The sequence below is a fragment of the Chenopodium album genome, chromosome 10 (assembly GCF_948465745.1).
Source record: "Chenopodium album chromosome 10, dcCheAlbu1.1, whole genome shotgun sequence".
In the NCBI taxonomy this organism is placed as follows: Eukaryota; Viridiplantae; Streptophyta; class Magnoliopsida; order Caryophyllales; family Amaranthaceae; genus Chenopodium; species Chenopodium album.
Window position 1 is genome coordinate 53,217,401 of NC_137843.1, and position 144,179 is coordinate 53,361,579.

The window sequence follows — 144,179 nt, forward strand, 5'->3', positions numbered from 1 at the left end:
ATTTTACCTGGTTGCGCGACTGGCCGCGGCTGCGGCTGGGCTCCGGCCTGGCTGCGGCAGCTGGTGTTGTTGAGGCTGGGCTTCGGGCTAGTCTTGGTGGCAGGGCTGCTCTTCCAGCTGGGCTGTGAGCCTGGCTGCGACAGTGGCAGTCACCTAGCTCAGCCACGGTTCAGCCCCATTTTTCAAAAAAAAAAAAAATTAATTATTATTTTTATTTTAAAATATTTTAATATAAATATGATTTATTTTGGGATAAAATAGAATTATTTTGAAATAAAATCTTTTATTTGGGATAAAATCAAATCTTTCAAAAGTTGTTAAATTTGATATTATCCATATTTAAATTTGTTGATTTTGATGATTATCCATAATTAAAGTGGTTAATTTTGGATAGGATTTGTTAGGATATTTTGAGCATATTCCAAAAGGATAAAGATTGATTTAAATAATGTGATTATCCAATAATTATTTTAGGATATAATTGATTTAAATTTGGTGATTGGCTAGTAATTAGGATAGAATCTCCTAATTTTGTTAGGATAACCTTTGGGGATAAATATGATTTATCTTTTAAGATTAAAATAAGATTTGATTTTTATCTCATGCCTAATTTAAAATATATGATATTTTATCGATGGTCATGAATAATATATGATATTATCTAATTGCAGTAATTAAAATATGAGATATTTAGGTGCCATGTTTCCTTAATTATGAACATTCAATGTTGTAGTTTAGGAAAGCATGATGAGTGATTTATTATGTGGCAATTTTATAATATATGATATTATGTTGCTATATAATGACTAGTATGGCCCAGTAGATTGCTAAATACGATCTGCGCATCGTGATGTATTTTTGTAATCTGAAATACGATCTACGTACCGATAAAGTATTTTTTGTAATTTTATTTATTTTATTTAAGTAGTAAATAGAATAGAGTAGAATTACATGTTGCATTTAATCCAAGAAGACCATGAAGTGAAGGCCCAAAGGAGCGAGGTGGATGAGATCCATGAAGGCTCAAGTGGGAGCATTTACTTTATTAGTTTTCTTAGGATTAGGGGTCATGCTATGTCTTATTTATGCATTCAGTATTTTATGCATGTTATATTTTATTGATGTTAATGATGATGCGCTAGAGTTCACTAAAGTAATCATAACATAATAAATTTAAGTCCCGGTAATATTGAGATTACTTTTCCAATTAGATACCCAACAATCCTTCGATCGTGAGTGATGGGTCGGCCTCAGCAGAGTGTCACTTGTTATCTTGGGTAATTTGGGGTAGATCACGTTCTACACATTTGATTGGTTATGCTCAACAAGGTTACCTAAAGCGTTTAGAACCTTGAAGCAAAGGGTAATAATTAAACATGAGATGGTTAATTATTCAACCAAGAGTTGCAGGAAACGCAATTAGTAAAGAGTTTACTCACCTTGAAAATGTAATGCTTGATGGTAAGGCCTCAGTCCGGTCAACTATTACATGAATAAAGGATCTTGGAATCACTAAATTCATTTGGGACACATATTGTGAATAAAGTGTTCAAGTAACTTATAATTTTAATTTAGGTACTTCATAGATAAATATAATTGAATTTTGCGTTTATTTATAAGTAATATTTCGTTCTAATTTTTTTTTATATATATAATCTCCTCGATTGAAAATAAAGTTGAGAAATGTTCTCAAAAGTTTAAAAGATAATCCATAAAGCTATATTCCAATTTTGCTAAGATGGTTCTAAAAGACAAGTTTTAGAAACCCATGTCACATGTCTAAGTTGGTTTTATTCAAAATGTTTGAATAAAATACTAACATCATCTTTATTTTGAAAAGTGTTTCAAAGGTTAGAATGATATGATAGGTGAAAATCCTCTAAAAGACAAGTATAGAAGTCCAATAAAATCTCTTATCTTCAATATGATTGAAAATAAGAAAGTGATTGGAAATCCTTATGATCAAAAGTTGATCAAATGACATTATTCTTCACCCATTTCATATAGAGTTAAATAGTAGATTAAACTCAAATATGAATAATGAATAAATAGACTTAGTAAAATCATGAAAAGTCCTTAAAAGTTAAGCAAAGCATCATTTTGAACCTAAGAGAAATGTTCTAATTGGCTCAAATGGAAAGGTTTGAAGAATATATGAGGATTGCATTAAGAATTTATAGACCAAGAAATGCAAACAAGTTGCTACTTCTCAAACCTAAACTACTTACATGCTAAAAACTGTTATGAACAACAAATGTTTCCAATTGAATGGACCAATTCCAATTGATTAGAAGCAACCTCATTCAGTTGGAAGGTAAAAGAATGGAAATGTTCCAATTAAAGAAATATATTATAGAATTGATTTAGCACAATATTACTTCTTGGATATGTGATATCATGTTTAGTTCTCTCTCATTGAGAATGTGGTTGAACTAAATGAAGAAGTATGGCTAAGGAAGAAATGAATCTACAAGTTTAGAAGCAAATGTTGCTACTTCACAAGTAGAATCTACAAGTCTAGAAACAAATGTTGCAACTTTACAAGTAGAAGCTTATTTTCACCTTACCTAGTTATTTGCTAGAATTAAATAAATGTTATTTATTCTTTCCATTATCAAAACACCATTCAATGTTAGTAATGACTAAACATTGAAGATTCAAAAAACATGGAGTAAATGTTATTCTATGCTTTATTGAGTCACAATGTGTTTTGAAAAGCTAAATAGGTTTAAAAATTCTATATGGTAAATATAGATGAACCAGTTCTATATATATATATATATATATATATATATATATATATATATATATATATATATATATATATATATATATATATATATAATTTGTCTCTAAAATGTCAATAAATTCGAATGAAAAATGAACATTGCATGCGGAAGCTCCAAAGGGATGGACTTTTCAATGTCATTAGATTGTGAATCTATTGATATATGTGAACTTCATTCTAATTTGAAAATTTTGACAAAGTCACCATTTAGAGAAATGATGATATGAACTCAAAGTTGAATACATATCGATGTAAGAAAACCAAAGGTTCAAAGGCAAGAGACGGACAATGAAACTTCATTTGTGATATGATCACTTGTGCTTAGTTAAAGCTACAGTGTGAAAATTTTGAAAAGTTCAAAAGGTTCAGTATGAAGTTCAGTATTAACTTGACAAGATAATGATTACATTACAATATGATTGTAATTGTGAAAGTTTGAGTCAAGACATTTACTTGGCAACATATATTCAATTTATTGCGATATGATCGTAATAATGAGAATTTGAGCCAAAACCTTGATAAACATCCAAGAGTTGTGAAATCGTTTTATAGCAAATTCCGATAGAAAACCTTATGAAGTGTTTATAAAGGAACTATCAATGTATATAAGATATATTTTGATAATGGATGAAAACTACCTATCTTCCAACCATTATTCAAGGGATATACTTTTAAGATAAGCTACAAAACTACATATGTCAAATCAAAATGTAGAAAAGGCTTCATGGATAAGAAAAGTTCTTATAAAGTCTTTCTACAAAGCAAGGAATGAAAGTTGTATTATATCGTTTAATGCACGTTCAAGTCCTATATAGAGCACGGGGTACTACTATACAAGTCATACTTAGCACAAAATGTTTGTTGCTTAAGTAGGTGCCCTTAAGGAAAACATGTCAATTCCAAAAGGTCAAGTGGGAGTAGTGTAAATCTCGAAAGAGTTCGAGAAAAGAAACAAACAAACATGGTTCAAACCATGGTTGGTTCACCCTATGCTAAATATGCCTCTTCAAAAGGCAAGTGGGAGTATAAGCTAATTCGAAAAGTTTGAGAGCCTTGAAAGAGTTCAAGAAAAGTTAATTCGAAATTCGAGAAATAATCTTATAAAAGCAACAATATGAGCATGATTCACCTCATGTTACAAATGACAACGCGTGGTCTCATTAAGTGTAATGGGAATAATAACCATGTTTCGAAGGTAGTACATTCCAAGTGCACATCCTTTATTGTCGTTTCTCATTGAAAACTAAACAAAGTTGTTGTATAAGTTTCAATTGTTGCATAAAAACCCACAATGATGACTAGCATACGTAAAACTTAGCCAAAGATATATGATTTCATATTGACTAAGAGTTCTAAAATATTGATTTTGGAACATGAATATAATTATGCATGTAATACAGATGATTTGACAAGTTATAACTCCGAGTGGTTTAAAAACCATGGAAAGCTTAAATAGATTCTAAGTCTGTAAGAAAATGTATGACACTTGATTAATTTGCTTAATTGGGTGAGACCCATTTTAAGCAAAACAAACAAGAAAGAAAAATGCTTTCTAACCAAAGCAAAGACTTGTTAAAGGGTTCAACAAAGTCATAGTATGACTATGACTACGATGAAGCCTTTACATTAGTCATGTTGCCAAGATCTATTAAAGATATTTTAGTGAAATCTACCTTATGAGATTTGGTAGATGGATTTTAAAACACTTTCTTGAAATTGTTCATGAAAGAAGATTTGTATACTATACAATCAGAGTAGTTTTGAAAATCCAATAATCCTAAAAGATGCATAAGAGGTTCATTTAAGGATCAAAGTAAGCATCATGGAGTTAGAGTCTTCAGTTTAATGAGTTAATCAAATCAGTTGATATTCTCATAAAATGAAGATGTTATGTATACAAAATGTTTAGTTGGAGCTATGAAGTCTTCTTGGTCTAGTACAAAGAATAATTACTCTTTGCTTTAAGGATCAAGTAATGGCTAATGCATTTTGTATAAAAACCCTTAAAGAGGTAGATGAGTGCAGTTGGGAGTCAAGATCTATTGAGATATGTCTCGAAGGATGTTTGAGTTTGGTTAAAAAGCTTATATTGATAATATTCTTATGAGGTTCAACATTATATTGAAAGAGTTTCAATCCCATGTAACATGACACATTGCTTGATGATTCAATGCTTTGAGAAAGGTTGATGAAATTAAGGTTTTAAATGATGCTCCTTATGCATTTTGCAAAGAATGCATCATGCATGTCATGGCCTATACTCATCTATTTGATTCACATGTTTTAAGAACAAGTGATGATAGATTTCAATCGAAATTAAATGTAACATTGGAATGCAATTAGAAATTCCTAACTCCTAGTAAAAGGATGAAAGAAAGTTCTTAGTGTATGGAGATGAATATTATTATTAAAATTTAGAAGTTGCAAAATTCATATTTATGAGAATGTCTCATGAATTATACTTCCTAAACCCTTTCCATAACCAAGGTATGAGAGTCATATTAAGGTTCTTGGATTGAAGTAAGTTATGTAATTTAAGTTGTGTATGTTTTGAGAAAGTATATTACATAAGTAATACATTAACTTGCAAAATTATGTTTATCAATTGAAACAAAGTTTCAATCTTATTTAATTATGGTTTTTGAAATTAAATAAAATGTCCAAAATAATTATGAATTGATGGGCTCATCGGGTTGATGACCTGGTGAATGAAACCCTACATGTGAACAAAATTCATACATTATTTAAGTTCCTAGTTTGAAATCATTAAAGTGGACATAAATGATTTCAATAAATGGACTAGCATGTAAGATTGATTGGACAGCGCAGTTTCATGGGCTATAGGGGAATAGTGATGCTCGGTTAATCACATGGATATACATGAATGATGCATGATCGAACTATTGACCTACTTTGAAGTTCAAGTATAGAGCTTCCAGATATATTAGTGGATTCCTTTAAGATGAGTGGAACACTGATTCCATTCAATGATTGATTTAACTATGGTACATTCAAACGTCTACCCGTAACTAGAGATTATAAAGGGTATTTCCTGGTTACTTCAAGAATTGAGTGGGAGCTTTGGTTGCCACAAGATTGGATTGAGTCTACCTATTTAATTAGGAATGTGTTATCGTGCCTTGAAGGGGGAGAATTCAGTAAATGCATGGCTGCGCTCAAATGTATTACTTAGTAATCATTTGTTTTGTAATTCTAACTCAGATTTCAAGAAAAGATTTGTAGATTAATATGATATGACATGTGATGCAATCATATTAGCAAATCGACACACATTGACTTAAGGAATTTGAATATTGCACATTTGTCTCAGATAAGTGGGAGATTGAAGGATTTATATCTTCATCAAGTGCAATTACTAGATATATAATGGATCAAATTATGGAGATAATTAAGTTCGTTCTTTTGGGTCGTCGTATTATCATAGCTAAAGGTACTTACGATCTTTGGGCTAGTAAAATAACCTAAAGCCCAATTGAACGGATCCTATAAGGTCACACAAAGGGCCTAAATTGATAATTAGAAGAAGAGGCCCATGATGGGCCTTCTCCCTCTAAGTGGCCGACCATATGGAGGATTTTAGGTGGATTGGGCTTGCTTCCTAGTCTAGTTATAATATGATTATAAATAGACTAGGTTCCTAGGGTTGAACATTACATTCAGTGATCATAGATCAAACCCTAATTAGCAAACACAAGCCAACCCCTCACAAACTCTCTCTCACTCTTGTCCGTCCTCCTTGGTCTGCGCCAGTGGTGTGTGCACGGTGGTGGTAGTTTGTGGTGGTGGCCGGTTGTCTGCAAAGGTGGTGATCGTGGTTTTTCTCCTTCACTCGACCAATCTAGTATTGGTGGACGAGTCATTCGAATCCCGTGGACTAAGTAGAGGAGCAACGTTTGGGGCTCTATTATCTCCTAATTGACTGTCAATCGCTTGTGGAAATCACGCGTCAAAAGTATGTATTATGTGATTCTTTATGTGTTATGCTTGTGGATCCTTTTTAGGTGCAAAAGAATATGATTCGTGAAATTCCGCATTAAAGTACCTAAAACCCTACAAATGACACCTGCACATTTCATCTGACTGCCTTTGGTCCAGTGTGTGAGCAAATCCTCAACGTCACTACAGCAGAGATTTTTGGCAGGAAAATTACGGTGCCCAATCAATCCTCACTAATAGCTTGTTTAGGAAAATTCACACGCTTCTATCCATCTTACGCAAAACACCATCTTCTGTTACTCTTAGGATGACTGGAGTGACTTGGATCACCTTGCTGCAGCTCTGAAGTCCACACCAATGCACATCATACTTCATCCATCACAGTCATTGAACAGGGCAGGGGTGCTGAGGTGGGTGGTCCAATCAGTTTCCCGCTCCTGAATGTCTGATCTCCAAATCTAAGGGCTCGTATCAGAACACATCATTCCCGAAAAGCTTCACTTATAATTTTAGGTTGTGTTCTTGTTTGAGACCTTCTTGATTGATCTTGAACATGTTAGCTATTCTCTGACTATTTGACAAACATTGTTTCTTCTACTTAACATTTAAGCCTTGCTTTTGTTGCTGTAGTTGATATGAACAGCTTAATCATTCACCCTTGCATGCACTTTGACTTAGGCTTAAAAACAAGGAAAATTTGTAAAATACCACCTACTATTGTACCCATTTTTTACAATACCATCAACAATTTTTTTTATTTTATTTTACCACCATCTTTTTTTCAAATCCTTAAAAATTACCACCAACTATTTTTAAAAACCGTTATAACTACCACCATGACGTCACTATGGTCCCCACTGTAGACATCTACTTTTGGCCTCCTGTCCCAACAGGAAGTGCAATGACGATAAATAAAAACATATTCGTGTTGGATTAACGTGAAGAACACTTATGGATAACTGATTGAATTGCAAGAACATAAAAATAAGCTAGCTTAACCCAAAAACAAAAGCATTAAGGTCCAATCAACTAAACCCGATCATAATTAGGCTTAAGCCCGAGCTTAAACCCTAAAAATGACGGATTTAGAGGCGCCTAGGTTAATATTAATACTGCCACAGATAAATCCGCGCGCATCTCAATGAGTCGCGCTGGTCTAGCGCGCGCAACTCACAAGGTTGCCCGCAACACCCAGCGCAACTGCTAGTGATGCGCTTGCGGAAGATTCAGAATTTCATAAAAATATGAAATCGAATCTTACCATAATACCGCGCACAAGAAAATCAGTTGCGCTGCCTATAGCAACGTAACCTAATTAGTTGCGCTGGGATGCTGCGCGCAACTCATTCAGATGCGCGTGACACCTGCTGCGACAGAATGTTCAAAACCCTAATCGTACCCATTCCCTATAAATAGGGGCTTAATACGAGGCTCAAAGGGACAGAAATTAACCTAAAACAATGGCAGAAACTTTGTGAACTTGTGTGCTACCAAACCCTCTTGTCTTAAATACTCACCCCCCTTTAATACTTGTTACTACGGTGGAGGTTCTCGAACAAGAAGGAGTCCATAAGTGTTCTAAACGAAGGCCTAGCAAAGAGAAGTGGTAAATTCTCGAGCAATTAGATCTATCACCTTTGTTTTGTTGTTTAAACTAACTTTAATTAATTAATTAGTGTTGTTTGATCACTTTAAACGGACTTTTAATTAATTAATTTCACATAGTATCCTGCGTTAAATAAGAATAGAATTAAATAATTAATTTTTGATTGATCACCTAAGCCAAGGCGAACCTTGTTTATTTTGTTTAATTCACGAATATTGATTAAATAAGAATAACGACTTTTGCAATGTAATTCCTACGTGATTAATGCGTGTAGATAAAATCAACTAACTTAGTTGCAAATATTGTTTGGTGATGAAATTGTGAAAAAGGAAGAGCTAGTAGAGGCCGTAACTAGGGCGAGAATAGCGATTCCTCCCTAAAAGGAACGTTATTTTAGTACCCTCACTCCCGAACTCATTTCTGGTACACGTAGACCAATTTGGGCATGGGTAAACTTATTATTCGTGCTAATTATCCCTTGAACTCTACTTCGGAGAAAGGCATGAACGAGGTTTATGAGTTTTCCTAAAACTCATTGGCGACTCCTACTTGTTTATTACAAAAAAGCGTGATGAGAGGATCATTTCTAATTCAACGTCCCCCAAACAGTCAGGAATTCAAATCCTAATACACCCTAACAAGTGTAAAGTCCTAGAATTTTAAAGGGCCATGGGCATCTAAGGAGAAGGATCCCCTACGATGGGAACACCCTCCTTACGGTGGCGACTCCACTGGGGACTTAGAGGTTACAAGATTAGTTCTTAGTTATGGTCCAAGGTTTCCAACACCAGGTTACCTATGGGTTGTAACGATGGCTAACTTGGATAATCTCTAGTTAGAGAGAGAGACTTGAACGCAGAATATCTTCCTTTTTCACAAAAGTAAAAACCAAACAAGAAACATTGCATCATGCATAATCATTGCACACTTTAACCATTGGGGATTGGCTCATTGATTAGGGGTTGCCAACACCAGGCTTTAATCCCGAAATCAATAACAATCATCCCACCCATATCGCCAACAAAATGTTGGGAAGGCTGTGTCATGGGTCAACACGTTGAGTGATTGATTCATGCATCGTCTCTTAAGATATGGTACCCTTGGACACCCAAGTCTTGACCTTAGAATGGCATTGTATGCTTTGATGGTTCCTTTTATGTGCTTATGTGACTACATGAATATGTGCTTCGTGTCCAATCTAACTAATTCCAGCTTGTTCCCTAGAGATATAATAAAAAAAAAAAAAAAAAAATCGCAAAAATTGTGGTTTGAAAAAAAAAAAAAACTGCACTTCTATTTTCAAAAAAAAAAATGTCGAATCTACCAGGTGGCACGCGCAACTGTCAAAGTTGCGCGCGCCCTCCAAGTGCAAGTTCAGAAGTTACGCGCGGCACCTCCGCGCAACTCTATGTCTTGCGCGCGCCCACTGTTCAACGTTGACTTTGACTCGTTACAAGCAATATCATACGGAGAAAGCGATATTACCGCTTCAAGGTTAATCGTTAAGTAGGTGCTAAATATATCTCTTTGGCTAACAATGTTGTCTAACTTACTTACTTTACTTTGATCGTCTTTTTTCCTTTTTCAAAAAAATCAAAAAACATGTTTTTTATAGTTCTTTTTGCGTTTTCGCAATTAAAAAGAAAAAAAAAGAAAAGAAAAAGTGGCAGAAGCTAGTCTTGAAGTTGCACTTTCCACTTTAGCGCAAGACGGAAAATTGCGCGCGATACTATTTTTTATTATGATGATTCGTTTACGTACTTTAAAATCGAACTAATGACATTACTTCTTATGAGATTCGTCATTAGAGGTTCGCATCCCTTAATAGGACGTCATCAATATGTTTATTCTTAAACGTGCCTATTTACGTGTTCATCATGTTTTAGTTGTAATTGATCAACCTTGATTTAAGATTATAATTTATTTACCTCTTCTATGGTTTAAAAAGAAAATTCCGAGAACCTTACTTGGGATGTTTGCCTCACACCAAAAAAAAAAAAAAAAGAAAAAAAAAATACATATATATATATATATATATATATATATATATATATATATATATATATATATATATATATATATATATATATAAATAGAACAAAAGTAAAAAGAAAAAAATCGTTCTTAAAAAAAAAAGAGAGAGAGATAGAGAGAAGATGATGAATGATAAAACCAGGAAAATGATTTAATTATTTCTTGGATTTTACATTCGGAGGCCATCATTCTTTTTAAGCAAATAGTAATATATTATCCTTTAAAGATGAACAATATGAGAATCATATTTAAAAATAAATAAATAAATAAAACGATATAGATCTCTATTGTAATCTAAATGATCAACAACTACCATAGTATATTTGATCATTTTAAGGAGTGTGTTTGGGTCGATTAATATTTCTAAATATTGATGAGCATTTTTGAATCCAACTTTCTTGCCTTTCTCTTCTACCTTTTTCGAAAACAATTCATTTAAAGTAAAATCCTTAGATGATTACCTTGTTGAAGTCAACACAAATCACGACATTCCATTAATGATTGTTCGTGAATTTTTTGACATTCTTCATCAACAAACTTGCTTAAAGTGAATTCGTATTACAAGGATTAAAAAAAAAAATCATTTTGACTTTGATTCATTTTTTGAATGCTTGGCAGAAAAGGTTTAAGTGAACGCGCTCAATTTCTCGTGATACACATTACTAGATTATCTTCCACAATCGCGTACTAGTCCAATCATGGGTGACAAGGCAGTATTGGAGAAACTTAGACAGGAACTCCAAAACCTAAAGGCCCTACGAGAAGAAGAAGCCCAATTAAAGGCTAATAAAAAAAAAGCAGAAAAGGCTAAAATAAAAGCAGAGAAAGAAAAAGAAAACATCTGCAAGAAAAAGCAAAAGCCGACAAGCTAGAGGCCATGGAGAAACTTGTCCTTCGAGCTAGCTCAGGGACTAAGTACTTCAATTATGAGCTTGCACCACAACTTAGTGGCAAGACACTCTCAGAAAAGTTCTTGACTACGGATTTACCAACCTTTAAGGTAACGGACAATCCTAGAACTCACTTAATGAGCTTTATTGGAACTATGGCATTGAAAGGGGTTGAGCAAAGTCTATATGCATGTACTTTTCCTCTTTCATTGGACCCAGCTGCTAAATCATGGTTTTATAACCTCGATGCGAAACAAACTTCCACTTGGAGTGACGTTGTAAAAGTGTTCTTAACCCAATATGGAGATAACATCGAGCTCACAACTACCTTGCGCGATCTTGAATTACTTAAGCAAGGGGAAGAAGAAGGCTTTATTGACTTCTTTTCCAGGTGGAGATCAAAGGTTTCTCTTCTTTCACAAAGACCTCCTGATCATGAACTTGTCCCAAAGTTCAAAGACAATATGTCTCCACTATACAAGTGTCATTTACAATACCTTGGTTTAGACACATTTCAAAAAGTCTATACTGTGGGAACATTAATTGAAAGGGACTTGATAAATGAAACCATGAATCATATACATGGACTTGATTTTTAGAGAGGATTTCACCTACGACGGAAACGGACAAAGCTCGAAGACACAATCTCAAGAAATTGTCAACAATTCAAGATGTAGCACCCTAAGTCTTGTCTTGTTTCGTTCCTTTTGTTTTTTTTTCTTTATGATAGACTAAGAGACTCATGCTGTCGAATCTACTTATTTTGTACTCTCATTAATTAATGAATAAAAAAATTTATATTTTCAAGTACGTCTATCTTGTTCTCTTTTCAATCTCTTTATTGTTATTGACTCGAATTAAATAAAACGTATACATACAAACAGGCAATATCAAAAGGCATACATACTCAACACTTTAAGAATCTTGATGAGCTTTGGCTTACAAGATGTATTGAATGAAAAGAGGCCCATCTTTGGCCCACAAAGAAAGGATATGATGATTTCATCAACACAAAAGGCAACTTGAAACTCCACAAAGATAATCCCATGTTCTTAACCTTAGAGAAAATCCATCTTTTTGGCAGCCCTTTTGAGCCTCAACAGTTAAGCCTTAGTTATTCAACCTACATTATTCCATACCTTGGGATGAGAATGGTGCAAAGAGATACAAATAGGAAATTGGGGGAACGAAACATAAGAGGGGGACACAAAGTTAGTCTAAACCCAAAGATCCAATGTAAAAGAAAGAAAAAATCATTACAAACCCAAAACAAAACTTGTCAAAAAAGAAAAGAGAGAAAAAAAAAAGAGAGAGAGGACAAGGAAAAAGCACCTAATGTAGGAGTTGTCACACAAAGTATAAAGGTTTCAATTTGAGAAGCACCAAAAGTAAGGGATTTTAGGAGTATACTTGAGCCTGTCCATTCTTCATAACCCCAAGCCTAGCCATGTTACAACCTTGGAAAGGCCCTCCTTGAGGTAGACCCTAACCATGTACCAAAATCATCATGCCATGAAAAAATGGCCAACCTTAGGCCTTCGCACATATGGACCTACTATTGAGTAGTCATGCCCATATATTAAATGCATGAAGTGTTGAGTTATGATTACAAAATCTTATAAAAAAAATTCAAATGATTTGGATGATTTGATAGCCATTGGCTTGATTACATCATGTTAGTAAAGCAATCGAATCAAACTAAATTCGATGTTTTCCATATCTTTTTCCAAAGAAAAATGAGATGACTATCAGTTAAAAAAAAATAAAAATAAAAATAAATAAATCATCTTATTTTCTTTTAATAATAGGGCTATTTATTACCAAGGTAATTCAAGTTCTATATACATTGCCTAGAAAGAAAAAGAGTTAATACAATAAATTGATTTGATATATCGACAGCCTCAACGTCAACTTTAGATGTCTTTTACAACTCTTGAGAATTGGTCTTTTCACTTGCAACTAAAATGTACGCCTACATGGGATATCTCCATCTTCTGTAAGCGAGGAACATTAATTAAACATGATCGCTACATGAAAAAATGATCGTTATCGCTATCACATGTATACCTCACTGCCAAGTCATCACGATGATTCAAATATTAAGTCAATAATCCTTGCTTTTCGAAGACATGTTTAATTCTCTTTCTTTATTCTTCTATAGGAAAGTTGTATTCCCCTTCCTTTTATACAAATCCGTCTTTTTTGTTCATTTCTTTTTTAGGGGGTAAGTCGGGATGATCCCTCCTATTTGGCAACTAAAATACTTGAAAAAAAAAATAGTATAATTTTTTCTGCTCTTTGCCTCAAACTAGGGGCTAAAAAAGCTGGACAGCCCCACTTCTCTCTATTTACAGACTTGAACACGCTATTTATGCTGCGAAATCAATGTCATGCAAAGCTTATTACGAACCATCTTAATAACTTTAAATGACAAAGGGAAGAATACCACTTCCTATTATTTGACCAAGATGATTAATTATGTTACTTGATTATATAATTTATGATGCAATATTCCACAAACTAAAAATACAAATCTTGGGTCTTCAAATAAACATGAGAAATATCCCCTAGCATGTGTATACATGAATTGCAAAAGTCACCTAAGGTTATACTTGGGGGCTACAAAAATATAAGTCTTACCTCAACTTTCATTTTGAAATAAGACCATATTTTGGAAAGTGATTAGAACGATTTTATAAATTATTCTAACACTCCACCAAACCTAAGTTTGATAAACATTCGTTTACAAACTACGGTGCTTATTTAATTGGAAGAACTTCACTTTCAATTAGCAAAATATGACAATGATGACAAACACTAAAAAGTAAAACATAAACAAAATTAGATATACGAAAGTTTGCTCACATTTTCATATCTTAGTTGAAATAAGTTGCAAATTACAACTTACCTTCATCAACCTTGGACAAAAAAAGTCACACTCAATTACGAGCTAGACTTTTCTTTCCAGTTTTGAAAATAATATGATTATGTATTTTGCCTACGTACTAGAAAAAGATGCTTTTCAAAACAAACTTTCGTTTAAATTATTGGACCCTTTACAAATTTGAATTCTAGTTCGAAATAGCATGTTTCTAATAAAAAAATAGTATTCAAAATTTCCTTTCTAAATTTTTGTTTCTTTTTTTTCAAAGAAATAAAATCTCAGATTCTCAATAACCGTTTGGATAATATGTGTATATACATAAATGTTTCCAAAAGGAATGAACTAAGGTTCGACTTCTTCTTGACTCGAACTTGTTCTCGCCTAGTCCTCCTGCGAATATTGGCTTAGGGATGGTAAACAAACCACCTACAAGACCAAAATCATAGATTGATAAGAACAAAGAAAATATTTGATGTTCTAAATCAACTTTGAGAATAAAATCACCGCAGCGATCTTTACAAACGTTTAGACATTAGGTAAGATTACTAAACCTTAAACACAATTGTTTTTGGTTTGTAAACAAGCAAAGAAGTAACTTGCTTTCTTGAACATGACTTTAATTAAAATGCGAAAGCCATGTCATTGTCCTAAATATCTCAAAACAAAAATAGGATATATACATAGGTCCATCTCAATATCATGATTATATGAATAGCAAATCATTAGAACTACCCCAAATTGGGGGCTCCAAGACTTGTGAAATAGCAAGAATGCGCATAACCCGACACATGGGGGCTCCAATATCCACAAAAAAAAACAAAATGAGATATTCATGCCATTCGAGCTACTTTCGAGAATCGCCTAAACTACAAATGGTTTACGTAGATCTCGAGCTTTACAATTTTCAAATGTATTACAATGATTTAATAATCATGTTGTTCCTTTGAAAACTAAGTTTGCAACTGAATTTGGCCATTAAACAGGTCAAATACTTGAGCTAATTTCAAGTTCAACTTCAAAAACTAATCTTAGTGCATAATTGTTGTTTCAATACTTCAAATTTACTCTAGAGATTAGAGAGTATGACTAGTATAGAGCAAAAGAAACAAAATCATGATGCATAAAACATACTTGCTCATACGAAAGTAGTACTCAATCATTCATCATGAAAATTGTATCAAGACACTTTATTAACATAAGACAAACAATTTCATGAGTAAGAATGTAAACAAAAGACTCCTAAATTCTAAATTAAGGAGTCTTCGTTTTAAATTATTCCTCCAATGTTGCACACATTGGAATTTCGCAAGGAGGATAACATCTACTTTCTTTAGTTTCAAAAGAGTAAATAAATTTGAACTCAAAAGAAAGAATTCGAAAGTAGCAAGAATAGAGGAAAAAATTGAACAACATTTCATTTTCCCTCTTACTTGTTCTAACGAATGACCAATACTACTAATGGTCAAAAACGATTTAAACACAGTAGTTTAATCGTTTCTAAGATCCTAGTTGTTATCATAATAAGACAAAACACAGGATTTCTAGACCCATTTCAAGCAACATGAAAGGGTCGAATTATTAAAAACAAACAAGTCATCGAAGTCACCCAACATTGGGATTACAATATTCGAAAAACATAAAATGGGGGCTACAATATTTGAAAAACATAAAATGGGAGCTCAAAAGCCCGAAGTATAGCCAAACTACTCCAGTTCGATGATGTCTTCAAGAATTTCCTAAACTAAATAGTTTTGTGCAAATCTTGAAATCACAGTTTTATAAGTGAATAATCATAACCTTCTGTTATTTTTATCATTAATTAAACCAATTTTGCAACTTACGCGTGAAAAAAAATAAACATGAGTCGCAAGAAAAATTTCATGCTATTATCAAAGTTCAAAATTTCATTTACAATTTTAATGCATAATTGTTGTTCTAAACACTTCAATTTGCATTAAAATTAACAAATATAGTCTATGTGAGCAAAAAATGAGAAATAAAGTTCAAGCACAAATTCAAAATTAAAAAAACACATGTATGCTTGTACATGCTCATATAGGATCAATACTTTACCACTTCACATGAAATTTGTTGCAATATATTGCTTAAACATGTCACAACTACAAACAAACAAATTCATGAAAACAATTCGAATAAAAAACCCCAACTCCAAGTTAGGATTCTTCATTCGATTCTCCATTTTATTGACCAAGATCAAAGTCTGGTAAAATAAAAGGAGCAAGATTTACTTTCCTTAGCTTCAAACGACAACCAAAAAATGGAAAGAGATCAAAATTGGAGAAAGAGGAGAAGAAGAAAGTGAGCTGCAGATCGCGCTTCTCCAACTCTTTTACTAATTCAAATGTTGCGCGCAACTCATCAAGTTGCGCGTGGCATCCAATCACAACCTAGTTTCTTGCGCGCCCCTGGCCAGCGCGGCCTACTAAGTTGCACGCAGATACTAGTCACTTAGATGACCGGTATTCAGATTTTAATCTGTTTGATCAGTTTTTAACGGTTTTTGTTCGACATTAGACGTAATGGCGCGCAAGTTATCAAAATCTTTTTAATTGCTTTACATCCAGTAGTTTCTTTTCTTCTTTGATAGTTTTTTTGCATCATCCTGCATGCACATCGTGCTTTGTGCCTTCCCTAAGCATACGTTTTGGACGTTTTTCGTAAGAGTGTCTTAAGACGTTCCGTAGTGGTGCTTTACGTAAAAGCTCCAATATACAGGTTTGTCATTTTACTGTACTGACTTTAGAAATATCACGTACTTTTCTTTCTTTTTGGCGTCCACATCAAAAAGGACAACGTTCATGCGGCGTAAAAATGTATGGCGTAGGTGTTGCGTAAAATTTCACCTCTTCCCAGCTTAAAGAGATCTACCTCTCGTAGTTAAAAGGTAGAATTTCTTTACTTTAGGCGTTAGCTCACGAGTTGACAGGCGCGCTGATCCATTCGAGAACAGACACTTCTTGATTGGAAGCAAATATGGTAGTTAGTAAGCTTACTAACTTGACGGACAGTTAGGGTGTCGTCCACCCCATGTATAAAGAGCGACGTGCGATGTCGCATCTATGTAGGCACGTGCCCCCAGTCCTAAGACACGTGTTCTCATCTTGTGGACAAAACTGCTAAGAGAGTTGCCAATTTTCTTCTCTCTCGCTGGATTTGGATATATGCCTCCAGTCCTGATACATGTATTTCTATCTTGTGGACACCGAGTATTGCGTTTTGAAAAACGAATTGTCGAGAACTTTATTCACATGTTAGGCTGCAAAAGTCGAAACACCCTTTTTAACATCTTTACAACTTGTTAAAATTAGGCTAAAGTTTCAATGACATATCGAGGGACTTTAGACCAACGGTGACATGATTGAGAGGACATCATCCCCTTTATTCCTTTTTAAACCGATTTCTTCTCATGACGTGACATCACCCAGAACACCTTTACTTGTAAAAGCGTTCTACAATTGCAAAGGATCAATCTAGATTCTTTAGCGCGTTAAGACTAGAAAATACTTTATTCTGACCTCAATAGCTATTTATCTCAAGCACTTAGCGAATAAAAGACTGTTTCGACATCCTTAAACATTTTTGAAAGATTCTCTATTCTTTGAGAACTTCGCAGAAAAAGTCTCGGATCTATTTCCTTGACTACTTTGATTCTCGTCTATTCTAGACTCGATCAAAGTGGGGGCTAACTGTAGACATCTACTTTTGGCCTCCTGTCCCGACAGGAAGTGCAATAACGATAAATAAACCATCTTCGTGTTGGATTAACGTAAAGAACACTTATGGATAACTGATTGAATTACAAGAACATAAAAATAAGCTAGCTTAAGCCAAAAACAAAAGCATTAAGGTCCAATCAACTAAACCCGATAATAATTAGGCTTAAGCCCGAGCTTAAACCCTAAAAATGACGGATTTAGAGGCGCCTAGGTTAATATTAATACTGCCACAGATAAATCCGCGCGCATCTCAATGAGTCGCGCTGGTCTGGCGCGCGCAACTCACAAGGTTGCGCGCAACTGCTAGTGATGCGCTTGCGGAAGATTCAGAATTTCATAAAAATATGAAATCGAATCTTACCATAATACCGCGCGTAAGAAAATCAGTTGCGCTTGGCAGCGCAACCTAATTACTTGCGCTGGGATGCTCCACACAACTCATTCAGATGCGCGCGACACCTATTGTGGCAGAATGTTCAAAACCCTAATCGTATCCATTCCCTATAAATAGAGGCTTAATACGAGGCTTAAAGGGACAGAAATTAACCTAAAACACTGGCAGAAACTTTGTGAACTTGTGTGCTACCAAACCCTCTTGTCTTAAACACTCACCCCCCTTTAATACTTGTTACTACGGTGGAGGTTCTCGAACAAGAAGGAGTCCATAAGTGTTCTAAACGAAGGCCTAGCAAAGAGAAGTGGTAAATTCTCGAGCAATTAGATCTATCACCTTTGTTTTGTTGTTTAAAATAACTTTAATTAATTAATTAGTGTTGTTTGATCACTTTAAACGGACTTTTAATTAATTAATTTCACATAGTATCCTGCGTTAAATAAGAATAGAATTAAATAATTAATTGTTGATTGATCACCTAACCCAAGGCGAATCTTGTTTATTTTGTTTAATTCACGAATATTGATTAAATAAGAATAACGACTTTTGCAATGTAATTCCTACGTGATTAATGCGTGTAAATAAAATCAACTAACTTAGTTTTAGGTATCACGTTGCATATATTGTTTGGTGATGAAATTGTGAAAAAGGAAGAGCTAGTAGAGGCCGTAACTAGGGCTAGAATAGCGATTCCTCCCTAAAAGGAACGTTATTTTAGTACCCTCGCTCCCGAACTCATTTCTGGTACACGTAGACCAATTTGGGCATGGGTAAACTTACGATTCGTGCTAATTATCCCTTAAACTCTACTTGGGAGAAAGGCATGAACGAGGTTTATGAGTTTTCTTAAAACTCATTGGCGACTCCTACTTGTTTCTTACAAAAAAGCGTGATGAGAGGATCATTTCTAATTCAAGGTTCCCCAAACAGTCAGGAATTCAAATCCTAATACACCCTAACAAGTGTAAAGTCCTAGGCTTTTAAAGGGCCATGGACATCTAAGGAGAAGGATCCCCTACGATGGGAACACCCTCCTTACACCCACCAACTACCTTATTCTTATTGAACATACCTTCTTGATAACCCTAATTGAACAAACCTTCTTGATAACATGATTACACACTCGATTTTGCATTTTCGATTGACTTGAAGAACAAATTACATAATTAAACCCTAATTATTGCCTATGAAATTTGCAAAAGAAAAAGAAAAGAGGAGATAAGGGAGTAATGGGGGGAACATGAGGGAATAATGAAATTAGAGAGGGAGAAGGAGTGAAAATAAAAAAAAGGTAGTTATATGGGTCCACAGTGACGTCATGGTGGTAATTTTTAAGGATTTGAAAAAAAGATGGTGATAAAATAAAATAAAATAAATTATTGGTGGTATTGTAAAAAATGGGTACAATAGTAGGTGGTATTTTACAAATTTTCCTACAAACAATGTCTCTTTTGCTTGCTTAAACTAATGCATGAATTCAGCAAATCCTTGTATTATCAACTCTATGTTTTCTAAACCAATGCATGTATTCTGCTATGCATGTCAAGTTTTACTTATTTCAGATCCTATCTAACAGCTAATAAGTCCTGCAATTGTTACTTACACTTTGCTCTAATCAAATGCTTCTAAATCCCGCCTAATGTCTATTTGAGGATCAGAATTGTAATATGGTTTTCTAAAATAGAATGCAATTCTTAGCAAAGCAAACTACTTGCCTGTGCAGTATATACTTAAGGTAATTCCAAATAGCCTGCTCTATCATATAGCAACATATATATCTTCAATTAGCCCTCTATACTAAAAGCATTGTAAATCAAGATGCTTTTGCTACAAACAATTATCAATTGTAAAACAAATTTATACAATTTTGCCAACCATTAACTGTAATAAACATTAGAAATGATTCTCATTTCTGCCTCATATACTACATAGTTTAGGGAATGCACCATTCTTGGTGATATGAATGTACGTGGGAATATGGCTTGAATTAGTTTGTCAATTGTCACTTCAAGAGTTCAAGTGAGCCACCACAAGGGTCTTGCCTTTGATAGGACATACACATTACATTAGGCCACGGTTTTCTGTTTAGGCTTATTTTACAAGCCTATTCTGATTCTGTTTTGGAAGTACTTTAATAACTCTATAGAGTTGATTTTGTGTGTTGAAGCTTGATAGTTGCTTGCTGGTGGATGTATGAAGGAATTTTCAATTTCAAAGAGATTAACTGTAGCAACAGATGGTTTGTTGGTGGTAGAATTACTGCTTGTGGGGGTGAGGTTATTAAGAATTTGATTGTAGAATTAGGAAGGACAGAACCGAGCAGCAATTTTTGGATAGACTAGCTTCAATTCTGTTGGACAAGAATAGTTGAAATAATTGAATTAACGTTTGCAAAATTACCGGTATAAGTAAGGCTGATTGTAGAATATAGTACCATTGTCCTCAAGGTCCTATCATTGTTTCTGAGAAATCATAAACATACTATTTGTTTCTCAGCCTTTGTGTACCTCTCAAGCTGATTGTAGAATTCAGTAAGGCTTTGTTTTTATCATAATTTTGAGGTTTGAACCTACGGTTATGGACCAAAACTTCAAATACATACACCAAAGCTTTAAAATTCAATAATACCTACTATAAATAGTTCAATATCATCATAACTTAAGCAACCAAATCAACTTTCATCCGGTTCAATTCAATACCATGAATCATTTCATATCAAATTCATAATACATAACCATGTAACTAACAACTTTCAATTCATTTCCACCTTAAAATACATAACCAAGTTGCTAAATCCATAAATTAAATTAAATTACCTTCCGACAAAATCAAAAAACATTCATCATTCATATCAATTAACAATAAAAACCAAAAACTTGCAAATTACTTAGCGTTTACTTAACAAACTACTAACAGAAACAATACCCCTAACATAACTAGCAAATCTTAGAAAAGTTGCTTGCAGTGCGTCGAAAGCCTTCTGAATCAGTCGAAGCCTTAGACCCGTAGTTGTTCTCATAGCCCAACCTCTCATGCCCACTATCACTGCCACTAGACAAGTACCCTCCATGATCATCTTCAGCAGCATCGAAACCCTCTTCCACAAAAACATCTTCCTGCCCTTCATTCTGCACCTCAACCTCCTCTTCATCGATCATTTTCATCTGCATCACTATCCTGATGCTCATTATCATCATCCCCTTCCTCTATATTCTCTTCCCCACCCCTATCTTGATTTACTTCCTCCATCTCTGCATCACCACCAGCAACCTCCTGTTCTACAGACCCTCCTCCAACACCACCAACATCCCTCTGACGTTCAGGGTGACCTCCACCTCCAGCATTCCTACCCACACCACTGACCCTATCCTCTTCAATCTCAACAGGCTCCACAATTCCAACAGCAGGCCTAATTCCTCCATGTACTACCCATTCCCTTTTACGGTGGTCACTGAGTTGCCCAAAAAGCTCGGCAATTCGCTACTCCGAAAGCCTCTGCAACTGACTAGATAAAACCCTCGCTTCTTGAAGCTTACTCGTATATGCTGCTCTAATGCTTGCCGATTCTTCTTTTTTCATCCTCTTCTGTTCTGAAATTGCATCCATCACCCTATACAATACACCAAGCTGCGCTTTAAGATCTCGCACCTCCCTATTGTTAGCCATGTTATGTTATAGTGATCACCACCTTTGACAAAGTAATTGATGAGAAATTAGACAAGAAAATGGAGAATTGGCTTCGAGAATCTTTAAAAACAAATTGATGAGAAATCAATAAGCTTTCAAAATTCTTTTATAAGCCAAAAAAAAAAAGGAATGAAAGGTTCAGAGAATTGGAAAGCAAAGCCTAGAAGAAGACCAAAGGTTGTATAGCAGAAAAACGTCTTTCACCTTTCACACTCAACTCTGCCACCAAATTAAATGATTCTGCATAGGAAACAACAATTACAAATAATTAATTTTTTTCAAAAAAAAAATGTCCAAAATTCACATTCTGTAATAATACCCTTTCCATACTAACTATTTCGACAAATATTCAATTACTAAGTGTCCAAAACGACAGATAATTAATTAAACAATTTACATGTTAAAATTATATACATGTATAGCATTTCATGTCAAAAAAAAGAGTCAAAAAATACATTAAGTCAACATTAGCTATTTACATTACATTAAGTTGAAAACAAATCTAATATGGCTTCACCGTACTTGATGTTTGTAATGAACACGTTACTATTTAAACAATTAACACGTTAATTAATATATAAATATTTTTCTTTTATTTTTATTTTTTTTTTTAAAAAAAAAAAGGCAACACATCATTCATAATAGTTCATCCATAAATCGTCATTTATAATAAAAAAAACATAATCTTATACAATAACTAAGTTATATCTATATAATCAATATTGAATCACATAATGTTTAATAGTAATATAAAATAGTTTAAGTCACATGCTTTGAAGTATTTGATAAACAACAACTTTATTAATTTAGTTCCTAAAGGGATAATATATTTCAACTTGCTATGAGTTCAGGTCTTATGAAATCCGTATTTCAAGTTTTTAAACATATGAAAATGAAAATTAGTTTATTTATTATTCTGTACTTGTTTGTTGTTAGTATTAATGCATCAACAATTAATATGAAACCTATTTCGTACATATATAAAGACTTTATTTAATTTCAATTTATAATTAACTTGTGTGTAGGATTAATATGAAACCTATTTTGTGTATAAAGACTTTATTTTAAAAAATAAATAAATAAATAAATAAAATTAAATTAAAAAAATGGGAGACTGTCAAATTTTCCACCAATACCATATCTTAGTTAACATGTTATTCTTTTAGCTATCACATATGTACCCTAAATTAGGCCCAATTCAAATAGTATGTTACTAAATTAGGCCCAATTCAAAAATAACCCAAATGAATTACTCTCTCTTGCTCCAATTACGAAAGTCAACCCATGTCCATTAGTTGGCTAAGCATATTTCCTTCAAGGAAAACAATACAACTTAATGCGTTGCAAACCTTGTTTTTTTTTTTTTTTAAATAAAACTCAATTTAAATTTATCCATATCAAATCGGAAAAGTTATAAACACAAGTAATAAATCTATTCAAATAGCTTTGATCCAAATTAATTTTTTTTTTCAAATCGAACTCATTACATACTTACGGAAAAAAATAAGAACAACCCCCACATTACCACATTTCAAAATGAAAATAACAAATTAATTGTCACACTAGCACGAGCGCGTAAACTTCCCCAGTTCAGGTAAAAAGCTATGATTGCATCTTTATATATTTATAATATAGATATAATTTTATTTTTAGGGTTAGTTTGTATAGACTCATAAAATAGAGTAGAAACCTATTTAAATTAAAATAGGGTTTTAAACCTCTATTAAATAAAAGAATATAGTTTTTAATACACAAAGTAAAATCAGATTTTATATATATTATAAGATACAAAATATACGGGTATTACAACAACGATCCATAGAATAACAACAAAGACGAAAAAATGGCGTCGATAATTGAGAATTGGTTACGAAACGCGGTTGCCATTTTGAAACCTCGGAGCTTGACAAAACGGAATCAATGGCGGTTGAATTATCGTCTTTCAATCTCTCTCCGCGCTGCTATGATGGTCATTGAGATCAGATAGGGGATAGGGATGGTGGCTGTTCAGGAGAGTTTTGGAATTTGGGTAGGCGTGGCTCAGGTGGCGGAACGAGGTTGGGGTTGCATCTCAGGTGGTCAGTTTGGTGGTGATGGTGGGAAGGTGGTCAGTTTAGTGGTGATGGTCATGGTGGTTGAATGAAGGGGGTGAGGCGGAAAAAGAAGATTATCAAATGTGAAATTATTCTTTTCAATTTTTCCTTAATAATATTAATTTTTAAAAAAAAGGTAACTTAAAACCCATTTATAAATTCAAGCTCCATTTTAGATCCTTCAAGTAAGAGCTCAACTCTTTACAAGCCAAGCCCAATAATTAAGAATTTCAAAAGCTGAAATATCTAAGTCGTTCAAGTTAGATTGAACAGACTGAAACTTAGCTTGGGTAGGCTCGTTTATAACTTTACTAGTACCGCTACCTACCAATATATGTTTATTTCCTAAATAATACCGTAAATCATACCGAATGGGAGTGAAAAGAAAAGTTTAACTCGGAACTAACTTGATAAAATAACATTATATTGAAATTCATTAAGAGTAGGGTGCAGTTCATATCGCATAAATTTTGTTGCCCCCTATTTAGTGTCCATAATCATTGCAGTTATCTTTAATACAATTTGATTCCCAAACTACTCACTTTACGAATTTTTGTTTTTTTTTTTTAGGAAAAAAAAAATTATGTGTTCTTTATTTTTGTTATAAACGTAAGTACATACTGAATTTACATATGTAAGCCTTCTTCCATCTTGTCACTGAATGGATCATCTATATTAATTACTAGTTCTCACATTAGTTATGAACTTCTTGCAAACAAACTAGGTCAAACATCAGTTAAATATCATTAGCTAAGTCTTAAGTAATAAAAAAAGCTTTACAGACAATTTAGCCCCGTGATTTAAATGAGTCAAGGTCACACAAGTTCATGTTCCACTCGTTTTATATATATTGGTAAACAACTCATTAAGTTTGTTTGTAAACTTGTTTACGTTTGATTATGTATATAACTCATTCAAAGCCATAAAAATATACGGAACTTAAAACTACTTTGATGTCGTTGACCTCATTGTATATATTTTTTTATAAGAATTCAAAATTTTCACGAAAATTTGGTATAGATTAGATTGGGATCAGTAAACACTTAAATTAAATTAAGTCGTACGTGTTATAAAAGCTTTAAATTATTTTTAAAAGTTAACTTCATCAATAATGTTCATTTATATAAAAGGTTGATTTAAGCTCATTCAAACTTTAACTAAAAACCAAAATACATTTATATAAATAAGTTTGTGAACAATAATCGAGCAGCCAAATTTTTAACAAGTCAAGCTCGAACAAGAATTTTTATAGCTCCATCTTTCGAGCTCAAATCAACTCAGATAACCGACAATTTTTATGAAGTTTAGATCAACGAATAGATTAAAATTTTGCTCGGTCTGACTCGTTTGCAAAAGCTAAAACAAATCAACCGGCTTTCTTTTTATCTTTTTAGCTTCAATATACCTTTCTTGGGGCTCCTAGTTAAGAAGAGTATAAGTAAAGGTGAAGCTATCCTAGAAAACTTTTTTGATTTGCTAAAAGAAGATTATGTTCTTACAATTTCTTCTAGTAAAACTATCCTTTTAAGACGGAAATGATTACTGCACGGTTTTGATCCGGAAGAAAGTAAAAAAGAAGACCAATAACTTAAATTACCATAAAAACAAATGCAGCTTTTTCTAGTTAGTAACTTCTTATTTATTTGTCATGTAAAATTACTCAAATCTAAAGCTAAAGTTAGGAGTAAAATCTTTGTTAAAATTGAGTAAAATTGTACTAATAAGGCCTATGATTTTTGAACTTGTGAAAAAATCAATAAAAAGGTAAATAGTATTTGACTCTTTAAATTTTCCCAATAAGGGTCTTTGTATTCCCAATAGATTTATGCTTTAGATTATAACTTTGCTAGCCTTTTTGTGCTAATAATCATGATTCATCTTTGATCTTTTAATTTATAGTTTTTCATAGAATTAGGCCCCATTCTCTTCACCTTAAAAAAATAATATTAAATAAAAATAATTTCATTTCAGTAAAAATAAGTTCAGTTCAGTAAAATTAATTTCAGCTCAATAAAAATAAGTTCAGTTCAGTAAAATTCGATTTTCTTAAAGAAGAATTAGAGTAGAAAATTAGTAAAAATGATTTCAGTTCAGCAAAAATAATTTCAGTTCAGTAAAATTAATTTAAGTTCAATAAAAATAATTTAAGTTCAGCAGATATAATTTTGTTTAAGTAAAAATATATAGGTTTTCTCCTCTTTCTAATATCTATCTTGTTCTAAAATTAAATTAAAGATGCCTAGTTTAATTTCATAACTTTCATTTCACTTTCAGTTGATCTGATGATATCCATTTATAAATTTTGTAGCCTATTTATCCTAACTTTCCTCCCTTTTTTCTAGTTTATATTAAGTTATCTACAGTCAATTTGCGAGCACTTGTAAACTCATGGAAAAAGAATACCATAATAATTTAATATTCATTTACTAAAGGAAAATTTGTCGAAAAGGAAGGTCTGGAGTCTTTTTTAATATCACGTGCCTATAAGTATTAGTCAACTCTCGCAAAATGGAGTATTTAAAAGTCCCAACACACAACCACAATCTTGGATAGCTCAGGTGGCTAGAGCTTTCTTCCCAATTTCAGGAGATATTGGGATTAATTTTCATCACCCGTCCTTATGCCTCTAAAAAAAAATCACTTATAAGGACTTTTGTTGCCAAATTTTTTTTACAATTTTTTTTTTTTTTCTCATATAGTGGTAAACATAAAAAGACTTTTCTAACAAATTTTCCTCTAATAAAATATTTTTGTCCACTTGGAATATAAGACTTTTCACATATATGATACGGAGTATTAGATGTTAACACGTACGTATATGTATTTCATGATAAAATTCGGTTTTCATATGCTAATAAAAAACAATGGTCAAAGTTAATCTATGAATAGTGTATAAAATTAAACGTGTTAACTATTTAGGATTATAGGGGTAGGTGTCGTCTTTATGTTTTTGCAACAGTAACTGTCTTGAAAGGTTGGAGTCGTTATACCCACATTTCGAACATACTAAAATAGCACCCCTTGACTATTAACTACACAGTAAAAAAAAATTGTGCATAGAGTGTTTAAGTAACTTTTTTTTTTTTCGATAAATATTGTACATTTGTATAAAGTTTTCAAAAAATGATCAAAAGTTATTTAGAAATAAATAAAAGTTACCAGATATAAATAAAAGCATTATCAATACTATATTTAAAAAGTTACTCTCTTTTAAATGAATAAAATCAAATCTTAGTGAGTGAAGGTAACTATGTTACTTCCTCCGTGTTTTCTTAAGTGTTACACTTTGACCGGCACATAGTTTTAGGCAATTTAATTGACTTAAATAAAGTAAAAGGTAAGTGGGGTAGTTGGAGTATAGTGGAGTAGTTTATTAAAAAGTATTAAATGTGAGAGGAGGGATGTAATTAAAAAAAGTAGTGAGTTTGGGTGGGGACCATGAGAGGAGACACATGTAATATTTTAATGTAGCTTTTTGTCAAAAAAGAAAGTGTAAAACTTATTAAAATACGGCCGAATTTGATAAGTGTAACACTTAAAAAAATACGGAGCAAGTACCCTTATTAACATTTCATCTGATTTAAAGTTACCTTAAAAAAAAAGTTAATATCTCAAATTGATCGTTGTACATTAATATAGTTGTAAATAGGGTGTTTCTTTCAAAACAAAAATTGTAAATAGGGTGCACACATGGTGTATTTATTTGGAAACGGATGAAGTATGGTTTTTGTACCATACAAGAAGATGAAGAGAAACAAATAGAGCAATCAACTTTTTAAATTGTAGCATTCATGCACAAAGCAGCAAAAAGACACTTGATAGTTGATACTCTCAATACATCTAAAAGCAAGCACATAAAAGATAATGAAATTGACATATTGGCCGTTTTTATTTCATACTTGCCCGCCAATAACTAGCATTTTTTGTCATTTCCAAACGCATTATCAACAAAAAAGAGTGTTATGAGTACTATCATTTTTCATCTATTCACATTACAATTTACAAATATGATTAACTACTAATTAATTAAAGTCATTACCTTTTATAGCATGTAATTTAACATAAAGAACAAGTCTAATATTTACCTCAATAGTTGAATATTCTCATCTCTGATAATAACAAAGAAACAAAACAAATTTGGAGTACTAATCGTAAATTAAAGATAATATTTTTTGAAATAAGGGTTGTTAATATGTTAGTGGATCGTCCTATTTGAACAAGAAACTTGCTATGAGAAAAAATAAAAGTAGTTCATTGAAAAGAAACTTTAATTTTTTTGTCATTTTAAAGTGAAATTGAACCCCGTCCAAATGGTACATGTGGTGACGTGGTGTATACTACTGTAAGATATAAGAGCAATTTAATGATTGTAGTTAAAGATTTGCTTGCAATATTTAATAATCCCTAACTATAAGTTTGATCATTGAATTTAGAAAATGAAATTAGCTTGACCAAGCAAATTAGTTTAGTAACAAATTTGCTTTGCTAGGAAAAAAACTTACCAAAAAAATAAATAAATAAATAGAATAAATAAAATAAAATATAAGTGGCATGACAAGAAGCTAATTTGACAATTAGTTTGCCATTGGAGTTGCACTAATAAAATTTGGTCATTAATTCCAAGACGTTACATACTAAACTAGCTAACATCCACGTAAAGTAAGTGAGATTGTAATATCAGCATGAAGTTTGTCATAAGAGTGATTGTTTCAACATATGGCATATCCCTATTTTTTAAGATTATGTAAGTTTGAATGTGAAGGTGCTTTTTAAATTAGTACAACACAATAATAGTTGGAGTAGCTTGGCCTCAAGAACCTGATTTGAGGCATTGCATGAGCTAATTTAATGATCAACTTCCTAGCTTATTAATTGACTCATAAACTCAACAATAATACGAAGTATTCTCTTAAATACATTTATGATATTATCTCAATATAGAGTCAAAATCTCTGTACATAATCAAGCCAAGATAATTATAATAAAATAAAAGATAAATAAATAAAAGACGACACCTATATAATAGATTAATAGAGCAATTAAGCTTAGCTTGTGCATTATGTTCGCAAAGAAGAACACGGCCATGCATCAATATTAAATCTTCAAGTCACGACCGTGTGTGTTTTCATCTTGAAGCATTCTGCCTCCCGTCTGTGTACCTAGAGCATATCATTTTGGTGCACACTCGCCATTGATTTCACAATTGTTATTTTACTTCCGTTTTTTATTAATTGCAATAATAGGTATTTATTTGTGAGACATAAAAAATTCATTTGTTGTACTATATAATAAATAAGAAACAACGATAGTATTTGAAGCTACATAGGGCTTGTTCTCTTCGGCTTAATTTAAATTCAGTTTAATTCAGTTCAATTCAGTTAAGCTCCAATCAGCTCAGTTCAGTTTAGTTCCTAATTTTCTTCTCTCATAAACAATTCAGTTTAGTTCAGTTCAGTTTAGTTCAGTTCACCTCCAATCAATCAGTTCAGTTCAGTTCAACAAATCAAAACATGCCTATACACTATGGGTCTATGGTTGAATAATACTGAAATTACCACATTTATTGACTCTATTTTTTCTTTTAGTAGTATGTATGAATAATTATGGGTAGTAATTATTAAAATATAAAGGTTATGTGAGACGTTGTTGGCCTAGCTACATCATGAGGACCAGGCCAATTAAATTAAATTATATTGTCTTTTGTTGTATTACTCCCTCCGTTTTTAAATAGTTGCTCCACTTTTCTTTTTCGGCCGTTTTTAAATACTTGTTTCATTTCCTTATTTGGAAATCTTTTACTTCCTCCGTTTCATATTATGTGCAACATTTTCCAAAACTGAATGTTACACATTATCCGCAACAAACTAAAACTTTCCTCTTTTAGTAATTTTTTTTGTTTGAAAATACCAACATACCCTTACTTAACTTCACTAGACAGATTAAATAATATGTTATCAACTAATTAACCTTAATTAATTCACCCATTATTAAACTCCTAACCCACATTCTCTCTCCTCATCTCACAACCACATCCACCACAAACACCACCGCGTTTTCTGTCTCCTCCCTCTTAGCCACCACCACTTTTCTCTTTCTTCCCTCTTCTCTCGCAACCACCACCCCACCACCAGTCCACCACCCAGATCAATTCGCCGTCTCTCCTTCTCGTCAAAGTCATCGCAACTCCTCCATAGAGTTGCTGCCCTGCTCGTTTGAGTCGACGGCACTTGCTCCGTCCCCTTGTTAGAGTCGCACGCCGGCTCTTGCCATGTTAAATTTGTTCCCTTCCTCGAAATTGAAACCATGGAAAAGAGAATTTGAGATTGATAGAGCTTGAAAATCTTAGATCTAAAGCAAAAATGGTGGGTTTCAGATCTTGGTGGTGGTGAGATGGTGGTTACGAGATGGGTGAGGGTTAGCTGAGAGTTGGTTCAAATGGGTTTTGGGTGGTTATAGTTGGGATTCAGATTTCGCAAGTGGTGAGATGGTGTTTATGGGGTGTGTGTTGGGTGGGTTTGTGGTGCCCGTGAGTTGGATTGGATGGGTTTTGGGTGGTTATGGTGGGGTTTCAGATTTTTGGTAGTGGTGAGAGGGTGGTTACAGGGTGTATGTGGGAAAGCTTCGCGGTGGCCGGTGGGTTTGTGGTGACGTGGCAGCAGGTTGGGCTGGGTTGGGTGGTGTTTAATTTTTCAGTTTCTTTCTCTTTCAACTAATCACATACTTCTTATTTCCTAATCTTTGCTTAAGAAATTTCTTCTTGGAGTTTGTGCAAGCAACTTTGTTGCACATATGCGTAACGGAGGAAGTACAATATTTAATTCATTTCTCTCACCTTGGGGACCCAACATAAATCATATTTAATTAATTTCATATTCTCTCTGTTCAAATTCTCACAACTACTTTTGCTTTTTACAATATTTTATTCTTCCACTTACCCCCTATCTCTATATTTTATTACTTACTCCATTTTCTCCTAAAACTCCCCGCATGGAGAAATAAAGTAAGTATTTAAAAACGGAGGGATATTAGATTAGCCATAATTTAAAAAATTATGCTTCACCCTGTTTTGAGACGTTATTATGGCACGTGCATTAGTGCTTGTTAGATGAATTTTTGACAAGTAAAGAAAGTCAAGCTAATTAAGTCTTTGTTTCAAAAATTAAAGTTCTGTTATATTTATCCATGCATGTTAAAAATGGTTTTATACCTTAATACGAGTACTTCATATGCTTTTAATTTTCCCTTGATATTTTTAATCAGCTCCTTTATTTTTATTTTTTTCAAAGGCACTTATGTTAATTACTGATTTATATTGATTAGCAAGGCGTAGTAAGAATTTTCATTTGCTGCCTATTTGAATTTTGATTTTGCTAAACCCTGATCTATCAATGGAGTTGAGAGGATTTTGAAGAATTATGGAGTAGGAATATTCACTTTTAGAAAGTTCTTAGAAAGTAGTACGCGTATATATATATCAACTTATCAAGTACAAACTACTTTTACAAAAAAAAAAAAAAAAAAAAACAAAAAACAAACCAATAAAGAGTGTAACACTTGGTAATGCACTAATATTATTTTTTTATTTTTTTTTTTTTTTTTTATTGAGACAAACGTAATACACTAATACGTTGTACAATAATACTTCATATATATTACTATTTACTACAAAACTAAACAATTATTAATTATAAGGAACTTGCTTAAATTTAGAGGGGAGGAAGGTACTACTTACTGTTATTATTGATCTAGTCTTAGACTCTTAGACTAAGAACAGTATATATGAATATGATATGATTGTAGTAATGAATATATAAAATGCTGTTACAAAACTGAGATATTGGGTTCTTTAATGTATCTAGCCATCCAGTTGACAGAAATTGAGATTCTCAGGGAATAAATTTCGACGTAAACGACAATGTCAAATTAACTTTGTTGCAAAATAAAAGCTATGATTTCCGTTAAATCGAATCAAACATGAAATGATGTTAGCAGATTTGCCTTTTTCTTATACTCATCAATTTATTATATTGCATAGTTTTTATGAAACTAATTATAAGAGTTGACATCGACGACCAATTCAAGCAATATTGTGCACTAACAAAGTAACAAATAGCACATCTCAATTATTAAACATTTATCATTTGTTGCATGCTTAGGTGCAAATACATATTTCCTTAATTCACTATGTAATCATGTGTCAATATATTCAAAGTTTTAAAATAAACAAGTTTTAAAACATGAAATGACTATCTATCGCCAATTTCCTTAAAAATTAGAACACAATAGAGGACTAATTTAAAACATGAAACCTGAAAAATTGAGGAATGTTTTTTTTTTTCGGTTTTCTTGTCAAACAATATCATATTTCGTTCTCATAATAAAAGTTGTGTTCATTTATAGTGAGTTATGTTCTTTTTTCATGCTATTCTCTTTTTGTGCATGAAGAGGGAGACGCGCATGTTTTGTTTATTGGGTTGTTGTTTTGGACTGTATGTGCATGTTGAAAATACATGTTCTCATCACTTGCCTACACTATCTAATTTGCACCTCAAATTGGGTAGAAATAGTAACATACAAGAGGGGTCTTAGCTCTTAACTGGTTGCAGGGGAATAACACAGGCTTGCGAGAATGCAGAAGGCTCACTAAGGAAATTAGTGAAATATTACTTAGATTTCATTGTATTTCAGTTAATTTTATTTCCTGTAGGGGGTAGCTCCCCTTTTCTTGGCTGTCAAAAAAAAAAAAAGAGGGGTCTTATAGTAACGAAAATATAAGCCTTAAATTAAACTTTGCTTAGAAATGATTGCAATAGCTATTATGTACGATGAGAAATGAATCTGATCTATGCGTTAGGGAGAGACAAAACAATCAATAAAGCTAACAATTTCCTAATTAACTTTGACTGGTAAATTTTAGTGAACTTTTAGCCTTGTCGGCACTATTTTTTTTTTTTTTTTAATTATTATTATTATTATCTAAGACTAATGAATAAAATTCATAAAACAATTAATCTTTAATGGAGGAACGTTGTTGACATCCATAGAGACCGTAGTCGATCCATAATTGTTACGATGAGGATACAATCTATTAATCCATAATTGTTTGCTGAAGTGGAATTTTTTTTAGTGAACTTAAATTATTTTCTTGTTAAACTTAACTTTATTTTATTAAAGTGAAATTATTTTTGCTAAATTAACTTTATTTTTACTGATTCTCTGTTACATTATTTCTTTAAAGATATTGATTTTTAACAAACTAAAATTATTTTTGTTGAGCTGAAATTATTTTTACTTAACATAACTTATTTGTACTAAACTAAACTTATTTTTATTGCTATGAAATTATTTTTACTAAATTAAATTAATAAATTATTTTTCTTAAAGTGAAGAACAAGGCCTTAGTAATTCGTATTATACCTTTAAAAAATATTCTGTAAAAATAAGTTTAGTTTTGTAACACTAATTTTAGTTCATTAAAATTGAATTTTATTTGCGTAAAAATCAATAACATTAAATAAGAAATATAATAGACAATTAGTAAAAGTAATTTTAGTTTATTTAAAAAAAAAAAGTAATTCCGATTCAATATATTAATTTGAATTTAATAAAAATAATTCTAGTTTAATCAAAATGATTTTAATTCAGTAAAAATAATTTAAACTCAGCGAAAAATAAAATAAAGAGAATAGGCCGGGCCTCCTTGAACTAGAAATCAAGGCTCATGATTAAATCTCGTCCAGTCCAACACTATTACCGAGTACCGAACGCGCTAACTCGCTAAGGCTTTGCCTAGTGAAAAAATTTGCATTTCACATTCATACAATATACTATGGTATTAAGTTCCTCATGAAGTCTAGAAGCTTGTTGGATGGCGTGCTAAAATCAATTTCCATACAATTGTGGTATTAAGTCCCTCTTGAAGTCTAGAAGCTTGTTGGATGAAAGTTTCCTTGCCTTTTCCCTATTGGATCATACAAAAAGCCTTGACCACTAACCAATAACCATGTATATTATGATATCTACTTTGTATAAAATATCCCTCTATTCCTTTATTTTTGTCCCATTAGTATTTTTTTTGTCGAATTTTGCAATTTTTGACAATAAATTATTGTCAATCTATAACTCTATAATGAATAATGTAGTCTTTTGAAATCTTATCAGATTCTTCCTTTTTTATTTTAATTAATATCACGTTTTATAATTTTTACGTATGTGAATATAAAGATATATACGTTTTAAGACGCATTTTAATGACCGTGAAAAGTCAAATGAGACTAAAAAATAGGGACCGAAAGAGTATATAATAGTAGTTCTCTAATGTTAGTGTGTTACATACATAGTATTTAACTACTTTAGATCTCATACATGCCATACATGTTTATTGTTGAAGTTATTCTCAATCAGTTTAACAACATTTAACAAAACATGCACCTTATATCACTAATTTTAGTATTATGAATTATTGTATTTACTCGGGTGTAAAGCTAAGCACACCCAAAGATGTTTCTTACTCATTTGATAATGAACAATATTATCACAATGAGCAAAAAGTAATCTCGGGTACACTGTACACATACCTTTTATACTTTTCTTAGGAAGAGACCAACATAAGAAGTACTTGGTACATGATTGATAAACGTACAAATAATTCAAAACCTATATACATACGCGGTATGCATTGACTACGTCAAGTGACCATTATAAACCTAATGAAATTCATATGAAATTATGAATAAAACAAAAAAAAAAAAAAAAAAAAAAAATTAAAAAAAAAAAACATATATTATACATACAATGATGATATACTGAAATATTATATGACTATACTCTTTTAATTCCCATGCATGGAGGAACCATGCTTAATGCATATTACTCCCTTTCATCTCAAAATGACACAGACAATTTTTTTTTTTAAAACAAACTTAATACATATGTCAATGCACTAGTTTAGTTTATATATATATATTATTAGCAGGTCTCAAAAAAAATATTTAAATGAGTAAAAAAAAAACTAAAAATGTTGACATTATGAAACTATATATTGTTGTAGTACATATGTGACAATAAATATATACGATAAAATTAGTTTTTAATAAGTTATTAATTAAAAGACCATGATAAAAATAGTATATAAATAATAATTAATAAAAAGTCAATTGTATAAGTTATTATAAATGAAAGGATTAATAATAATTTAATTTAAATTTAGACTCAATAAAAACTGACCCAAAATAATTACTCTCTCCGTTTTTTAATACTTGCTCCACTTTTCTTTTCCGGCCATTTTTAAATACTTGCTTCATTTTCTTATTTGGAAAGATTTTACAATATTTAATTAATTTCTCTCACCAAGTGGACCCAACAATATTAATTCCATATTCTCTCTCCTTCAATTCTCTCCACTACTTTTGGTTTTTTACAATTTTTTATTCTTCCACCAACCCCACTACTTCCATATTTTATTATTTTTTCCAATTTCTCCTAAAACTCCGCACATGGAAAAATAGAGTAATTATCTAAAAATGGAGGGAGTAATTGGATAATTAAATTGACATGAATTCAACTCATGTAGGTGATCTGATCTGAATTTAACCCAAAAAAATAAATAAATAAATTTAAAAAATTCCGTGGAAAAGAGAGCTATTAGTCAGAATGAAAAATAAGGTTGGGTGTACCCCAAGATGATAATTATGTCCAATTTGCCCCATCTAATGAGGAATTTCAACTCTTCTTTTTTCCAATCTCTTTCTAAAACTAGGTGAGAGAAATATTATTTATGTACCTATATAGGCACGCAATTCTTTGTGATATATTTCATATTATTCTCTTCCATGACTTTAATTTCTTTCTCCCTCTAGATTTAATTGAACTCTCTCTTTCTCTCTCTCTCTCTCACTCTCTTTCAAAACCCTTCATTATCATCATCATCAAACACAACTACAACTTCCTGCACCAAACAATCATCATGTCCTCTCCTTTCTTCCTCACCTCATCATTATTACACCCTCCTTATTTTTACTTTTGTCAACTCTCTTCTTCTTTTACCTCTTTCTTCGCTTACTTTAAAACTAGAAGGAAAAAGAAAAAAAAAATTACATTTTGTTAGAAGTTCATGTAGAACATGAGAAGACTCACTATATATGCATCCTTCTCATTGAAGAAGACGACGAAGACGAAGAAACCCTAGCTAGATACCTAAGCCAGCTTAGTTAGCTAGCTATTCCTGGTAAGCCCTAACAGCGCGCTTATTAGCTTGATTGGATTCTTTACTCTTCTTTGAGATAGATCCATATCTCTTGGGGAATTGAAGCATCACGGTCCGATTCATTTTAATTTCTTGTTATAGATCTAGTAGTTATATGATATAGTGAGTAATATAAAGTATATGTAATTTTTATTATAGTATTTGCTTAAAATTTTGGGTTTTGTTTTGCTTTAATTATAAGATTTTAATTAATGTGTATGTCATGAGATATTGTATGAATTAAAGCATATTATATGATAAGTAAATTTTATTTTCTATTTGATTTTTCCAATGAATTACTTTAATTTCAGGATGGTTGTTGTAATAATAGTACTACGTACGTTGGTGGTCTATTAATGTACTGTATTTACTACTGATTGACTGTAAGTTTGTAAGTTGCATGCAGAATGAACTTTGTTACTATATGTCTATATATATGATATATTTGACAAGGACATTAAATAATTATTCTCCTAAACAAGGAAATTCTCTTTGTATGAAAGGTATTTCTATTTTTGTGAAATTTCGATAAGACATAGATAGTGAGTCTTAATTAATTCATTCTATTTAATTAATTACTCCATCCGATCTGTCTCTATCTATTCAATCAAGTAGGAAAACAAAATCGAATTGAAAGGAGTAATAAATAAAATGACACTCCAAATATTATACAAAGTATTACTTTATATCATGTAATTAGTTGGGTAGCTAGGGTTTTGCATATTTTCTATCATACGATAAATTTGACTATTGTTGATTTGATATTTTTTATTTTATACCATGAAAATTGCTTTTCATAGCATCATGTATATTTTCCCTGAAGCTGTCGTCGATCAAAGTAATTAAAGGGAAAAAATAAAGGTTGAAAAAAGGACAAATTTATTTCACATGAATCTAGCAACTTGCCTTTTTTGTTGCAGAAAAGTATAATGTTAGCATGTTTGTAGTACTATCATAGATAAGCTCGTGGTTAAAGTTTTTATCTTTCAATTTAATGGCTGACATTTCAGGGAAGTTTCAAAAGATCACTTTTAGTAGTAACACTTGTCTTTTCATGCATCATATAGTGTAGGTTTTAATAAAATTTTAACTTCTATATCTAGGTAATTGATATCTTATTTTTGGAAGACCGAGCTAGATGAATTAATTCACTTTAGGCTAGCTTATGTCTATAACTTTAGCATTTTGCCACTTAATACTTCAAAGTATTTTCAACTTCATTTCTTTAATTTCGGTTAAAAAATCTTTCAACTTATTTCAGAGAGTAGATTCAAAAATTTACTTTCAAGTTTTTGCTTCTACTAATTGCATCCCGAGCTAAGCTAATCTAGCTATATGGGGAAATCTATATAGTACATACTAAGTAATATAACCATCATCATGAAATCCCCCAAAAGCTAATCGGAATGGTCACTATAAGGATGCATGGATCAATCCACTTTTATATATGCTTAGAACAGGCCAGCCAACTAAGCTAGATGGGTGTAACTTTAATTTGTCAATGATTTAGCATTCATTCTACATCTAGCTAGGTGTGTAGTCAGTAGCCTCTTCGAAATACAAATCTATGAAAACTAAGGAAAACGGTTTATTATCTTCATCTCGTTCTTATTGATTGGTATATACGGTTAATTTTATCATACATGTAACATATATTTTTGAAAACTAATTTAGGTACGCCTAAAATTGATTTTGGCATACCCAATGTGAAAGCATGGTTTTTAATGCTCTTCTCACATGGAGGTGTGTCATAATCAATATTTGATGTGCCTAAATCATTTTTTTATATTTTTTGTACGTAGTATAAAAAATACTACCATCTTTTCATATTATTTGCAACGATTTGACATAAACTAGAGAGGAAAAATATCTAATCATTATAAATAATATAAAACAGAGGTAATATGTCATAAGAAATATTGTCATTATAATGGCGAGGAAGGCCAGGATAGTGGGCACTGAGACAGGGAACTAGACATTGAAAATTCATTATGTCATGTCACACACTACATATATACCAGTGTAGGTGCATGGAAATTGGAAGATCAGATCATCTGATCTGTTCCATGTAGGCTCTCTAGTACACCACCTCAATCCCTAGATTTTAGTACGTACAAAGTTTTTTCGTGCCTAAATAATTGATGATACTGAGGGCCTGTTCACATTTATTGAACTGAATTGAACTGAACTGAAGTGAACTGATTAGAGCTGAATTGAACTGAACTGAACTTATTGGAGTTGAACTGAACTGAAATGAATTGAGCTGAAATGAATATTTTATGAGAGAGGGAAACTAGGAGCTGAACTGAACTGATTGGAGCTGAACATGAAATTAAGTAAATGTGAACACGCCCTGATTAAAGCCACAATATCAGAAAATAAGGTACTCCTCTGTGTTATTTTAAGTATTATAGTTTGATCAAATACATATGTTGAGACACGACTTTAACCACTAATTTATCTAATTATATGTTAGTAGAATTATAGGAAATTTGATATTATATATGAAAGTATACATTATGACGAATCCAACAATGTATTATACAATAACATTTGTTTTCTCTAGATTAGTAAAGTAATCAAGTCAAAATCATTATGTGAATAGTAAAAAAAAATCAAACTGTAACACTTAAAAAAAAACACGGAGGGAGTACTAGCAATCTAAGCGGTATAAATTGAAAAGTACTACTCCATAATTATTAGAGAACTACATTTGATAAACAACAAGAAAACGTGTTTATACATTGACAAATTTTACCGCCACAGTAACCGTTGCAAAATTCAATTTTACCGACGCGACGAAAATTTTTATAGGAAAGAAACGCAAACCTAGCTTATATCATACGAAGTATACGTCAAACGTCAGTTAATTTCACAATAAATAAAGCTTTAAGCAAAATTGCATACATGTAAATGCTAAAGGTATTATAAGATATATAGGGCTTACTGAATTAGGTCCGTTCACTTTACCTTATTTTTGCTGAATTGAAATTATTTTTACTAAACTGAAATTAATTTTACTGAACTGAAATTATTTTGCTGAACTGAAATTATTTTTACTGATTTTCTATTATAATTCTTCTTTAAGAAAACTGAATTTTTACTGAACTAAAATTATTTTTACTAAACTGAAATTAATTTTACTGAACTGAACTTATTTTTACTGAACTGAAATTATTTTTACTTAATATTATTTTTTTAAGGTGAAGAGAACATGGCCTTAATCTGAATTAAACTGAATAGAGCTGAAATGATTTGTTTATGAGAGAAGGAAATTAAGAACTGAACTAAACTGATTGGAGCTGAACTGAACTGAATTAAAATTAAGGTGAAGAGAACAGATCCATAAATAGTGTCGTAATCAATATCTTGTTATAGCCAATTAGCCTTGTACTTTTAAAGCAAAAAATGAAACCTTGTAGTACAAAAAGTATATTGTTTTTCAAGTAGCAAAAAGTACATTGTTTTTCAAGTTGTAAAAATGTAAATAAATTAACAACTTTTTTTAAAAAAAGAGTTCCACAATTGTTGACAAAATTATCCCTGGTTGGATTTTATTTTATTGGTTTATTTATCAAGGTGATAAACGAGAGTTTTAATCAATTTAAAGAGACCATAGTAGTCCATGCATGGCCCTTTTGTCATGACTCATGTGACATTGATAGCAATCTTTTACCACTAGACCAAAACCCGACCATCTACCATATACCACATCTATAGTTTAAACTAGATAAAATCCGTGCGATGTACGGTTTATTTGAATTTTTAAAAATATTTTATATATATTTATGTGCTAAAATTTGTTATATATTTAAATAAAATTCTTGATATTAAAAGATAATATTTTATATTTAATTAATTTAAATTGAGAAATCTCATTCGTCAATTTTGCTTACGTGTCATTTAAATTATTTAACTTTAAAAAAAAATTATAATCTCGTATTTAATTGGCTACCACTAAAATTTATTATCATATATGGCATGCTGAAAAAATTAAATCCTACGTGGCTTTCTAAAAACTCGGGAAAAAAAATCCCCTTTATATATATATATATATTAGATTAGCTCTCATCTCAAATCACGACCTTACTTGAACAGGATCTGTTCTATAGGATCGTACCTCTGTATCCTTGAGTTCTAAAGATCTCATCTCAAATCAATATAATTATACTCCAGTATACATGCATGTACTCCGAAATAACGTTACAGAAAAAACAACCCCAAGAAACTGTAACTGAAAGTTAGCCAAATTATAGCTTAGTGACTTTATCTGCAAAGCTAACTAAAGTGAAGATAGATACTCTGCTGCTTTACAACGAGAATTTTAGTGCCATCATTTGAAGCTCTGATTTGTCTTCCTCATCGATCGCTTATCACTCATCACTTCCACTGATTCATGTACGAACACACCCTACTACTACGGTATCTTATTTGCTTTCTATTTTTCCTTCTTTCTTTCTTTCTTCACGCTTGACTACGTTGCCAAATGCCAATTGTGCTAATTCTATTATTTATGACTCATTCGGACCTAAAAAATAATTAAATAAAATATATATATATACTCCGTATCCGTATGAGACTAATAAGACTCAACTTACTTTGATTTGAGTTGATTGGACTTTACATATGCTGGGAGCCTGGGATGCACATCATAGCCAATTTTGATGCAAGCCCATTACTCAAGATTATAAGTTACGAGTAAGTTGAAACAATTTTTTCACAAACTAATCTTAACTACATACCACACAAATATCACAGCACAAATTCACAATCATCTTTAGTTTTTTCTTCTTTTTGGGACTTCAATAGCTAAAATATTTAAATTTAGATAAGGTAAGATGAATGAACCAATTGAAGTTAATCTCGTACAATGCGTGGTTGTGTTTAGAGGTGTCAATTCGGATAACCGGATGGAGTTTGGGTCAGGTCTATTCGGGTCGGGTCTGTTCGGATCGGATATATTCGGGTCAAAATTATTCTTTTAACTCGAATCGGGTCGGGTTGTATCAAATTCGGGTCATGGTCAATTGATTCCGGGTCGGATATGGGTCGGGTCAACTCCAGATCGGTTCACTTTCGGTTCGGATAAATTCGGATCGGATTCAAAACGGGTTTAATCGGGTTATTTCGGGTCGGATGGATTTGGGTCGGGTTGATTTTGGTTGGGTCAAGTTCAGTTTGATTAAGATAAGGTTGATCCGTACCGTTAATTCATTATTGTTCAATTTCAATTCAATTTCTTTTTGTGTTTGGCTTGATTTTGGTCGAGTTGACCAAATTCATATCCAAATAAGGTTATTTTTAAACTAGAGTTATTATTGAATTTTTACCTTATTATTGGATTAATATAAAGTCGTATCATATATTTTTATCATTTGATTATTAATTACGAATTATGAAATTTTAGTTTTCTCATTTGATCAAGTTATGTGTAATTTTTATCTTTGAGGCAAATTAAAATTGAATAATTATTGATGACTTATCATACCTATATAAGTGAAACGATAAATAATGAGCTAGTGATATATTGACAAATGATAGTTACACATGGTGGTTTATAGTATACAAATAAGAATGTCATCTTTTTAAGGTTATTATAAATCTTCAATTGTACAATGTTCAATGTCATCTTGTAGATGAGACGAATATAAAGCTTAGAAAGTAATTTTATATAATTGGTATGTACATGAAGTAAACTTGTTACTCCGGATTATTTATTTGTAGTAAAATAAGTTAACTTATTAATAATTAGTAAATATAGTAGTATAAGAATTGGAATAAAAAAGTCGATAATTAATTGTGGTCGGGTTAAATTCGGATCGGGTAAAAATCAAATCGAGTTAAAATCGGGTCGGGTTGATATCAGTTCGGGTCAAAACAGATCGGATTAGTTCGGTTATTTTTCGGGTCAATTTCGGATCGGGTTGAGCTTGGGTCGGGTAAAAACGGTTCGATTTAAGTTCAGGTCGGGTCAAATCAGATTCCGGTTGTGTTCAGTTCGGATCAAATCGGTGTCAGGTTAAGTTCAGATCGGGTCAAGTTCGAATTCGGATCGAGTTCAATTCGGTTACAGATCGGGTTTGGGTCTTGATTTTCTCGGATCAAATCGGATCGGTTACATTTCAAAACGGATAATTTTTTTCGGGTCGGTTCGGTTTTGACACCTCTAGTTGTGTTCGCTTCATCTAGTCCAAACAGTTGGGGGATTTTGGATTATAGAATAATGTTATGTAGCCATGTAGGTATTAAGCTCTACCCAAAATGTGTAGGCAGCTGATAATCCTTAAGTCGCTAGTACATAGACGATGGTCCCATGTCTCCCCTCAAGGCCTCAACAGTGGATTTTTGTAGAAATGGTCGAACAAATGGGCCACCGTTAACAATGGGCCATTTGTTAAGGATTTGGATTTAGGGTCTGTTCTCATTAGATTATTTTTAATTCAGTTCAGTTTATTTAAGCTCTAATAAGTTTATGTTTAATGATATTCCTAATGATTTAAAGCCAAATTTCATACTTTTAAGCTTATATTACAACAACGATTATAATAATAATAACAATAATAATAATAATAATAATAATAATAATAATATAGTACATATATGTTTTTAAAATGTTTTGGGATTCCATGTTTTCAATACTTTTTTCATAAATATTTTAAATATATAGTATATTTTTCATAAATATTTTAATATGTATATTTGTATATACACATATATATAATAATAAATAATCAAAGATTATTAATTCGTAGTTAAAAGTCACTAATCAATAAGTTCAGTTCAATTCAGTTTAGCTCATTTCAGTCTATGAGAACAGGCCCTTACTTTTTTAGTCTTAATTTTGTATGTTTAAGCTTTTTTTTTTTTTTTTTTTTTTTTTGGGCTATGGCTAGAAGGCCTATAACATGTTGAATACTTTTATCTACTTATGATTATGATTTGTGCATGATTAGGGGCGTGCTCGGCTGCATCTTTTAGGTAGCTACTTAATGAATAATGAAAAAATATAAGAATATGTTCTCTTTACCTTCTTATAATTTCTTATTAAATTAGATTAAACCTAAATTAAGGGTTATTAAGTCCATATAAATATATCTATATCTATACTTAGTATTTAAAAACTCTAACCAAGAAAACACATGTCTCCGTCCTATTACACTTCAATATTTACTTCTCTAACCCAAGTGCCACATGTCTTCTTACATTATAAATTTTTAGTTATACTATTTGTCTTTAATTCTGTCATTAACCTAATATTTCATCTTTCATGCCCACTTCATCTTCATCTCCCTTTTCAATTCAACCTTTTGCTTATTCTCTCTTTAATTTTAGCCCCTCCACCTTCTTTATTTAATCCTCTTTTTCAATTAAAATTCCAAAAATTCAATTTGTTTAATCATATTTCAGATTACACATTATAACCATAATGGCTTATTGATATTTCATAATTCATCTTTCAATGCAATATTCTATGAATAACCCGTGCATTGTATGGGTCAGAAGGTTAGTTATGTTTAAAGGGTTATAAGTTCATATAAATTTTGTTAATAAAATTTTAAGTTTATTAAGAATCTTGCTTTTACATTTAAGAGCATTTAATATGCAATTGGCAAGAAAAGGTAAGGGAATGAAATATAATGATTCCATTACTTATTTCTAATATTATCGGTAATAAGTTCATATAAGTAATTTATTCTCTTTATACCATGCTTTCTCTTAACCCCCACTCTCCCAAGGTTTAAAGTTAAGGAATTAACTATTCTAAATAGTTATTGGCCCGAACAATGCCCCGTATCATTATAAATTTATAAGTTTGGTCAAAATTAATTTAAAAGGGTTAATGTTGAACAATATTAATAAGTAAATGAAAATATTATAAGAGGTTATACATAGATTAAAAAGAGTTTTTCAAGTAAATTAAACACTATTATAGAGAATTAAAGTTATGCCAATGAAGATTTTTTTTTTAAATATATAAAGAGAAACATTAGTACAATTCAATGCGGCCCTGATATAATTAAGGGTGATGACACATAGGCTGACACGTAGCGCACATGTGGCACCAAATCATATTAAGAAAGTGTGATACATGGCGTTAACATGTTGTCCCTATGAATTTTGATAATATTATAGATTTGACCAAACTTTATTGCAAAACCCAACCATCCACTTGTATCGCAACCCTAACTTCCTCGCTAATAGCCCTACCTAACAAACCACCTAAAAAACTCAACTCACCCATTCGTAAAACCTCCCACAATCCACGAAACCCTCCAACCCACTGGAATCTCCTTTCGGCATCCGTGAAAAAACCCTTTATATTTCTTACATCATCCAATAAAAAACCTAAAAATGATTTGAAGCATTGTTTTGTTCACCTTATTTTTACTTATTTTAAGAAAAAAAAAATTATATTAAGCTAGATAATTAAATAGAAGTTTTGATAAGCCTCAATCAAGTTGAAATTGTCAAGAAAAGTTCAAAAAAAAATTTTCTTGGTGAAAATGAAGTTCAATTTATAACATAAGTTAAATAATAAGGTTTAAAGATTTTTTTTTTTGTTTTTTGAATAGAAGGGCTTGTTCTCTTCAACTTAATTTCAGTTCAGTTCACTTTTGTTCAACTCCAATCAGTTCATTTCCTAATTTCCTTCTCTTATAAAATATTCAGTTCAACTCCAATCAGTTCAGTTCCTAATTTCATTCTCTTATAAAATATTCAGTTCAGCTCCAATCAGTTCAGTTCAGTTCAGCTCCAATCAATTCAGTTCAGTTCAGCTCAATTTAGTAAATTAAAACAGACCCGAAGTCTAAAGATAATTTTTGATGAGTAGAAAACAAATAACACTTCACTTTATTTTTGCTGCACTGAAATTATTTTTGCTGAATTGAAATTAATTTTACTGAACTGAAATTAATTTTACTGATTTACTATTACATTTCTTCTTAAAAGTTACCGATTTTAACAAAACTGAAATTAAATTTAATGAACTGAAATTATATTTATTAAACTAAACTTACTTTTACTGAATAAAATTATTTTTACTATATACTTCGTATATTTTTTTTAAGGTGAATTGAATAGGGGGGCAAACCATTCTAATAGTAAAAAAAACATGATTGCTAAACGCAATCTCTACTTACTACTATACACCCCTCCCAAATACCATAAATACCCTTCTAAGCAAAAATCATCTTCACGACATTTTTGCCTGCTTTCCTTTCCACCTTCTTCCACACCTAATTTTTAGAAATTTATACCTTCGTTTATTCGAATAACTTACATAATCAATTAGCGAACAATATTTCGAGATCTAATGAATATGAACAAGAATTGGGTGAAGTTGGGTGACATTTTCGGATTAATGCGTCCATGTGGGGATAAAATTTTCGGAATTAAGTTCAATTAAAGGGGATAAAATTTCTATAGATTCATTTCCATTTCAAAAGGAATTGTGTGAATAACAAGAATTTTTGTGCAATTGGGACCCAATTTATAACTTTTTTTTTCATTGGTTAATTATTTTGAATATTTGAAGTTGATTGTTCAAGAATCAGTTTTAAATTTGCACAATTATCGACTGCTTTTTGCTCTTTTTCCCCTTCATATTTCGTAATGTTTGTGTTGATTATCATACTTGAAATTAAAGTTGGTGGTTCATTTTGTTTCTTGATCTGAATTTTGGTTAATTGATGTATTTACATTTGCGTCTACTTTCAATATTAGAGTCGAAAGTTATTTCAATTAATACTCACAAATTAGTTATACATGTTACAAACAACATTCATGAAATATATAGAGCTATTTCATTCAATACACACACTAAATAGGCTCAATCATTTCATTCAATTTGAACGAAATGTGAAAAGTGATTTTATTGATTCTACACATAATAGATTTGTATGATTCTTTATCAAATTCGAAGAGGCTAATGTAAAAATCATTACTGTATGGGGAGATACTGAATAAGAGCCGATAATGTAAGAAAGGCCGGTATCTTAAGCGGGTTCGGGTTCTCAGGAACTATTAGACATATCGGCATTTACGCAAAAGGTAGACATATCGGTTTGTCAGCAACCGACACGTGTCGTCTGCAACTTGACACCTGGCGCAAATCGATTTGCATGCCATGCAGCCACCTGTCACTTAACCAAGCTATAAATAATCAGGTTCTACCTCATAATTGAGGTAGCACTGATTACTCTCTCTCTCTACTTTCTCTCTCTTACTTCTCTTCTCTTTCTTAAACACTTTCTAACTTTATCATCGGAGTGGTTATCCCCGGATCACCCGGGGGTTAGCTGATCTCTGCTCATTGTGTAGGTTCTCAGCTTGCCGATAGGAGTATCAGGATCTCAAGCTCGGGTTCTCGGGTTGTTGGATCCAGACAGAAACAATTTGGCGCTAGAAGGAGGGGGCAGTGATCACTTCCATCGCCTAAGGACCTCACACAAAAATATATGTACAATGGCCGAAAACCAAGAAAGACCAGTGATTAGTAGGATAACAAATCAATCGATAGTAACAAGGAATGAAACAACACAACCAGAAATTGAGGTAATAGATGAGACTCATACTTTGGAGGATAATCAGTTCCACGTGCCGGTAACCCCAGAAAGGCAGGTGGAGGCAGTAGTAGACCCTATGGCTGAGTTCACACCGGAGGATTTGGAGATAGCAGCTAGGGTAATGAGTGCAATGAGTAAGAAAAGGAAAGAAGCTGAAATAGCTCAGGTTGGAGGAGGAGCACCGATAAGAAACCAAGGAATACAGTTTAATCAGGCAGCCAATTCGCCACAGTGCCGCCGTGAAGAGTCGCCGGTAAGGACACACACAACTTCGCGGCAGACAGATGATCAATCCTCAAGTCATGCCGTTAGTACAAGAACTCAGCGGTAGAGAAGTTCTCAAGTTGAGGGGCAAGCAATACGAACTGTGGTTCAGTTAAGGGCATCATCGTTCACACTGAGTATCTTGGACCAGCCAATGGAAAAAATCAAAATGCCGACTTACAGGTATGATGGAAGAGGGGATCCCAGTCGGTACATAACGTCCTATGAGGGACACATGATACTGTACACCAATTCAGATGCCGTTTGGTGCAAGGTTTTTCCGACCACTTTGACTGGGGCTGCGGCGGATTGGTTCAACAATCTGGGAAATGGAACAATTGATAGCTTTGAGAGGCTAACAGAAATGTTTGTGGGGCAGTATATCGGTAACAGTGTGCGGCAGAGAACTTCAGGAGAGTTGATGGCGGTGGAACAAAGGCCAGATGAGTCTTTGAGGGATTATATCAGACGGTTTAATAATAAAGCAAATACAATTCCCAAGTTGCAACAAGAGGTAGCTGTTATGGCTTTGATGAACGGCTTGAATGACTCTGAGTTTAAGCGTTACCTCACAAGGAAGAATTTGCCGACATTGGCAGCTGCTTTTAACAAGGCACATGACTACATCAAAAGTGAAGAATTAATGAAGACGAGTAGCAAGAATGTGTCTGCCGGTAAGGGGCAATATCAGTTCGAAGGTGCAGCCTCTGGAAGTGGAAGGCCGAGAACTTCGACCCAGAAAGGGGGGGGGGGAGGAAGTCGGTAAGAGGTTAGGGCTGCAAAGCCACCGATGCGATACAGTTCATATACGCCTCTGAACACACCTAGAGCGGCAATTTATTCATTGAATCAGAACAGAGAGGGATGGACAAGACCAATCCCAATGAAGGCAAGGCCGAGAGATGTCAAAAAGTACTGTATGTTTCATAGAGATGTGGGTCATTATACTGAAGAGTGCACGCAATTGAGAGATAATATAAAAGAGCTGATAAGGAAAGGACACTTAACTCAGTACCGGTTGAATGTAGGAGGAAGTCAACCACCGCCTCAGCAGGTTAAGAATCAGCAGTTAGAGGCAAGGCCAGAAAGGCCACAGGGTGGAATAGTCCGACAAGGGGACGGAGGAATGCCACCGTTATCAACAGGAAGAGGAGTAGATGTGATAACGGGAGGGCTGGTGCATGGAGGAACAATTAGTAGGGCTAGAAAGCACCTGTCCGAGTACCGTCATATAATAAATGCCTTAGATGCCGATAACCGTCCTCGGCCAACTTCAATTCCTGACGTGGTGTTTACGAAAGAGGATGTAAGGAGAATTGTTTTCCCTCATGATGATCCGTTGGTTCTAATAACAAAGATAAATGGGGCTGACATCAAGAGAGTCTTGGTTGATGGTGGTAGCTCAGCAAATGTACTGTTTATGAAAGCTTTTAGTGAAATGATGATTGGGAGACAATATCTGACGCAGGTATCTTATCCGGTTATTGGCTTTAATGGATCAACGGTGAGGCCGGAAGGAAGTATTGTTCTACCAGTGCGACTGGGTGATGGGCCGACAACAAGGGATGTCATGGCAGAATGCCTAGAAGTCAACGTACCGTCAGCCTATAATGCAATAATTGGTAGGCCGATAATTCATGATGTGCAGGCAGTAGTGTCAACTTATCATCTGACGATAGCTTATGTGTCGAATTTGGGAGCTGTAGAAAAGGTTCACGGAGGTCAGATAATGGCAAAGTCTTGTTATGTAACGGCTTTGAAAAATCCGGTTGGGAATGGTCCGATATCGAATAATCCTAAAAAGGAAAAGGAGTCAACAATACAGGATTTGGCCATGAAAAACTTTGATACGAGGCCGGAAGCGACCCCAAGGCCGTCACCAGGTGGAGAAACGGTGCAGGTTGAGTTACAACCAGGTGATTTGAGTCGGACGGTCGAGGTTGGGGCGGATATGGATATTGATATGAGATGTCATTTAATAAGTCTGTTGCGTGGGAATGTAGATGTCTTTGCTTTCTCGGCGAGTGAGATGCCAGGGATACATCCTGAGGTGATGGAGCATAAGTTGAATGTGGATAGAAAGTTCAGGCCGATAAGGCAGAAGAAACGCAATTTCTTAACTGAAAAAATAGAAGCCATACAAGCTGAGGTTAATAAACTCTTAGCAGCAGGGTTTATTGAACCATGCACATATCCGAAGTGGTTGGCGAATGTTGTGATGGTGAGAAAGCCGATAGGAAAGTGGCGAATGTGTGTAGACTTCACCGACTTGAACAAAGCTTGTCCCAAGGATTGCTATCCGTTGCCTCGGATAGATAGATTAGTGGACTCCACTTCCGGCCATGCTACGCTCAGTTTCTTGGATGCGTTCTCAGGATATCATCAGATTAGTCTTCATCAAGCCGACAGGGCAAAAACGGCCTTTATAACAGATGCTGGTGTGTATTGTTATAAGGCAATGCCGTTTGGGCTGAAAAATGTAGGAGCGACATATCAGAAGTTGGTTGATAAAATCTTTGAAAAGCAAAAGGGGCGGAATGTAGAGGTATATGTGGATGATACGATTGTTAAGAGTAAGGAAAAGGAGGATCACATAGCAGACTTGAGGGAAACATTTGAGACATTACAGAAGTATCAGATGAAGTTGAATCCGAAAAATGTGTGTTTGGGGTTCAATTAGGGAAGTTTTTAGGCTTTATGGTCAGTGAACGGGGAATAGATGCAAATCCTGATAAAGTGAATGCGGTGCTAGAGATGAAGCAGCCGAAAACTATTCGAGATATACAAAGGTTAACTAGCAGAATGGCGGGGTTAACGCGGTTCATCAGCAAGTCGGCTGATAAGGCCCTCCCATTTTTTGTGGTTTTACGGCAGAATAAAACATTTGAATGGGGAAAGGAGCAAAGTGATGCACTAGAAGTGGTGAGAAACCATCTGAGATCTCTTCCGACGGTTGCAAGGCCAGAAAGGGGAGAACTGTTACAATTGTACATCTTGACTTCTCCAAAAACGATAGCTGCAGTGTTGTTAGTAGAAAGGAAGAAACAGCAAATGCCGATATACTTTGTTAGTCATGTTCTGAATGCGGATGAGCGCAGATATCCTGTGATAAAAAATGGCATTGGAAGTAGTGATGGCGGCCAGAAAATTGAGGCCGTATTTCGATGCTCATCCTATAGATGTTTTGACGAATCATCCATTGGAAAAATCACTGCATAAGATGGATACGTCAGGCCGATTGTTGAAGTGGGCAGTGGAGTTGTCGGAGTATGAGTTGTATTATAAACCCAGAATATCAATAAAGGCTCAGGCCCTATCAGATTTCATTGTAGAAACCTCATACAATGATGAAGAGGAGGATTTGGGAACTTGGCAGGTATCGGTGGATGGTTCAGCAACGTCAACAGGGTCAGGGGCAGGAATAGTGATAACAGCTCCGGATGGGAAAATTTTTGAGTATGCAATGAAGTTTCAGTTCAAGGCCACCAACAATGAAGCTGAATATGAAGCAGCTATAGCTGGAATTCAGCTGTCAATAGCAGCAGAAGCAAAACGGCTAGTTCTGACAACTGATTCTCAGTTAGTATCCAATCAGTATACCGGAGAGTATGAAACACGAGAGTCGACAATGGTAAAGTACCTTGAAAAGATGAATCACTTAACATCACAGTTGCAATATTTTGAAATTAAGCTAGTACCGAGATTACAGAATGCACAGGCCGATGCCCTAGCAAGGTTAGCCAGTTCAAGTTTTAATGACTTGGAAAGAACAGTTATGGTGGAAATCTTGACGTAGAAAAGTATAGATGAAGTATCGGAACAACTTCTCTATGTCAGCAACGGCACCCAGTGGTTTGATAAGATATTGGCATATCTTCTATGCGGAGCATTGCCACTTAATAAGAGGGAAGGAAAAAAGTTGCGAAAAGACAGTGTGTGGTTCATTATGCACCAGGGCCAGTTGTATAAAAGAGGCTTCTCGTTACCGTTACAGAGGTGCATAACCGATTTTGAGTCTGCTAGATTAATTGAAGAAATACATGAGGGTACTTGCGGCAACCATCTCGGCGCAAGGGCTCTGTCACGAGAAGCAATGAGAAGAGGGTACTATTGGCCAACTATGAATGAAGATGCCGTTCAATATGTGAAAAAATGTGAAAAATGTCAGAAGTTTGCACCTGCTATCAACTTGCCGCCCAATGATTTAATGCCAATACTTAATCCAGTTCCTTTTGCACAATGGGGGATGGGTATAGTAGGGTCGTTTCCTTCAGCAACGGGTGAAAGAAAGTTTCTCATAGTGGGAATAGATTATTTCACAAAGTGGATAGAGGCTGAGCCGGTAGCAAAGATAACAACATTGGAGGTGAAAAATTTTATCTGGAAAAGTATTTTTACAAGGTTTGGGTTGCCAATGGCAATGGTCTTTGATTATGGATCTCAATTTTAAATTGTAAGCCAGTCAAAGATCTCTTAACCATGTACAAGGTGAAGTTTGAAAATATGTGGCAGTATGCCATCCACAATCAAACGGCCAAGCGGAAGCAGCAAACAAGCAAATCATAACGGTAATAAAAAAGAAGATTGAAGATGCAAAGGGTTTATGGGTTGATTTAATACCAGAAATTCTGCGGGCAAACAGAATAACGGTCAGAGAAGCAACAGGGGAGTCACCCTTCACCTTAGTATTCGGAACAGAAGCAATAGTGCTGGCCGAAGTGGGGTTGCCGACATTCAGAATTCAGCATTACTGCGAAGAGCAAAATGATTTGTTGTTGCGACAGCAGCTAGATTTCCTACCAGAAGTACGGGAGAAAGCAGCAGTTAAGTCAGCTGCCTACAAAGATAGAATGTCAAGGGCATATAACAAACGGGTCAGTTATCGGCCTTTGAATAAAGGAGATCTGGTATTGCGAAAAACAGCAGCAACAGGAAAGAGTAATGAAGATGGAAAGTTAACGGCAAATTGGGAAGGACCATATCGGATTAGAGATATGGTAATGCAAGGGACGTTTTACCTGGAAACAATGGATGGAAAGCCGTTGAAGAACGTTTGGAATACGGCGGTACTCAAGAAGTATTATGTGTAAGTAAAATAATGTAAAATCTTTTTGTAAACGATAAAGCTGATATTAGCAAAAACAATATCAGTGATGAATATAAGGAAGATATCAGAAATTGTGTTGAAAACAGGCATCCTCCACTTAACAGACCACCGTTAAGTGGGACGGACAGCTCAAAACCGCTTCCGTGAAGTTAATGCGCTTACAACCTGATCAATCGTAATCATTAACTCACGAGGTTGCTGGTTCAAAATATAATACCGACAAAATCAATTCGGGTATATGCCGACAAGAGGCATAGCTTTGATAATGATCGCCGAGCGGGTACCTAACTGGCTATGAAAACAGTGTAGTGGGTGACCGATATTGTACTTTGAACCAGCAACAGAATCGCCGAACTAGTGAATATAATTGTACAACAAATATATACACTAGGGGGGCAGGAGATAAGGATAAAGGACGATTTTGCTAGTTATAACTGGTAAGTTAAAATTGGAAAAAGCTGATATAGTTATAACTGATAAGTTAAAATTGAAAAAAGCAATAATTGATAAGATCGTTTGAAGTACGAAGCTGATATAGCTATGATACTTGTATTTAACTAAAGCACCGAGAATTGAAATTTTTTCCAAAATTTTAGGAAGTATAAAATTCGTGGTAAAAACAGGGGTAGCTGGTAATTAAAAGTGATATGATTGTTAATTATGAGGTTGATACAACATAAAACACTGATGTTCGAGAATAATACATGTTCACAATAATCAAAGATGACAATCGACGGGCATCACCACAAAAAGGGTATATGCCGATAAAGCAGCATTGTCAAAAACATACAGCATTGTCAAAAGCATGAAGATAAAAATTCAGATTAAAGCAAATAAGGCCCTATTACACAAGAGCCGCAAGATGACACCGGTGATGACTGCCCGCCCCTTTAAGCTTGTTTGTTCTCAGGCTCAGGAGAGTCCAAGATGCTGGGGTTAGAAAGGCCGGCATCAGCAGAAGGGATGAGATTAAAAATGTCCTCATCTGAGAAGTTTTGCTGTTCAAAGCCAGAAGGTATTTTGTGGGCATCGTTCTCAAACGCCTTCTCAATTTTGGCCTAGTCATCCTTCTTCAGGCGGATAGCATGTGCGGCACATCTCTGAGCAACGGTCCACCCGCCGTCAAAACGATCTTGGAGTCTGGTGCAGAATTCCGACGACGTCACATAACGGCGTACGGCTCTCTGACGTACCCCAGGCTTGTCGACTTCCATCTTTTGAATCTTAGTTTCCAGATTGCTGATTGTTGCCTTAGCGTTAGAAAGATCATTCTGCACGGCAGAAAGCTGGTTGGCGGCTGCACTCTTCTCCTCAAGCTGAGATTTCAGGTCCTTTATTTCCTCTTCAAGATTATTTACGGTGCCAACTCTCTCACGTAAGGACTTCAGCTCAACGTCATCTTTGGCCTTTATCAGCTTAATGCCGTCAAGGGCCTTCTCGACATTCCTCAGGGCCGTCTCCAAAGGCTGTTGGTTGGATACGTTCTAGTGGTGCTGCTCCTGATAAAACCTGTATATTTCGACCAACTCTGTCCCAGAAGCAACGACCTATTTTTTTTAAAAAAAAAACGGAGAAAGGAGTTAACATAAACTTAAAATGGTAAAAAAAAAAAAAAACAACGCACACACAACCTGGCGACATAGAATAAGCAAACAAAATTTAAATGCACACCTTCATCAAGTCATGCATATGCTGAGCAGCGACAGGATCGATAAGTCCTGATGGCCTGTCAACTGGGGTGGCAAAATTTCGGAGCAGCCGGTGTCCCAGGTTTCCGCCCCGAAGAGGATCATCAGCAAATATAGACTCATTTCGGAACACATCCATTTCGGGTTGCCATCGGTCACGGGAACGACCCTCCGGAGCTTTAACCCTCTTCAAAACCTCGTCCGGAATCTTGCCCTCAGGGCGTTCAATCCATTGATTGTCGCGATAGGTGATGCCAGGAGTGCTCACGTCGGAGCCAACAGGTCCGACTTGTTGAGGTTCGGTAGAGGCCGAAACTAATACCTGAGTGGGACGAGGAGAAAGAGTAAGATCTTCAACCATAGTCTCACTCGCATTAACATTGGTTGTCGGCACAGCTGAGTTGACCACCTTTTCGGAATCAGAACTCTTAGGGGGGGAAAGGGGTTGCTTTTCTTGAGTATCGGCCCTAACGCGTTTAGAGGCCGGCTCATCCTCTTTCCTTGTTGAAACGGCGGTAGCGCTGCCGCCACGTCTGTTGCCGAGTGACGTTAGGCGCCGATTTCTCCTTATGTTCTCGTCAGCCATCTCTTCAGCTCTTCTTTTAGGATTACGGGTAGGGGCGAGTGAACAGAAAGACACGAAAGTCTCTAAAGCCGATCTAGGAGATGGGGGGCAACGAGAAATCACTGTTTTGCCGTCGGATGATAAGCTAGGGCCTTCTTGTCTAAATTCTTTGGACCTGCGAACACCAAAAGCTGTTAAAACAACTCTTTTCTTTAAAAAAAATGAAAGGAAAGAAATAAAGGTCGATAAGCAAACAAAAAGAGAAATAGCAAAAACAGCAAAGTACAAACAAGTAATAATAATGTATAGTGACAATAATAATATGCAAGGTAAGTACCATAAGGGTCGGTCCGGCATAGACCAACATAAGATAGCAGTGCGTTGCCCAAAATATATTTAACATTTGGCACCCACACTTTGGGAACAGCCTGAGTTTTTCCACCGCCAACATTTACCCTAACGGCATCAAAATAATCAAAAGCTCTTTGCTCTTGAGGGCCAAGGTCCCTTTCGGCGATATGACCGAAACGAGGATGAGGCCGAAAGAATGCCCTCCGGATGGGAAAGTCATCCGGAATACTCATAAAAAAGAACTTATCTTGCCAGCCTTTGCAGCTTGACAATTTTGGATTTACGGTAAATTTGTGAGAGGTTGTATATAAGGACCACCAACCCTCTGATTGTCCATCACGTTTCAAGGTTTTCAACCTCCTAAATAGGTTTAGAGTTAGCGAGAATTTCTTAAAAACAAAACCCAGACAAGCGCAACAACGACACGAATTGTAGGAGGGGTAACCTGCACCAAGCACACATTCTAAGCCCTAAGAATTTTTGCGATAAAGGGATGGAGAGGAAAGCGGAGGCCGAATTCGAAATGCTTTGCATAAATGGCAACATGGCCGTCAGGACAATCAAGAACAGTTGCGGATGGTGGCGGGAGTTTTAGTTCATACCCATCTGGTAGGCGATAGAATCTTTTTCTTTTCGGCAATACTCCTTCTCCTCAGCTAGTTGCAACCAACTGTCACTGACGGTAGCTTCAGCAACTTTGCTGTTAGACGGTAATATAAGAGGTTGCCGATAATCACCATCATCGGTCTCAGAATTATACTCCTCTTCCAAACTTTCCTCATGGGTAACCTGGGCCATAAGATCAATCATCTCGGCCCTCTCAAGGCTTTTGGCATCTTCACCCTGATTTACTTCTTCTCCAGTATCGCCTTCATCATTTAGTACAGATCTAACGGCCGACTCATGAACGGGAGATTTTGAACCCTTCTCGGACTCAGAGTTGGAGGAACTTATTACCTGTGCTTGCCCAGGCCTCTTGCTGGGCTCGGCCCTAGAGCTCGGTTTAGCCCTAACACTAGGCTCCGCCGCATCTTCTGCAACCTGAGGCTGATAACTAGTCCGCTAAACCCTCGGCATGGTCGAAGTCTTAATATGAATATTTCCGACGTTGGTACCGTATTGATCAATATCAGGTTTGTCGGCAAAACTTCGCAAATGGTATCGGACGCTAACTAGTTTGACGTCAAGAATCTCAACGTCCTCAGGAATATTGGGGTTAGTGGGGGCATCGTGCCCTTTCACAATCTGCTAATATTTTGTGACGGTAAAAGGCCTCTGTTAGCTCTTTCTCAGATAACGGCTGAAAAGGGTCGTCAATATTATCAGACAGAGATGAGGTACCCCCTTTATTGTGGCCGAGATCTTTACCCAAAGACTGCCTAATAAGACGACGCCTAACAGTGCTAAGGGTAGGTTGTTCTTCCTCAATACTACTACCAGACATCTAATACGCCAACTAAGAAACTAAAAAAAAAAAAAAGAGGACAGCGAATGTATTCCAAAATATGCAAATTGAAATTGAAATCTTTAAAATACCTTAAACTACTTGACTGCAGCGACGACGCGAAGAAAACCTGTTGACGCTTCAACAATATGACAAATCCAGGAAAACCCAATTGCTCCCAGAAATCACGATGATTGAACAAAGGTTACAGATTTCTCTCGGAAAATCGCTCAAGAACTTGATTTTTTTGTGAGAATAGTGAAGGAAAATGAAAAATGAAATAAAAAGGGAAGTTAAAAAAAGTGACGTTTGATGTGACACGCTGCCAGAAATCCAACGCCTGAGATGACTTGGGAATTTGAAAACTTATTCGTCGGATTGGCGACGCGTGTCACTAGGGGTGAAAGTTCGGTTTTCGGTTTGGTTTTTTGCCCAAACCGAAACCGAACCACCATATTTCGATTTTTAGATTTTGGAAACCACACCGCACCACTTTACTTTTGAAACCGAACCAAACCAAACCACCTAAAATTCGGTTTTCTAAAAAAAAACCAAACCGCACCGAATTTTCCTATCAAAGAAAATAAACATCAAATTTAGCCAAAAAAAACGAACCAAACCACACCAATCAAAACCGAACCAAACAAAATCACACCCCTAACCTAGATCCGCAATTACGCACCCACCACAAATCACAATTCAATCACAAACCACCATAAAAATAATGTAGAAAAACAAAACTTAAACCAAATTAATTTAAACGAAATAAAAAAAGAACTACCTCACGTCCTCACATTCCACCAAAAAACGTCGATTTTGGGTTTTAAAGGTCAAATTCGACCATGAAAACTCTAGATCTAGAGTTTTCATGGTCGAATTTGACATGAAAACCCTTTAATTGATGTTGTACGAAATGAAAAACCATAGTTTATGCCCTTATGGAGTTCGAAAAACCTCGAAACCTTAGTTGATGGTGATGCGGGCTGGTGGGGAAAAGAGGAGATGGGAGTGAAAGTGGAGAAAGGGCAGAAGAAAGAAGAGATGTAGATGAAAGGAGAGAGAGTGAGATTGAGAAGAGGAGAGAGAGTGAGACGAACAAGAGGAGAGAGAGGGCGGAGAATAGGAGAGAGAGGGGGAACTCAGAGAAATGAGAGGGAGGATTAGGGTTTTTTCCTATATATACTAAGGGTAAAAATATGTTGGGCTAGGGTTTTTTTTTTTAGTTTGGGCCTATAATTCGGTGTGGTTCGGTTTTGTTCGGTTTTTCATTTTTGTAAACCGAAACCGAACCACACACCAAATTTTTTTTCAAAAAAAAAACCGAAACCGAACCACTTTCTAAAAAAACCAAACCACATTTCTTATTCGGTTTGGTTCGGTTTTAAACCGAGTTTGTTTCACCCCTACGTGTCACTATACCCAGTGAAAATTTTCCCGCTCAAAAATTTCAGCGTTCACTATACAAACGTTTGGCTTCCCAATTAATCATTAAAAGACCTTGTATGCTAACGGCAAAAAAGGTCACTTGGGGGGGGGGGGGAAACAAAATTTTTTCGTCCCCATTAATAATTTTAATTTAGTTGACCTTGTATGCTAACGGCAAAAAAGGTCACTTGGGGGGGGGGGGAAACGAAATTTTTTCGTCCCCATTAATAATTTTAATTCAGTTGACCTTGTATGCTAACGGCAAAAAAGGTCACTGGGGGGAAAAACGAAATTTTTTCGTCCCCATTAATAATTTTAATTCAATTGACCTTGTATGCTAACGACAAACAAGGTCATTAGGGGGGAAAACGGAGTTTTTTCTGTCCCCGTTAATAGTTTTAATTCAGTTTACCTTGTATGCTAACGGCAAACAAAGTCACTAGGGGGGAAAACGGAGTTTTTTCGTCCCCATTAATGATTTTTAGCTGTACATACCACCAATTTAAAACCTTCAATACCCAACAACGTATGCCAGAAGTCATCCTAAATATTCAGGTAGATCACAACAGAAAAATGCTCGACAGAGTGCAAGAAACAGGTATACAGTTACACATCAGCTTCTCGTAAAGTGAGAACGTCGACCTTCACTTCAACGTCCTCACTTGGGGGGCTAGTTGTATGGGGAGATACTGAATAAGAGCCGATAATGTAAGAAAGGCCAGTATCTTAAGCGGGTTTGGGTTCTCAGAAACTATTAGACATATCGGCATTTACGCAAAAGGTAGACATATCGGTTTGTTAGCAACCGACACGTGTCGTCTGCAACTTGACACCTGGCGCAAATCGATTTGCATGCCATGCAGCCACCTGTCACTTAACCAAGCTATAAATAATCAAGTTCTACCTCATAATTGAGGTAACACTGATTACTCTCTCTCTCTCTCTCTTTACTTTCTCTCTCTTACTTCTCTTCTCTTTTTTAAACACTTTCTGACTTTATCATCAGAGTGGTTATCCCCGCATCACCCCGGGGTTAGCTGATCTTTGCTCATTGTGTAGGTTCTCAGCTTGCCGATAGGAGTATCAGGATCTCAAGCTCGAGTTCTTAGGTTGTTGGATCCAGACAAAAACAATTACCCATTGCAAATTCAATGTATTTTAAGTTAAATTAATGCACTCTTGTTATTAGAGATTACTTAGGAGGAAAAGATATAAAATGGTTATTTTTTCCCTACATCTAATAAATGAGTGGAATATAGCCTGTGCGCTAAGTAAAGTCAGGTTGCGTTTAGCACTTTCATAAAAAAAAAAAAAAAAATCACTACATACGGGCTAATGCCTAACTTATATTTGGGCCTACATAAAGTTAATCATCAAGGCCCATTGCATGACCACCTCCTTCTCTCTCTTCAACATTTTGCTTCTCGTTCCAACATTCAAACTCTTTCAGAAAAGGGGAAAAAATTGGAAAAATAAAACCCTAAATTCGAAATCAACCTCCATTTTAATCTCTCCCAAATCACTGAAATTTCCAATCTCTTCCTTCTTAGTTTTCGTCGCTTTTCGAAAGTTTCAATGTTTAATTTATCTATAAATCTTCTGTTTCGTCAGCTTTCGAATCAAATTTATTCTCAGTACTAATTTTTTGATTTTTTTTTTTGGGAGATTTATAATTTATTGAAATTTTTGAGAATTTCTAATGTCGGAAAGTTTGAGGCCTAGTTTTACCGTTACTCTTGGTCGTGGTGGTCGGGTACATTTCTTCATGGTTTTTTTTTAATCATCAATTTTAAATTTTAACCCAGATTTAGGGTTTTAGTTACTTATTGATTGTTAATTTTTGCCATTGTTTTTGAGAGATTGTAAGCATGGTGAATATGTTTGAAAATGAGTAATTCCAGTGAATATAGATATGATTTTTTTTTTTGAAATGTGGAAAATGTGAATAAATGGGGAAATGATGTTTATATATAACAATGGTAATTGTTTGGGAAAACTCGAAGCTCGCCGAAATTGCAACTTGGAATTTTAAAATTGCAACTTGATTATAGTGTTTATAGAACGTGACATCAGTTGATTGAAGATTTTTAAGGGTGTTGCTATTGATTTTGATTAATTAATGGGAATGAGTGAATGTAGGTGGTGAAGAAGGCAGGTGGTTTGTCGGAGGAAGGGTTTCGCAATGACCGAGCAATGACAGGAAGTAAACGATCTATCAGAGATAGACTGGGTGGTAATTCTGATGATAGATATCATCCGTACAACAAGCGGTGAGTTACCTTGCCCCTTGCCTTAGTAGATGTTTTAGAGTTCACAAATCACAATGTTGTTTTAGTTTCTCGATTTATACGAAGTATTATGTAGTGTTTGTTGATGGCTATTGCATCAGAATGTCATCATGAATTTAATAGGAGCTTTGCTGCTTCCTTTGTTTAGAATCAACCTACTGCTTCATTTGTCTGTTGCTTTCTTGATAGTCCGTATCTGGTTTATCGAACATGTGCCAATTATGTATGATGTACAACCCATTGGGGTTTATAGTTGATTTGCACATTGCAATTAGTCCTAAATGGGATAGATGTCTGATCAATTAAGGTCTTCTTTCTTGGGTTTGGCAGTTAATATCCTATGTTTATCATTCTCAGGCAACGTGGGGAGGGCTTTGGCACAAGTAGCTTAAATGGTAATGAGCTTTTATGAGCATTAGAGTGTTTTCCCTTCTGTATTACAGAGCTTATTTTCCTTTTACTGACCATGTTGCCTTTGGAACCTTAAAGATGCGCATCTTCGTCAGGATGATCTTCGATTTAAATTGATGCAAAAAAACACAAGTCAATCTCAGAACAGTGGTGTACGTGGTAATGTTGATCTCCGAGATAAACTGTTGAGTAGGACCTCTCGACCTTCAGTAGATAGTAAGTCCATGCGTCCTCCTGAGTCTACTGTTAGTACTCGACATCCTTTAGATGAACAGAGGAATACTGGAATACCTAGGCACCCTATGCTTGAACAGAGGGATGCTAGCATATTAGGGCGGTATCCTTCCTCAAGAAACACAAGTGAGTTGTCTGCAGCAGACCCCGGCCGAACTTATTCTTCCTGGACTTTGGACAATTTGAGACGAAGGTCCCCGGAGAGGCTATATCATTCTTCTGCTCATAGAGGGATATCTCCTGAACGAAGTAGGGAAGATCTGCAGAGAAGGGCGGTAAGGGCATATGATGATGGGAGATCAAGTTCATACATGAGAGTTAGTCCACAAAGACCTGTCAGTTCTTCACCCTTTCTGTCAAAACCTTCTATTTCTGTTGCTCCTGTTAAGTCTTCTGTACCTCTTCCTCCACATTATTCTCAAGCGAGTGGAATTATGCACAAGATCCCATCCACGGTATGAGATGCATTCTACGTTACCTTAATCATTAGAGTGTCATTAGAGTTTGGCAGAGAAGAACTTGTATACTATGTTTATGCCCTGCCTTTCTGACATTTGGACTCATTGGATATTCCTAAATTGTATGTAGCTATAATTATTACATCTGAAGAACTGTTATATGATGCTAGTACTGCAAATCCTTTTTATAGATCTGACAGTTGTAGGGTTTTTTTTTTTTTTTTTTTTGGGGTTTATCTGTTTATGCAAATGTAGATGTTAATGCTTCCTATTGTGACGTGCTTCACATGGAAATAGAAGGGGTGGTAATTTTTAGATTAGAAACAGAGACAGTAGGTCAACAGGTGAAGCTTGTGCTTATTCCAATAACTATAGATGATAATCAACTCATAAGTTTGTGTCAATGAAGAGTTGCTGATTTAGGCAGTGAATTAATAGTTACCAAAAGCAATTGTGTTGGGTATTGTGCCTTGTTTATGAGGATATGCGAATGTTAAGTTAGAGTTTAGACATGTTTGTTATGGACTTGGAACCTTTTTTTATTTTTTTGTTGAATAAGAGATTTATATGTACTCCCTCTGTATTTCATTACTTGCTCTACTTTCCTTTTGCGGCCGTATTTTAATACTTGCTCACTCTGCTTTTTTTTTTTTTTTTTTTTTTTTTTTTTTTTTTTTTTTTTGTTTTTTGTTATTTGTTTTTTGTTTTTTGTTTTTTGGAAATTTTTAATAATATTTTACTATTCTCCTCCCTACTAGTGGTCCCCCACATCATATTTTAATATTTTGCATATTCTCTCTCCTCTCCACCTATACTCACTTTTGCTTTTAAAGATCTTTTTTATTCTTCTACGAGCCCCACTTCCATCATATTTTATTACTTTCTACCGCTCCTCCTAAAACTCCGTGCATGGAGAAATAGAACAAGTAATAAAATACGTAGGGAGTATATGATAAGATCTTTTTTTTTTTCCTTTTCTTTTTAATTGGGATGATTAAAAGAGGATGCTTGATGGCTGGCTAATTGTTTTGCTCCTTTTATGAAATTGTGCATGCTGCAGACCAAAGCATTATGCTACCCATTACTATGAAAGATTACTTTCATAAGTTGATGATTTTTGATCCGACTTATGGGTTGTGTTCTCCTATTTCTGTTTGTTGACTATGATATTTTTTTGCTCCTTTCATGAAATTGTACATGCTGCAGACCAAAGCATTATGCTACGCATTACTATGAAAGATTACTTTCATAAATTGATGATTTTTGATCTGACTTATGGGTTGTGTTCTCCTGTTTCTGTTTGTTGACTATGATAACCTTTGCAGGTTGATGAACTCCCCACTGTTGATAGCTTCTTGCATTCTCTAGGGTTGGATAAGTACATCATTAATTTCAAGGCTGAGGAGGTGTGTATTTTTGTTATATCTGACCGCTTATCTTTAAAGTCATACGGAATGAGATAGCTTGTAGTATGAATATTTATTCAGCTTCAGATTAGGATATGGAGATTTGAATACAGTTTAGGAAAATTAATGTGCTTCTAGGAGTAGACTTAAATGTGAAATCGCCTTTTACACTAGGTTTATAATCATTATTTGTGCTAGCTATTCTGAATAGGAAATTATCAAGGTCTGTACTTATCTCTGGGATTTGTGTACGTTGGTTTAAACAACAATAGCAAAGCCTCATCCCCACAATGATTTGGGGTCATATAACATAAAGCGTCATATGTAACAATCTGCCAAAAAAATTAAAAAACAAAAGAGCAAAGAAAGAAATTTGATAAAATGATAGTTGACGAAAATGAGAAAGAAAATAGTGAGAAAAAAGTACGGCAGTGTAAAGTCGTAAACTGTAAAGTGGAAACCCCGAAGTGAGGATCTAGAAATAAAATTTGATGAAGTTTTATAAAAGAGGGTTAAGGGGACATATGTCGGTTTATGTAAATAATTTTCTTGAAAATTGTAGTACCTTGCTCATGAAGAGTTTATGTTGCTCGTATTCTTTATTTCACCTCAGGTACACATGTCATATCTTTGATATTTTAAGATTTTTGACATGGATTTTGATACTCAATATGATTAATTCATTTTGAGCCATATTTCATGAAATAGACATGTATGTGACTTAGACACCATCTCCACTTAGCCTAGTCTAAATAACAATGCAGAGATTTGATTGATTAAGGTGCTTTTTCAAGAAATAAAAGTTTGTTAACACTCAAAGAATGTCTAAAGTGTTGTATGGGTTCTATAGGGATTTAGACTTAATGGCTTTCTCCATGTTGTTTATGTTTTTGTGGTGTTCTCATACAACACTTACTAGTTACTACCTTTTTGGACATGCTTTGTTGCTTAAGTGTTACGACTATAGGGCCAAAAATAAACCTAACTATAACCTCCTAAAAATGTAGTAAGGAAAGCTAGGGTTGATCCCACAGAATTGATTTTTTCAAACTGTAACTTATGCAAGTTAGAAACCCATATTTGAAAGAGTATATGATCTAAAGAACTTATTTACAAACTAGATTATACTTATAGAGTAGTAAACTAATAAAACTAAGAGACGTTAAAATCAAGAATAATAAAATAGGGATCGGGAGACTTATATTAGTATGGGAATATGAATTGATCATTGAATTAAATAAACCACACATAATTCGAGAAAACAAAATAGTATTCAAAACTTCTCTTAATTGCAAATAAACCAAGCAAGCTCTTAGATTATTGTCTAACTAACTAATAATCTAGAACAAGCTCTCTAGACTTGATTATTAGCAGCATTGATAATTAAGAAGTTGTCAACCACTCAACCTATGCAACAATCTCTCAATCTCGGATTTTGCAACTCAAAGGGTTTATAATCTTAGGTATCTGAGAAGTTTTAGTCACTAATCTAACAACTAATTGCTACTAATGGCATTAACAAGGACAATTACATATCACAAGTTAAAACTAGTAATAAAACTACCCAATTACACTAATGATGGCTGGTTTAAAGTATAATTAAACTAGTTTTAATCAAGAATATGGAGTATCAATCGAATCAAAGTACAAGCATAATCACCAAATAATAAAAAGTATAACTTTTCAATTCTTACAATTCAATAATCCAATTCTTTATATATCTCCTTCCTGGCCTCCCCTAAGAACAATAAGCCTAGCATGTTAAGGGTTGAGATAACAGTTACAATCCCAAAGAAGAGTTTCATAATCTGACAAAACTGATTGAACAATGAATTGATAAATAAGCACAGTGACGAATTCAAGAAACAAAGTTCCAACAAGCTGTATACGATTGTTCCTAGTAATCTAATCCTCATTATTATCACCCACCTAATCTGCAAGTAAACGAAATAATTACAATTAAGTTTATTAGCAAATTGTACCACTTATATTAAGAAATAACATCATCCACCACTATCAATTGCAAGGTAAATAAAACTAAATTATACCCAGCTTACAAAGTGAAAAGGATATGCTAGCCCTGAGTTGACGACGTCGTGTATTTCCCTTTACTCGCTGTTGCTACCCGCAAAATTCAGACGAAGCTCATAAATTTGCAGAAGATACCAGCCCCTCCAAAAAGCTACTGCTAGACAATTGGATTTTCTTCTATGTACCCCTTTAAGATACACACAATTACTGCTACAATACCATATTTTGATACTAAGAAAATATTAATGATACTAGTTACCAAAATTGATATCCGAAAGACCCAAATCTTCCTCTCCAATTTACGACTCCAATAACTTTCCAATTTCTTTTTGCTCGCCAATTTGAGAATCTTGTGAATCATGCTCAAGATTTTCCTTTGCCGCTTTCGCAAGAAGGATGAGAGGGTTTGAGACTTTGAGGTGCTCTATGCTTTTGTCAAACGGAGGTCTGCTAGACATAAAATCCCACTTGAGCTTATTACTTAATTTATTAGTTTTGGGCTTGAGACATGTGTGAGTTGCCTTGAACTTTTAGTTTTCTCTTCCATTAATCTCGAGCAGTAGTAAAATACATCTTGATGCCAAAATTCTCCTTTCTATAAACAAATGACATAGTAATAATTCGCGTCTCTGGAAGGAAAATTACATAAAACACTCTTAAACCATTAAAACCCATTATAATATCAAGAGTTTAAATAATAAAAATGATGCACACTTATGACCCTATCGTTAAGCCTAGGAGTTTCCTTGACCTTATTGGGTTAGCTCAAAGCCTGTTTTTATTTTTAATCCTTAGTAGTATCATATGTAGTTCTTTGTAAATTATCTGTCATACACATCTATTAAGACTTGTAACCAGAATTATCATACCATTTGGTCATTTACTTGTATGATTTTCTATTATGGCATTAGTCAGTATGATATGAAAGAAGGAAGGTATGTTTCCTTTTGTGGTCGGAAAGTTACTTTCATTGAGATTTTGTAAGCCCAATAACCAATGAAGCATTGTTGCACTCTGTACACTTCCTATTACCCATTAAATGTGCCGAGTTTCAAAAAGATGAAAAAAAAGTCGTTGTAGAAGGGCTTTGCTGGAAACCTAGCTTGTATCAGATAAGCTATGTTGAGGATAAGATGAGTAGGTTATGTCTTAAGTAATTTTTTGATGACATGGAATGTGTGCTGAGCTTAAATTGGTCAACTATCGTAGTCCTTTTAAATATGGAAAGTTAGTAAAATTATACTGTTTGGATAAAGCATTATGTCCCTTTCTTGGATATATTTGTCATATGTTGGATAAAGGACATCATTGGCTATATATTCTTGATTTAGTTGATTGAAAAACCCTACTTGACATCATTCACGTTACCTGGACTATCAATTAGATGATTTTAATCCAAGTAGCATGACTATAGCAGTAGTATATGATATACATACCTATCATAAAAGAGATTCCCTGTACTATAAATTTAATCTTACTGAGTAGCATGACAAACATTATAATACTAGTACGTGATATTGTATCTATCATATTAGAGTAAAAGCATATATCTTATAGCTCTGCATTTTTTTTTATCCGTGTCTGATCTAGATGGTACTATAGGATATTTTAGTGCTCAACTTAGACATGCTGATAACAAAGAAACTTGGTGTTATGTGCGTTCAAACTTTTTCTCTCCTTCCTAGGATTTTGTATGCTGATTATGTGATTAATTTTATTTTTTCCTTGAACAGATAGACATGAATGCATTGAAGCAGTTGGGTGACAATGACTTGAAAGAATTGGGTGTACCTATGGTAATTCACAATACCTTCTGTCCTTTTGTTTTTCCCCCTATTCTGTAGAGTTTCTTAAAAGATCCTTGTCATCCTTTCATTAATTATATGTCAGCTGTCTCTTGGCATTTTCTTTTGCAATATGCTGAGCTCAGTTTCAAATTATTTGACAAAAACAATGAACTGTGGAACTTTTAATCCTAGATGATATATACGCACATCAGATGTATTGTATTGCATATGCACCAGTCAAATCTACATTCACCCATTTGCCCTAGTTGGTATCTTTAAAGACCTTTTTTTTTTTTTTAATATATATATATATATATATATATATATATATATATATATATATATATATATATATATATATATATATATTTTTTTTTTTTTTTTTATTTTTTTTTTTACTTTTTATAAATAACTTCTTTTGTCTTTGGTATCTTTAGAGAATGGAATGTATATTTAATAATGGAATAACCATTTTTGTCAAATGTGTACTTTATATCTATAAGAATTAAGGAATATTAGCTACTCATTTTGCTTGTGACTTCAAGTCTATGGATTCATTTTATTTTTACTTGGGATTTTGCATGTACTTTGAGGTCCTGGAAAAACTTCAATACTCTCATACTTCTTTTTTATTTGTTTTTGTTTACGTCTTGTTTCTGGAAAATTTGAAACTTGCCATCTGTGAAGAAAGTGCAGTGGGAAAGCTGCTCTTTCATAAATGTTCCAACTCAGGCTATGATGGCTGATTTGTTCCAATAATTAATTTTAGCACCTTGATCTCTTAAGAATCTTGTGCACTAGTTGTTGCTGTGGTCTGTGAAGAATGCATCTCTAATACTTCTACTTCAGTAGCATAGATGGTCTTCTAGGTATTTGATTTCTTATAAATTGAGATGCAGATGTAAAGATGTAGGGAAGAATTTCTTGTTAATTTTTCCCCCTCCCCTTTTTACTGAGGGCAGCATATCCCAGGATTTACTTTTATGTTGTGTTTGGATGGGAAAACTTGAAGGGAAGGGCAGAGAGGAAGAGTAACAAAGAACTCTGATTTTCTTAGCTTTCTGTGAAACCAAATGCTTTATTTATGGTTTTTTTTTTGGTGCTGGAAAATTGAAAATGACGACAGCTAATATTGGCTATGATCTTATGACTACTTGATTAGGCTTTCCTTTGTGATTGATGGATGTTGATTATCTTCTGCAGGGGCCTAGAAAGAAGATACTTCAATCCCTTGTGTCTCGTTCTAGACGGCATCCATAAGCTGGCATCTGCAAACTTTCTAGAATATCCAGTTGCAAAATCTGTGTTGGGCATCATCAACGCAATGGATACTCTTAGACTTTGTTTCACCCTTGGGTTGATAAGAGACCCTTATACTGTTATCAAGATTACCCACTTCAACCATTTATAAATCATGCTTGTAATGTGGGCAAGATGAGTAGTTGATGTATGTATGATAATTGAAAATTTTCGCCATGATTTTGCAATTGAGATTGAAAATTAAAGAAGGCAGGGATTGTTTTAGTTCTAAGCTTAGCTCTTAGCATGTTCAGTGTAATTTTTTTGTCGAGCAATATCTGTGAATGTGACTCTTTGGAACTAACGGTCTAAATCTTCAATTCTATGAAGGTGCAGAAATTCTGTATGCATTTGGCTTTTGATTTAGGTGGATTATTCTGGAGTTGTGGCAGATGCATGAAGAGTGTTGCAGTCACTGCTCCTGATAACTTTTGCCATGACTATTGTATGTATTGACATGAATAAGGCAATGCCTATAACAAAGATGTTAGAAATTGTTATCTTTATTGTCGTTGGTTTTATGGTGGGTGATGGTTGTGGCCTTGTGAGATGGTGATGGTCGTGGCCTTGTGGGGTTGTGATGGTCAGGCAAGTAAGACGGATAAGCAGAGAGCTCTGTGCTTTGCTTATGTCTTGATCGGTTTAGGCCCACTTTTGAACATTCGCTAGTAGCAACTATGCTGCGTTGTTTTTTCCGCTGTTAATGGTGGTCTTCGACTCTTCGGGTGGATTTAATGGTTTGGGTGGAAAAAAGATGAAAATTAAACACTTATGTTTCTAACTATCGTCCACCCTTTGTGATGGCAGGAGTAGAATAGAGGAATTGCAAATTCTAATTCTAACGCTATGCTGTAATTACGGCACTATAGGTTGGTAGGGGGGAATGATTTTGGCATATCATAATTGATTTTGAGTTTTTGACATACCTCTTTGTGAGAGCATAATTTTCTACGCTCTTTTCACATAGGTGTGTGCCAAAATCAATTAGTGGTGTGCTAAAATCAATTTTCATTGGTAGGGGATATTAATACGGGTGAGAGTAGCAGGGTACCCTGTAAAAATCTCAGGATTCGAAATCGGAACCTGTTACAATAGGTTTCTAAAAATAGGAACCGAAACAAGAACGAAACCTATTCAACAAATTCCTCAAAGTAAGCTTAATAGTTACTTAATAAATTGTTACAAATTTTTTTTAAAAAATGGATGTTCACGGTAAAAGCTTACAACTTTAATACAATACCACAAATTTAACAAACCAACACTGATTGTGTAGAATATTTAATACTCCGTACCATATCACAAATATTTATATTAATACCATTAATTACACCTGTAAGAGTAAGATGAAAAATAAATAAGAGGAAGGAAAGAGGTAGGTGACAACTTTTATACAATATTGATATAGGGCTTTTATATTTAGGCTTAAATGATACGTTCCGATTTCGTGTACCCTACAGGTTCCGGGTCATAAATTTTATTATCCGGAATTAGAACCTGTTGCAACATGTTCTTAATTTTATTACCCGGAACCGGAATCTGATCTACAGGTTCCGGTTCTGGAACATGCTGTTTCGAGCAAGTCCCGATTCCAGATTAGTGTACCCTGAATTTTTGCTCACCCCTAGATATTACACTAGTAACTAGTAAGATAGTGTTTCTTCACTTACATTTTTTTAAAAAAATATTATTTAAATATAATTAGCCTTAAATTTTCTTTAAAAGCAACTCGAATGGTTGTAGTTAGGGACTTGCTTGCAATATTAAATAATCCCTATCTATTAGCTTGACCATTGGAGGTAGAAAATGCAAAATTAGCTTGGCTAAGCTAATTTGTTTGAAAAAAAACTTACCAAGACTTTTAAAAAATAGATTAAATAAAATGAAATATAAAAAGTTAATTAAGGAAGTGGGATTCTTTTAAATTGTAAGCTAAGAGCAACTGTAATGGCAAGCTAATATGACCATGCCACATAAAGGTGGGCACGGGCCCGGCACGACTCCGACACGGGCACGGCACGGCGCGGCGGCCCACCTGTGGGCCGTGGGCCGTGCCGTGAACAAAAAAACTGGGGCTGGCACGGGCACGGCACGTGGCACGGCGGGCGGCACGGTGACCGGCACGAGGGCCGGCACAGTGGCACGACCCGCCGGCACGGCACGTGGCACGGCCAGGCACGGCCCGGCACGAAGCCAGGCACGGCCCGGCACGGCACGGCACGGCACGGCCCGTGCCTTATGGCCGTTGGAAAGTAGCCGTTTATGGCCGTTTTCCAACAGCTATAAACGGCTACTTTCCCACCCAATTTCCCACCCAAATCCCCTATAAATACCTCATATTTTCCTCCAAAATTTTCACAATTCATCAACTCATCTCTTCTCTCTTATTCTCTAATTTTCTTACTCCCAAATTCTCAATTCTCAAATTCCTACAAATCATACAATCTTCCTCTCTTTTGTGAAAAGAAAAAAAAAATCCTACTCTCTTATAAATTTTACATTTTTACTATTATTACTTTTATTAGTCTACTACCAAAAAAAAAAAAAAAAAAATTGTTATATTTACATTCGGGAAATTAAAAATTCGGGAAATTATAAGTTCGAGAAATTATAAATTTGGGAAAGCATTGAAGCGTCATTGTAAGATCTAACTCAACTTTATTTTAATTTGTTATTGTTATTGTTATTATTATTGTTATTATTATTATTATTATTATTATTATTATTATTATTATTATTATTATTATTATTATTATTGTATTCTTGGAACTACTTAATTATATAAAAACTACTTTCTATTTTAATTGTGGGTTATTTGGATTGTTGAAATCTGTCTAAGGCGGGATTTGGGCTCTGGACAACGTCGATCCTAACCTCTCCTACCTGGGATCTCATTGATCCAAGTAATCTACTATTATTATAATTATTTTTGAAAATTTAATTTATATAAAAACTACTTACTAATTAATTCTCATTGATCTCATTGTTGTTAATTGTTACTTTGTTATTGTTAGTTGTGTTATTATTATTAATTAATCATGGCATCAAACCAGAACGTTTCCTCCTCCTCTAGAAAAGCCAAGTCAAAACGTAGGGAATCACCAAACCCAAACACTTCAATGTCTATGCCCCCCCCCCCCCCTAACATGCCCTTTCCCTCTTCTAACATGCCCTTTCCAAACACTTCCACCCCTTTCTTTCATCCCCAAAACACGGGAGGGCAAGAACAAATGGATGATATGGCTCCTTGGACCCAATTTCAACAAACCCAATTTCAACAAACCCAATTTCAACAATATGAATTTCCTTTTCCTCCTCCTCCTCCTCCTTCCCAAGGTAGCCAAACACAAGCCTCCGGGTCGAGTGAACCATCCACCCAAAATCCTAACATATTAGAGTGGTGTACCGAAGAGGATTTTGCTCAAACCAAAAGAAAGAGTGAATGTTGGGCACATTATCAATTAAGTAAAGATGGAAAAAAATAGCACCGGATTGTCCAACTAGGTGGAACTCCACCTATGAAATGTTGATTCGGGCAATCGAGTACAAGGTTCATTTAACACTTTTTTATAATATGAAATTTCCACAAAATGCTTTACTTGAAGATGATTGGGCTAATTGTGAAAAATATATGCAGTTTTTACAATTACTATATGGTATGACACATTGTTTTTCTTCTGTATATAATCCTTGTGCTCATTCTTTTCTTAGCAATGCATGTTTACTTGCACAACTTTTTGCGGAACACCGATCACAACATGTTTATCGTGGATATCTTCCATCCATGGAGGATAAATGGCGTAAATATTGCACCGATATTCCTATGATTTATATTTTTTCTTCTATTTTAGATCCTAGACAAAAATATGATGGCACCTTTTTATTAATCGATATTTATTATAGTAACATGAATTTTGAAGATGATGTTGAAACTTTTAAGAATAAGGTGACGGATGAGTTTTTTAATTTATATAATGTTTATGAAAGTAAATATGGAACCGTGTCTCGATTTGCCCCTTCTCAAACATCCAAAAATGTAAGTGAACGGGCCAAAGGTTTATTTGCACAAGCTGCTAACTTGATGTCTAAGTATTCAGGTACAGAATCATCATCATCTAGGAGAACACAAAGCGATGTTTCGGAGTTGCAAATGTACTTAAGTTACGACTTCATGAAAGGCATGGACGATGAAGAGAAGTTTGGCCTCGACATCCTCGATTGGTGGAAATCACAAGCCGTGAAACATCCAATTTTGTCGGCAATGGCTCGTGATATTTTTGCTATCCAAGTCTCCTCCGTTGCTTCCGAAAGAGCTTTTAGTGCGTCGGGAAGAGTTCTAGACGATAGAAGAACAAGACTAAAACCCGAAACACTTGAAATGTGTGTTTGCTTCAAGGATTGGTTGGATGCCGAAACTTGTTCTCAAGATCGTACTTATGCACAAAACGACGACGATGAAGGAACGTCGACTTCTTTTAGTTCTCATACTTCTCAATCCACTCAATTGGCGGATGAACTTGAACCTCTAGGAGACGAAGACGAAGATGAAGACGAAGGCGAAGACGAAGACGACCAATAATAATTACATGATTACATATTTACATTATACACTATTGTATTCTTTTTGTATTATCGAACTTTGTATTCCGTATACTAAATGAAGTTATCCAATATTCATGCACTATTGTACGATTTTTAATTATCATTACTTATTTTGTAATTTTGTATTATTGAATTATCGTACATTCGTACCGGCTACCGTCATATAATAAAATAAGTTATTTTTCAATTTTTTGTGTTTTCGGATTATCGCACTAGTATTTTTTTTTTATTATATGCATTTTTGTTTTTAATTCGTTTTTTTTTAACATTTATTTTTTTTTAAAAAAAAAAAAAAAAAATTAAGGAGGCACGGTTTGGCCCGCGGCCCGGCACGGCACGGCCCGCTAGGCACGTGGGCTGGGGTGTGCCAATTTTAGGCACGGCACGGCACGGCCCGCCGCGGAGCCGGCACGGCACGGCCCCCACCCCGGCACGGCCAGGCACGGCCCGTGCCCATGTTTAATGCCACATAAGCTTTTAAGCTAATTATCATTTTAGCTACTTTTTGCTCCAATGGCTATTAGCCAAGCTAATTGAGTTTTCTGGCTCCAATGGTCAAGTTAGTAGCTAGGAAATTAATGAAATTGCAAGCAAGTCCCTACCTACAACCATTGGAATTGCTCTAATAGCTAGTCATTAAAGCTCAAAGTAGCTAAAATGACAATTAGCTTAAAAGCTTATGTGACATGCCAAGCTAATTGTCTAATTAGTTTGCCATTGGAGTTACTCTAAACGTATTCCTCGTATCAGATTTGAAATAAGTCTAAAGCAAGTAGCAACAAGTTTTAGGAAGTAAAATACTAAAATTCTGTCCAAAAAAAAAGTAGTGTAAAATACTAAATTGGTTGGTAAAAACCCTTTGGCTTCTATGTCGACGGCTAAATTGTATGACCATTATCAGTACGAAGTATGTGCTAGAGTCTCGAGTGTCGACTCGTATGACTTGTATAGTCCAAGCTATCTGAATGTACTTGTATGGTTAGACAGATGCTGTTCGTTATGTTTGACTCTAGTAACTTTTGAAACTCAAGAAGCCAAAATGAATTTAGTTATCTTGTTTGGTGAGGCTGCTTGTATTAACAGTATATTTGAAATAACCGAAAACATTCTACGGGTCACTGCATTGTTGGCAATACCGGAATGTTCCCTTGAAAAGATTATGCGATAGCAGTTGCGTCTTGTGTGGATTAGCCACATCAGGTGATAACTTGTAAAAAAATAAAATAATCTCTATAACACTGATTGAGTAACTCTTATAATACTAACAAATAACCATTATAATGGTTGGCCACGTGGTGTGGTCATCCACGTAGTATTATTATTATTATAAACTGGACCTCCACTCCTCAAGCTATAGCAAAACTAGTCCTAACAAATATGTGAGATGCTGCTCCAGCACCAATATCCTGACCTTGGAGAACTTCTGTACTGGTTTAAGCAAATTAACAACGTTTGTCTCTAAATCTCCCAATGAAGAAAAAGAAAAAGGAAGATGGCTACTCTAAACATTCGGAGTGTATTATTATTATTATTATTATTATTATTATTATTATTAATGGGCAGGTTTGATGTCTACTCTAAACTTCCAGAGTGTATATAAGTGGTAGATGGAAAATAGATACCAAATTATAGTTTGGTCAATAAAACTCTTCTCTATAGATTATAGTGATACGTTTGTGTAGGACAATTCATACACCCCATTTGTAATAATTGTACCAAAGCTCCTTCTATGCTTATGAAGTTGTGATTATGATGTATGGTAACCTGATATATAAACCCTATGCAAGAAAAATGGATTCAAACTATGCCAAATAAGATTGCTCGTTAAATCTATTTTAATCAATTTTAACTTTTTCCGACATGCCCTAAAATTAAATGTACTTGCATCTAGCTAGAATTGATTATATTTACGTGATAAACATACTTGTTAGGTTATACTTTGCAATTCATAGTCTATTTGGATTCAACTAGAATATGATGATATTGATTCATTATTCTTAACAATTCATTACTCCAAATAATTTACGAGCATAAAAGACGACACTAGAGGTTTCTCTTTTGGTACTTGAAATGAATTTACTGCATTGTTGCACAAGCAAATTAAAATTAAGAGGTTGTTACTTAATACTAGAGTTAAGTTTACCTCATAAGTCTTAAGCATCATTCTCATGCATTTCATATGCATATGATCGGTACGTATAAAACCTTGTGTGATAGTTCACTATATGGATATATATGGTGATTAAAGTCCCTCTTTCAATAAGCTCTACATATATGGTGATTAAAGTCCCTCTTTCAATAAGCTCTACAAATGCACGTTCATGTACGATAATACGATATGTTGCACTATATTGTTCATATTATCATATACTTGTATATTACATTTTTAAAAGGTTAATACATTACATTAACCTACACTACTACTACCAATACTTTTCAATTTATGATTAAAAAACTAAATTTGGATCTATAGTTAATTAATACATCATTGAATGATAAGATGATGAAATTTATTCCCTCAATGACTTTAGTTAAAAATACAGTCAACCATCATAACTATTAATTCGGAACAAATAAATCAATCATCTCACACGTAATATGGTGCAATGTCATGCTTCTAATAGTCTAATTATAAGTGCTCCCTTGGAAGTTGGAACTATATAGGACTACTCATAATGGACCATTATTTTTTCATTCTAATTGAACATAAATTCAAACACGCAACAATAATCAAACTCCCGTCAGAAAAAAAAAAAAAAGAAAAAAAAAAAAAAAAAAAAAAAAAAAAAAAAAAAAAAAAAAACCATAATCAAACTCAATATGTCTAATCGAAGGAGCGTTAGGTTGTAGGAAAATAAAGGTCACGAAACAAGCTAGAAGAGCTAATGGTTAGGTTTAAATGAAAATTTTAACTTATTATTATGTCTAATCATGTTGTTATCCTGTAGAGTTAGATACCTATAAGTCATCCGTTTGTTTGGCAGTCAATAATTTGTAGGAGGTGTTGGCCTCTTGTGCATTATACATGATCTTATCCAATTAGAACATAACTAGAAAATTAACCATCCTATTGCACTAATTAACAATTTAACATTATCTTACTCCACATAATAATCATATACATTTATAATATGATTTACGATAAAAGGGAGACAATAATGTATATAAACATAAAGAGTACAAATTACTTTTAAGAATATTTAGTTCAATAATGCATGTAGTTAAAATTTATAAAAAAAAAAAAAAAAACTATGACCAAATGTAAAAATCTATTAATTAGAACAAATGTATCCATTTAAGGTTTTGTCATATTTATCTCGATGTATTGAATCAAAATATTATTTTTTGATAGTTATATATATATATATATATATATATATATATATATATATATATATATATATATATATATATATATATATATATATATTTATTTTATTTATTTTATTTATTTATTTATTTTTAACAATTGTAAAGAGTGATTCAGTATTGTATATTGTTAACTAAAGACGTAAATAATAAAAAACGTGAATATAAAATAATGAGACAAATATATAACGGATCAGGTCAGATGTTATAGTAGTTTAAGAGCGATGACAAACTGACAAATTCTAATCACTTATGTAATTAATTTGAAAGAAACTTGTATTTTACTTATTTATATATATTTACCAATAATGTAATATTTCACCAATAGTTAAAAAAAATTAATTAGTGTAAAACATGCAAAGTCTTATGCCCTAATCTTCTTGTTGGAACTTGCCGAATGCCTAGAGACCAAACAAGCTAGAACCTATTGCAAAAAGACGAAGAATGGTTACATTATTGTCAATTACCCTCATTTTTCAAACTATATATATAGTTAAGAAGCTTATTGATAAGACAAAATACCTCTAACTTAGGTGTTCATGCAACTTAGCTCATTTGTTCTTACGTTGAGTAGAGTTACTTTCAAACTCACAAATATGCGGCCAATCCAATTGCACCATCTTTTATTTTTGTTTATAGGAAAGAGTTCCAAAATACTACGTATTATAATCTTAAGTTCATGATTCTCGCTTGAACTATTTATCTTATCTAAACTTATTAATTGAATTAAATTTAACTTGCCTGATTTAATTCTATTCTACATTTATTTTACATGAATTATTTTTACCAAAACTTATATTAGCTTGTAAATCATCCCTTGTTGTAGCTATCAAATGCACTTGTGAACTACCATGCATGGAAAGCGCACTAAAGGGTAGTCCATCCATGATTTCTATTTTAAAATGTTTTCTCCTTTAGCTAAAAATAGAATTTCTTAAATGATCAATGGCTCTAATTTAAGAATAAAGGACAATATGCAAACCCTATTTCTGTATTTGGAACTTGTGTAGTTGTATTTGGAAAAACTAGCCAATATATAAGTTAATCAACAGTGTACTGCTGCTGAGAATCAAGGTTGGCCTAATGGTTGGAGGCCCTCCTTCCACCCTTGTGAGAGGGGTTCGATTCTCACCCCAAGCAAGTTGGATCCCTTATTTCTCCCCAACTTGCAAGGGAATTCTCCTTACCTTTATATAAAAAAAAAAAACTGTACTATTATTGTTCTCTTGGATATAAACTTTCTAATGTGCCCAACACTAAATATTCTATTTAAAAGGATGGATGGATGAGATTTGAATCCGTGACCTTGCCACCCTAGCTGTAATAAGTAAGCTACATTAGATTTAGGTTAAAGTAGTAATAGGTGTCGTAAACCGAAGCCAAATTACATACCTATCCCCCCAGAAGGAGAATTCAAAAGTGGTAAATCATCACCCAGAGTTGTTAATTGATCACCCAACAAACTAATGTTTGTTCCAAAAGTAATACTAGAGTGCATTCTAATGACCACTTATATATATATATATATATATATATATATATATATATTTTCCTTTCTAATTATTAATAATTACAAAATGCTTTAAAATAGAAATTTGATCAGCTCTAAACTTATATGAACTTATAATTCCTAAAATAAACGAAAATAAGCTAGACAAAGTTAAGCCTTTGCACAAAATATAGTTTTCGATATAAACAGTTTAAGTTAATTATAATGCATTAACAAGTATACGCCGTAACAAAGTGAAAAGAAGTGTGCTTTTAGATATTTTGACTTTTTCTATATAAGTAGATACGTAACGTGGCACATGCTGGATGGATAACATGCAATTAATACCTTTAATTGCAAATTTTCCTTAATATTAAGCTAAATATTCCTTTTCCACCAACTAGAACAATTTTCTAGCTTAGCACATTGGTATCTAAGACTGTGAAATGAAAGCGAGAATATATGTGATAACTAAGAACATCATATCGTTGCTTCACTGACCCCATCTCTTTTCAAACACTACTAGGGCCAATCATGTAAGGCTACGTTTGCATTCATTGGTTGATGTTTTTGTAATTAATTAATATTTAATGTCATTTCTATACCTTATTTTACTGTTGATTAATTAAAGAATTGAACCTAATTAATTAGCTTTTTATGGGTTAATTGTACAAGTGTTTGGTTTAATAATACTGATTAGGATTACTTTGAGTCCATTTATAATAAAGTCAAGATATGCACTATTCTTTGATGATAGATTAGTTTAGTTCCCGTACAGTTTTAAACAAATACATTGTGAGATTTGTTTATAATACTGAGTAAGAAAGTTTTCTACTCCGTTAATTTTTCTGTATGCATAGTAAATAATTTCTATTGTAACATATTACTTGTAAAAAAAATAAATCACAGCTAACATTTTTGAACATTGAAATATTAACATACTTGTAAAACAAAAAAAAAAGACTCGGTAGGGACAAAGGATAAAGCATATAAAAGGTTTATTAGATGAAAAATAAAGGTAAAAATAAAAATAATAATAATAAAAAAAAACTAATGACATCACCATAGCAAATTGGTGGGAAATTTTTTTTATGTCAGAGTGATATGTATACAATTTGGACAAGGCATGATGTCAACAACGTTTTATTTTAGTATTAGTTAATAGATATTGTGATGGACTAAGGGCCTGTTCACATTTACTTAATTTCAGTTCAGTTCAGTTCAGCTCCAATCAGTTAGTTCAGTTCAATTTAGCTCCAATCAGTTCAGTTCAGTTTCTAATTTCCCTCTCTCATAAAATATTCATTTCAGTTCAGTTCAGCTCCAATCAGTTCAGTTCAGTTCAGTTCAGTTCAGCTCCAATCAGTTCAGTTCAGTTCAGCTCCAATCAGTTCAGTTCAGTTTAGCTCAATTCAGTAAATGTAAACAGGCCCTAAGTAAAGATGATCAATTTAATCTTCCTTATATTTCATTTTTTCTGTAATGGTGTATGCTTTCTATTTGTCTACAAATTTTAAGCTACGAAACATAATTTTTGAACAACAAAAAAAGAAAAAAAAAAAAAAAGCTACATTTTGATATGTTGTTTTTAATTGATAGGTCAATTATCACTCTTAATTTTGTATTATAAGTTATACCTTAAATTTATATACATAGTCTTTTGAAATGTTATTTTATTTTAATCATTTATTTCTACTACATTCATTGCCAATTTTAGAGGTGATTTTAATTTGTGGTGGAAATATTTACAATTTTTTTTTTTTTTGTAAATGCATACTTTGGGTTAAAATTATTTTGGACATTGAACTGAGATAATCTTTAATTTACATAATTAAGTATATAGTATGCTCTAATATCGTCATTCCTACCTTTGATTAATTATATCCTAATACATTTAAGATATGGTCATTGAAAATATATTTAACTAAGAACACCACAGTATACCTACATACGTACTATGTATAGAAGCTAAAATACATAGTGAATACTGATGGTTATGGTATTCTCTAACTTTGTTCTTTACAAAATAAAACGACTCTTAATCAAATGCATATTGCCTAACAATCAGTCCGCATATAAGTACGAAGCTTAAGAGGGTAAAATTTAAAAATTTACTTGAGGTATAGTATATCTTTCTATAATTGTATCGATCATGTAGATCGGGTCAGGTAAGATTGCATGCATCTAATCCCTGATCACTTTACCTTATCATAGGACAGGCAACAACTTTCATAAACACATTTAGGCATGTCATTATTTATGAAATTTATTTGGCAGACATAAAAGGGTAAGATCAACTGGTATATAACTTTTCTTGCTTCTTGTTTACTGAATTTCTTTTTGGCTAAGAATAGTAACATGCCAATGAGTAAAAAATGTCATGCATATAACTAAGCTTAATGTGACAAAGTTCAATGTTTCTTAAAGTGTATATATATATATATATATATATATATATATATATATATATATATATATATATATATATATATATATATATATATATATGTATATATATATATATATGTATATATATATATATCACAATATCACATGATCTATGCTTTTAAAAGTATAAGTTTCACCTGGTCAATTTTGGTACACAATTTTTGTGACAAGAATTGTCTAGAGGAAAAGTATTTAAATGATATGGAAAATGGAAAATTGATGTGGCTTAATAAAATGGTGGGGTTATCTTAGGATCCTCTAGTTTAACAGGAAAATTAGAGATTAGATTAGATCAAATCAATCAACCAACGCACCCACCTAGCCAACTTAATCCAAATAATCATCCCTTATTTACAAATTTATTTATTTATTTTTTTTAAAAAATATCCTAATATTCTTCCACATGTCAATGACAACATACTCACTACTCTAATTTGGAATTTTTCTCTTATAAAGAAGAAAGCAATTTGAATATGATTGAAAAGATTAGATGATGAAGGAGATAGGAAGAAAGAAAAATTATAAATAAAATTACTAATTTAATATATAAATAATATAATAAAATAGAGTGGGAATTGATAGAGTATGGGAAACCTATTGGTGGACTATTTCCACCAATCAAAGAAAAAGATCTAATCAAGAGAGACAATAGAATAAACAACATAATCTAATTAGTTTAATTTGTTTTCTCATGTCCTTAATAAAGCTAAAACTAAAGATGGGGTCCAACAAGAACAACTGTCCAACAAAAATAACTTTGTTTCAATTTCAATAATAATAGTTGATGACTTGATTCACCTATAAACATATGCTTTTTATTTGGGTATATATTATGGGTTTTGCCTGCTCTAAGAAGATATGCTGAGATCTTAACGAAGACCTCCTAAATTGTAATTTATTACTTTATAATTATAATATAAAGTGTACTACTATATAATTATTATGCTTACATCATTTGCCCACTTCTTAATATTCCTTAGCTTGTTGTAGCAACTACTCTGCTCTTCCAAGAGCTTTTCTCACATACATATATGGTCACAAATTTAAAGATAAAAATCTTCAAGTTGCTGTCTTTGTTAATTTATTTATTTAAAATAGAGTTACTTATATGTGATCTTTGTATAAAATCTAGAGCTTTGAATATTTTAGTTCAACCCAAAGTTCTAATTGAAAAACCGAATAATAATGACTAAAAGCTACCATAAAAACAAGTTGTATATACAACATGGAAGTTCATCTGACCTAATTAGTTAACCGACCTGATCATAAGTCTTGCTCAAGTATAGTTGCTTGACCCAAAGTTCAAACCAAGAAAACAAAATTGAAATAAACATTTTTTGATCCAAAAGATCCTATTATTACGACATACATGTAAGTTGTATGAATTGATTAACTGATTTGGCAATTGTCGCTGTTAAATATAATTAACCATTAATACGGTCCAAAATCCCTGTCCAAACCCTAAAAAAATTATACTTTAGAGTGTTTTGATCCAAAAGCTACCCATAAATAAACAAACCAACTTCATCCAACTTGATCTATCGATTTGACAGGTCTAGACATTGTGTTTGATTAGTTCAATGAAGCTTCATCTAGTGCTGAATAATCACACCTTCTACAGAAGTATAGGTTATAATAATATGCATCATTTTTGAAGCTACATAGTGGATGGGACTAGAGACCAAATTAAAGTAGATGTTTATTAATTAATCAAATAAATTAATTAATTAAGTAGCATTAATTAATTTCAGATTTATGTATATTATATTATATTATATTATATTATATTATATTATATTATAATAAGCTTTTCGGTAGATGACATTATATCATGACTCCACTAGCTTGTTAGTTGGTCAAGATATATATAATTAATTTTTAATTACATTGTTAAGTACAGTATGCTAGATTTGTTACAGACCAACAGGAACCTTAAACTATAAACCAGGGTGATTACATCCCCATCTTTCTTTGACTTCTCTATATAATATGATTTTTATATTACCATTCTCACATCTTTAAACATGGAATATTAGCTTATATTATTCCACATGATGTCCCATAATTGCAAGTTTAATCAATTCATAATTATAATGCTTATCTACCATAATTCTTCTTAATTATTAAACCAACTGAATCTCTTTTGATAGTGAAAGTTAGAGGTGTATCTAATATTTTATACAAAAGTTTCAATTTTTTTTCCTTAGATTATATAATAACTATATAATATACCATTTTGCATGCATACATGAGCTTCCCTTATATGACTTTTTGTTTTTTTTTTCCCTACCTTCCTCTTATCATATTTTTTAAAAATTGACCTTTGCTATTCATGTTAATTAAACTAACATAAGGTTTGTTTGCTTGTGATGCAACGCATCGTCGAAACCGGCCTCGTAAGTAGTCCTATATAAGGAAGGTTATACCAAAGGACAAACAACACCAAATTAGTGAAACAACCAAAAAAAACAAACACTAATTAAACTTTCCTTTGTTATTGTGTAACACCCAAAAAAAAAAAACGTATAACATGGAGAGTAGCCAATATTATGTAGAAAAGAAGCTTAAATTGTTCGGGTTTGAAGTGGATTTATACAAAAATCCCGAGAACATGAACATGAACATGAACGAACACGAAGAAAGTACGAATTCATCCAACACAATCTCCTCTGGTTCTAATAAAAAAGAAAACCAGGGTGATCGTGAAAGAAGTTCATCCGTAACCAACAACAACAGCAGCAACAACAACAACAACATCATTGAGATCGAAATCAACAAGAAATTCGAGTGTCAATATTGTTACAAAGAATTTGCAAATTCTCAAGCATTAGGTGGCCATCAAAATGCCCATAAAAAGGAGAGGATGAAGAAGAAGAGGCTTCAACTACAAGCTCGAAAAGCGAGTATTAATTTTTACCTTCAACCATACCAACAGAAAAACAACAATTCTTCTTCAGGTGCTTTATGGTACTTTGATCCTAAATCTTATTATCATGCACCAGCAGAAAACCATAATTTTTCACTGTATGAAGAATCTCAAATTAGCTTCGGCCCGTTTGATTATCAACACGAACACGAACATGAACACGAACACGATCATCAGAAGCCGAGGGCAGCGGCGGCGGCTTTCCAGCAGTTTACGGTAACGCATGGTAGCAGCAGGTGCACTTCAGAAAATAGTACTCCTGTTATAGTGAAACCTGTTACAAAACAAAGCTGTAAATCTTTGGATCTTCAATTAGGGCTTAGTTTAGATTCTAATGTTGTTATCAAAAGCTCTCCTAGAGCTGGGTAACTTTTATGAATTCTTTGCATTTTTCTTAATCATAGGTTAATATATCATATTAATTCATATACTTAGTCTTTTCAAAAATTGCCAGTTTCAATTTAAATATTTTTTTTTTCTTTTTTAAAATTTATTCTTGGCTTATGATTTCTTCATGTATACAAGTATATAAAATGAAATTAATATTACGTACTCCCTGCCTTTTATGAATAGACATTTCCATATTACATAATCTCCAATAATGCATAATTTTGATTATTAGTATTATAATCAATTAGGAGTTCATAGATTATTTCTATCAAATAATATATATGTATCTTTTTTTATTTCTATCAAGTAATAAGTTCATAGATTATTAGTACATTTAAAAAAATCATGTGTGTCTATTAGTATTATAAATAAACATATATGATTTTATTTTATTATTTTTTTCAACTATACGTATGAATCTAACCTAGATTTCATATGATTATGTTTTACGTTGTAATATATAGTTTACTAAACACGATTAAAAGGAAAAAATAAATTCTTTGACCACATAAATAGTGGTAGAAGTTTAATGAATGGAGTTATGGATATGACAGTATTATTAGTTTAGCTAGGTTCATCATCTATGATCCAGAATGGTTGATTAGAAGCTAAGGCAAGACTTATAATTTTATATGAATAATGATTAATATAAAATCTATGTAGTACTACACTACTAGTATATAGTATGTGTAACGAGGAATCCAATGATTTTAGATTTTAGTCAGCTTGTTCACCGTACCCACTAAACTCCCTCATTTCAATATGTACAAATAATGATACAATGAATAATAATATGGTTAAAAACTAAACTAATATGGTTGGTTTAGTTTGCACCCATCAATTAATTACTCCATATGTTGTGATGTTTGTTACTTTTTAGATATCTATGATTTGTACAAATAATCGATAATTTGTACTATACCATTATAACGTTTGTCCGATTAATTAAATACTTATAATATTGTTACATTGAATGAAAAACAATTGAAAGGGATATAATATTGTACGTAAACATCCTAAACCAAAATATTGTGATACCCAGATACCCCCCTAGGCCCTAGGTTAAGATATACTATATGTAATTGTCTTATTGTTGCAATTTCTTATAATTGAAAACGTAATTAGGGATGTCAGTGGGACAGGCCAAGTACGAAACCCACTTCGCTCCATGCGCCATACCCGCATATATATATATATATATATATATATATATATATATATATATATATATATATATATATATATATATATATATATATATATATATATATATATATATACTTTTTTAAAAAATAAAATTATATACTTTTGTACTATGTATTATAAGAAAAAAAATCAGTAAAATAAAGAACTTAGCAGTAAATATAATATTTTATAATAGACTTATAAAATAAACAAAAAAAAAAGTGTAATATTAACAATGAGTTTTTATAATCTTTGTAATCTACATTATGCATTTAATATTGTTGGATTTGGGATGCAAGGATTAGGCGGGTCTTGGATGGGAATTAAATGGGTTTGAATATCCAAGTGGGGGATGGGGGCGGGGATGCTTTTGGAATTGTACCCGTCGGAAAGGGGATGGAGATGAAAATGTTAGCGGGAATGGCCGAATGGGGATGCCAACATCTCCCATCGCTCCATTAACATCCCTATACATACTATTAGTAGTCTAGTTCTCTAGTATTATGATCAATCTATAATCTATGCTAATATATTAAAAGACATTCCTAAGAACGTCCACGGATCATGTAAACCCTCCTCACTATCTACGCCACGTCACCCTTCTATTTATTTTTTTTATTGCATGTCATGCACTTATAATAAAAAAAATGTTATCCACAACCTCTGATTCTACAACTAAGTATCTTACCACCAAAGCTATGTAATTTTTTATGCACTATTTTGAATACAAATTATTAATATGCAACCAATTTAATTACAACAAAACTGAATCATAAATTACAACGTATATTAATGATTAGTTCCATGTATTTGGGGTATCGGCCGAGCCCAAAAACTAGTAATCTATCAACTATTACTAAAATAGAAGTTGCTGACATCACCATTGTCCACGTGTCGCTTTCTCAATAAAAATTTTCCCGCCTAAATGCAATGATGATGTCATCTTTCCCTTTTTTTTTTTGAAAAGCTACCATATTTAACATTTTTGAAATTTAAATATTGGAAGGTTCTACATTACAACTAAAATCTATCAATTTATCGTAGGAAATTGAAACAATTTTAAATAGCACACTAATAAATGACCTCCTACATTGAACTATGAATTAGACAACGTTGAACAGATACTATATCGTAATTTTGATTAAAATAAAAAATTTTAAAATTACAAAATATACGTAATTTTTATTTATATTCATGTATAATAGCGATTTATTTTTAAAATGTACAAATTAAAAATAGGTATTATATAAACAGTGCATCGCACAGGTTCTAACTTAGTCTATTAATAAAAAGCGCTCTTAAGAAAGTGTGTGTGCCATGTGACACTTTCTTAAACACTAGAAACATGCCACATCATCCACAATCAATATATTTTTAATGCTAATAAAAATGATCTTTATAGTGCTTGAATTCATAACCAACAATAATTCAGTTGAAAGCCTAACCATCTTAGCCAATTTTTAGTTATACTATTATTTTTAACACTTTAAATTATGTATCTAATTTTGATTGGGGTGTTTATTTATACTTTCCATTTGTTATTCTATTGTAGTATTGTTTAATACTATTTTATTAAATTCTGTGCTATGTATATAGAAACTTATTGAATATGATAATTATAGTAATAATGATTTGGAGCATCGCAATTCGCAAGAGCCACATTCTAGCTTAATTATTAAAGAGAGTAACATTGAAGCGTTTAATATAAAATGGTCGGACTAAATCTCACACTTGACACTTCCCCTATTAAAATTAGTCGCTCGGTTTTAAGTCTAATTATGAGCCAATACCAATTTTAAATAGTGATAATTTTTTAGGATTATATTCCAAAATAGTCTATGTATTACGAGTTGAAGTACTAAAACTCTTCCCTAACTTTCATTTTACCTTTCCTTTATACAAGTATATTAAAAAAAAAAAAAAAAAACTTCTTTATAATAGTATTCGACTAATATAGGTGGGCTACGTCCACATGTTGTGAGAAGTATAATTTTATTGCTCTTGAGGAACGATCAATAGATTAATAGATAGTGAATGATGGCTCAATATGCCTAGAGCTATAGCTCCACCATTGTCATCCTCCAACGGCCTTCGAAAGATGGCTCGATCACTTTCCTATGAGCTATAGCTCAAACCTTTTCGTGTGACATTCCCCTACGATCTACCTAGCGAGCTTTAGCTAACTTGCTCATTCACGATTATAACAGATTCATGGTATATTTCAACAAGATATATAGCAATAATTATTCTAGAACATATAAATTGCATAGTTATATGAGCCCTCTATCCCTTTATTTTTGCACCAATTTCCTTTTTGGTTTACCACTTATGAATTACTCATATGAATTTATTACTCATTTCAATCTCTCGACTATACTCTAATTAATTAATTAATTAATGTAGAAAAAAGCATAGAATCACTAACATATAATTAGTGTCTAAGTAAATGTAGATTCTACTTAATCTAATTAGAAGGAAGAGCATTAAGTACAATTTGCAAGATAGTGGAAAAAGGGCTAATGAAAAGGATGAAGCCTTAACCAATTACATTTTTTTTTATGTCCATAGTCAATACTCCGTAATATTTTTATCCAAATTTTTTCCTTCATACATTTTATGGGATTGTGATTTGAGAAGGGTAAAATTGCCGGCCACTTTAATTAATGCTCAAAAGTGATTAATATAAAGTGGTTAATTATGCTTATATTAATTAGATGTGGCATGTTGCATGTATCAATTATCATATTGTTTGAATTAAAGAATACCACATGAAAGAGTTTAATTAAAGAGTAGATTTCAATATATATATATATATATATATATATATATATATATATATATATATATATATATATATATATATATATATATATATATATATATATATATATATAAGTACAACGGTCCACGGAGTATATATTATTGTTGACTTACAAACATAACAAAGAAGGCAAGGAACCATCAAATATCATTATTCCTAAGAGCATTTTCTTGGACAATTATTTTTATAATAATATAACATACTTTACGGCACAAATTTAAAATGTTGTGTGTAAACAAAATCCATGATATGTGATTTTTTACTACCAAATACGAGACAGGGTGATGGAAGCAAGTACCCCAATTGTCAGAATAATAATATAGTAGAATATGGATCTTAACAAAAAATCAGAATAATTTGACATTCATAAATCATAATACCACCTTCCATCGTCGAGTATTAGTGCCTCTTCTCGTGAGCCAGAAAACAAAGTAAAATCATTGTCTTTTTGGAGATTCTTACTAAATTACATTCATCCGTTAAGTAATTATTACCAACTTTGTATTCTATTACTTACTCCATTTCTCCAAGGCATGTATACCGCGATGTAAATATCTGATTAGTAATATCTTTGATTATCAATCAATACGTATAAATTATAACAATTGAAAATTAATAATTTATCCATTGAGATGATTTCAACACATAGTTACAAGATTGTACGTATTATTATTTCTTATGTATAAATCACAATATTAGTCAAAATAGGTCAAATAAATAGTGCAAAAATTACAAATGGACCAAGTAATCTATAACTTTATACTAAAGGCGAAACCAGGAATGACACATGTCATCTCCTGGTTAAAAATTTTCCCTCCAAAAGTTTTTTTTATTTATTTTATTTTTATTTTTATTTTTTTGGCCAAAGCTTCTTAGAGAAGTTTTTAATACAAACTATACAATAATATTTCACTTCCAATTTAATAAGTATATTCCATTTGTACACATTCAAGCAAAGATATTATTCTTTTTATACAATATTATGCAATAATAGTTTTCTATCTTTAACTTTGTAATGTAATTCATAGTTATTTTTATTAGTCGTGCATATATTATTCACTCTGTTTTTTTTAGTGTGATAAATTTTTTAAAATTTTTTTGTAAGAACTTTCATCGTATTTTGCAATTAGGTAGAATAATATTTTATTTATTAAATAATAGTGTTAAACTTATGATAAGTATTAAGTATTAAAAATTACCGTGCATGGCACGGGATTTAACCTAGTTAATAAAATATGGAGAGAGTACGAGTTTTTTATGAATAGCATTGATTAAGTACTTCAGTACCCTTTAGCTAGTATGTCATGTTATTTAATTTGTAGTCCCTAATTTGTAGTCTCAACTACATATTCATATTGATCAATCGATCTCCGCGTCCTTCCAATCTAGGATCCATATTCTTCGTTAATATGTACTCCGTACTCTTTATTGAATTTCTTCATTTAGATGTAGTTGTCACACTTGACACATTGTTAAATCAGTTCAAATTAATTACACCATGCATCAACCAAATTCACTGTGAAGGATGTTAATTAACTTAGATTATATATTCATATAGGCTAAACTTGAATTGGAATCAACAAATTCAAATAAGTTTGGTCAATATAAGTAGTGAAAACATATACTCCTTAATAAAGAGAGCTTTTAATTACTACCTCCGTTTTTAAATACTTGCTTCACTTTTTTTTTCCGGTCGTTTTTAAATGCTTGTTCCATTTCCTTATTTGGAATGCTTTTACAATATTTAATTCATTTCTCTCACCTAGTGGATCCAACATAAATCATATTTTATTAATTCATATTCTCTCTTCTCCAATTCTCTCCACTACTTTTGCTTTTTATAATTTTTTTTTCTTCCATTTACTCCACTACCTCCATATTTTATTACTTTCTCCAATTTCTCCTAAAACTCCGCGTATGGAGAAATGGAACAAATATTTAAAAATGGAGGGGGTATTCTAGATGAAGAAATACACAAAATAAATTAGATTATGTGTGCATGTATGTGTGTGTGACAAATCTAATGTTAAAGATGTGGCAACTAATTTTGAATTTTTGACGTAAAAAGGGTGTATATATATTATGAGATGAGTATTTAAACATGGATTAAAACTAGCTAAGGCAACTTTATTGTTCATGAATTAATTTCAAATGGTTTTAATTAACTACCTCAACAAGTGTAATTTTTGAAGTGGAACACAGCTAGATAAAGACATATTCCTTCTGTGCATTTTAACCAACACATAACCTTTTACATATATACATGAAGTCAATGTGATAATTTGTTGTTAGGTTACTAGTTACGGGTAATTTTTAATTGAAAAGTATATACGAAGTATGATCTTTACACACACATACAAAGGCTAATGTGATAATTTGTTGTTAGATTACTAGTTACTGATAATTTTTAATGAGAGTGAGGGATAGTCAGGCGGTTAGAGCTTTCCTTCTGATTTCAGGAGATCTTGATATTAATTCTCATCGCCTATCCTTATGGCTCTTTAAACATAAATAGAATAGTATTTTTTAATTGGAAATTGAATACGAAATATGATGTAAGATAGTAAATGAATTTTATTTTCACTTAGATTAACTTGAGACAGAGGGATTAGTAGATTACAACGTCAAGACACTATATGTAACACCAATAAAAAAGGATATAATAAAAACTTCTTCGACACCCAAAATACTTGCAACGCCTAGATAAATTAACAGTAACTTGTATGATCAAGATTTTTAAAAAAGATTTTTAATCATTAATTTAATACTTTGTATAAAGACAAAGGTAATCATTTTGGTAACCGATTAAAACCTTCGCCTTATTATAATCATGGTGTACAAAGTTAAATAACAATCTTTTCAACAACTACATTTTCCTTCATAATATATTATACTTCAAGATCTAGATCCCATAATTAATTTAGAGATTAATCTTACAAGAAACTACTACGTATAAACATATGCAGTCATCAAGAATTCCATAATAAACTTCGTATTCTAGAATATGAAATAAAAAATCTGACTGGTCAACATTATTACATGTACATTCTTAAATATTATATTTTGTAATTGACATGTTCTACAACATTGCCGAAATAAAAAGACGATATTATAAGTTGATAAAGAATCAAGCTCATCGACTAAATCAAATGATACACACTTGCATATATAATTGCACACCACTTCAATTTCTTAGCTAATACATAGTATTAAGCACCAATTATTAATGGTGGAATCACATGCTTATTGCTAATAATTCGAATAACATTGACTGACTATGTTATACAAGTATACACTTATTAATTAGTTAACAGGGTCCTGGATTTAATTAAACATAAACTGGCTATAAGGGTTTCTTACAACTTATTTCTTCATTCAAGTTACTTTGTACTCCCTCCCTCCCTTAATTATATGTCTAGTTCTCTCTATTATGTGAGTAATAAATAAAAGAAATAGGCATATAATTAAGGGACGGAGGGGGTATTACTTATTCTTATCGGAAGTAGAGCAAACTAGACCAAATCGTATCAGAAATATTCAAATCACATGAGATTATATCTTTTAAATTTCGTTTACTCATTGGGAAATATAACTCTAATTGCAGATGAATGATAAAAGTTATGAAAAGAACATATTTGAAAAGTACACAAGTATTAGACAAATCTAAATAACAATATCTCATTCGATATACTTTCTTTTCTTATACATTAGTGTAGTAAAAATTATAAACCAGTGCATAAATTCATGCCTGATTAGACTAGAAATTAAATTTTCAGATCAAACGTTATTATATCTAGATCAGAACATCTTGAACCAAACTATAGCTATTTATTTTTGCATTATTCATTATATTGGTTAAGAAAGGGGAGAAAGTCGACACATAAGAATTATAGCTATTTATTTTTGATTTTTTTTTTCAATCAATCAAAGATATTATATAATTAGTCAATAATGCAATATACTATATTAATTCCTGTTTGTAGATGATCAATGAATGTAACGAAGTATAATATATATACAATTATGTACTCTTTCTTTGTTTAATATTTCGATTCTGTTCTCATTTATTATGAAGTTTTTAAATGTATCTCACTAAATTAAATGTATTTCACTAAATTATTTGAAAATTCAATTTGGTAAAAGTGGAATGAAATTTTCTTAGTAGGTGGGAATAATCTATTTCCTAGAAGCAGTCAACTAATCAAACATAATAGATTTGGATTAAAGTTTAATTAACACGTTAAATAAGTGAGATATGTTAAAGATTATTATTTAGTCATGCAATTCCTTGTTACTTAAAAAAATCCACCGAAAAGTTAAAGAATAGACAAAGGCTAAAAACCAATAATGATAGTTTTCATGTCGAGTTGATCATTTTGAATTATTGACAATTTTTAAGTACACTTACAAAAGATGCAACAATAATAACGTTGTTAATACTATTTATATTTTTGAGGGGTTGTTAATGCTTCTTAATTTATTATAAACATCACTACATAAAGTAGATATTTATATCATCAGTAGATTAACTATAGAAGATAAACGAATCCAAACACTATTTATAGAGATACTCTCCATGTTAATATTATATTTCTTTCCACTAAGCCTCTATGGTTTAATTTGTACTCATGTCTATATATCTATGAGGGTGAGGAATAGCTCAAGTGGTTAGAACTTTCCTCTTAATTTCAGGAGATCTTAAAATCGGTTCTCACCTTTTATAATCTAGTAAAACTTGACCTAGCTATAAGGGTTTGACATCGTAATCTAATAGTTTTTCATTTACGTGGGACAAAATTTTATCATGACTCTTCGAAGTTAATATTTTATTATTATCTCCTCATTTCTCAGTGTCGGTCTAGTAAGATTCTTACCCTACAAAAATTACATACCTCTCTCAACTTAAATTTTAGACGGTAATTACATTGTACTTGTACATCATTTGAGAATTTGACGATACGTTGCATGATAAAATCTCAATACCAATACATAATATATTGTCTAGGTGTTACCAAGACTCCAACAAATAAAACAAATTCACAACCTCTAAGCTCTACCTTGCAATGTTAACGTTTTAACAATTAATTTTGACCATTTAATTAATTAAATATGTTTTATAACATCACCTAACAGTTCATAATCACAAAATATTAGATGAGGTTATTTCACCGTGAGTTTACCTACTAAAAAAACTATATTCCGAAAACTTATATGTTTAATACCTTATATAAAATGTCCAAAAACTTATATTCGTCTCACCGTGAGACCAAACTGCCACAATACTTTCTCTTCTCCACTACATTAACATCCATAATCAATTGTAATTTATTCTTCACTAAAACATAATTTGATGATTGTGTAAAAAAATTAATCTAAGTAGTATAACATAAACCCCCCCCCCCCTCCCAAAATAAAAAAAAAAAAAAAAAAAAATAGAGTCATGCCCCAAACCAATAAATAATTTTTCCTAAAAAGAAATAATTAAGGAAATAAAATAATTAATTACTTCTCAAAATAGTTCATTAGAGCATTTCCAATGGTAAGCTAATTGTTAAATTAAATTAGCTTGTCATGCCACATTGCCACATGTGATTTCACGCCAACCCTCTTTGTAGTTATATTGTGCCCCAATGATTAGCTACTAGCTTGCTAATTAAATAAGCTTAACATTCTCAATTAACTTTATAAATTCAATTGTATTTTTTAGATCCAGTGGTCAAGCTAGTAGCTAGAGATTATTGAAAATTACAAGCAAGTTCTTAGTTGCAACAATTGAAGTTGCTCTTAGTGACTTGATTTATTAGCGTAAACCAGGCTAGCTTGAAAAAAGTGTGGGTTTGGACAAGCATATAAATGTACTTTTAACTCAAAATTCGAGCCTTGCACGAAAAGACCAAAATGCCAGCCTTGAGTTGATAATCCCAGCAAGAGTTTACAAGTTTTGGTACAAAACTTTATTTTAAAGGCGCCTAATTTTTTATCACCTCTACCCAAAACCACATACCACCATGAAGGATGTAAATGAGCCCAACAAGTGGAACAAACTATGTGGACCATGTCTGATTATATGGCCACACCTATCAATATTCTAAATGCAAAAAATGAGCCCAAGAAAACGGAAAATTAAGGCTCAATCCCCACCCAAATCTCTTATGACATAAGTGATACAATAAGTCAATTATAATGTGCACCGAGAAAAAAAAAAAAAAAGTCAATTATAATGTGCACCAAGAAAAAAATAAAAATAAAAAAATCAATTATAATAATTTTAAAGTTCAAACATGTTAATTTTCTAAAACTAACTAATTAAAATTTGTTTCTAATAGTATCTGTCCTATACGATTTTAAAATTTAAAACTCCGTATAAAATTCACAAGTCGCACAATGTCAATGATGATAACAAACTACATTACCTTAAACAATTCTAATCTATTACTTTTTTGAAATTTGATGATCTTAAATTATTGTCTTATTAGCTACTTATCTCCCCTAACTTCCTATTTTAATTTCATCTTTTATGTAGGATTAAAATTCAAAGGGACAACATAATATCACCATGTGTCATTGCCCCTTTTATGATTTGGCGCCACATGAGCATTATATGTCACCTTATGTATCATCACACTCATCACCCTAAAACTTTTCATACGTGTAACCTCGTACTAAAATTTTCAATTAAATGTAACTTTTAAGTAATTGCACAATAATCTAGATTTTAATATGTAAGATTGACATTAATCATACACTTATGCTTTTTGATTCATTGGATGCTAATTTTCTAAATTCAATACCAATCAAGTAATTATACAAAACTAATTTATAATGTTAAGTAAAATGAATAAAATCTAGCACTCATTAATCTTAAATTATTATTTTTTATTCGCTTATAAATATTCTTTAACACTAACTTTCTAAATTTAATTTTGATCAAAATTACAAATTTATTAATGATCAGGGACATCGCTTAAGCCAATAACTAGTTTGTAAATGAAAACAAACCACGGTGAATAAACAAGTTATAAAAAGCATGTAAGGAAATAAAGTATAATATAATAATTTATTATTTTTTTTATACTTGTAAAATTAAAAAATAGGGTTACACCTAAGTGTATGTAAAAATTTTCACATGCCTAAAGATAGGCACAATAAAGCGTGTTGTGTAGGCTCGTGTCATGCTAGAGTGTTTCATGCTCAAACGTTCATGCCTAGAATGGGTTAAGAAATAGTAGTGTCGTACGCTAGGCTTGTGCCAATCTTTCATAAATGGAGCCCATATACCGCCCTGCCCTTGTGCTATGCCATACCAATAGACCACCTAATAATTTATTATATTTTTTGATAAAAAAATAAATAAATAAGCGGTCACAGTGTACGAGCCAACCTGACTTACTCATGCTAGGTTCGTGCCTAATTCTAATAATAAAGCCTATGCATGACTCGTGGCCCATCTACATGCTTCTCGTGTTGTGCTGGGCTTGTGACATGCTCCTCGGGTCGTGAGTAACCAACTCCCGTGCTTGCGTGACCAATTTCATTTTCATCTCTACTCATGCCTCATCATTTAATTTATCTACCTAATCATATCTCTTTCTCACGGCTTCTTTGCTTCTCCTAAGGTAAGCTCTTTAATTTTTTTATGTCCATTAATCATTATAATCCCTAATTTTTCTTTGAAAATTAAAATGTGATTTTGTTCATTGATTACATTTTCAATTTTGCGTCGCTCAAGGGCCCCTTTTGATGGGCCTCGTCTCTTTGATAATTTTTTTTTTTAAAAGAAAAAGAATAATTTAATTTGGATTTTATAATAGATAAATATGAGAAATATTCATCTTCAGTTTTTCCTACTTATTGTAACTAATTATACCCATATTCATGGCAATAATTTTTGGTTGGCCCTCTGCATCTCCTTCTCTCATCTTTATGCCCGACCCTAACTAAATTTCAAATTTTCAATACGATGGTTGATGAAAAAACAATCAAATAATTCAAATTATTAAACCATCAATATATGAAGGGAAAAACATATTTGTTGGCGAATTATATATGAAATATGTATAGTCTTTATTGTTTAAGGGCCTTTGTTTTAGTTTTCCGGGTCCCAAAAACTACAAGATGATACTATCCTTGATCAATTAACGTATTGATTACACGGATTTTGGTTGATTTTAACTGTCAATTGAGGATAAACTTTGCTAATTTGGCCTAAATGATAGGATTTTTGGGTGTTAGGGTTTTAAATTTTTGACTAAGTTATGCAGTAGATTGCAATCCACTTGTAAAATTAGGGTTCATGCATTTAGACTTTTAGATGATTTATGGGATTAGTTTGTGGGATTTACATTGAATTTTCTAATATGATTTTGTATGAATTGTGAAATAATTATGATTAGGAAAATTTGCGAGGAAGATCCTTTTAAGTGGTCGACCTTGTGAGGAAGGTCCTTTTATTAAAAAAAAAAGGTGGCACAACAGGGTCCGTTGACCAAACTCCGGCGTTGACTTAAACTTTCCGGGCAAATAAACATGTGAAAACTTAAGTTACCGTTTTTTTCCCTCGATACCCCCTTTTTCCCCTTATGAAACCCTAATTTCAAACCCAAAGTAATCATAAATCTTGAATTCTTATCCTTGAAAATTACAATTGAAGGGCATTCAAAGCCATTAAACACTAGTCGAAGAAGGTAAGGTGAGAATCCTTTGTCAATTTCAGGTTTTATTTTGCAATTTGAAATTTATCTTTGTTTTTTGTAGATTATAGCTACGCATAACGATGAAGAGGTGTAATTGCAGTCTTCCAGTTGTCAAGAGAACATCATGGACCCATGAAAACCTAGGAAGGAGGTTTTGGTCTTGCAAGTTCTTCAATTTTGAAACAAGGCAGAGTGGTTGTGATTATTTTCAGTGGATTGACAGTGACATGGTTGGTTGGCAGAAGGATGTGATAAATGTGTTGTTGGCTGAGAAACAAAGGATGGTGACTGATCAAAATGCCCTTAAGGCAAGAGTTGCATGTTTGGAGCATGAGAAAAGAAGACTGAGAGAGCAGGTTATGCAAATGCCTAGAAATGCAATTGCAAACACTGTTGGTGCTAGAGATACTCATTAATAATACTTTAAGGCTGAGCAACATGAAATATGACAAGTTTAATAGTTGTATTAACATCAATTAGTGCTATAATCGCTTGAGACAACGACTATGGCTACTGTGAGGGGTTGGACACAGCAGCAGAAGCTTGGGCTGCTGTAGTTGATGCACCTTTTTGCTTCCTAAGCCTACCAACTTTGTTCATGGGCGGTGGTGGTTGTACAGGCCTGAAACACTTTTAGCATTGTGCCCCTTACCACCACATCTGCCACGTGTATTTTGTTTCCTGGCTCTCTTGACATGCTTCTCTTTCCTTTCTCCCTGTTCTTTCTTCCTTTTCTTTTTAGACGGTCTACTTGGCATGACTTTGTAAGCAGGGGGCAGAGGTTGAGGCAAAGCAGATTCACCCCATTGCTTTTGTCCTGGCGTTGCATGAAATGGTGGAGCATATGTAGCAATGTGATAAGCTGGGTGCACAAAATCTTCATAATTCAGTCTTCTTTTGACTATGTAAGCTAAGGTATGCCAACATGGGATACCCATCAAAGTCCATCTATAGCACCCACAAGTCTTGTTTTCAAGGTTAACAACAAAAGTCTCTTATTCATCATCCACCTCAAATTCATGCAAATCTGCTTGAACTATTCTCATGTTCCAAATTTGTTTACGTCCTCTATCTATCCTCTTCACAACTGAAGGCATAATCAAACCTTCAAATTCTTTCAAGCCTTCTCTCTTAGCACAACTTCTCTTCATGACATATCTTCTGATCCACTCCATTAGAGAGAGGATTGGCTTTGACCTAGCTTCCCGAGGGCATTGTTGAAACTTTCACAACAGTTTTTAAGCAGCATCCCTGACTTTGCCCTAGGACTGAAGCCATGTCTAGCCCAGAGATAAATTGGTATCTCAAAAAGATATTGAAAAGAAAATTCACTCAACTTCCTAATATCTTGCATATGTTTGTCAAATTGATGCTGTTGGGAATAAAAAATGTACATCACTACTTGTATAATTTCAAACTTCAACTAGTTAAAACTAATTACTAAGGCAGCATACAAATCTTAGTAGAGCTCCTTGTAGCCTTCGGAAAGCTCTCCTTGTATATTTGCCCAAGGTTAAATCCATTCTCTATTGCATGCAGTGGCGGAGCCACCCTTGTGCATGGTGGGTCACGTGACCCATCATTAAAAAAGAGAAGTTTTAAACATTAAAAATTGCAATTATTAATATTATGTGCTCAACAGTCAAATGGTGGAGGCATCTTAGTTTTAGACTAAGGTTATGGGTTCGACTCCTAGGGGAAGCCACACTCCTTCGTTTTTTTCTTTGACTAAGAAGGTTTAAATAAATAAAATTTTAACAATGCATAATTTACAATTATAGCTTAGCGTTGTAGTGGTGGGAGGCAGTGTAATTTTTGTCAAAGCTCATGGGTTCGATACCTAAGGGAAGAGTTTTTTTTTTTTTTTTTTTTCTCCTTTCTAAATAATATCTATCACTATCTACTTAGTTCTCACTAGGTAACTTGTTAAAGGTCATCATTCTAAATCTTTTTGGTAGTTTCATTAGTGACTTGACATTATCCGTTACAAATCCTTCTCCTCCCCCATAAAATATTTAATTCTTTTGGTATTTTTTTTTAAAACTAACTTTTAGAATATTTATGCATTAATTATGATTGGTACGCGGTCAATGGGTAACAGTAACCAAGCACCCGTAAAATCCTGAATCTGCTACTGATTGCATGGTGTCTTAATGCCTTTCTAAACAACTCATTTGAAGCAAACTTTAACCCAAGAGTAAGGTTGATCTTTCTATTAAAGTCAACATCAGGGTTTAAAATAGGGTACCTAACTTCATCATCATCAAAACAAGCTAGACTATCCAACTTATCCTGACTATCATTCAAGTCATCATCATCTTCAACTTGAACTTCTGCCTCATCATCACCTTTATGAGTATTCTACTGCCCAGTTTGAATACTCCCCAAACTTCTACTCACATCCTCAGTAATGTCCTCATCAACATGAGCAGCAAACAGGTCATCATCACTCTCATCTTTAAAATCCAAATCACTCAATACCACATCATCATCTTCCTCTCTATCACTCTCATTAGCAGGATTTTTATCATTATGTTTTGCAAGAGAAATAGGTGGTTTTTGAGTGTATTTGAGGACCAACTTGCTCTTTTTTTTCTGGGTTGAAGAAGGGCTGGGTATGTTCATCAATTGAGAGGCAACAATTTCAGTGATGTTGAAGACAAGGTTGTGGGAAGAAGTGGGAATGGGTGGGCTAATATTTTCATATCTAGGGTTCCTGTACTCAATAGCATGTGCTCCCTCCTTTAACCCACTCTTTTTCTGTCCTATATCATCACTTTGACCTGAATGTGACTCACCCCCTAACAAACACCATATCCTTATCCAATGATGTGGCAACTGAGTCAGTAGATATATAACTATCTAATGATGCGAACACCCTCTCAGATTTTGTATCAGTATAGAATCCCACACCTGGACCATATAAAAGCCTCTTGGTGTCTACAAATTAAGGCACTGTATCAAATAGAGATGATACAACACATCTTTCTCAGGTGCACACAAGAACTCTGGGATATCATTATCATCTTTCAACCTCTCTTTCCTTGTTAATAAGCTATACCCATGCTTCCTAAACCATAACTCACCCATTTATGTGTACCCTAATTCCTTCTTAATCCAGTCCACAAATTCAAAGTAACACACTTTCTCAACATTAGGGTGCAAAGATAGACCATAAAACTCACTATCACCATACTCATAAGTTGTTTTCCTTTTTCTAGTTACAAAATTACCACCATAATATAATCTTATGTTAATTAGCTTCGACATTTTCAACACTTCAATTAGGTAATTAAACCTGAACAACCAATCACATAAAGTAGCATCTAAGTACCAAATTAAACACAATTAACCACCATTTAAATCAACAAAGCAAATCTAGGGTTTCACATTTTACGAAAATACATCCAACCACTAAAAACAGTATTTAAAAGACTAATTCACATACTAATTGTTTGTCTTTTTCCTATTGTCTAGGGTTTCACATTGAGTATTTTACTATTTTAATACGCAATTTGCAAAAAAAAAAAAAAAAAAAAAAAAAAAAAAAAAAAAAAAAAAAATTAAAAAATTGTGAAGAATGTACTTGACCCTAGATATGTGCGTGAATGAAAAGATGTGGGACTTGCTTTTGCGTTTTGACTTGCTTTTCCATTGTGCTGTGTTCTTCACTATTTTTTCAGACCAAATTAGCAATTTTGGAAAAAAATTTGAAAATTTTTACTACTTTGAAAGAGACAAAACACCAAGAGAGTTAAATACTTACCAAATTAAGGATTTTTGGGGTTAATCTCCTGCCAGAATGAAATTCGCCATAAATTTGTCTACAGTGAATCGCCATTAATGGTGGGTAGCTACTAGTCACGTCAACTGGGTTGAAGGGAAATAAGGGAGGGAAAATAAAATTTTAAGGGAAAAGGGGGAATCGAGGGAAAAAGAGGGAAAAGGGGAAAAAAAAAGAGAAAAAAAAGGTAACTTAAGTTGTCACGTGTATGCACGTGACTTTATTTGGCCAAAAAATTTAAGTCAACGCGGAGCTTGGTCAACGGACCCTCCCCACAACCCAAATAGGATATAAGGACCTTTTGTGCCACTGCACCTTTTTTTTATAAAAGGACCTTCCTCACAAGGTCGACCACTTAAAAGGACATTCCTCGCAAATTTTCCTTATGATTAATATACTTTTGGTGAAAAAATTGTAAATGAGCATATATAATTTGATAATTTTTTAATAACGTACCGTAGTTTATATCTCAATGCATAGTTTTTAAAATTGGCTAGTTTGATTCACCATTGTACCTCAAAGCTTTCTTTGTGCCTCTCTATTTCTTCTTTAACCTTGAGAGTTAGAGGTGCAATGAAATTTTAATGTTGATGAGGAGTGAGATTGTATGGGATGTTGTGATGTTAAAATCTCCCTAACAAGAGATTCCATAGTAAAAATTCTCAACTAAACAATGAAAAGTGTTATATATATATAAATATCTATACCATCCTATTCCTACAAGAGGTCTAACCAAACACTTAAAAGTCTATTTGACATCATTGACTCACTACTAATGTTAGTGATTAGATTTTGGTTTTGGAGAATTTAGATCTATGTTCAATTGCCAACTTTTGAGGAGTTTAGTGTATACTTAATGCTTTAAATGTCTCAAACACTTTTCATGTACAATTTTAAAAAGTTTTCTTTTCTTATTTATTTATTTTAAATCATGAATTGCAAGCACCTAATTATAATAGTGCACAAGTTTAGATCCCGTGCCAACATGCATGGTAATTTTTACTATTTATTGTTAGCTTAACACTATATTTGATTATTAAAAAAAAAAAAAAAAAAAAAAAAAATTACTAAAGAAGTGCAAAGGAATATTACATGCACGACTAATAAAACAATTATGAATTACGCCATAAAGTTATATGTAGAAAAATATTATTGTATAGTATTAAATAAAATAATAATATTTTTGTTGAATGTGTATAAATAGAACATAATTACCAGGGCCGTTTCAGAAATTTCGGTGGCTCGGGACGAATACATAAATTGGGGCCCTAATTCACATATAGTATTTTTAAATAAAATAAAAATTATGTAAGCAAAAAAATACATATTCACAAACTATTGGGTGTGTCCACCCGCACCCAACAGTTTGTGCGGCAACCCAAAAGCCCAATACCTTCTCTTATCTCGAACTCCTACCATGGCTGCAACTCCCACAATATTCTCTCCTCGTGGTCTCCTCCTACTGCAACTCCAACCAAAGCTCCAACCATCTCATGAATTTTCCACACCGCCTTGACTACCACCTGCTAAATTCCCCACAAATTTGACGAAAACCACCACGAAAACCCACCTACGAAATCCCCCACAAATTCGAAGGTGAAGCGGTTGGTGGCAATGAGATTTACGATTTTATAGTTGGTGGTGATGCAATTTCCGGCTGGTGGTTTGCGATTTGCGGTTAGTGGTTGGTGGTGATGCAATTGGCGGTTGGTGGTGATGCGATTGGCGATTGGCGTGAGGATTTGTTCGCTGTTGCTTAATGGTGGCAGGGTATAGTAGTTGCCGGTGGAAGGTGGGTAGTTGTTGGTGGCTGGGTAGTTACGGTGTATATGCGGAGGTGTGGAGAATGCTGCTTTGTTTTGGGTTGAACATGGTGGTGTGAGTGTGTGATTGGTGGAGTAGGCTTGCACCGCTGGAAGCAGTGTGTAGGAGAGTGGAATTAGCTTAGAAACATTTCACCTTGAAAAACACATTTGGGGTTATTAAGTTTGAGTGAGTGAGTGAATTTGTTGTTAATCATATTAGCTAACAAATGACTTATATAAGCTAATAAAAACAATATATCAGCCAAATAATATATAAAATCATTCAGCCAACAAGAGGAAAATATCAGTCAACAAATGAAACATATAAGCCAACAAGAGGAACATATCAGCCAACAAATGGTACTTATAAGCCAACAAATGAAGCATATAAGCCAACAGGAGGAATATATCAATCAACATATAGTACTTATCAGCCAACATAAGGAACATATCAGCCAACAAAAGGTACTTATAAGCCAACAAAAGGAACATATCAGACAACAGAAGGAATATATAAGCCAACAAGATCGAGGAGTATATCAACCAACAAAAGGTATTTATCAGCCAACTGAAAGAACATATCAACCAACAAAAGAAACAGGTAAGCCAACAAAATAAAAATATCAGCCAACAAAATGAAACATATAAGACAACAATTGAAATATACATATCAGCTAACAAAATAAATATATTAGCCAACTAAATAAATATATAAGCCAAATGAGTATGATATCAGCCAACAAAATGGAAAAAAAAAACATATCAGCCAACAAAAGGAATATATTAGCCAACATAAAAATTATATAAGCTAACAAATAAAATATATCAGCTAACACATGAAACATATCAGCCAACGAATAAAATATATCAGCCAAGCCTCCCGCACCAAACAGTTCATGTGTCTGTCCACACGCAATACCTACTCATATATATTTTATTACGCATAATAATCTTTACAAACATCAAATTTCATATAGATAAAACATTGAAATCAAATCTAAGCGTTCATATGAAAATATTTCTAGGAGCCTTTCTAGAAGCAAAGTCACTAATAATAGTTTCTACATTAATATGTTCTAACATATTTTTTTCAATACATAAAGTAGCTAGACCATTCAACCTTTCTTGTGACATTGAAGATCTCAAGTAGGTCTTTAGTAATTTTAACTTTGAAAAAACTTCTTTCAACAGATGCAACTGTCACCGGCATAGTTAATAGGATTCGATAGGCAATAAAAACATTTGGATACTAATCTGCAGTTTTGACAAACTCAAAGATTACAAATGCTGACATCAAATCGTTTGGCAAAGTCATTTGTAACACTTTCAATTTAGAAAAAAGATCATCTGCATAAACATCCGAAAAATTATTATGAGTAAAGGTAGTCATAAAACTTGTGCAAGATTATCTTAAATCCTCATTATCCAATGATTTCAACCTTTTTGCATCGTATAAAAAACCAAAAATGTTATCAAACACCTCCAATTGCTCAAATCTATTTTTCAAATAAGCTATTGCAATATCAACAACTACAAAAAAATAATTGACTTTAAAAGATTCCTCTGGTGATTGTATTTCCTCATCAGTATCGTCATTCTCATTCTCATAAAATTGTCTTTTTCTAGTGATGCGACGCTTTGTTGGAAATGTTGGCTTTATATCCATATCAAGAGCAAGGATTTTGTCAGTATTCAAACTAGATTCAAACCCTTTAATTCTATATTTCTCAAAATATGTGATCATACCATGCACTTCGTTCATTATAGCTCCAATACTCATGGATTTAGATTGCAACTTTTTACTCACAATGCTAACCACAAATAAAATGTTATACCAAATTACCATGCCAAGTAAAAATTTAAAACTTTCAAGAGAATTAGCCAAACTTTTGGCTTCACTTTTTGTTTTAGCAATATTAGCGTCATCACCACTAGAATTATACAATTCTAACAAAGCTAATCTAATTTGAGGAGATTGAAACCTTATAGCTTTAACACTCTTAATTCGACTCTCCCATCTAGTATTGCAGAAAGATTTAATAGTTAAACTCGGGACATTGTCAACTAAAATCTTCCAGCTTTTAGTGGAATGTGCAAATAATGTGTATATACATTGTATAATTCCAAAAAAAGAAATAGCTTTAACACAAGAATGTGCCATATTAGAATGAGTGAGATTAAGACTATGACAAGCACATGGCATATATAATGCCCTTAGATTAATTTCAAGCAATCTCTTTTGAACCCCTTGGTGTTTCCTTTTCATATTAGAGTCATTGTCATAACCTTGCCCCTTTACATCATCAATATCCAAATCAAGGGACTTAGATACATCTAACAATACATTAAAAAGTCCCAAACCAGAAGTATCATCTACTTTTAAGAATTCTAAAAAAAAAAAAAAAAAACTCTTCTATCTTGATTTTGTCACTTGGTACATTCACACATCTTACTATCAAAGTCATTTGTTCTTGATGGCTCACATCAGGGTACAATCAAGGATTATAGAAAAATATTTTGAATCTTTTATTATTTTTATCATTGAAGTCCGAACACCATGAGATAAAAGAGAAATAAGCTCATTTTGAATTTGAGGACCAAGGTAATGTTTGTGAATTTTTTGGCTTTGAATACGTCTCACATGATCTTGTATTACCAAATCAAATTAAGCTATAATTTCAATTTACCCCAAAAAATTACCATTACTATCATCATAAAGTTTTCTACTAGATCCACAAAAAGATAAATTATTTTTAGTTAGACATTTCACAACAGAAACTTTTCGAATTAAGACTTGCCTCCAACGCTCTTTTTCCTTTGAAATTGACTCTTGCAAGTCTTTATCAATGCCTTTAGTCATTTCTAATCTCACTCTTGTCTCATACCAAGTTTTCATATTAGTTATATGCTCAACACTATTCTCATGTAATTTGAGTTTCTCACCAAGATGTTTTCAATCATTCACACCATCACTTGCTAAAAAAGTTTTGTAATTTTGAGATGTGAACAATTTACAACAAAAACAATATACTATATCAGCTAATTTTGAGTAAACCAACCATTTTCTATCAAAAGTCTCACCATTACTCAACTTCTTAGTATAATAGGCATATGAAAATGCCTTAATTTGTTATCAATTGGAAACACAAGGTTCAAATCTCTAATAGGTCTTTTTTCAATCAAAATATCCCTTCCTTTAATGTCAAGATTACCCCAATTTTTAGGATCATAAATATCTAAACATGGGCATCGTGCCGTGCCGGATAGCGGGCCGGCCCGGTATTTTAATTTATTTATTTTTTTAATTTTTTTAATATATATATATATATATATTTTTTTTTTTTTTGAACAAATTTAAAATTGAGTTTATATAAATAATTTTATTAATTTATGTTTATGTTTTTGTATTATTAATATTACTCCGTATTATTTAGCAAAAAACAACAATGCATATAATTTAAAAAATTTACGAGTGCGATAACCCAATAACACAAAAATTGATGAATAACTTATTTTATTATATGCCGGTACGATAAATCGATAATACAATAATTTGTAATGATAATTAAAAATCCTACAATAATTGGTGAATGTCTTCATTTTATTATACGGAATACGGGGTTCGATAATACAAAAATTGTACAATAGTATGTAATGTAATAATTATTCTTTGTCTTTGTCTTCTTCTTGTTCAAGTTCATCGCCCAATTGAATTGATTGAGAACTAGTAGAACCCGACGTTCCTTCATCGTCGTCGTTTTGTGCATAAGTACGATCTTGGGAACGAGTTTCGGCATCCAACCAATCCTTGAAGCAAACACACATTTCAAGTGTTTTGGGTTTTAGTCTTGTTCTTCTATCGTATACAACCCTTCCCGACGCACTAAAAGCTCTTTCGGAGGCAACGGAGGAGACTTGGATAGCAAAAATATCACGAGCCATTGGAGAAGTAGCCGTTTATAGGGAGTTTTGGGTGGGAAAATGGAGAAGTAGCCATTGGAGAAGTAGCCGTTTATGGCTATTGGGGAAAACAACTACTTTCTCCTCTCTAACGACTACATTTGCAAGGGCCATGCGGTGCCGTGTTGGGCCGTGCCATGTGCCGTGCTGGTGGGTCGTGCTGGCAGGCCGTCCCACGGGCCGAAGATCGTGCCGCCTGCCGTGCTAGTGCCAATTTCCAAAAATTTTGTTCACGACACGGCCCACAGCCCAAAACTGGGCCGCCGGCCGGATTCGTGCGGGGCCTGTGCCACCCGTGTGCCGGCACGACCCATGCCCACCTTTATAAATATCTAAAGGAGGGACTACTTGATCAATGCCAATATCATTAACATCGGATGTATTTGGTACATTCGTTGGTTCATTCGTATTAGTCGTATCCTCATTAGGCTCATTTGCCTCATTATCATGATTTTCATTATTTATATTCTCATTAAATTGTTCATGATTTTCATCTCCACCCAATTCATTAGAAGACTCTTCTACTAGTACTACTTTAGTAAAAAATTTGTCAATGACACCCTTTTAAGATTCTATTAACTCTTCTGTCCATTTTCTTTTTTTTCCTCTTATCATTACCAGATAAATAGTTTCTAGGCAACATTTTATCAAACAAAACCAATGATAAATTAATAAGTATAGAAAAGAACAAAAACACCCATTATTGAAGCAATTGAACAAAAGACTTAGTAAGCTCAATTTGCACTCCAAACAAATTTCTTTTCAAGTAATTAAATCTAAAAAATACAAAACAATTGAAACAAAAAAATTTAGTAAAACTAACTAAATAAAAATTAAATTACATTATTACATTATGATTTAGGAACGAAAAAGTATAAAATTAAAAAGTTAGATAAGAATTAACCTTAGCATACTAGCATTTTGACGAAATACCCGTAGCTCTCGTTGAGTCAAAGCAATTAGAACTATCAAACGAACCAATTCGACAACCAATAAATGAATTAGATAATTTTCCCCTAATTTTATAATTCTTGATTGAAGGAAATTGTATAGATTATGAAAACTTAATAGAAAGAAAAGATTTAGATGAATAAAGTAGAATTTACAAAGAGAATTATATATAATTAGATAAATTCCCGTTGAAAATTAATAGATAAGATTATCGTTTCACGAGGAGAAGGAATTAATCTGACTGAAAATTGATTTGAGATACATTTTGAAAAATAAAATTACCGAAAAAAGGGGATAGAATTGAATTTATGAAAGTTTTTTTTGGGTTAATCAAATTCACTTAGGAAAGTGAATATTTTGGGAGAAAAATTAGGGTGGAAGAAGGTTGAACTGCGAAGAAATGGCGTTTGAAATTCTGAAACTCAATGTTTTGCTATTTATGCTTCTTCCTTTTTTTTCTTTTTTTTTTGTTTTTTTAATACACATTATTATTTTGGGGCCTTTTACTAAACTAAAGTTGGGCTTCTAGTTTGGGGGCCCAGGGCTGTTGCCCCACCTGCCCTGGCTTTGCTACAGCCTTGATAATTACAAATAGGAAGGGAATATTATTGCATATTATTAAATATTCTCTAAGAAGCTTTGGAAAAAAAACAAAAGAAATGGCGACTTTTTTTTTTAAAAAAAACATGACATATGTCATTCAAGTCAATTTGATTCAATATAGCATAAATATTATTTTTTAAATATTTCGTACTATAAATTACATCTATTTTATTGTAATATCTCAGAAAAAATCATTTTAAGCAAATAATATTAATATTAGTAACCTTTCAAAATAAATATTAAAATTAGTAATAAGAATCTTTAAAGATATAAAAAGAAAAAAAAATCTTTAATTTTTGTTATACTCGTAATATATTGATAGCTTGCTATTTGGTATGATTATAGAGTGGTTTTTAAGCCTTGAACATGTGAGGAATTAATGTCTTAGCTTACTAATCACTCTAATTTTATGTGTTTTTTGTGTATTACGTGCTTCACGAGGTTGTTATTGTTTTTGATGACATTTTAGGTCCCAAGATTGGTCTATGAAGCATCCCGAAAAGTAAGCAAGGAATTTAGATCAAGCAATGAGGAAGAGAGGCAAAGTAAAAATGAAGAAGAAAGAAGCAAGATCGAAGAAAGAAGGAAGATTGAGCCCAATAAGACCCTGCACGGCCGTGCCATGCCTTGCACGGCCGTGCCATGCCTTGCACGTCCGTGGAGGGGGGGTCAAAATGTGAAGATGCTACTGTCCAGGTTTGCACGGCTGTGCAAAATCAAGCACGTTTGTTTAGGACCTTGGCACGTCCATGCGAAACCCTACACGTCCGTGTAGGGTGTCTGGGCTCAAATAAGGAGGTACTAATTCAGCATTACAAGACCTGCATGGCCGTGCATAAGGTGGCACGTCTGTGCAGAGTGCCCAACTTCAAAACAATACCTACTATTTCCCTTCCTTCCAGATAGCACAGATGTGCTCACTCCAGCACGTCGGTGCAAGAGGCTGAACGTCCGTGCATAAGGTCACATGTCCGCGCAGGCCTGCTTTCGAGCTCGATTCTTGTTTTCATTGTCCTTTTTATTTGGGGGTCATATAAATACCTCCCTTGAGCTTCTTTGTACAGACCTTCTTCTCTCCTAACTCCCTTAGGTTTATTCTCATAGTTAGTGCATAGTTTTCCTCTCCCTTGGTTTTGATTTCCAAAAACTCAATCATTTTTGAAGTTTGTTCTATCAATTTCAACAATTTCTCTAACCTTGAAACATCAATTCTAGTAATCTCTTTCCTCTTTATCTCCTGATAATTTTCTGATTTTATATGTTTTAATTCCTTTATGTTATCTCTAATTCTTGTTAATTATACTTGCATGTTCAATATATCCTTGATTTCTCTCTCCTAATTTAAATGAATTCAAGAAAACCCTAGATTTAATTGTTAGAATAATTCCCACCATGTTTAGTGAGTAGTTCCTTAGTTAGGGGTTGGGTGAAAACCCAACCAAGTCATGGTTAATTGACTTGGATTTCTTCATGTTCTACTTTGGGTTGATGCCTCTTTGTGCTTAGCATGTGTATTTTGGTGGCCACTTCATGCTCATTTGTTCATTTCCTTACTCAAATTGAAAGCTGGGGTTTGGTAGTGAGTCCTTTCTTGTGCAATTGGATTATGTTATATTCATGACTATGAATGTTTGGTTTCAATGACTAGGATGCTTTAGTGTGGTAATTAAGTGAGAAATCTCAATTACTTGTGCTTCATGCTAGCTCGGAATGATCGAGAGACAAACTCGAGCTAGAAACCTACTTCCTGCCATTGAGACTTACTCTTTATCATGTTAGTGTTTGATCTAGGGAATACTTATGTTGTGACTTTGAAAGAAGAAAATGTTAAGTTCCTATTTTATCACCCATGTAAGTTCATGATTAATCCTTGTTATCAATTATTTGGTTTGGTTGGTGTTAAATCCTGTTTCCCGTGGTGTTCATCTCTAAGAAGTTAACTAATCAAAACCCCAATTTGTGACCGGACTAGCTTACAACCGTTTCATACTCTTGGTGTTCTTTATCCGTTCCTTGTGGATATGAACCTTTGCTTACCCTAGACTTGTCTTAGGTTGGTTTAGGTAGAATTAGTGTTTGGTTTAGGGTGATTGTCCAACCAATTTATCCTACACCATATATAAATTCGATATGTATAATTTTATTGTCTTAAACAAGTTGCAATCGAAAATATATAAAAAGAAAAATAAAGTAAAAATATATTTATTTTTGGAAAATGTTTTTTGGAGCGAAAAAATGACATCAAGAAGTGTCATGTGTCATTCCCGGTATCTATTTTAGTATTATGTTATTGATTGATTGATTGATGACCTAAGGTCCAAAGTTGTACAAATTGTACGATAAATCAATTATAAACATTTCAAACAAGTTATATTTATAAAACTAACTAACTAAATTTTATTTTTATAGTATAAAAATTTAGAATTTAATTATAAAAAAAAAACTCCTTATAAATTTTGATAATATACAAATTCATAATTTAATAAAAAAAAAGACTCCACATAAAATTCACAAGTCGCACAACAAAACTATATTACCTCAAAAATTATTTATTCTTTTTTTTTGAGGGGATTTGTCGATCTTGAATTGTTGCCTTATTGGCTACTAATCTCCCCTAAATGGCTAAATCCTATTTTAATTTCATCTTTTATTTGTAATTGAAAAAAAAACCTAAAAGAAAACAAAGTTTTATAACAGCATCCTATATGGTTGTCTTAAAGAAAAAGCTATACAATAGCATAAAAGGGTGGTGGAATTTAATAAAAGATAAAAACCTTAAAAAATCTGTGTTCTCACTCTTCAAACTTGGCCATGCACCATAGTAAAACTTAGGGGCTGCCATCAATAATTTTATTGATGATAAGCCTCAAATCCTTCTTCAATTTAATATTTTTAGCCATTAAAATCATCAACGGTATGGTGATTATTATAGTCAGTCCCTCCATGTGTGGCCATTCACCATAGTAAAACTTAGGGGCTGCCATCGATTTTATCGATTCTAAGCCTCAAATCCTTCTTCAATTTAATGTTTTTAGCCATTAAAATCATCAATGGTATGGTGATTATAGTCAGTCCTTCCATGTAGGGTTTAGTCACTTCCCTAATGGTGGGATTTTTAGTATTGTTTGTTTGTTTGTCTTTTGTGTGGGTAGAGATACAAATTTAGAAGATTCGTCTTGCGAATATGTGAAATCGCGGGTCTGCTGGTTTAGGGTTGCAGATTTAGAAGTTTCGTTTTGCAAATTTTTCGATATTGATGACCAATCAAGTTTTATCACTTTTGCAACTATACATCAATGGAGCTTTGTCAAGAATGATGCAAAGACATATAAAATTGTTCAGGAGCAGTTCAAAAGCGATGTCATTAGTTTAAAGGTGTTAAATACTTGTATTAAGAATTTGAATTTCTTAAGTAATGATTGTAAGTGCCGAATGACTATTATTATTTAATAAAAACACCTACAGACACCTGATTGTGTCTCCCCAAAGACCAAACCCAGTGATGAGTACTTTTCACGTCATTGATTATCGAATGAAGAGAAATGTGAAAGAGTCTCGTGATTCCTCTGTTTTTAATAAAAATATTTCTTTCTGTTTTTGAAAATACTCCTTCTTTTCGTACTCTATTTATGAAAAATGTCCAATCCAATTTATTTTGGTTCATGATATGGGTCCAATAATTGAGTAGTTGGATGGGGCTCGAAAAGAGCTTTCCAACGATATATTATAAGCCTGATTTCGATGAATAATGAGGAAGTTATGGCCCAAATATTAAATTGGATATTAAATGAATTTTATGGGCGACCCAATGATCAAGTGGAGGGTCCATTAGTTATCATTCCTAAAGTCATTAGGAATTACTTTAATTTTCTAGATTAATCTAGAAGGTTATTTTAAGTTCTAAAGAGATTAGGAGTAACAATTATATTTTTATATATTTTAGAAAAGATAAATGATTTTAGTGGAGGTTTAATATGATTTTTAATGAAAATGTACGGACTCTAATTATCCAAATATATCGGAAAAAGGACTTTGTACGACCAAAAATTATCTCGCAGCACCATCGCGCTGCGACAGGTCCATCGTGCCGCGATAGGCCTGTCGTGCCGCAAAAGAGCCATCGCGTCGTGATAGCCCTGTCGCGCCGCAATGGGTGTAGTTTTACTTCGATTGGAATTCGACCCTCTCTGATCGTTTCCAGATGTTTTTCTCTATAAATAGGGTCGTATTTCCCCGTTTTCAATCATCAACAAATCAACAATCATATTTCTATTATCTATCTCTCAAAGCTAGAAGCTTATTCTTTCTCCCTCTTTCTAAGCCTTGCCTTTTCAAAAAACACCATACGTCCATCACGAGACTTAGACATACATAGCCAAGCTCGAAGTTGCCTTCGCCCTAGACGTGAAAGGTTGATAATTTCTGAGAGTTTGGTCCCAAATCCCTATTTCAATTATTAGAATTGGTGGTTTGATTTAATACTTTTATTGGAGTTACTAACATGTGTATTGTTTTGATAGAAAGATATATGAGGCAACAAAGTAAGTAGTTTTATTGTTATATATCTTTAGAAAGCATGCTTAGATTATTTTAATTTTTAGTATCATGTTAGGATGTCTTTATGATTCCTAGTATCATGTTTAGGGTATTAACTAATATTTCTTCTATCATGTTAGTATCATGTTAGGATTAAAGCTTTGATCTTTATTGTTTAGTGACATGCTAGGATTTGTTATTAATCTTGTTAGTATCATGCCTAGGATCTTGCTAATAATATTATTGTGCTTTGATGAGAATATTATTATGATGATGATGATTTGTATCAATATTATTATGTTGCTTATTATTATTGTTATTGCTTGATCACGCCCTCTCTTACAGGTTTAAAGGAAATTTGTACTTGAAATCACGCTTAATAAGATAATTAATTAATAATTTTATTTAGGCTAATATGATTTTAATTCAAGTGATCGCCAATAATAGATTTATTTGTGCATTAATAGTCAACCAACATAGATTAAATAGGTTTAGGGTTAATATATTGATTGTATGTTAGTCAGAAAGCGCACATGAATATGAGAAGAATAACGCAGAGGCCTAATTTAGGGCAAGTTCAATCTCTTTTAGGTTGGATTTGTACCTTCATCCCCGAATATCCAGTCATGGTTCCAGACCACTATGGAGTTAGCGATCTTATGGATCGTGAAGGGGTGTAACCTTCACCCTGTGAACGGTTTACAAGTTCCTAAAACTTATTGGTGACTCTTTTGCTCTAGCTTCCTTCCCTTTGGACGCCACCTTATTTAAGTGCATGATCACAGTGGGGCTCAAGTGTGGGATGCTTGAAATTATTCGTTACAGTTTTTTGGCGACTCCACTAGGGAGGATTTCTATTTTAATTCATAAAAGTTATTTTGGAAATAATTTTAAATGAGTGGATGAGACTCAAAAATTTCTAAGTATTCATGTGCGTAATTTTGATTGACATTAATGGCATAAGCATAAAAAGATCCGCATTGGAAAGACCATCCGTAATGCGTAAAAAACATAGGCTTTTTACATGTAGGAAATTTGGGAAATATCTTTCACAACTAGAATCGAAAAAACGCTACGAAAATCGAAAAATTCTAAGAACAGAGAAAACTGCTGAGGCATGTAGGAACCGTCGCTGAGAGAACAGAGCCCATCATAGTGCGATGGCTCTATCGTGACGCGATAGCGATATCGCGGTGCGACAGGGACATCTCCTCGCGATGGTCCCTGTTTTCTCGCGAAAAGTTCTTCTAATACCGAGCCAGACGTCTGCCTTCTTGCTTTGACCGATTCTAGCACTGTTTGGCCGATTCTACTTCCTAATTGAGTTTTTCCTTCTTTTCTGAAACCCATATGTGTTCTACATATGGCCATAACCCTCTTTCACGCTCCATCTACCCCCAATCAAATGCTCATTACAACGAAGGGTACGTCCGAGTTAGTGAATTCACCAAACCATGGAAGCAAGTTTAACTTCCGGGGTCCCATCCATACGTGCCAACCCTTCCAAAGGTAAGGCTTCCGCACGATGCATCCGGACTCATAACCATGGAACCTCTTTGACTAACCATAATCCTTGAACTTTAGGGAACTAGAGCCATGGTTAGGTTGCAAACTCATTGCATCATATTGTGACTACTTGACTACTTGGGCATCTCTTGTTTGTTCATAACTTATATGTGATTAAACTAACCGTTTGTTCGACTTGTGATTATAAATATGCTTAAAAAAAACCAATGACTAAAAGGCTTTTCTTAATTAATTGATTAATTAATTTGAGCTAATAAATATGTCTAAAATCGAGTCATATTTCCTTTGAGTCAACCCGGATTTTTATTCCCGTATCCTGCACAAGCGTCAACTTGTTTTGGTCATATCCGGAGTTCTAGGAAGAGTTACGTGTCGTGCCACCTATGGATCTATAGCCCCGGATTTTATATTTAATTTGGAGTTGGGTTAGTCCAATTAGAAGTTACAGATCCAAAGTTATGACCGAAATACTACAACCTGTCCAGCTTAGTGTCTATGCATGAGGTCTTAACTTAGTCTTTGTTCGAGTCTAGTCACATGGTTATGATACGAGTCTTGAACATATCACTTACACTCACAAGTCTTCACACACTTCGTACATACTTTTTCATACCATGACCATGTCTTAGGTCCATGCATGAGTCGTCCTTTCCTTCATTTGAGTTGAGGGACCATTCACTAGTAGAAAATTGCAATTGGGCATCGAGTAATGCCCACCGGTTTTTAAAAACCGATGGGGAAAAAAATGGGCGGGATTGGTTTGAAGGTAATTGGCATCGGTTCAAACCGAACCGGTGCCATATTAATTAAAGGCCACCGGTTCAAACCGGTGGCAATTCAAATAAAAAAAAAAAAAAGCTGCCCCGCCTTTTCTTTCTCTTTCCCATCTGCATTTTCATTTTCGAGCATATACCCACTATTTGTTCCCTCCTTTTTCATTTTTGAGAACTCACTCACGACTCTCTTCAATTCGAATTAAAACCCTCCACCACCGCCTCACCTGCAACGCCGGCCACCTTCCCAACACACTCCGCCACTACCGCCGCTCCGTCCACAACCACGTGAGAACTTCAAGCCGCAGCAGCGAGCACCGGAGAAATTCAAGCCACGACAGCCACGACAGCCACAGCTGAGTGCTTCCCTCCTCCGCCATTGCCGCCGCAACTGCTTCCCTCCTCCACCACGGCTGTCCTCTGCCTCCATCTCTCCTCCCCTTCCACCTCCAATTATAGTGGTAATTTTCACCTCTTCCACCTAGGGTTATTTAGTTCTATTTTTTTGGCATTTTGAACAATTATTTTCAATGCTCTACCTATGTTTTGTTTTGCATTTTAACAATTGTTGGGCATATGAGCAAACTCAAGTTAGTGTTTGTGAATTTTAGGTGGCTTTAATGTTTAATTTTCAATAAATTATAGTAACCTTGTTAGTTAGTTGAATTTTGGTTTGTAGATTATAACTTGGTTGAATTGTGAATTTAGCTAAAAAAATATAGTAACCTTGTTTTACTTAATCTTGTTTAAATTAATCTTTATTTTATTCAATAAACTATTTTTTTTAGAACCTTGTTTTAATTAATCTTCATTTTATTCAATAAACAAATTATTAGTAACCTTGTTTGTTTATTGAATTGATTATTTAAAATATAATGTAGTGGAATATTTTTTATATTTTTGATGAATCAAGTAATTTACAATAAAAATAATTGAATATATGTAGTATATGCATGAATTAGTTGATAAGTTTGTGAGTTTTGGTAGTCTAATTAGCAATATGTTTCTACATTGTTTGAATTTATATGCTTTTCTTTTCGATTTCTCTTGATGAATTATGTGTTATACTTTAGCAATACATGTAGGTGCTAAATTAATTACTAACTTTTGTTGTATTTTTTATTTTTATAGATTCATATTTGAAGCACAAGTTTAGCTTGAAGCTAAGACTACATATATATTTAGCTCAAGTGGGAAGTTCAAAAGTGTACATCCATTGTACTTGCTATGTTGATATGAATTATAAACTTTACTAAGCCATATTTGGGCAAAGTAGAAGTCATATAGGCCATATTTGGGCCGTTTAGGATGAAAAAACGTCTTAAAACTTAATAAAATGCTCTTTTGTTGTGATTTCAAGCCTTAGACACCTAAGACTAGGTAATATTGACATGTTATGAGAAAGAAATAGTTCATTTGATAAGAAATGTAGGAAATGGGCAAACTAGAAGTCATATAGGCCATATTTGGGTCATTTTGGATGAAAAACACTCCAAACTTAATAAAATGCTCTTTTAATGTGATTTCAATAGACACCTAACACTAGGTAATATTGACATGTTATGAGAAAGAAATAGTTTATTTGATAAGAAATGTAGGAAATGGGCAAAGTAGAAGTCATATAGGCCATATTTGGGCCATTTTGGATAAAATGCATCCTAAAACTTAGTAAAATGCTCTTTTGATGTCATTTCAAGCCTTAGACACCTAATACTAGGTAATATTGACATGTTATGAGAAAGAAATAGTTCATACATATTGTTGAACCTAATTTTTGTTTTTTTTTTATAGATTCATATGTGAAGCACGAGTTTAGCTTGAAGACTACATATTTAGCTCAAGTGGGAAGTTCAAAAGTGTACATCCATTGTGCTTGCTATATTGGTATGAATTATATAACTTTACTAAGCTATATTTCTTTCTATTTTTCCATTTAATAAAAGTTTTTTCATGATATTACAACTTGTGTACTGTTTAATTACATATAAATACAACAATATATAGAATGCTTCCATCATCATATGCCTAGATACCCGTTCAAGGCTTTCTGGAGAAAGTCTTGAATAGTCCCCGGTTGGGATTGTTCTTGAATGTTTACTCTCACTTAGGTGGTGAATGTATGTCTTCTTTTCGATTTTAAGGAACATCTTGGCTTACCATTTCCTCACCATGTTCTCTGGGTACATATGTGGGTAAGTAATTATCTACATCGTGTACTTGGAGAACTAGGGGGAAATGCTGTCGGATTTTCCTTAAAATTGGAAATTTGACATACATTCACTAGTGAGAGTAGACATTCAAGGATGGGTTAGGTTGGAGTGATAAGGAACCTTTGGAAACATGCATTTTTTCACTATATGAATGGTATATTCACGATGTCTACTTGAATTTGATTTACATAAAATATGTAGCAATTACACATTATTCATAATATGTTGCTATATATATTTAGAGACAATTTACTAGATGGAGAAGGATCGTGGTTGGATATATGGTAGATGTGATACATTGGAATTCTTTAATGGGGTTCAATGGTTTTGCAAGACGGCTTTATCTTATCAGCGCAAAATGGGTGTCGATTGCCTTTACTGTCCTTGTGTTGATTGTAATAATGTGAAGGTGGTCAATAGTGTTGAAATCATTAGAGATCATGTGATTTGTCGTGGGTTTAGGCTTAAATACCATGTGTGGATTTAGCACGGTGAAGATGGGGGGTATAGTGGGGATCTTGATGGGAATGATGTGCATGATAGAAGCAATGAGATTCTTGTGGACGAGGAATACGAGAATGATGAATATATTATTGATAATGGTGAGGATGGAGCCAAGGATGTTGGGTTTCGATGAGTCCAACTCACCGCGGAACAAAACCCGACCCCATGACCCGCTCACAATTAATATAACTAAAACGACATAAATAACAAGAAAGAGAGAAAAGACATTCTTACCCTTGCCGCGTGCTTCGCTCTCACTTGGAGCTCTTACTTCAAATCCAAGTCTTGCAAGTGCAGAGACCTCCTACGATATCCATCCGCAACTCGACCGCGACCGGTCTCTTACTTGGAGTTTAGCCAAGTCGGACCAAAAAACTACTCGAGTATTATATGAACTTAAAGGTTTTCTCTCAAGTGGAGATGCCTTATTGAGTTTCTACTCAAGTGACTTTCTCCAAATCCCAAGGTGGGTATTTATAGAGAATGTCATGAGAGAATTCCACTCTCCCATCAATGTAGGAGAGTTGGTAAAATCAATTTTCCCTTTTTATTTTAAATAAAAAATAAAAGAAAATAGCAAACAACTAATTAATCAACAAGTGGCATTCTAAGAGGAGAGGTTAGGTAAGGACAACAAGGGGAAGGGGGGACCAAAAACTTGATCCCCAAGGCTCCCAAAAACAGCCTCTCACATCTCTCGGCTCCAATAAATGGTTGCCATGTGGCAGGCCATGCCTTGGCACCCAAGCAGCCTTGTTGGCGCTTGGTGTGCGTGGCTAGGCCTGCTGCTGGGCGCACGCATGTGCGGCAGTGCTGCTGCCTCGTCCTAGCATGCCACGCATGCTTGCGGGTTGCTGGTCGAGGGCATTGCGCGCCACATTACTAGTAGTGCTAGCACGCTAGTGCGCTGCTAGCTAGCTAGCACTGCTAGCTCGATGCTATTGCTGCCCGTACATGCTAGCATGGCTTGCTAGCCATGTGCTAGCATGCCGCAGCACCAACCAGCCAGCCTAGGCTCGGTTTTGGTGCGCATGCTAGCCACCATGCTATACCAAGTGCCCCCAGCACTCGGTTTGCTCGCGGCATTTCGATGCTAGGGGTATTTTGGTAAATTGTTGATTAATTATTGATTTTACCGTCTCGTCTTTTATTAATTTGACTCGACTTGCGATGCTCGGTTTCGACGCTCCTAGCTCGATTTTTGACCTCTAAATATTTAATACTCAAGCGACTCATTAATTCCTTCCGAATTAATTCTTCATGTCGGATCGTTAGTTGCTTGGATGTGACCCGAAGGGTTCAGTCAAGATTAAGTTGTAATATTAATTATGGATTAATATTACTGATAGGAAGCGGCCTCCAACTAGGCATTCGAATCACTTGACCTCACTGAATAATTAGCTTTCTAATAATTCCGAACCCTCTATCGGAATAATATGCTTGTTCGAAGTAGACCATTCCTATCAATCTCCCACTTGTCCTTCTGTAAAAGTGCGGTTTTTTGTGTATAGCCTATTTCCTATGTCACTTAATGTCTCTTCATGAAATATAAGTTAAGATTATTCGTCATCCTTATTATGTTCAGAAGTGTTTCTCAAAATCCGAGTTTGAATGTCAATAAACAGATGATTTCTAAAATCCATCCGAGCACGGCCGTGCATTTTCACACTCTTGCTCTTTGAGAGGCCTTGTAAATAACAAAGACATATTCCCTATTATTAGTAGGGGACATTCCCGGTCTTGTACTGTCAGCTTCTCTTACTAAGAGAACCTAGCCGCCCGAGTGTTGTCGTTATCCATGTACGGCATATGTTTGACTAACATCAAAGCGGACTAGTACTCAAATAAGAGAACTCACAATACTCATGGTCGAGGAAAGAATTTCCGATAGCCATGAAGAGAAGTATACTTATGACGATTTTGAAATCTCTTAAAGTATTCTCATAGGTCGATCCAGTATGGTTCTAAACCAATACCCGTGCAAATGATTTATGACAATCATGTCCTTGTAGCACAAGAAACGGTGCTATAAATCAAACTACACACTAATCTCAAGCAGTCTTAATCGTCCATCATTGAAATGACCTTGATTAGGGATAATTTTCAATTATAATATTCAATGTTCACTTAATAGGTGTTTCTTTATCCAAGACTAGTCTTGATATCCTATTTTGAATATTCTCAGAATCAAATAGACTCAATATTTAATTCTAAACCACAATTAAATAGAAACGGAATGATAAAATTGCATGAAATTAAATTACTCCAAAACCTGAATGGTTCATCTTAGTGTCTTACATTAAAATGTTCAAAATTAATTAAAACACTAAACAGGGAAATCAAACCCAATCTCCAACGTGCCTGATTCCCATTGCCTCAACGTGCTTGTTGTGCTTCACTTGAGGCAGAGGTTTAGTTAGTGGATCGTCTACATTGTCGTATGTTCCAACTTTACAAATTCTGATTTCGCCCTCTGATTTCCATTCCCTTATCATGTGAAATCGCCACTTGACATGTTTGACCTTCTAATGTAACCTTGGCTTTCTGGCTTGAGCAATAACTCCATTTTTGTCACAATAGAGGGATATTGGACCCTTGATGGAGGGTACAACATCAAGTTCACCAACGAACTTACGAATCCAAAGTGCCTCCTTAGCCGCTTCAACAGCTGCCAAGTATTCGGCTTTAGTTGTAGAGTCTCCAGTTGTGCTCTGCTTAGCACTCTTCCAACTAAACTCTTCTCTATTTAGATAGAACACATATCTAGACCGTGATTTGAAATCGTCTCTGTCTGTTTGGAAGCTTGCGTCGGTACAACCTTCAACGACTAATTCTTTTGAGCCACCATATACCAAGAATTTATCCTTGTTCCTTTTCAGGTGCTTTAGGATATTCTTGGCTACAGTTTGATTGGTATCGGCTCGTAGCACTCAAGGCATACGATACATCTGGCCTAGTACATATCATGACACACATGATCGATCTAATAAGTGAAGCATATGGAATCATCCTTTCCCGCTCAACATGTGTTTGTGGACAATGCTTCTTGCTTAGGGTTATGCCAATGTGACATGGGTAGGTGACCTCTTTTAGCCTCCTGCATGTTGAATCGAGCCAGTACCTTATCAATGTAAGTACACTGGCTCAATCCAATCATCCTCTTAGATCTATCCCTATAGATCTTGATGCCCAATATGTACTAAGCCTCTCCCAAGTTTTTCATTGAAAAACATTTTCCAAGCCAGGCCTTTACAGACTCTAGCATCGGAATATTGTTTCCAATGAGCAATATGTCATCGACATATAAGACTATGTTAGTTTAGATAAACTACTACAAGAGGGGGGTGAATGGTAGTAGGTTCCAATCGCGGAACTTAAGCGGAAATTAAAAACAAAACGCAAAAGGAACTTAAAGCACACAACAATTTTACGAGGAAACCATCCAGTGCCTAGCTGGAAGTAAAACCTCGGCCCTATAGGGACTTATAAACAAATTCCACTATAATAGGCAACTCTCCTAGTAAAACCTATTACACAGACCTTTGCTTCGCAAGTTCCTCCACGGACACTCGCTAATTGATAAGAACCTATCCTATCAGACCTAAGACACACTCAGGCACCTTTTTCGACCCAAGACACACTCAGGTTCCTTTTTCGACCTAAGACACACTCTGGTTCCTTTTTCCCACTATGCACCCCAAGACACACTCGAAGTGACTCACTACCACTCGAATTTTAGAGAATTCAAACTCTTACACTCAAACGTGAATTTAAGAGAATTCACAATCTCACCCCAAAACCCAAAACACTCAAACCCTTTTTCCCATTACAAGATCTCATTGAATAACTCTAAATACATATATATGAATAAAGAGACAAAACTAATATGTTGGACACTCGAGATCTGTCTGGAACTCACTGGACGAACTGTAACCAAAACCTGATAGGAACTTTGACCAGGAGGACTGACTTAGCTTCGTGGTGAAGGATAAAACCATTAAGCACGACCACTCCACTTCATCAGCCTCAACTTTGAATGAATATATATGAGCATATTTATAGTACACTCAAATTATTCATTTCACCTTGAAAAAGATAGGTTTTATGAAAAGATAAGTTTAAAAGATATTTTCTAAAACAAGTCTTCCGAAAATATATCTTTTTGTTAAGAATAAAATCTGTCAATAATAAAAAGATATAATTAATATAAAATCAGATTTTATTCAAAACTTATCTTTTTGTTTAAAAATACTTTTTAAACTAACTTATCTTTTTCCAAAAGGGATTTATTAGAAAATAAATATCTTTATTCAGTAAAACCAAATCCCTAAAAGATATGCACGTATTAGATAAATATATATCATTAAAACCGACTTTTAATGACGTGCATATTTAAGTTCCTATTAGGTTCGGAACTTCTGACAGTCTCTGAGTTCCTGACAAGTCAGTAACTCTAATTTCATTGACTGTCTGGAGTTCACCTTAGCTCTATATAAACTTGTTCCAGACCGACTGTTATGTCCAACATACTTACATGAATCCTAGAGCAATATACTGCTATTTCTCCATCTTCATGTTGCTTCTATGAGATTCTTGTTCTGGAATTCTGTAGTCTTGATGTATTCTGGATCTCAGGATTTGCCCCAGCATTACACCGGAACCAGGTCGTTACACCCGTTTTGAAGTTCCTGTTAGGAAACTTCGGGAAGTTCCATTATTAGAACTCTTCTTCTGTATTTACTTGTCCTCATGGATCTTCTAAAGTTCCTTTGTCTCAGTTCCTACTTCAGCTCCCAACGCTTACTGAACCTGCAAACATCACAACACTAGAAAATTCTTATTAGATGGAAGTTTGCTCAATCATAACTATCATCATCAAAACCTCATAAGGGTCAACAAGTTGCCCCTTTTTGATGATGACAAACTGAGCAAACTTCTGAGGATAACAGAGTTAAACAGAAGGTTAGTTTTTTCATTTATAAAAACAATAAAGAAAACTAAACTAAATTAAAAGACTCCTACACATACATGTCCTATATATGCATAGGATACTTACCTCGTGAAGCTAACATATGCAAACACCTATTTACATAGTTACCTTCATGGTTCCTTAGCCATCATCATACTTATCAACCATAACACTCATCATTGTTCTTGTTCCCTTATTGCTTATCCTATATTGCTTAAGTTCCTGATATATACCTGATGTTACTCAGGTTCCTTGTACCCTGTTCCAAGCATGACTTGTTCTTTTTATGCACAACTAGACAAACATGTTAGATAGATAATCATCATTAGTTTATAATCATCAAAACCTAATTACTCAACAAACTAGGAAGGTAATGTCACTCCCACTGACCTTCTTGTAAACACAAGATTCATCTGGATTCTTGATAAAACCAAACTTACTGATGGCTTCATCGAATCGCAGATTCCAACTTCTGCTAGCTGGCTTTAGCCCATAAATGGACTTTTTAAGCTTACACACTTTCCTAGCATTGTTTTGGTCGAAAAAACCTTCAGGCTGTGTCATGTACACAGTTTCATCCAAAATTCCATTGAGGAAGACGTTTTTGACGTCCATCTGCCATATTTCATAGTTGTTATATGCAGCAATCGCTAGGATGATCCGAACAGATTTTAAGCATTGCGACTGGAGAAAAGGTTTCATCGTAATCAATACCATGAATTTGCCTGTATCCTTTTGCTACCAGTCTAGCTTTGTAAATGAATACATTTCCATTTTTGTCGGTTTTTAATTTGAAAATCCACTTACATCCGATAGGTGTGTAACCTTCGGGTTAGTCAACCAAGTCCCAAACTTGATTTTCAATCATGGAATACATTTCAAATCTCATGGCCTCTTGCCATTTAGCAGGGTCGGTGCTCGCCATCACTTGCTTGTAGGTTGCAGGTTCGTCTCCATCCACTACCAGGATATCCTGATTCTCGGTTAATACAGCACCAAGATACCTATCAGGTTGAGACCTTGGCCTTTGCAACCTACGTAGGGTTATGGACTGAGCATTTGCATTGTCGGTTTGACTTTGCACATTTTGACCAGCGACAAAAGATGCTGTTTGAGCACTTTGACTGTCAATTTGATTTTCTTGCTCGTCCTCTCGAACTTCATCGAGTTCGATTTTCTTCCCACTTGTCATTTTGGAAAGGTCACTACAAAAAAAATTACATATAGAAGCAAGTAAAAAATGCCTCTAATAATAACGATGTAGCCTCTAATGTCTTTTAGAGATAATTATTGTAGTGCCTCTAATAATTTTGTCGCTAATTCATGGTTGCCTCTAAAGCCACTTTTAGATGCAATATAATGTATTAATTCTAAAAGCCCATATGTTTAGAGGCAACCATATTATCTTGTCCCAAAATATAATTAGAGGCATTATGAAAATTCGCTTCTAACTACCATATTTATTTAGGGGCAACCATATAATTTTGCCTCAAAATATAATTAGAGACATTATAATTATTTGCTTCCAAATATCATATACATTTTGAGACAATCATGTAATTTTGTCTCAAAATATAATTAGATGCAATTTCTTATATTAATACTGATGGTATATAGATGCAAATTGGAAATTAGACATGAAAGGTTTAGAGGCACAATACACGATATATGCTTATAATGTATTTATTCTAGACGTATAGAAATTTTGCAAAATATATATATATTTTATGATATTACCTTCGTTGTAAATTTATAGGCAAAATCATTTTGAGGATTCACTTTTCAATATAACATACGTAAATAAAAAAATATCATGATGAACATGGCTAATTTTAATGAATCAATCAAAAATGATATTATTAATAAACTAATAGTCATTACATAATTGATCATCCTCTTAGCACAGGGCATAACTCTTAGCACACATATCCAAATTGAGAAATTTTTTAGCCTAGATTTGGTAACTTTTCGAGATTTACAACTTTCACGAAGGGACTGTGGCAAAAAAAACAATTGCAAATTGATGATTTTGGAGCGACTAGAGGAGAAACTACAACACATCATTTATCTTCATAGCTAGGGGTAGCAGTAGCTTCATGGGACAACAATAGTTTCACTCTACAAAGGTAGCAACATTTCAAGGAATAAGAAGATGCAACATTTAGGCAACATGCAACACAACGTGACATTAAATAAGTAGGAATCTATCATAATCATACAGAGCATAACATAACACTACCTTGAAAATGGTATTTTGTCACACAAAACAGTACAAACACAATTGAGTACATTTAATAAAAAAAAAATCTACTTTTACACACAAATTTTCATTTTATTACCAAGCTGTTTCTAGATGGCCAAGTTCAAAGATAGCATCACTAATCCTCACCCATCCACAATCTTAGTTATGAGAGTAAGGTTCTCATAAACAACTAGTATTTAAGAGGTAATTCTACAGGTAATTTCAAATTTCTTAACTAAGTAATAAAAAGAATTGCCATGCTGAATTTTAATCGACGAGTAAACTGATCATCTGGACGCAAGAGACATTACATATATATTAAAATTGGAAGCTCAAACTCTATACAGTTTAGGCAATGTTAGGACTATATAACATAGAAATCATACCAATGAGCAAGCAAAGACAACCACCACTTATTATGATTTATATTTTATAAACTCTCAAGAGCACAAACAAAACAATACTTAAACTTACAATGAATATAATAAATAGTACTACTTCTTTATCTTCTTGTATTTCATCATCCTCTCCATCCTCATCATCATCTTCATCCACATCATCATTAACCTATAATTTCACAATTAATATGTAATAAAAAATCAAAATTAATTCTACTCTCATATAACAATATTAAATAATGAACATGTAAAAAAAAAATTAAATAATGAAATATACCTCATCCATATTTGTTTCAGACAAATCATAGCCTAGATGGTTAAAAATATTTCCCTTGAAACCTTTCATAACCTCCATTTCCTTCTGAAGCCCTCTCATCTTTTTAGTCAGGGCTTTATTTTTCACATTTACTTCTTTTACCTCTTTTTTAGCCTCTATTGCCTCATTATTTGCCTCGTCGGCTTCTTTGTGTAACTTTTCACCTTCACTAAATGTCCCATATATTGATGTAATTGAAGGACTAACTCCCTTGCCACGATAACGACCACGTTTACCAACGGGTTTAACTTTTGCATAGATTTCTTCATCAGTCATGTCTATTTCTCCCGCCTCACGTTGCACTAGGAGCTCTTTAATTTTTCTCTACAGAAAAAAATTATATGTAAGATTATACAAACAATTAAAAACTACTTATAAACACTTATATTTACAAATGAAATCAGTTACATATTCATAAGATTGATTCAAGACGGAGAAAAAAGGTCACATTCTTTTGAACTAAAAAAAAAAAAAATCAAACGTATCTCCATTTCTACAGAAATTTTGACAGCATTTCCTTCATAAAATGATTGAAAACCAACTTTAATAATGTTGGTTCAACGTGCTTTGTCACATAATAAACATAAAACAACGCTAGCATCATTTCAATCACAACACAGATATACTATCTCCACATTTTTGTGGTACCTGATTTTTAGTGGACAAATATTAGTCTATAAAGGTTCCACTTAAGTGTCTGATAAGACTTATAAACAAAACTTAGAGTCGCCACCTTATTTTTATCCGAATAAGGACGGATTTTAAAACAATCAATTTTAAGAAATAAAACTTAAAAAAAAAAAATCAACTGTTAACTCCATAAAGATAAATAAGGCACAGGGTTCGGGGTTTAGGTTAAGAGAATCGAACGTCTGGAACTCGTTTTCCCTTCCGTTATAAGGAACGGGCTCATAATATTGCGTTGTTAAAAATCAAGTTTTAAGACATGTTAATCACAAAAAAAAAATGATATAATAATTAATGTAAGGTATGTTTGAGCACCAAAGTTGCACTACGTACCGATTATAGTGAAATTTTGAATTCACTCATGGATCAAAACCTTCGTAGTTCGGATAGATGCCATATTTTAAATAACCAATTCCATTGGGTTTTTAATTTGGGTATTTGACATAAAATGTCATTTTTTGTAGGTGGGATCTTAGTGATCTTTGACGGATTCACTCATAAAAATAAAATGAACCACCTTGGTTAAGGAAAATCACCCCAATTAGTGATCACCAAAAATGTCTTTTGAAGAAGACAATTCAACAAATACGTCCCCATTGACGACTTTTTTAGTTGGTCAAGGTATTTTTTGGAGTGAAACTGTAAGAGATCACTGTATAATATCACTTTGGGTTTAAAAACACTCAAGGGTAATTTTTGTAAGGTTTTAAGGGTTATGTGTTTAGGCTTAATGGAATTGACCAAGTAAAACACGATACCTGTCAAGGTCTTACTTCCAAATAAAAGGGAACAATAAACTATTTAATCGTATCCGATTGTCAATTAATCCATCGGGTAATTATAATGGGATATAAGCTTATTTTTATGGAGATGGATAATTGTTACAACCTTATACAACTAAATAATTAATCTTAACCTCATGTTTGGAAATGAGGCCATAACCTTATATTAACTATCATTAATTATTAAAACAAACAAGCAAAGATACGATTCATTCTTGTGTCACGAACGGGTTTGAAATAAGAAGGTTCACAAAATTATAAAAGATTTTAAAGTTTGTTAAAACTCTTATTTCTGAAGTCGTCTTAAAATAAAATTAAAGTCCTTAAGACATCACTTATTTCAAAAGTCATTTTTTAAATAATATTAAAGATTTTTTTTATTTTTAAAACAACAACATTTTGAAATAAAGTTTGTTAAAACTCTTATTTCGAAAGTCATCTCTTAAATAAAATTAAAGCATTTAAGACTCTTAATAATTAAAGTTCCATAAATGAAAAATACATAATATAGTGTAATATAGGTTCCATGATACCATTAGTTTCTTAAAAATAAATTAATACAATTTTAAAAAGCAATTTAAGAGGAAAAAAAAAAGTGCCTTTTTCATCTCTTTGATAGCTTAAACTAAAAAAATCATTAAAAATCATAGAAAAATCGAAAAAATTATTGTGAGATACGGTTGGAAATCCCTTGAAAAGTTCTATCACTTGAGCTAAATAAATAGAACTGATTTTGGACGTAAGGGTTGTTTTATAGGCCATCTTTGGGACGTAGTAAGTAACTCTTCACTCTTGAACATCCTTTACATAAACTCTCAATTCCTTAGGTCTTTAAGCTCACTTTAAGAAGGAAATTATTCTTAAAAATATATCTTAGACAAACACATGAATGTATTAACCTTTCATATTTAAAATGCATTAGAAAGAGATGCCATGCAACTAATCCCCCCTCTTTTATAACCTATCACCTCACCAATAGGCTCGGCTTTTCTAATGTGGAGTAATGAAAGATTTAGGGCTAATTTAGCACCTAATATCGTCATTACCCCTATTGGGAACATCACATGAAAACAAACACATTAGTTAGCATAATAATAATAATTAAGGAAATTGAGAAAGTAATAAAGATAATACCTTGAGCTAGATGTAGCAATTTTTTGGATAACCCTTCTTGCTTATCAAGGATTAAGAGATGATAACTCCTTAACTAAAGTGAAATAAAAGAGACTAAGTGATATTTTTTTTTTTTGGAATTTTGAGATATTAAAATAAATATAATTAGTGCAAAATAAAGCTAATGAACTTTATTTTTGATTTTTGATTATAGAAAATAAACTTGAAGAATAAAACTAAATCTTGAGAAATAAACTTTTTTCTTGGTTTTAATATAGAATAGGAATACTTGAACAATTAAGCAAATTTTTTAACAAAGATGAAAATAACAACAGTACTTGAAGTTAAAATATTTTTTGTGTTTTTTTTAGGAATTAAAGATAGTAACAATACTTAAATAAAATAACAACTTAAATATATGATGCTTTTATAAGCTAATAACTTAAAAATAAAGCTAAATTAGATAGATTTTAACTAAAGCAAAAGATTAGAGGAGAATTTTTTAGAGAGAACTTTTAGAGAGAGAATTAGTAGGAAATTTTTTTGTTTGTGTCAAAATGAGAAAATTAGGGGGGTATTTATAGGAAAATAAAGGGGTTAATTTGTAAATAAAAAAAAGTAAATAAATTAAAATTCAAGGATTTAAAAGGTAAATATCAAGATTTTGGTAATAATGAGAATCTTGATATTAAATTCTTTCGTTTTTATATGTAACAAACTACTTAATCTGTTTTGCAACACTTAAACTGATAAAATAAAGAAAACCGTAATTAAATCAGACTCTAATATTCATATAATAAAAAGGTTCTATAATGCCATGGTATTACAAAAAAGAAAATATATAACCAAGTCATGTCACAACTCAAAAGTACTCACATGGTATACGTATGGCAGAGTGCTTAAATTTATTTAGTGACTATTATACTCACCAAGGTCCTAAAACAATACTTATAAAATAAACATCTCCTTAAGATGTCAGCTCTGAAAGTTACACAAAGACATTAGGTTACAATACTAGTAGGGGTGGACAAAATATTTTCAGAGTTTTAAAAAAAAATTTAAAAAAAAATAACCCTTGCCCTTATTACACAGTACATATAAATTACCAAAGAAACATCTAACCATACGACAAAATCTTATAAATACGAGCATTACAAACAATAACCCTTACTAAAAGTATAAAGTAAGGTAAATCATATAAAATCATAAGATTGACAAGGTGAAAGTGAAAATACACATGTAAAATCATACAATATTAAGTCATACGACATATATTTAAGGTAGTCAAGAGTAAAATATATTCCCTTAACCGAATGACCTTAAAAAAAAAGATGAACTCTTATCTTGCCTCACTCTACTAAAACACAAATTTATATTTATCATAGTCGTATGAAAAAAAGGATAAAAGATAAAAAAATAGATCAAAACAACAGGAAAACGAATAAAACAGAAGACCAAAATCACGTCGACAACATAAATAAACGTAACGGAAAATACTATTTGAATAGTATCAAATAGTGTTTGAATAGTGTCAAATAGTATTTGAATAGTGTCAAATAGTGTTTTGAATTGTGTCAAATAGTGTTTTAAATAGTGATATGCAATACGTGACACGTATGAAATCTAGATGTCCTAATTAACGTCAAATAAATATTGATACAATTGATCCAAATTGAAATTATTGTATACAATATTAACCGCGGGGAATAAAAAAAAGGTAACGTTATTTCACTATTGACAATGTTCATCAGAATTGACGAAAGGATACAAAAACTAGACTGTAATAAACAAGTCATTAAAAAAAAAGATAAAAGATAAAAAAAAAATAAAAATAAAAAGAAAAAAAAAACAAAAACGAAATAACCACAAAAGAAAAATGTCAGAACTCAGAGTGCCATGAATCCGTTATCAAAGTGGATGAATAATTGTAAGGAAGGAACACGATCCTACATTACCGCCGAAAAAAAAACTATTCATCTAAAGGTCAGCGTAACAATTATACACAATTATACATACGAATCCCTTTTTTTCTCTCGTCCATACAACACCTAGATAAATATCGACGGGTTTGGTCTGAACTTGTATTTATTGGATCAAGTATTAACTGTGGAACAAAAAGACAATGATATTTTAACAAGTGTATATAAAAGGAGGTCCCTTTAGCACTACAACATGTAGTACCCATTTAGGTGTGGGAATGTTTGTCATTTCCCTATATTGGTTGGGCATGAGTCTTTAGAGTAGCGGACTTTATAGGTAACTGGTCATATAATAAGGTATTGCACAAATCGCAAAAATCACTAGATAAAAAAAAAAAAAAAAAAAAAAAAAAAAACTCTAACAGTCTAAGTGAACGTACGAATATACTTATTATACTCTAAAGGAGTAAACAATGCTTGTTTATGAAGAAAATGACATATTTCCCTAGCGGGACAAAAATATTGTACTTTATACTATACGATTATTATACATACATGTATAAAAAATACAGTATAAATTGCCTACTTTTTACTATAAAAAGAAAATTACCCTTATCAAAATCTTCACTCACCACTTAATTCTTATCTTCTTCCATCTCCCTCCTTACCCGAAAAAACCAAACAAAAACCACCATTAATTTTGGCCACCATGTTTCAAGATAACCAAGAAGATCAGCCTGTCTTTACTTTTGAGGAAGACATGAAGATGATACGGGTGTACTTCATGTACATTGTGGGGCTAGTGGTCCTCCTAATGGCTGCATTAATTTACTTGCTAATTCACAAATAAAGCCTGAAAATTACTTCGGTGGAGCAGGGTAAAAATGCATGTGGTGTTAGTTATACTTCAATATTTTGTAACTTAGTAGTTTAGAAGTACAAATTGTAACATGTATTTTGGAAATTATGAATAAAAATCATTATTATTACTCATTTTTCTTCGTTTTAAATAATAAAACAAGCGTCATTAAGTTTATAAAAATAATAATTATTATTTGCAGAAACAATAATTATAAAGATAATAATAGTGATAATTACAAAAGTAGGATCAAAATTTGGTGTCTACAATTTTATATTCAGAAATGTCCTATCTTTAACAATATAGAAATACCCGTACAAGAAAAAAAATATGGAAATAAAAAAAAAGATACTATGGTTTCTTTTACCACTTCAGTGATAGGTGCTTTATCACTTTTTGAATGAGTTTCCTCATATAAATCCAACATGCTCGACGTTACTATGTCACGCTTGAACTGATATTATAAAATGTCATATCATCAAATTAATTTTCATTTTGTATATAAAAATTGATAAAAAGAAAGAAAGAGTTTACCATATCTTCATCTTTTTGAGCAAAACTCTTTGTCCCATCAGTGTGTCAAGCATCTTGGTAAGATCGATTGTCAACATTTCTTTTACTTATTCCCTTTAGAATTTGAAAAGTAATATATAATTGATATCCAAAACTCAAAGAGAATAAAAAAAATATATGATAAAATTATATCATACCTAAAATTCTTTTGACCCAAAATATGTAACAAGCCATTTCCAGTCATTTTCATCGACATTTGGGGGTATATTCTATTCTTTAAGTCGATCTTCATCTGTATCCTCCGTATCATAATAAGCACTTTTCAATCTTGCGCAATAACTCCTGTACTTCTTATTCAAAGATCCCATGATAAACTTTTTCCTTTCTTTTAACTTCTTATCACGTTCCTCTTCATCCTGGCCATCCTCAAATCCAATATCAAATTTTTCCTTGACAATACATACAAGTGTAGTTATTAGAACAAAAAAAAAAAAATTACAAGAATATAATCTATTTGTAACAAGATATATATTAAAAAAGAAAAATACCAGAACAAGTTGCCACATCTTCTCCTTATTTTCTTTCGGTATTTCTGAAAACACTTTCACCTCATACAGTGGAGCATTAAGAGGATCTCTAACAAAGGCACCACAATAACTTGTCAAACAAGCTCTATTTATACCGACCGGATGACCCTTTATGTTAAAATCCACTTTTTTTTTCTCACCGGGTCTCATTTTTACCATTTGAAGATTTCTTGTAGGACTTCTTGGAGTTTTGGTCTTGTAAGTTTTTATATTTTTTTTTATTTCCTATAGCATACAAACATTATAGAATGTATTAATTCGTGCAAAGTAAAAAAAAAAAAAAAAAACATTGAAAAAATAATAACAAGAAATACCATTGTTGTCTTTTCTTTCATTATTTATAGGTGTTTCATTATCTTTACTTCTAATCATGTCTGCATTGTTGACATCTTCTTGATCTTCTGAATCAATGTCTCTTGTTTGATCTAAATTGTTATCACCTTCTTGACCTTGAAAATCATTATCATCATAGTTCTTATGGTGCTGCACATCATCTTGTACTGTATCAAGTGCATTTTAATTAGGGTCAAGTTAATAGAATATACTTTTAACTTCAGAAATTGCATAAACATTCTAAAATAGACGCTTGTATAATGAAATTGTAATATTAATAATAAATGTACCTTGAAAATGATCACTTCTTTCACCTTCATTTCGTTGTTGAAATCCTAGTAAGAGTTAAAATTTAAAGACTAATGAAATATAAATGCGTATCTTGATCAAATATGAAATTATAAGTATAAGTGTATAAAAAGTAACCTTGTATAGCTTTGATGGTTGTTCTGATTTTATAAGAATTTTTATTTTCATGTCTTGTCTGTTTTTCTTTATTTGATCTTAATAACCTAGAAATTGACATTGGTGGAATGACATTGCTTGTTCGACCCCTTTCTTTGATCTTATTAATTTTAACCTGGAAAATTTAATAATAAAGAATAGGTACCCAATTATAAATTATGCATAAATATTAGATATTATCTAAGAAAAACTTTATGAAGGAACTTTTCAATAGTTACCATGTTATTAAATTTGGAATACATAATGGTAAAATAAAATGTTAATATCTCAACAATATATTTTGAAAGCATTAAAAAGTTGAACAAAAAAAAAAAAAAAAACAATACCTTTTTATTTGAAGTCTCATTGTGAGTTTCTTTCTCGTACTCAACTTTTTCATCCTCATTGGGTAGATAATTAACATCTTTCTCAGGAGAAGCATTACACTTTTGTTTACTTTTCTTAACTTTTGAGCTATCTACTAAGCTCGTCAAAGAAGCTACAATGCGCTTTATGCCCATTGTCTTCATTCTCATTTTGTTACCTTCAATTGTCTTGAGTCTTTCTAGATCATACTCATTTTGAGCTATGGAATCTTGCTTTGAAAGATTTTTTCTTCCCGATCTTGACATTTTGGAGCTATAAAGGAAAAAATATTAAAAATAAAGTTCTGACACTAGTAGAAAAAAGGCCATCCGTAACGGGCAAAAAGGGCCCATCCGTAACGGGCAGCGTCCGTTACGTATACGGCCGTTACGGATGGCCATTGTTATTCGTAATGGGCACCGTCCGTTACAAATAACAACTTATTCGTAATGGGCATTTCAAGTGTCCATTACGAATAATGGGTTATTCGTAACGGGCGTTTCAGGTGCCCGTTACGAATAAGTTGTTATTTTAATACAATAAGTCATTATTCGTAACGAGCACTTGAAACGCCCGTTACGAATAACCCATTATTCGTAACGGGCACTTGAAGTGCCCGTTACGAATAAGTACTTATTCGTAACGGACACTTATGATGCCCGTTACGAATAACTACTTATTCGTTACGGACATTGTAAGTGCCTGTTACGAATAACTAGTTATTCGTAACGGGCACGGTGCCCGTTACGAATAAGTAGTTATTCGTAACGGGCAATTACAATGCCCGTTACGAATAATCTTCGAATAAGACAAAAAATTAGGGGCATTTGTAACTAGCATTTCAGGTGCTAGTTACAAATACCCCTATTCTTCTTTCCATTTACCAGTTACCACCCAAATTATTATAATAATTTATAACAAATCCAAATATTTCATGCCACAAACATATTATAAAACATAACATATACACCAAATCCAATTTTGTATGCTAATTATAAACTCTCCTATTGAGAAGTCCAAAACACTATTGATTACAAAATTTAGTAAATAATGGAGCACAAACAGCAGCAGGCCAGTAGTAACAGCAGCAATCAAGAGCAACAACAAACACCAACCAAAACACTTCAGCGTCGATCAATGCACCAACAATCTGTAGTAAGGAAATACATTATAAGCATAAGCTAGAGAAGAAAGATAATTGCTTATTGAACTTGAAGATACCTATATAGTAGTTGTACAAGATATAAATGATTGACTATTTTCAGCTTACCCGTTTCATTGTTTGAATTAGCTTCCATCCTCAGCTCTTTAATCTGTAAGATTATTTTCAGCATGCCCATCTTATTGCTGCTACCGCTGAAATTTTAGGCAACAGATTAGAACAAGAATGAGGAAAATTTTTACTTCCAACAAAAGTACCAATAATCAGCCGTTGAAAACACAATTTTCAGCATGCTAAGCCAAGAAAAGGTCTGAAAGATGTGTTTCAGTGCATGAGTGTGTCAGAGGAGTACTTTGACTGCTACCACTCCTGCTGGCATTATTGCCTTGAATATTAGGCCAAATGAACAAATGATCCCTCTTCCAATATGTTTATGAAATTCCGAGTAGGCTACTGAATATTCCTGGTATTAGAATATAAATCTGTAAAAATTGCAATCGCACAAATTTCCATGAATTTAATTGCTGTAATATGATTTTGACACTCATCATCAATAAAGGAAAATTTTGAGTTGCTTTATCATGGAACACTTAATAAACCAATACTTAAAACTCATGCCATTAACCAAAAAAAAAAAAAAAAAAGAATTGGTGAGTCAGTGATGCGGAGTATATAAGGCCACTGCTCATCTTCACTTAAGAAAAACATGGATCGAATGATAACTACGAGAATATCATATCTGAATAAATTGTGGAAGCAAAGCACAATATTCTCCAATATGCCATTTTTATTTTCTTTACCTCATATCAGTGATATGAGTTTTTTACCATCAATATATCAATCTGTTAAGTCACTTTTTGGTCCAAATTCTAATACTGTACAGTATACCATATTCAGATGTCTAGAGACCAGAAATTGGTACTTTCCTAGTATCATGGCTATGATTTTACACATTATTAAGTAGCAAACTGAAGCTCAACTTTATATGGTCACTTTGATTCAAAGCAAACTAACCGCTGATGCCGATGTCGGTGATGCTACTGAAGGCAAATTATCAACACCAGGCAAAGATCCAAGTCACTGAAATCCAGTAGAAATGGGTTTCCTAACAGCTAATACATAATCATACAGGAATCCCAATCTTTCCTGCCTCCTAAAACATCAAAAAAAAAATCACAGATTAGCAAATTAAGAACCCTAACCCAAACACTAAGTCAGCCACTAAAACACAAACATGAGACAAGCAATCAATTTAAAATATTTGCAAAGTTTTAGAGAATCCAATGCCCAGAAAAACTAATAAAATTGAGGGACTCTTATCTAAGCAGCTTGTGAGCTTTGAGCCTTGGCTGCTTCAATTCTAAATGTCTCAGATATACAATGAGAGCAAGTAATAGGAAAATCCACAAAGGGAAAAAGAAATATAGTTACTTGAAGATATATGAGCATACTCATTAAATACAGAGGCCAAAGAGAAGCATCAATAATATTTTATTATACAAACCTAATAAGGAATATGCAAGGTGATAACATCTAAATATCTGTCACTTACAAAGATCAATGTATAGATGTATGCTCCTGTTAAAATAGGAAGTCCCAATGTAGATATGAATATGACTCCTAATTGAAGCAACAATTGAGGACTATCTGTCACCCTTGAGAGATAAATTGGGACAGTAGCAAGGGTTCCAACCAAGGCACAAACTGCAGCTGCTTTCACTGATTCCAACCTCTCTTCATTTAGGGTGATCTCACCCTTCTCCTCCAAAGCTCGTTCCGCTTCTTCAACCATTGCTTTTGCTTCTAATACCTCTTTCTGACACTCTGCAATCTTAAAACAGTTACACTGTCACAAAAGAGTACAACAATATTTCGCGAGCAATACATCCAAAATAATTATTTTCCCAATTCATACAATTAAAGTACCAAAATACAATAGTCACCAATAAGAATTGAAATAGTGAGAAAATCACTAGTATCCCACAGCGGATGTCAAACACCCGATTCCATAGCGGACGGCTAAGCATCCGAATCAGCATTAGAGGAGAAACCAACACAAACACAATAATTGGATAATAAAAGAACAAGATATACCTAAATGAGAACAAACTTACTTTAGCTAGACCAAACCCATATTTAACAACCAGAAAAGATATAAAAATGGGTACTAAACAAGACCACAATATATAAACAAAAAGAAGGTGGAATTGGGGATTCATCATATTATTGAAAGTTGATAACAAAATATTGACTAAGATGGTCCAAAGGGTAAAATAACAATCAAAATATAGTCCTCTGCCAACCCAAATCCACTCAAAGTATAATAATGAATATGGGACTGCATAAAATTATCAAGAAAACAAAAGAGTAGCAATAGCCAGGAGGTAATCTTACATAAAAAAAACCATGAAGTACGAGGGAATAGATTAATACCCATAAAGTGTAACAATGAAAGACGATCCCTAGTACAATAAAAGGCACAATAGGAATAGAAAAACTAATCCAAAGGTGATAGACAACACTGAGAATTAAAAAGATATAAGCCCATCGATTAAAACTATGCATGTGACCATACAAAGATGATAAACAAAACACACCAAATATTGATCATGCATTCTGTAGTTCTCCATCTAGCTTTACTGTTGACCAACAAAATTGTTGCACATCAGTAGAGAGCTTGGCTTGAAGTTTTATAGGTCAAATCCACATATGATGAGAAAAATGAATAAATCTCATGACTTTGCTTAGTATAACATCTTAGATAAATATGATGAATGTTTCCCAGCCTGTTTAAGACAACATCGTAGACAAATAAGATAGGAGGAATGTAACCTCACCCCTTAACACTGAGAGAGGCCTCATACCCCTCAAAATCCATGCCAAAAAAAAACTACCCTGAAAGCTAAATACAGAAAATATTTCCCGGATAACGAAGAGTTACATAGAAAAAAAAATACACAAAGGATCAGCGATAAGCAAAAACTCCACTTTCGTGTATTTGTAAAATGACCAAGCCGAGATATGATAAATTTAAAAAATCCAGTGATCACAAGTTAATTATCAATTAAAATAGTCAAATGCAATATAGCAAGGGAAAGAAAAAGAAAACTCTTTATTTTAATAGCATAGATATGACAAAATGAAGTATTGCACATAAGATAATGATTGAATAATGTTGGTCAACAAAAACGCATCCACATTAAAGGTCTAAACCTTTAATTTACAGCCAATTACTTACAATGGGGTTTCTTAATTTCCTATTACCAAGATAAAGTTAGACTGTGTCAATCATCAAACAGTTGCACCACCTTAATTATTTATAAGCAACAATAAACAAAGATATAAATTACAAGTTTTCATATGTTCTCCATACCATTTACTGCAGTCGGCACTATATAGTCTACCACAATCAGCTCAGGATATTCATCATAGATAGAGGCAAGGATATCTTCTCTTTCTAAAGGACTGTGGACCTGAATTTCTTTATCTCCCACTTGGACAAGCTGCCCACTCTCCTCATGTGCACCGAATGATACAGGAACAATATGAAGTCCAGCATTTGCTGCTGCTTCGATAACTGCCTTTCCCATTTTACTCATGCAACTATTGACCTATAATCAAAGAATCACATAGAACAAAGTTTCTAAGTAAAAGACAGCCTAACAGAAGCACATGATGTTCTTACAACCATAATCACTTAAAAGTGAAATGCCATATCTAACAACAGCAATAATGACTATATGGTTTGTCAACTTCTGTCAAATTGAAGCATATCTTTGATTTCTTTCAGTAGCTCAAAAATTGTAATCAGTAACTGACCACAAACTGTTATAGTTAATACTTAATAGGTATATGTTTTCTGGCATCCAACCATATTATTCTAGATATTAAGACATAATTTGATGTGAATAAGTTAAAGCCCATGCCATAATTTATAGTAGACCATTTTCACTCTACTAGTTAGTCACAGCCTCACAGGTGCATGTAAAAAACACATAAATGGACAGGTATCAGAATTGGTATGACTTTAACAACTTCCTCTAAGATACAAGGATTGTTAGATAAGTATGATGGGAAAATGTATGATTGTATCCTAAGATCAACCAACCAACCAACGTCTTCTAGAAGATTTATACATCAAAAACTTAGATCATTTCCATCTAAACTAATAAAACAAAGGATCAGATCAATGCTCTAGCCAATTGATTTAGAATTACCAAACAAGATAAAGATCAATCTAGCTGTGGAATCAGAGAACTTAGCTTACACCTAAGATATCAATCAGAAAGCTTCATAGAACAAACAAATAAATTGACCTCCAGCAAGGGTGAGACTTAAATTTCAAAAAGACAAATAAATAAATCGCAAGACACAGTTGAAGATTGTCAGCCAAATCCAGCCCCGTGGCTCACCTTCCCCTCCCCCCCACCCCTCTCCTTATGCATCTTGAAAAGCATTGATAATTCTGTGTATATAGCCAATTTCAATCAGCATTTACTTTCATTCATCATACTCTCATAATTTATTAGAGAGTGCACAAATATAAGCGAAGCAACAGACACATACTAGTGAGTAGTGACAAACACAATAACCTTTTAGTTTTGGCTTGATAAAAATTTCCATGCAGCTAATAAATTTAACAACATTGATAAACAACACTGAGAAGACCGACTATTGAACCTAAACCCATTACAATCAGGTTCCAAAAATCAAAATAAATTCTTTTTGCTCAAGATTATCAACGTTAAATGCACATAAGAAATTCTAGCAGCAAAATTGATTGTTATAATCTTTAATAAATTGAGCAATATAACAAATAGTTCAATAATTCACCTCAAAATATCCCGAATTTGACTATAATGACCTGAAAAATTGATATTCAATGGTTAATAAATGAAAAAAAACAGAATTTGCCTCTGATTTTGATTCAATAAGGAGTTAAAGCTCATAAGCTTCTACAATGGAGCTTCGACGGAGGTGAATTACTCAAGCTTCAGCATCATGGCTTTGAATCGGATTTCAGAGATTAGCCATGGACGAATACCAAAAAAATCATACTCGAAATGTCGATCTTCGAATAATTGGTCCAAATAAGTTGACATAATTTCACAATTCAGATCTAAATAATGAAGATCTGCAATTTAAAGTTGTAGATTGAGGAGAGATAATGAGCGAAAGAGAGATGTGAGACTATGAGAGAGAGAGAGGAGAGAGGAGAGAGAAGAGGAGAGGGAGGAAAATGGCTGATGGGAGAAACCCTAATGTTAGTCCTAAGCTCCTAACACGTGATCGATTTGTAACAGACCTTATTTGGCCGTTACAATTAGAGCAGTAATTGTACCGGACAAATTTCTGTCCGTTGCGAATACTGTTTATTTGTAACGGTCAAATTTTCGCCCATTACAAATATTAGTTATTTGTATCGGACCTATATATTGCCCGTTACGAATTATCTTTTTGTAACGGATTTAATTATGCCCGTTACAATTGAGGCGTTACAAATGAACTTTTTTCCACTAGTGTGATAAACTACGACAAGTATGTGCATGAATCAAATCATTACAATAGATTAAAACTTTGTAGAATTCTAAATTAAAGCAAAAAGTAATTAAATTACTGTCCGGATTAATTTGTCAAGTTGACAAATAAAGAAACTTAAAACATCATAAAATTATTAGTTTATGTATTTGATTAATATGCCCTTGTAACAAAAGCTAGTTCCTTAAAATCTCTTTAGTCAAAACTTGCAGCAGTTTGGTCTAGTGCCTTTCATATAGATAAATACATCATGTAACAGTATGAAATTCGTGAGTGTGATCACTTTTTTTTTTTTTTTTTTTTTTTTTTTTTTTTTTTTTATCTACCATGTAGAACATGAGAATTTGTGAATAGTATAAAGGAAAGTTACTTTTACAGGATGTGTATCCAGATGGTCATATGTTATTTATTCTTTGATATCTCACATTTTACTCACATGAGACATTGTTATATGTTGTTTATTCTAATATCTCTTCTTTTTCTCACAAAAATCAGTAATCTACACATATTTGCACAAAAATCAACCAATAAACACATTTTAGTTCAACTTAAATAGTGGTATAACTTAATAAAAAAATCCTTTATAGTATACTAGTAAACAATAAACAACAAAGTTATTACGAGTATATTTTACCATTCAATTACAATTCCACACTTAAAATAGTTGAATTTAAAATTTATGAATAATAACCCTAAATTTGCATTTCAATTAAAAAATCAAGAATACCCTTAAATTGAAAATAATTAATTATAACCATAAAAAATTACTTCTAATGATGGATTAAACGAATTAATTACCTTGGATGGTGATACGTACTCCAGCAAATCAAATTCGACTGATTCTAATCGCTATTTTGCTTCGTCTGGCTTTTCTCCGAGTTCGAGCAGTATTATTTTTTTGTATTTGACTATTGAGATTTCTTAGTATAAAATTATAGGAGGAAAATTTGATAAAGAAAGTTGGACATGGGATTATTTACCACATATTTCAAAAATCGTGGAAATTTTAGGAGGGAATAACATATGAAAATAAAAAAATTCCCTCTCAAATTTTGGGGTTAGTTCAGATCCGAAAATTTCCATATTTTGGATCATAATTCCACCAAGATAATCAAGAATATAATTATTTTCTAAATTTTTTTCCTAAATTGTTGAAAATTGAAGATAAGCCAGAAAGATTAGGTGGGTTGTTTAGTTCTTTTTGGGGAAAAGATGGCGGAAAATACGAAGGCCTTAGTTTAAGTGGTGGGGGTTTTTCTTTTTTTTTTGAGGGGGGAGGGGGGTTTGTTTTCCTTCATTTTTGGTAGGGGATGGGTCAATGGGAAAAGATGGAGAACTGCTAAGAGTGTAATATACAACAAAAAATAATTACTACATTCATGTTATAATATCGTTCTATTTTGACATTCTATAAAAACAAAAATAGTTTTGACTTTTATTGACTATTTATATACTTAATTTAACTAAAGGTTTTTATCAACACGTTAAAAAAATGTATGTTGCTATGTCTTTGGATTAGTCTTATGTATATTATCTTTATATCAACTTTTTATACTTATTTTTAATACACTAATACTTCTTAACACAAATGTCTTAAAAAGCCGTTGTTTGTCAATAAACAAAGTGTAAAACTTATTCAAACACGACTTAAATGTAACACTTATTAAAACACGGAGGGCTTCTTATTTTATTACTTGATCCATTTCTCTAAGCCAGGGGCTGAACCAGATTTTTTTTTTTTTTTTGGGGGGGGGGGGGGGGGGTAAACTTAATGTATGTCCTTGTATCTTGTACACAAATATAACGTTGAAATGTGAAGAAAAAAATTAAGATTGGTATTTGTAAAAAAAAAAAAATAATGGAAAGATATAAAAAAAATCGAATTTAATGCCTAAAGTTGAGCTATAACCTTATTATACAAAATACTCGTAGTAAACTTAGTGGGGAAGAAAATAGTAAAATATTGTTAAAATAATCTAGACAAGGAAAAGGAGTAAGTAATAAAGTACATTAGTAAAAAGAAAATGGAGCAAATAATAAAATATGAAGGGAGTAATAACAAATTTACTTGTTACAAATCAATAAGATATGTTATATCAATACTAAAAATATTTAGAGTTTGTCTTTTTCACGTTATATGCAGTAACTATTAGTCAAGGAATATTTATGGCATGTTCTCTTCAGCTTAATTTTAGTTCAATTCAGCTCAACTCCAATCAGTTCAGTTCAGTTCACTTTAGTTCAGTTAAGTACAGTTCAGTTCAATTTCTAATTTCCTTCTCTCATAAACAATTCATTTAATTTTAGTCCAGTTACGTTCAGCTCCAATCAGTTCAGTTCTGTTAAGCTCAGTTCAGTAAATCAGAACAGGTTGTTAGATAGTGTGAAGTTACATTAGTGTTATATGGGTTATGTTCAGTGTTACAAGAGTTACTTGGTTAGTGTTTTGGGGATTATTTGGTCAATATTATAGGGGTTACTCGGTTATTTTATAGGGTTACTTTGTTAATTTATAAGTGGTCACATGGTTTGGTTAGCCAGACACAAGACTGATTATAGACAAATAAAACTTTTGTAGTAAAGGATAACTTTAAATATTTTTAAGATAATAACTTTAACCCGTCTTACAATAAAGTAATGTATATCCGCCTTTTTGGAGAATTTTTGATGAAGTACCTATTTATTTTAAATTTATGTGGCAGTTAAATTGTAACAACTAAAAAACATATAAAAATATATATATATATAAAAGAGAAAGTACAACTCCAATAATAATAATAATAATAATAAAAAGGAAAGAAACAAGAGCATTCCTCCTACCTTATTACATGCCGTACATGCATAATTTTCCAAAAAAAAAAAAAAAAGAAAAGTTAAAGAACCCAATTTTTTTTTATTTTTTTATTTTATTTTATTTTATTTTATTTTTACTTGAGGAAATAAAGAACCCCAAAATTGGTGAGGCCTTTGTTTTTTCCGCCACTATTTTCCCAAAAAACAAAACATCCCACCAATTACCAAAGTTTCTTTATCAAACTTTTGATAAATTATTTGGTAAATTTACCTTTGTCTAACTTACATTATCAAAGTTTCCTCCTATACTATCACCATAAGCAATCTCATAACTCAAATTTGAAGCAATAATACTACTCAAACTTTAGAAGACAGGAGCAAGACAAAGTAAATTAGAGCTTGGATTTAGCCAAATTCGATTTTCTTTGGAGTACTTCTCGCTGTTTAAGGTAATTTGATTTTTTTAATTTACCAATACAAGTAATTTTTTTTTTGTTAATATAGATTTTTTTATTTTTTTATTTTTTTTTTTTTGAATTTAGGGTTCCTGTTCTTCGGGTTATTATCATAATTTTTATATTGCAATATTTTAATGTTGGAAATGGAATTGAATGATAAAATTATCAACTTTGATTCTATTTTGGAAGATAAAGTGGTCACACTTCATGAATTTCAACCTATTATATAATGTGGTAATCTCCATAAAAGGTATCTGACCAAACTGTTACAAGGTTTGAGTAAAACGATTGTAAAGAACTAACTTTTGTTAATTAAACCATATGAATCAAATATGTATGCAAATTATTTCATAATATTTTGAGTATCTTTATATGTCCATTTGACAAACTAATGCAGTTATTAATAAAATTATTTGCTTTAAATCCAATGTATACAAAGTAATTGAACTATTTTAATGCAGTTAATAGATGTCAACGCTATCACTGATCAAGGTAAATAGAGCTTGGATTTAGACATAACACTAGGCACAAGTCCAAGCTCGATTAACACTTTGTAGACTTAAGACACTATATGTACTTTAGGACTTGTGCGCTTTTGTTAATAGAGCTTGGATTTTGACGAATTTGATTTTTTTGGAGTACCTATCATTGAACAAGGTAATTTGATTTGTTTAATTTATCAATATAAGTAATTTTTTTGATATAGTTATTTTGAATTTAGGGTTCCTATTTTTTGGTTCATTATCATCATTTTTATACTCTGATGGTAGAAATTAAATTGAATGTTAAACTTATCTATTTTAATGCTATATTGGAAAATAAAGTGTAAATTGTTTGATGATTAAGTACTCATGATGAAGTTTTTTATATATGCATTGGCTGGCTGATTGTTCTATTATCTTAGTTAAGCGTCAGATTCATATGGGATACATGATTAACTAGTATTCCTTTGCATTTTAGTAGATGAAATGGATCATGATATTGTGTTGTTTGTGTGGAGTTGTAGGGAATATTTCAAGCATCCTACACTTGAGCCCCACTGTGATCATACACATAAGCATGGTGGCGTCCAAAGGGAAGGAAGCTAGAGCAAAAGAGTCGCCAACAAGTTTTAGGAACTTGTAAACCGTTCACAGGGTGAAGGTTACACCCCTTCACGATCCATGATATCGCTAACTCCATAGTGGTCTGGAACCATGACTGGATATTCGAGGATGAAGGTATAAATCCAACCTAAAAGAGATTGAACCTGCCCTAAAAATAGGCTTCTACTTTATTCTTCTCGTATTCATGTGCGCTTTCCGACTAACATGCAATCGTTAGGTTAGCCCTAAACTTGTTTAATCTATGTTGGTTGAATATTAATGCACAAATAAATCTATTATTGGCGATCACTTGAATTATAATCACATTAACCCAAACAAGATTATTAGTTATCTTATTAAGCGTGATTACAAGTACAAATTCCCTTTAATCCTACAAGAGAGGGCGTGATCAAGCAATAACAATAATAATATCAAGCAACATCACAATCATCATAAAAATAATCTCAATAAAACATAATAATATTATTAGCAAGATCCGAGGCCTGATACTAACAAGATTAATAACAAATCCTAGCATGTCACTAAACATTAAGGATCAAAGCTTTATCCCTAACATGATATTAGGAAAGAATAGGAAGCATCATAGAAACATGCATGATATTAGAAATATTAGTTATTACCCTAAACATGATACTAGGAATCATAAAGACATCTTAACATGATACTAGGAATCAAAATAATCAAAGCATGATTTCTATATTAAAATAATAACAATTAAATCACTTACTTGGATGCCTCGTATCTTTTTCTAATAATGAAATACACGCGTTAGTAACTTCAAGGAAAATATTAAATCAAACAATTAAATTAAATAGTTGAAATAGAGATTTGGGACCAAACCCTCAGAAATTATCAACCTTTCACGTCTAGGGCGAAGGCAACTTCGAGCTTGGATAGGTGTGTCTAGAACTTGTGAATGCGGAATTTTGTATGAGGGAAGGTTTAGAAAAAGAGAGCTTCTAGGTTTTAGAGAGAGAGAAAAGAATTAGATGATTATGAATTCTTGTGAATCCCCCAAAATAGGGACATGCGACCCCTATTTATAGAAAAATAGTCCGGAAACAAATCAAATCCCATTCGGAATAAAATACCCCCTGTCGCGAACGACGGGAGTTAACGCCAGACGACAGGGACTAGCACCAGACGATAGCTATTAGCGCCAGGCGATAGTCTTGTCGTCTTGCGCTGAGCTAGAAATAAGACGTGATTTTGCACGCGGAATCCTCTTCTTAATATGATTAAGCAGCAAATTCCGCGTTTATCAAATTAAAATCGGGTTTATCATAAAACATTTATTTTATTCCAAATAAAACTCTTTAAAATAATAATTATCAATCCTAATTCCATTAGAATTTAAAAGAACCTCCTAGATATTCTAGAA

The 144,179-nt window shown here is 33.1% G+C and overlaps 5 protein-coding genes across 9 annotated transcripts; 3 read left to right on the forward strand and 2 right to left on the reverse strand.

Annotated features, from left to right (window-relative positions):
• The first annotated feature begins 47,315 nt into the window (after positions 1-47,315).
• LOC145565400 (uncharacterized) lies at positions 47,316-47,912 on the forward strand. The gene has a single exon (XM_081625420.1). The coding sequence runs from the start codon at positions 47,316-47,318 to the stop codon at positions 47,910-47,912; it is 597 nt and encodes a 198-aa protein (XP_081481546.1).
• An 11,210-nt stretch (positions 47,913-59,122) lies between these two features.
• On the forward strand, positions 59,123-67,872 carry LOC145564102 (uncharacterized). Its single transcript, XM_081624443.1, has 7 exons — positions 59,123-59,479; positions 59,866-59,996; positions 60,372-60,409; positions 60,504-61,114; positions 62,443-62,523; positions 66,288-66,350; positions 67,545-67,872. The coding sequence occupies exons 1-7, from the start codon at positions 59,426-59,428 to the stop codon at positions 67,599-67,601; spliced, it is 1,035 nt and encodes a 344-aa protein (XP_081480569.1). The 5' UTR covers positions 59,123-59,425; the 3' UTR covers positions 67,602-67,872.
• A 14,189-nt stretch (positions 67,873-82,061) lies between these two features.
• On the forward strand, positions 82,062-82,919 carry LOC145564104 (uncharacterized). The gene has a single exon (XM_081624444.1). It carries the CDS (start codon positions 82,076-82,078, stop codon positions 82,838-82,840), a length of 765 nt encoding a protein of 254 aa, XP_081480570.1. The 5' UTR covers positions 82,062-82,075; the 3' UTR covers positions 82,841-82,919.
• Positions 82,920-102,554: 19,635 nt separating this feature from the next.
• LOC145565402 (uncharacterized) lies at positions 102,555-104,009 on the reverse strand. The gene is made up of 2 exons (XM_081625421.1): positions 103,850-104,009; positions 102,555-103,483 (listed from the first exon to the last, which is right to left on the reverse strand). The coding sequence occupies exons 1-2, from the start codon at positions 104,007-104,009 to the stop codon at positions 102,555-102,557; spliced, it is 1,089 nt and encodes a 362-aa protein (XP_081481547.1).
• A 28,634-nt stretch (positions 104,010-132,643) lies between these two features.
• On the reverse strand, positions 132,644-139,723 carry LOC145564105 (uncharacterized). Of its 5 annotated transcripts, XM_081624447.1 has the most exons (7): positions 139,240-139,722; positions 136,277-136,514; positions 134,456-134,727; positions 133,918-134,056; positions 133,256-133,366; positions 133,012-133,097; positions 132,644-132,891 (listed from the first exon to the last, which is right to left on the reverse strand). In XM_081624447.1, the coding sequence occupies exons 2-4, from the start codon at positions 136,500-136,502 to the stop codon at positions 134,027-134,029; spliced, it is 528 nt and encodes a 175-aa protein (XP_081480573.1). In that variant the 5' UTR covers positions 136,503-136,514; positions 139,240-139,722; the 3' UTR covers positions 132,644-132,891; positions 133,012-133,097; positions 133,256-133,366; positions 133,918-134,026. The 5 variants fall into 5 exon arrangements, with proteins under 5 accessions (XP_081480573.1, XP_081480575.1, XP_081480574.1 ...); XM_081624449.1 differs by adding an exon at positions 137,737-137,767 and having other exon boundaries at positions 133,012-134,056; positions 139,240-139,723; XM_081624448.1 differs by lacking the exon at positions 133,256-133,366.
• Positions 139,724-144,179: the final 4,456 nt, after the last annotated feature.

Bases quoted from the DNA above. Each gene is read 5' to 3' on its own strand.
- LOC145565400 (XM_081625420.1), top strand. From the start codon at position 47,316: ATGCCGACTTACAGGTATGATGGAAGAGGGGATCCCAGTCGGTACATA.
- LOC145564102 (XM_081624443.1), top strand. From the start codon at position 59,426: ATGTCGGAAAGTTTGAGGCCTAGTTTTACCGTTACTCTTGGTCGTGGT. The intron at 59,997-60,371 runs GTGAGTTACCTT...TATCATTCTCAG, and splicing joins TATCATCCGTACAACAAGCG to GCAACGTGGGGAGGGCTTTG. The intron at 62,524-66,287 runs GTGTGTATTTTT...TTCCTTGAACAG, and splicing joins TTAATTTCAAGGCTGAGGAG to ATAGACATGAATGCATTGAA.
- LOC145564104 (XM_081624444.1), top strand. From the start codon at position 82,076: ATGGAGAGTAGCCAATATTATGTAGAAAAGAAGCTTAAATTGTTCGGG.
- LOC145565402 (XM_081625421.1), bottom strand. From the start codon at position 104,009: ATGACTAAAGGCATTGATAAAGACTTGCAAGAGTCAATTTCAAAGGAA. The intron at 103,484-103,849 runs GTAATTTTTTGG...ATGTATTGTTAG, and splicing joins ACTTTATGATGATAGTAATG to ATGTATCTAAGTCCCTTGAT.
- LOC145564105 (XM_081624449.1), bottom strand. From the start codon at position 136,502: ATGAGTAAAATGGGAAAGGCAGTTATCGAAGCAGCAGCAAATGCTGGA. The intron at 134,728-136,276 runs GTATGGAGAACA...TTAAGATTGCAG, and splicing joins AGTGCCGACTGCAGTAAATG to AGTGTCAGAAAGAGGTATTA. The intron at 134,057-134,455 runs GTAAGTGACAGA...TTGATGTTTTAG, and splicing joins ACATCTATACATTGATCTTT to GAGGCAGGAAAGATTGGGAT.